Source organism: Harpia harpyja, chromosome 12, assembly GCF_026419915.1.
Source record: "Harpia harpyja isolate bHarHar1 chromosome 12, bHarHar1 primary haplotype, whole genome shotgun sequence".
NCBI classification, from domain to species: Eukaryota; Metazoa; Chordata; class Aves; order Accipitriformes; family Accipitridae; genus Harpia; species Harpia harpyja.
In genome coordinates, this window is record NC_068951.1 from 25,913,465 (window position 1) to 26,050,655 (window position 137,191).

Here is a 137,191-nt window from a genome sequence, read left to right on the forward strand (position 1 = left end):
TGCAGGCAACCCCCTTTTCTCCTCCCATCATCTAAAACATAGGTGGCTGACTTGTTCAGGGAAACGAACTTTTGTGTCCAGCTAAAGAGTCAACAGGCAAGAACACCAGAGGACATGTTTGGGCTACACTATCGTAGATGAAAACCGTCATGCTCCCAGCTTGCTTGTTTTAAAAAGAGGTAGAACAAGACACATCTCCTCCTGAGCCCCTTGAAGCATTCATGTGAACTGGCCAGCGTTCCCAAGAGCCAGAAAAAAAACATGCTGCGACCTGGTTCAATTCCTAGACCACCAGTTGGCCATCCCAGATGTGAAACATCAGACTTTTAGATCCTGTCATCCATCCAGGATTTGCTGACCTCACTTTCCATTAATTCCATCAGCACAAGGCCATCAGGTCCTTTCTGTACATTGAGATTTGTCCTGTCAAAGATACACCAAGGACTACCCTCTAGCAGCAAACCACAGCTAACAAGCGTAAACATGGCTGTGATATTGTCTCAATTTATGTAAGTACATCAAGCCACTCTCCCTAGGTCGGTGGTGTTTTAACACTTTAGCAAGTGCTGGAGAGTAAGAGCCAGGATCCTGCAAGGCCTATCCTGCAAGGTCTCAGGCAGCCTCAGAGCTTCCCTGAGCTGCGAAGGAGCATTCCCAGCACCTGGCTAGCTGCATTACAGTTGGTGTGGTTGTACATGCACAAGGAGGGAGAGACTTGCCAAACTTCCCTTGTGTTCACGTTCATTGCTGCCGTGCCCCAGGTAATGCAAACAGCATGTAATTTGAGCATTTCTGTCCTTATTAGTTTATGTTCCATACGATTTCCTTTGCATAGCTGACATCTTGGGTAGCCTGAGGCCTGCTTCATGCGCAGGCTTTATACCCATATAACTACCAGTGTGAGGTGAGTGGCTTTTTTATTCTAAAGCAGTTCATTCAACACTGCCTCTAAGACAGACCCAGCTACGAGGGTGCCTTGTAGCAGGGCAATGTATTTCTCCTCCCACAGAGGACAACCACACCATCATCTTTCACGGGGCTGCCACTGTGCATGCTGGGGGTGTGTGGCCCCTGCTATCTGGGCACTTGAAAAAGCCACAGCTCTTGCGTCGATAAATCCTTTTAAACTGAACGCCCATAATCCCCACACCAAAATACGGCTGTGACATGTTTGCCTGGAGAAATCCTGTTGTGCCTTGAGGGGAGGGAGAAACAGCTTTCAAAAGGCAGCTCCCTCAGAGCCGGCCAGGCCTGCCAGCCAGGCCCGCCGTGGGGCCAAGCGCTGCCCCAGGCCCCACTGCTGCCCCAGGCCGGGCAGGGGCCCTGCGGCCCGGGCTCCGCTCGCCGGAGGCACGCACGCCGCCGGAACGGGAAGGTCCTCATTGTACTCAATTGTTTTCCTGAATGCCTTTATGAACAACAGCGAAAGGAAATATTACAGCCTGGCCGGCGGCCAGGGGCCTGCTCGGTGCTGCAGCGCGGGCCTCAGAGCAGCCAAGGCAAACACGCTCCCAGCGCCGTCGCGCTTTTCGCCTGTGTTTCAAATTAACCGCTGCCTTTCACAGAGGGCTCTCCGGCCCACGATTCCAGACTGCGGGGGGACGCAGCTCTTTTGTTTCTAACGTGGCCAGTTACTTACAGCACTGCTGCCGGCGCACCTTGGCCGCCCAGGCGCCCACCACCGGGCCTCTGTGCTGGGCTGGCCCTGGGCCCCAGCGCCCTTCCCTGCCACACTCAAGGGTGGGCCCACAGAGCACAGCCCCCGGGTGGCAGGGCCACAGCAACCAGCTGGGGCAGGGGGCAGCTGGGGGGAAACTGTTTGCCCCTCAGAGCTGCCACAGTGCTTTCTGCCCAGATATGCATCGTTTCATTCTGAACAAAAACTTCTCCGCAGCCTGGGAGGCAGAAAAATAAAAGCAGTTTCCTCTCCTGTAAGCGCAGTGGGGCTGTGGGAGGGAGCACCCCAGCGCACACCGAGCCATGCCTGGGGAGCTACCGTGAACCCTATCGCCCAGCTCCAGCAGGATCAGGTCCTGGGAAAGCCTGGCGGCAAGTCTGGCCTCCCACAGCGGCCACTGGCTCTTCATGCCAGGGGGAGAGGAGGAGGGCAAGCCAGAGCTCCCACCGTCGCCTGGGCTGCCTCTGCCTACTCACCCTCTGCCCCACTCCCAAGGAATCGTAAAGAACAAGGCTCCAGGGTGCCCCATCCGACCCCCAAAACAGCCGTGTTCTGGTCACCAGCCAGCTGTCCGTGGGGTGAAGCCAGGCTAGGATTTCACCTTTTGAGATGGACAGGGTGGGAGCACATGTGAAAGCAGTTAACTGTGCAGCTATTTGGTCACAGGAATTTACATGCTCAGCTGCTGAAGCGGGAGGTTGTATGGTTAACTGGAGATGTTTAATAGATTTGTAGCAATGGGTGGTGGGTCTTTTAAGTGCAGCAATCTGTTTAACTCCAGACTGAGAAACACACAGCAAGTTTGTATTTCTGAAGACATTGGCTTCAGAGCAAGGGCAATGGGATGAAATCTGGCGCAGGGCAGAGGCAGGACCAGACGTGCTTTACTCTCTAATCCAGTCATTGGTGGGATCGGAGCAGCACACAGGACCACAGCTGACATGCTGCCAGGTGGGTTCCTCCCACCACCATTTTCCAAGCTCCACAGGCAAAGTTTGGGAATCACCATTTTACAAGCATCAATAACTTGCAAGAAATTTTCCAAGCTCTGCTAGCAACATGTTTTGAGTTTGCAAGAGGCTCCGTCACAGAGAGAGCTCTTTAAAAAGTAAAAATTAGGGGGATCAAGATAAGAAAATAAATAGTGCTGACCTAGCATTCCATTCCTGGGGTGAAACACAGGCAAATCAGGCATTTCCTAGAGCTCGTTGCAAACACTTCTTTGGAGGCAGGATGGATGGAGCAATGGACTGGGGCTCAGGACACCTGGGCTTCATTCCCAGCTGTGTCACTTATCTACTGAGTAACCTTGGGATATCACTGTAAAATGACACTGAAGTCCTCAAAATGTGTGAATGAGAAGAGCTGCACAGTAACTAGGCTCTTTCCCCATCTTCCCAAAGCACTGACATGCAATCCTATGTCACAGCTGGCATTTCTGTCACAGCTTGCTTACAGTCCTAATCCTACAAAGAGTTCTCTGTGGAAGAGACTTCTAATAGAGCAGTTCTGTTTACAAGAAATGAGTCCAAAAGAGATGTGTGAAGCCAGAAGCATACTTCTACCTGGATTTTTTAGAGTTAAGATCCATGTTACAAATTAAAATCCACAGTACCAAGACAGCATTCCAATTTCAGACATATACTCTGTGGCATTGACATTATTGCCTATATTTCTAATGTCACATTCACAACTGCAGCAATAGAAAAAACCAGTTACAGTAGGTGATAACTAGATCTGTTCAGTCAGACAAAAGTACCAGTCAGATTCAATTTCTGTAGACCACTAGGATTTTTATGCCACTGAGAACAGTATCCATATGGCTATAACACCAGTTTTCCCTAGTCTCAGGTAAAAGCTTCACAGAAACAAAAATAAGGGAGAATCTGTTCAGTCCTGCCATGCGTTATGTGCCAGAGGACACCTGTTTTCAAGTAAATCCTTAGCTAAAGCCAGTGAATCGATGTGCCTTATACTGTAGGACTGAGGCCTGCATTTTAAAATCTTTAAGGGATACTTAACTGAGCTTTATCATCAGGAGAGAATCAGTTTAACATCTGAATCTCCCAGAAGCCATATGCATGATTTATCTGTCTGAAGGCTTAGAATCCCATCCAGCCTAGGAAACAGAGCCTTGGACAGGCCACAGGACATATATCTTACCTTCAGGTTTGTAAAGTGCCCATCTCCAAGCTCTCTAAATATTTAGCTTCAAAAAGATCACTCAGAAAAACCCAAGAATCACACTTATCTAACCCAGCAATATCAAATCCTTCGTGATGTCTACCAGAGTGGAATAATCAAACTCTTTTGTGAGAAAACCTTTTTTCTCTTCTGAAACTAATTCAAGTTTTTCATAGGTTTAGAAAGTGCAGTTCTGGCCAAGGTAGGCAAGTGACCAAAACAGCAGTGAGGGGCTATGTATACAAATATATATGCATTGTTTAGATAATTTTATCTATTTGCACAGTTATTTATTATCTGAACACCACTGGCATGTACAGACTAGATCTAACTAAATCATCTGACTGTTTTTTTTTCGTGTCTGCAAGTTGTCCACACATTGCAAAATTCTCAGATGTACCATGAAAGACCATATAGGTCTACATCACAAACAGCAAAAAATCAAAATTAATGTCAGATATGTGCCTTCAGCTGCACCTCCTTCACTGTAAGAGAGGATGGGTGCATCACTTATTGTGTTGGTAAGTTAAATGAGCCTTTCATTCAAAAGCAAACTTAAGACTGATATGGCTCACAGAACACAAATTCTGAAATATACGTATTCACTGGTAAAATTCTGATGTCACAATTACTCTTTATATAAATGTCTGTCCTGGTGGAATCTGAAGAAGCAAATACAAAGAAGGTCATACACTATAGGAATTGAAACGTGTTCAATTCCTTGTTTTGGCACTGTACAGGGCTTTGCCAAAGAATATACTCACACATGTGAGGCTGAGTATCTGGAACCTCTGAGTTCTACAGCTCCGAAGCTGGAAACAGCACCAAACACAAGAAACCCACCTTCCAGAGCACGTCCCCTAGATAGGCTGCTCCTCTGCTGAGTTCCCAAAGTCTCCTGATACAAGGCACGCCACTATCGGTCAGCCTGAGATCTGAGGCTCCAAGAGGCATTGAGATCACGTTCCCAAGATAGCCATATGCCAGATGCAAGATTATATTCTTTAGCAAAGCTGCAGCAATTCAGCAAAAATGCATGTAATTCCAAACATTTCGGCCTCAACAGATCTGTGTTTGTAGACCTTGGCGTCACTGGAACATTTCCAGACAGTTCCACTCCCATGGGCTCTGTTCATCCCAAATCTCTGGTACTACACCTCTGACACACAGGTACATGCAAGATAAAGAGAGCACATTGGAATGAGGTTACGGCCCAAAGCTTCAGCGGCATGAATGACAAAGGTGAATGATTATATCAGACCTGGATCCAGCCATGATGTTCAACAGGTCCTGGCTGACATGTGCTGAGAAGTGCTAATAGGCACAGGCAGATGGAAGGGAGGGAGAAGAGGGAACTAACAGACTCCCTAGTAAATTCATCCCTGGTGAGGTCATGAACAAATCACCAAGGCCATCCCTGTTTGTGGCATATCTAGAGACTTCTGAAATAAGATGATATGAGAAAGGTGAAGATAGGAAGAGTTTATGTTTTATTTGGAGAGTTGTTACTTATAAAAACAAAATAAACAGGCAAAGGGCCTTGTGGATCTGCTGATCAGCTCTGTCTATCAAAATAAAAAGGAGCTGTGGATGTTTCCAGCTCAGATTAAGAAACACCTTTACCTTGAGGCAGCAGTGCTCAGCCCCAACAGGGCATTTCAAGTCTCCCCTTAACTACCAGTATGAACAAGAAGAGATATTGATGAGAACAGATGGGGTTTTGGTTTCACATCCCAATAATGGAGCAAACTATGTAACCTTTACTCAGGTGGGAGCACAGGCTTTAATTCTGCACATCATGGTAGAATGTGGTGCAGTAAAAGAAAATGCTCCTGTTTTATTCTGAAATGACAATCTGGACCTCACCTGAGAAGAGAGTAAAACATGATTAAAGAAATAAATTTTAAAAGACCATAAGATAACCCTGCCTCTTGTCTACTAGAAGAAAAAAAGGCTGCATGTTACATTGCAGATAGTATTTCATCTAATAAAAAGCTTTGGTTTTAGCCCACAAATGCAGAGAATGTCATGGAGAAACAATTTGTTTGGCTTGCCAAAAGTGGTAGCAAGGAATAGAAGGAAGGAGAACGAGTTGTTAAGCAGTTGGTTTGCTTCTGTCATTGCAGGAAGAGAAGAATTGCCCAAGTCAGGGATATTTCCTGGTATGGCAGAGGGACTTTGATAGTCAGCTGGTAATACATTTACCAGCTATCTAGTTTTCCCAGAAGTGTCTTGACCTGAGCTGACTCATCTGCGTCCCAGGAGGATGACTAATCATTCTGATTTATTATGCTGTGGCCTGCTAGCTATTTCAGCTCTGTTTGCATTGGTGCCAGTACAATATTTTATACAGAGCAAATTAGGTTCTATATAGGCATAGTTATTTAAACTAGATTCAAAACCAAGAAGAATTCATCACCAAGCATCCACAAAATTGAAATAAGTACAAAATGACGCTCTGGGCAACATTTGGAAAAAGGCTGAAACTTTAAAGGGCAGGCAGAGTTACAAGACAAGCTAATAAGCTAATTAAGCCTGAAGTTAGTTGATAATTGTAGGCATCTTCCAATGAAATTACAAAATCCTGAGGACTGCACATAACCTACAAAAAACCCACATGATTATTTTTTACAAGGAAGCAGTGGAGCACTGTGTTATGGGAAACAATCTCAATCCTATTAAATTAATAGCTCTTGGTGTTGAATGTACTAGAAACCATGCTGTGGAATCCAGCAAAAAAAGCCTCTTGAAAAAGCCAGCTAATAGTTTGGAGAGTGTGGGCCCATACAACTTCATTTGCACCAAAACCTTGTTCTAAATGAAGCTGTACTCCAAAAACACATACTTGAGATGGGCATCACTGCCCATATGTTGTTTTTGTGTGATACTGTTATCACCTGCAGGCAGCAGTCAAGGAAACTTCCGTTCATGAGACTAAAGTAGACTAAGCAGAGGACTCAGCAAAGCATGAAAAAGTAAAGCATAGCTGACAAAGAGCATTTTCCAGAAGCAATCCAAAATCCACATGCTCAGATATACAGCAGTACCTCACTAACTACAATAGTTTGGCTATTCCCACTAGTATTACACTTGAGATTCCACACTGTTTGTATCTTACTGATTTCCACATAAATTGTGCTCATTTTATTTTATTTTGCTTGCTTTGGAAGCTCAGCTTGGGATCTGAGAATCACTCTGGCAAATTTCTTTCTCCATCTCAACCCATAATAATAGTTTGTGGGACAAATAAAGACACTGATTACATCTCTGCACCAGACTACAATACTGCCAGGTTTTCTGCCCCAGAACTTTGTCTAGAAATGGAAGGGAGAAGATGATTTTGCTTGTCCAGAACTCCCCTACTGCCCAGTCTCAATACATGCACAAATTGTTCTGAACTGGCTGTGAGCCCAAGGCAAAGGAGTAACACAGTGTACTCCACTCCCTCCCCGGCCCACCACGATGAGAAGGGTTGTGGGAAGATGAACAGTAGGAAAGGGGCAGAGAAGAGCTTTGAGTTTCTGGTGCAGATGAAGGAATACTGGGAGGTGAGGATAGGGAGGTCTCTGGAGCAGAAAAAGTTGGAGGTCAACATGGGCAGTTTCTGCTAAGGCACTTCTAACCAACCACCTGGTTAGGTGATGGGCACATATGCACAAGACTGTTCGACCAAGTCCTTTCACACATCACTGCGAAGCCCCTTCACACACCATGTCTGATTCTCTCTTCCCAGCATACCACATCCCGTCAGAAATGTGGCAGTCGAGTGCCTCAACACCTGCATGCTATGGTCTCATAGTAACACCCAAGCAGTCTCAGGCCAACACTTGTGTAACTGGGTGAGACTTTGTGCACAGTTCTGTGGGAGTTGCACAAAATGGCACTGAATACCACACTCCTTCTCAAAGCCAGGCTCTGAACAGTTCCTATAGAATTAATAAGTAGCAGAAATGTCCCTGTCATGAAAACCAGCAAGTTTACAATACAAGGATGAGAGATACTGGTTATCACTTCTCAGAGAAGCACAGCTTAACCCAATATTAAAAATTCCATCAAAGTAGTGGGAGATGTAACAAATACCACACACAGAGGGGCACAGCAGAGGCAAACACTGATTCCTGTGGGTGGCCATATATTTCAAATACAAGGTATTGTGGGGCTAACTCTTCTGCTCCCTTTGAAGGTATCAGTCAGAAGCTCTCTCAAAATCATCTGAGTAGGAGTTCTTAAAGTCTGCTCTCTGAATTTGTCCTAGGGAAGAAAAAGAACTTCTTGGGATAAAAATCTTCCTCAAAAATTGGAACAATAAAGAGTAATAGCACCAAATCCTTACCCTAACCTTAAGCCAAGGGGTTTTATTTTATTTTGTACTTGTTTCTTTGAGGTCTGCAAGGAATTTCTTACCTTTTTTTTCCCCTGTTCATTTTTGTGTGCCTCTGCACTTTCTGGTTCTGGCTGACAGCTACTAACATACTTCTAGAAAGGCTTCCTTCCTCATCGTACCTCTCATTTCTGGCCAAAATAGAAGCAAGAATTGTCAAACCCAACAAATTCAGAACAAGAGGTTTTTTTCTTATACTGATCAACACTGTATGTTGTTCATACAATCTAACTTTTTACACAACATTTATTGATATTTGCATAGTCAAAAAACCTCACAAGAACATAGAGATTTTTCTTAGCAGATCTGTTTTTTATAAATTAACATTTAAAGAGAATAACAGGCTGCTTATGTAAAGAATGTGCCCAAAATTTGTAACCTCATACTCATTTCTGAGAGAACTGGATTGCTTATAGTGGCTTTCATGCGAAAAAAAATATTGATGCAAACAAATGTCTGCCAGCTGTACATGAGAAACACTCCTTTTATTAGACTGAATTTTGTATTATTAGTTATGTTTCTAATAGACATCTTCAGCCACTGATAAAAAATATTTTGTGTTTTCTTAACTCACTCTCATGAAACGGTCTTTTCAAGTGGATCTGTCATTGTGGTTTCCTGGATTTCTTCAGCCTTGTTGGAAAGCTTGTAAATTCCCATGGCTGATAGTAAGCTAAGGAAGGAAATAAAAAATAGTAAATACCACTTCAGTGGTGTAAGCCCTTTTCTGCTCTTTTTTGGCTGAGAGTGCATTTTAGGAGATTATTATCGGCTTTTACACAAACTTCAAAACAGTTCCAGCTGGGAGTCCATCCGTATGTCCATTTTGCACCCTCAATTAAACTCCCTTCCACCAAATCAGTCTTCACTAAAGATATATACTGGTAGACTAACGTTTGGCTGAATTAAGTGAGTCTGGGCTGCTAGTTTATTTTACAGGGGTACTTGACAATATCAATACAATAAATGGATGAAGCAACAGGAAGGAAAATCACTCTTTAATATCATATTACTTCCTATAGCTACAGAGCAGAATGTGTGAAAGAAAGAATAATATAAATCAGACGATCTGTTTCCATGTGCAGTGACCAGATATTTAATATCTGCTATCTTTTTTTTATTATTATTGTAGATGTTTTAAACACTGAAAACAAAATGCATATAGAATATTTTTACTACACAGAGGAATGACTGCAGATTGGGAATACCAGAGTGCTGAATGCTTTCTCAAGTTATACCTCTTTTTGCACTCAGATCTCATAGTAAAATTGCTTGTGCTACTTACTATTTGTATTGCTGCAGATGAGATCAGAATGCAGTCCAGCACAGTTGCGGAGGGCATGAAATACACAAGAAGGACTATTAGTTACTGAGCCCAGTTTTACTTTTCATAAAGCACCTAACTGTCTCATATGCTGTAAACAATCCCATGATTCCTGGATAACATGAATAATAGTGGAAGGATCATGCCCTCTGAACAGAATATCCCAGATTTTGCTGCATTTGTTCCAAGGGAAGATGCAGGAAGAAATTCTTACTAGCATAATGCTGTTAGAGGAATATTGACACTGAATTGACCCGGTAACAGCACTCAGAGCTGATGAAGACATTTAAATGGTGCATTCTGGTGAGGGGTTCAAAAGTCAGAAGTCATAACCTAAAATAATTGTGTATACCGGAAATTCAAACTATTTCTCTCAGGGTCAGAATAATGAACTCATGGAATTAGTTGCCAAGTAAGAACATGGAAACAAGTACTGCAATCTAAGTGGCTTGGAGACATCTTGGCACTTTTATGGAGAGAGAAGGGATTAAAGGATATAGTGACAAAACAGAAAAATGGACGTTAAGAGAAACTTAAGGGGTGACAAGCCTGTGAGGTCAAGCAGCATTTTCCCCTCCAGACGTTTCTTTTATGTCATTCTTCCCAAAGACATCATGTCAGATTGAATAAACAATCACTAAAGCTTAGATGAGGAATGGACTTCTACTGGATTGAAACAGGGATGAAGCAGCACTAACTTTTCCTCTGCTCCATAATGAAAGTAACTGCTAACAAACAAGAATAGACTTCTTTATCTATATACAATTTCATGCATTTGATCCACTCAATCTAACGTGGCACGTAAGGTTTTCTCATACCAGCCTCTTCCTGTAACCTTATCTTCTCCAGTCCCATCAGAATACCACAACTGACCAGATAAAAAAATTAAACTGAAATACTTAATGTCAGAACACAACACAGCTGTCTAATGTACACTTCATTGGTGACACACTTCTTAAAGACCAGTAGTATTTCTATACTACCCAAGACATTTGCAGTATTAGCATGGGCACATCATATACAATTGCAGGAAGCACATGGAGCTACCGTATCATTGTTTTAAATGATGAAGCACTAATAAAGGCACTATTTTAGATATTTTCACCCTGTTCTCGTTTTAGAAGAAAACCTGTTCCCATTAAGAGGTTGCATCAGATATAAAACCATTTCAATTGGAAGCTACATACCTATACAAAAAAAGATGTGGAAAACAAGGTGCATTTTTAACTTAACATGTCAGGTATTAAAGCAAGACTGTAGTAGAAGTTCTTACTATTAGACTCTTCCAGAAATTGTTTCTAAAGTGAATTAATTCTTTCACATTTTAGCTGCTTTCCTTTGCCTCTTGCATCAGTTGACACAAACTGCAACAGTTGAGGTGCATAAAGACTTCTCTAACCAGCTCTGTACTGATCTGTCCCCAGGACATGTGGGATACTCAAATGTTCTGTGACACTAGCTCACTGCATTGTGCTATGTCCCAGTTTGTTGAACTGGGCTCTAATTTCTTGGTCTTCAATGTACCTGCAAAAATAAGATCCAAGAAGGAGAGTGGGTAGATTATGTCAGGGGTGACAGTTATCATAGAATTATTATAAGTACACTGATAAAACTGTCTTGGAACCTGAGTTTTCTCAGCAGCACAAATCAAATCACATTTCCCAGAGACAGGTCCACCTGGATACATATAATCACCCAGCCATTTCTTTCCCAAAAGATGTGGGGTGATCCCTTTGCTGATATTCTGTGGAACACACAGTTGTGTCTCAGCAGACTCAGTAACACTTAACTGAGCTGTCTCCAAATCTTGCTTGCTGACAGGCTTCCTCACAGGCAGAGGCACTGAATAGATTTTGTACCTTTCTAAGGCTGAGGAAAGTCCCTGAGTGCACCTGATACATGGTAGCAACCTGTAAGGCCAGACCTACAGAGATTCTTCAAGCAACACAGGAGCTTGAGTAGGAGCTGATTCAGATCAGGAATAAGTCAAAGCAACAGAGCATGGGGCAAGCTTGCATTCAGGCAAGGGAATTTGTCCAGAGATAAGAATAGTTTTCTGAATTGCAGGGGGTCTAACTGGAGCAAATCTTTGAACTTTTGGAGCATTAAAGAACATTCCTCTGACTTTACCCACAGAGACAGCTCTGTAACAGCAATTTCCCAAAACCCTTCAGCTTTCAGTTACCACTAAAAACTGATGTCAAAATCTTTGCAGACTGTCTTATTAAAACAGGCTAATGTTTGTTTTTCCTCTCTTATCTTCTTAAAAACATTAGAATCACACTTTCTTAAAACATCTCTGAGCTGCCCTAGAATTTCAGCTAACCTACATTTCTATCCAGTGTCAAACTGACACCCCCTACCTATCTCCTCTGAACCCCACAGTACTATATAAAATGCCTTCAAAACTTATCTAGGTTTCATGTAATAGAGAAACTTGATATTTTGGGACTGATAAAAAGATAATTCAAATTATAATTATAACCATTTACCCCATGTAAATCTTATCCCTTACAGCATAAAACCATTTTCTCAAATTTGAATTTTGTTTTGTTAAGCCTGATTTGACTTCTAATTTAATCTACAATTAATTACTTTCAATATTCTGAGATCTTACGGCATTGAGCTCCCCCTTAATTGAAAAGAATGATTAATTATAGCTTAGTATTCAATTAGAAGCTATGCATTAGTAGTATTTTGTATTCTGAGAGACAATGGTTATACAGACAGAAACACATTTGTGGATGGATACTTCATACAAGTAGATGCGAGACAGAGTCCACCTGTCTAGAACTCTACTACTGGTTCTAAAAAAATTAAACACAGATACCCAGGCAGGGATTCAGCAAGTTGAAGAAGGCAAAGTAAGATTTTCATCTCCTTCTCCCTCTCCTTCCGCTAATGTGATTAGGCACAGCACACGGGTCACAGACCCCACACATCCCACACGTTATCTATCTGACAGCTGTAAGGCTGGTGTAAGCGCAACACGCAGGATGCACAGCATATTGCTCCATACTCACTTTCCCTGCACACAGTCTGCCCAGAACCCAGGGTGCACGGGATTTCCTGTGCCTGGATAGCCACACAGGCAGCATCTGCACAGAGCTCATTGCAGTGCAAGCAAACAGAAATAGGTGATTTTTAAGTGTTTGCTCTGATTTCACATGATGTGTTTGGTGACTTATTGCTGCCTAGGCTCGCTTCTACCCACTCTGTTTTGCCATTTTGGTCCAAGATTTTGTCTGCTCTGTAGAGGTATGTCTTTAATGGAACAACTCTCATGAGCATTTGTCTACGTACAAGATCAGTGCTCAAACAAAACAAGTTACTATCCTCTCTGAATCCTCTCATAGCATTGCTATGTTAAAGTGATCTGTAACAAAGGATTTGAAGCTCATTATTCAATAATGGGTGTCATTCAGATTTCAAATTCTATCTGGTTCCATTAATTACATGTCAACGATTTTTTTTTCTCCTTTTCCAACAGAAAAATAAGGTGCCGCCACTAGCAGTCTGCCTGAAAGGTTCAAATGTCAAGGCAGTAATTTTGAATGGAATGGATTTGACTCAACTGATGCAAGAACAAAAATAGCTATTAGAGATTCCCTGACAAGTTGCTGTGACAGGGAAAAGCTTAGAACTGCTTTCACCCGCCTGCCTGCATGACTTTGGCTCTATCCTGAATGGTACAGCACAAAATACAACACCAGAGGAATAAAAAAATCTGGCCTAAAATCTCTGTGGCTTTTCCTAGGCCAGGACTAATGGTTCCTCCTTTACCTTCTCAGGTGAGGGATTGACAAGGAAGTATCACAGCCTCACCTTGGCCAAGCACTGAACACAGTCCACAAAGGGACTGAGTGCAGTGGGCCACAGCCAGCAGGACATGATACTCCTGCATCAGGAAGGAACCCCAGAAAAAGCAGTTCTCCAATTACTAGGGAAGAACTGCAATCTAGATGTAGTCACTGCAGCAAAGCATGGGTGTCAGGACAGGGCTCAGATCAAGTTTCCATTGAGCAAGTTGTCCACTGTAAGGGCATACGACAGTGACTCAAGCTTCTGACAACCCAGCCATATAGTTGACTTCAGTATTGTACTGATGATTTAATGCACCTTCTACATGGCTTTTAACAGCTTTTTCTTGCCCATGTTATATAAAAATAAATTTCAAGCACAGGAATGATTCTGCACTGGATAGTTAACACTCCTTCTGCTTGGCTACCTCCGATTTGCTACTTCTGGCTACCAATAAAGGTCTGAAGATGGCACTGCTTCTCATCCCTCCTGAAGGCTCAGGGACACACCAGGAAAGCAAGCAAAACCACGAAAAATAAAAGAACACCAAAAAAAAAAAAAAAGAAGAAAGAAAGAAACTTTAAATGCTGGAAATACACAGAAACCAAAGAGAATGCTTTAAGTTGCTGGATGTTGTTTAGCCCAGACAATTCAATATCATACAACTTCAAGTCATATAACTTCTCCCATACACAGGAAATAAGCGTCCCATAGCATTTTGCTATATCAGCATTTAAGAAAAGTACAGCAGAGGAAGTATCCCCAGGGGGCCAGTTCCCCTCTTAAACATGTTTACCTTTTTCAACATACCTTTTATCTGAAAATTTATGAGGACAACATGTAACCTGACTTGCCTCCAAAAAGACCACAATTTGCAACATGTCAGGTGGCTACTTCTGATGAGTAGGAGAGAAGGGGTGAGGAGCCTTTCTCCCCAATTCCTCTGGTATGGTGGGCAAACAGCCTCCGAAGACTTCCTAGCAGAAACCTCCATTCAGGTACAGCAGAGGGGCCAGAATTAATAGGATCACAGGGTCAAGGCTATTTTGCCTCTTTGGACCTCACCTTCCTTACTGTAAAATAAGAAGAGCCATCCTGACCTTCACTGTAAAGCACAAAGAGCTACAAATTAGAAATGGTAAATAAGAATTAGCCATCGTTATTCAATGACAATTCAAGGAAAAAGTGAAACCAGGGTTATAGAGATAAATGAGATGACTTGAAAATTCTTGGAGAAGACTGCCCCAAGAGACGGATATTTGAAATAAGGGGCTCTGTATTCTCTCCCTCCTCCCTCGGGGACAATGGCATCAGGAGGTAGAAAAGATGCTGATTTCTCCTCAGACCTGCATGTCTTCTCTATAGCAACTGGTAACTAAATATTCTTGAATTAAAAACAGACTGGGACAGGTATGTCTCAATAAACACAATATAGTCATGCTGTTTGGCTATTTTGTCAGACACTTCATATTTCCTTAATACCACCACTCGCAGGCTGCCTGAGATCTTTAAATAAGAAGCTGTGAAAAGCACCACAAAAATAAAAATAGGACATTTAAATAGTTTAAAGGTTTCCTGGGAAAAGTATCTAGCTGCATGAGACCAGCTCATGTGTCCAGAACTGCCACCTGTATAAAGAAGGTCCTTTACACACTGAAAGACTGTCCTAAACACTGAAAGGCTGCATCCTGTCTTCCTCCGTTATGCATTTTACTGACATTTTATGGCTGCCTTCCTCTATTTATATGTATCTGTTTTTCATCTACCATTATCAAAAATTCTTCCTCATCAATGTTTTCAGTTCTCCGGCCATCTTTCAAGACTTTTGCTCTAGCCAAGCTGTCATGCTAACCTGGCTTCTCTGAAGGCGCTGCCTGCAGCTAATTCTGTGCAGAAAAGCCACCAGCCTGGAAAACCAGCAGGGAAGGTTCAATTAAAGGCAGGACAGAAGACATGCTTCATGTGCGACCTCTCTCCTGTTCTCCAATGACATATCAGCCTCCTTGATCGTTCCTACAGATAACAGCAAAAAAAACAAATGACACAAGAGAAAATGACTTGTCAAAACAGATGATGACCTGTGCCACCAATTTCCCTATTAAAGGGATGTTTTTGTTTCTTACTGACACTTATTTTCCACTAGGGATGTATCAAGGCTCAAAATTCTCAGTCCGTTTCTGTTGTCAGGCAAGAGATTGCTCCTTCAACTTTTATTTCTGTGGTGGGATACAAGATTAAACACAAAATTAATAACCCAAATCCTTTTGTCACCTGAAAGGACAAAATTTGCTGTTGAATATTCCCAAGATCTTTGATTTACACCTCATCCTCCCAAAATGTGTTTTCGCTTGTCTCATTTGGATATCTTCAGGCTTTTCCAGGCTCTTTCTTTCTCTGCTCTTCTTTCTTTCCCAGACATTACCATAATTACACAAGGAGACCAGCATAACACTGTTCCCATGAAGATGAAAGCCCTAGAAAAGTGATATGTTTAACACCTTGCAACCAATCTAAAGAGCTTGATAAGGAGAGAGAGAATTCTCTGTCAATGCATATTGTTGCGGTATAAGGAACATCACCTAATGACTGTCGACCTTTAGGCTTACTTGCTTTGGTTACAGGCTTATACCACTGCTAACCCAACATGATCTGAATTAAATTCCAGGTAAAATGGTCAGAATCCTTCTGCACCCTTCCATGATCTTACTCTCCCAAAGGGGACAGCTTCTATCTACTCGTCCATACACAGATTCCCTGTAGTTGGCTCTGTACACAGAGTCCTAAGAAAGTAATTTCAGGAACGGTGTTCTAGATTTCTTAAACAAACAGTATACATTGGAATAGTTACTGCCAAGGATTAAAATAATGCCTAAGTGATTTTTTCCAGGCACTCAACAATACAGTATTTTTTTTATCCAACAGCCTTTCATGTGACACTTTTATATAAAAATGTTTACAGGAAATAGCAAACTTTCCTTTTGTTCTTCAGGTTACATGTACCCCCATAAAATGCAAATGCTGAGTGAAGTCATTGAACTACCTGACATTTAAAAATGAACACATCTAAGTATCCTGCTCAAGATCAAATGGTGGCTCCCAGCAGCTAAACGGATATTTCAAACATTGGATAACTGATTTTATTCCTGGCCTCCAACTGCCACTTGTAATAGGGAGTTACACAGTGAATCTTTATTAGCAAAGACTGTGGGCATTAGGGGGTCAAACAAAGGTGGTTTCCATTTGCACTTGTGCAGTGTGATGCTCAAGCCTTCATCTTTGTGCAGACTTTTAAAACTTGAAATGAGGACTGGGCACTGTCACAGAGACAAAACACATCAAGGAACACACAGTCCTGCAGCACCCAGAGTCTATCAGCTTTCTACCAGACCTGTAAGAAAGCTGGCAACAGCTGCTGGGGAGTGCCAGCCAAAAAACCCAGAAACCACTTCTGCAAGGGCTTTTCCAAAGAAATGAAAATGTTTCAAATCATCAGAGAACTTTCAGGATTCTCTCTCTCATCCGAACAGTTCAATAATGATGTAAAAATGTCTATTGCATTCAGTTTTCCCTTTCTTCCATCCTCTCTCCAAAGTTTTAGGAGGGGTGTTTTTCCACAAAAGTAAAAACCAAAAAGCCAGAAAGGCTCAAAACCGATTCGCAAGTAATGCCTTTACCAGCAGCACGTACAGAGAAAGGCACACTGAGCCTCTGGCACAACAAATGTGAAGTTCCCAAAGCTGAACTCAATGGACATTGGCTGGTGAGGCCTACAATTTCCATGGTAGGTGGTTTGATTTACTCCTGTGCTGGGCAAAAACAACACGAGGCCCTCCAGCTGAGTGGGAGTGACTCATAAGAAAGCAGCAAAGCTTTTCTAAAAAGCAGCCTTCCTAAAAAGGACGTATCATTTTCCTCTTTCATTCTTGGTTGAGAGGTGCCAGGGCTGTGCTTCTCCTCCCTCTGTTGTTCCTTGCATATGGGGCTTTTTTAATGAAGTGATTCTATCATAGTCATCTTTCCTCTCATTAAAGAAAAACATCCAACCCTTCAGCATACTGACTGAGATTACCTGCAAGAACAATGAACAAGAGCAACACAGGATGTGCAGTGCTACTTGGCCAATGGATGGGAAGGCTACGTGCCCTCAGGCTACATTGGCTGCCCAAGGTGTACTGTGAGTGTGCACTTTTGCTTGTGGCTACACCACCTGCAGCCACAATGCTGCAGCTCACCATGCCAGGGACCACAGGGATACTTAGAGGGGTACAACTGCTTGTGGGGCAGAGTATGTACTGGCTCTGTGACATGATGCCAGCTAAAAACTTTGGGACAGGAACAATCTGTTGGGGCAGGAATTTCTTACGTGTCCTTTGCTAGCAGAAGAAATCAATCATGAAGCTACATGTTGGGTACAAAGAAGCTTCAGGCTGTCTTCACGTCTGCTGCCTCACTGCCAGCTGTGGGAAGAGAGCAGTTGCTACTAAAGAAAAGGCCATTTCCTCTCGTCCTATCTCCAGCCACCTGACAGAAGAGACCAGCACCCACCTCACTACAACCCCCCTTCAGGTAGTTGTAGAGAGCGATAAGGTCTCCCCTCAGCCTCCTTTTCTCCAGACTGAACAGCCCCAGCTCCCTCAGCCGCTCCTCATAAGACTTATGCTCCAGGCCCCTCACCAGCGTTGTTGCCAAATGGGGCTTCATATTTTGCCATGTTCCTTGTCATGGTTTTTTTTTTTCCCCCTAAGGCCTTATCCCAGTTACTATCGAAGTAAATTCATAGTTAAATGCTGGCAGTTAGAAGTCCTATTGCTGTAGGGCTGCTTTGTTTCTCCATGTAAATAGTTGGTATATTTTACATTTACCATCAGAGCTGCAGTCAGCCACAAAAGCTACACTTTCAGCCTTGCAGCTGCAAGGGGAAATACCACAGCCTGTGCAGAGGTGACATTCCGGAGGGGATGTTGAGGTGCCTGCTCCTGTGTCTCCCTGCCCACACCCAGGGAAAATACAAGGTTTCCAGGCAGATGGGACAGAGTCTGGTTCTTTTGCACAACAAATCCAATTGACCAGAAGTATGAAGTATTAGACATCTTAAATTGTCAGAAAAGAAAATGCTGTTTATTTGAAATACCTTGTTCCAAACCTTCCCCAGGTCAGAAGCCAGTTGAGCCAGGACCCAGCCTGGATTTCCACTTCAAAGCTGATGATCCTAAATATTGAGGTCCAAAACCAAATTAAAAACCACCAACAATAAAGTTTTCTACAAACCAGAAACTCTGTTTTCCACCACCATGGAATGTGTTTCATTGAATGCAAAAATTAGCATCTTGGCAAAGATACCAGTATTTTATCACTTACTTTTTCCAGAGGAGTCCTGCAATATTTATTACCTACATAGGATGAGCATAACGACATTTATTCTAACGTTTCATCCAGAAAAGAGTTCATGAGAAAGTAAGAACATGTTTTTTAGTGAGTAGAACCAAGAGAAACGTGATTGAGACTTGGCCAATTCAACTTTTTTAAAAGCTTATCCATTTGCAGTTATTGTAAACTTCATTTCCCCACACTCAGGACGTGCACCTGACAATCTGACCACACAACCTTACTGTACTTTGAAGTAAGGGTGAGCCTGCAGTCAGACAAACAAATTGCTTCAGCTCACATCTCTGTTTCTGGCATTTTTGTCTTTCTTCAAGAAACAAGTTGGATAAAAGCAAATCTCTTGAGGGGAAAAATATGTTTCTGTTTAGCAAGGGACCATCACTTTATCCATCCTCAGACGGAGAAACAAGTAGCATTGAGCTCTAGGACAAGAAAAGGAATGCGCAAATGTTGAACTAGCTGATGAGCAGTGTTTCTGTGGGAAGGCAGGAAGAGTACCAAAGTGCAAAAAAATGACCTCTGCAGCCCACATGAGGTGTAGTGCATGGGGTTTTCAAAGAAAGCACATCTTGGGTGTACAACAGGAAAATCATAATTCCTTTTGAAATAACTCCCAAGAATACTGACAGCACTTCTAGAGCTGAAAGTCCCACTGGGGCAAGAAGAAGCACCATGTCTTACAGGAGAGATTCAGAGCAGCAAGGTAGTAGAGGAAGGGACCCAGCAGAGCTGTCTGGATTCAAGAAGGCATTGTCATGTACAGTCTCATATAGTCACCTGCCCTTTCAAAATCAGCCCCCACTCCCAGCTAGAAATAGACCTCTAGGATTTAAGAAGGGAAGGAGCAGGCAGAAAAGGAGGAATTACCCTCTCCCTAACCTGTGCTAGCTTTGTCTGCAGGCACAAGCAGGCCACAGGATCTGTGAAGCAGTAAGATACATGACTAGCTGATGACATGGCAGAGCTTAAAAATAACATTGCTGATTGGAAAATGTCAGTGTCCACTATGCAGGACACACTCTTGGGGCTAACTGCAAAAAGTTTCAGAAGTTCTCTGCAGGGGGAGTCTAGATCTTGAAAGGCGGATAGCAACAGCAGATCACTTGGGGAAAAAAGACAATTTCCAGGTTTATTCAGTCATCCCAAGGGTACTCTGAAACTGCCTCCTACATCAGAGCTGCAAAGGGAGAAAACACTGAGGTCTCCAACGTGTGCATTTCTACAGATAATTAGACCTTATTGAAGTGTTTAACTATACAACAAAGGAGCTCAGGAAAGCCAGAGTGTTCAGGATTGAAATTGTTCCAGAACTGGGGCATGGATATGGCTGAAGGAAAAGCCACTTCTACACAATGCAAAATAAGTTGTAATAAAATAGTTAGGAAATATCTTGTTACTTTGCATGCACTGAATAATGGGTAATTTCACAACTTCCAATGCCTATACTTAAGAGAAGCTTTTACAAACCAAATTCAATGAGTTCTGCTCAAGGGACTCTCTTGCAACACTGTGGAACATGCAATATCCACAGGTATTGCAACATCTAATTGCAAAATTAAGACTGTTTTCCTCCAAACGTCCTCATGCCCTCCTTTCAGCCAATGGTGACAATGTTACATGGGGATAGTTTTCTTTCGGGTTAGTGAGTTCAATCAGCTCAATAATCATCTGACAGGCGCCCAACACATCCAACTCAAGGGAAATAGCAGAATTGTAAGGCCAGGAGCTAAGAAGAGGAGTAGGACCTCTCCTGCCAGTAATACTGAACTATTAGTACAGCTACTTCTGACACTGCAGTGCTACTCACAAACTGCTCAGCTGTCCCCTTAGTTAAAGGGGAGAGTTCTGCGAGTCACTACTGTGCCTGGGAGCTCCAGCATGGACAAGAAAGCAATGCTGTACTCACCACACGCATTGTGGCCACAGTTATAAAGATCAAGGAGAGGCAAAGTTTTCATGAACATACATTTGCCCAGAAAAAACAATTATCTGTGAGTGACAAGCTAACAGAAGGAGCTTTTAAATACACAAGCTCAGAGATCAAGCACAGCAATTCCTGACCACTAACCAAAGAACAGTGGGTATCTTGAAACAACTTACACAATGCAAGGTTTGCTGGTACCTCTTCCCTTTCCTCCATGTTCTTCGCTGGTCCCTATGCTCTGATCACCTTTTCAATACACATTCCCTATTTTTCCTCTATATACTCTAGCCAACTTCTACCTCTTCCCCCAACTTCCATGTCAGAATCACTGGGAAAGAAGCATCACTATGCCTTGTTATAGAGAGACAAAACACAGCACTGAAACAGCTTAAGCGATGAAGTGAACTTAGCCCCTGGTGATCATAGGAGGAAAACAGTATCTTCCAGAAGAGTTCGGAGTAGGACTCAGCTGAAGGTTAAAGGGCTCTGGAGGACCCTCCCAGTCCATGGGTCAGTGACACAGCCAGGCTGACCTGCTGGGTGGCAGGTGCAGATGGAGGACTCCAGTTCCCCCATGCTGTTATTCCCCCCTCCCCTGTGCCTCCCAGTCTGGGTGCCACCTGTGCAGCCCAGCCCCTCCTGTGGCAGGAGCCCTACTAATTATCCAGTTCAGCTCATTGGCATGGCAAAAAACCTAACTTCAGTTGTTAAGTCTCACAAGCTAAGTAGGCTGAGCAAGCCGTAGTGGTGCATCCGAGCTGCTGCAGGAAAAGCAGTGGGAGAAAGCAGTGGGGGACAGGAAGGTGGAAGGAGCAAGATTGCTCCCTCACCTGATAAACTGAGCAACATCATCAAACTGTACATGACTTCTGCTGGTGGAGCATGTACCAAGTCTCTCTTTATATCTCTGCATGATTCTGTCATTGGGCACTCAAGCACTCTCAAGTAAGACTGAGAGGAAGAGGCTACCTGATCAATCAAGTATTTCCTTTAGCTGCAGTTCTTTTTCCTACAGGAAGCCCTGGCTTGTGTAAGCCACTCCAGAAGCAAACATCAAAGGACTCCTCTATCACTTAGTCAGGGTAATAGACTGTACTTGAACTCTACTCAGTGAAGTGAAACTTCTTAAGCTGAGAGCTGAAGTTAAAGTTGTTATTCCTGGCAAACTGCCCAAGAGGAAATGGATCCAGGGCAGAAGTTTGTTTGTTAGATAGCAGTGAGAGACTGACACTTTTATAATAAGCCACAAAAGCAGGGAGAATAGAAAGAGCTGCAGAAACTACTGATTGTTTTAAGATCTACTCTTAATGCTGCATTAGTTATGAGACCTCCTTTTAGTAATTGGCAAATAATGGAAAGCAGAAAGTGTGAAACATCAGTAAGGAGGAGTTTGAGCAAAGATTCTGCACATGAGGCTGATTCAAAAGAATAGGATGAAAAAGCACATCATCAGCCACATTAGGTCCTTTGCATACAGTAGTTGTTACTTCACAAACAGATTGGGATAAAATGCTCCTTCAGTAAAGACACAACATACTGACTGCCAGTTTTGTCCACACTTAGCATTTCAGACCATTGGTGCGCATACCCTGCCCACCAGTGTAAAAAAGATGGTGCAAGGAGCTCTCAGGTGTTTGATAACATACACTACAACACACAGCTAGGACCCCACCCCAGTGTGCTGTCCTTTAGATCTGCTTGCCTGCGTGCCTAGAGGCACATAAGCTCATGGACCCTCTGCCATACTGTGGCAGACAGACTCAGACAAGCCAAGCTCTAGGAAGCCAACAGAAAACTTGGGCTTTGGTCAACAGGCAGCAAAAATGGTTTCACTGCACTGACATTCTTTGCTATGTTCTAAAGCAACCAACTGCACCTGACAGCCACACCTTATGCAAAAACATCACATGAACTTTACCCAGTCATCTCCCAGGTGGAGCTCAATTAAGATATAATCTTCTAAATAAGAAATCTGAAGTTGCATTTTGACTTTTGGATTAATGAGGGTTACCTCTTTATCATATATTAACAGTAAAAATATTCCATGGTAACATGCCATTTTGCAATCTCCTTTACTGTCAATAACTTATAAGCTGCATTAAGACAGACAATTCAAACTAATGAACCCCCCCCAACAAGACCATAAACAGTGCATTTATCAAAAATGTCAAAAGACTTGATCTCTGCAGCATCTTTTTAATATTTCTTTCCACTTCACTATGCCTGGAGCATAGTTTAAAGAGCCGATTAGGTATACAGATTTAAGAACTCCAAATATGAAGAAGTGCTACTATACACATTTGGTAATGACTCATTCAAAGTTTATTGCACAGATTTTGCAATGTGGAGGAATTCTAAATATTGTTATATCCCATTCCTTGCTATTTTGTTCCTCTGGTAAAACATTTTATTTGGAAAGGCTTTGTCTAAAGGTTATAAGCAGTCCCTATGTAATCTGTGAATGAAACAGAAAAGCATGCTTAGATGCCTGGTCCCAACTGCCAGTATCCCACACCTGCCACAACTCCTAGGCTGCATGGACAGTGGCAGCTCCCAGAGTACATTTGCCATGTAGTCCCTTCCTTCCATGGGGACAAGTCAGACTGGGATCCAACCATCAGACCCTCCACAGATACAGAAAAGAGTTTTCAGCTGTTTGGACCATGAATGCTAACTGTAGACATTCCTCATCTTTCAAAAAAAAATAAAAAAGCAAAGCACATTGAAGCATCCTATGGACCAATCTGAGGCCATGAGCTGCCAAACTGACCCACACTGGCTCTACCATACACCACAAGAAGAGATGCAACTTGAACATTGTCCGAATACATCTCCTGTAGTTTCTGCCTAGGCCTTGGAGAGATTGTCTCTTGGGAAGGAAAGATTCATCAGTAAGCATTTATCCATAATTAAGTAAATAGGCTATTGGACAAATTTAATAACAAATAGCTAATAAATGATTTTTATACCATAAGATGACAAAAAAAAAGAAAAAAAAAAGGAAAAAGCACCTTAAAGAGAAACAGGAAAGCATGAAATCATATTTTGGCTTTCTGCACAAGAACTCTATTTACAGAATAAATCATGTGCTGTTGATACATTGGTTTCAGATTCTCACCTGATAGCTATTATGATCACATCTACAGCAACTCTATATGTAAACACAGAGGAACAGAGCTGGTGGAAACTGTTTGGTTCTTCAAAGCCAAGACAGCTGTAAACAGGTGACATCTTTACCCTTAATTAACAGTTTTAGGTAATTGGGTTGTCACTTTTCCAGCTGCAAATCACTAAAGCATTTGCCTCCTAAGCTCAGGGAAAAAGCCTCCAGAGACCGTGAGTCAGTGAATGAAAACTGGTTTGGGTCCCATGGCAAAGAAAGTACTTTGCACTCAAAAATAGATACGTTTCTTGTGGGAAAAAACAGCCCAGCTCCTTCCTCTCTCATAGATAATAATGCAAAATGTCAAGACACCTCCCAGGCTCTGTTCCCAGGAGATCAATAGCATTGCAATGATTACTTTGGTGGGTTCTTTTCCTTGAAGGTTAACTTGTCTCTAATCACACAAATCGTGACCCAACAGCCACAAAATAGAGCTCACTGCTTATGGGAGGATGAGGTGTGGGACATAAGGTTGCCACTAGTGTTGAACTGCTATGGCTGCAAAAAGCAGCAGGATTCAGGCACTTGGAAGACACAAAGCTGGGGTGGGAAGGCAAGGCCATGAGACCAGGAAAGGCTGTGTGCAGGGGAGCAGGCAGTGCCTGGATTAAGTGCACAACAGCAAGGGGCTCCAAAGCAACAGGGAGGAGCTCACGTGCAGGGAAAACCTACCTGCATGTCTGTGTTTGCATTTACGCAGCAGAAAGCCCATGGGATTCTTTTACTGTGTTGACAGTATGCCCTGTAGGTTGGGGGCTGTACAGAGTGACAGTGGATTAGTGTGCTGCTAATATGGTTGGCTGAATTTGTGCTGAAACAGTAGAGCAACGTGGAGTGAAACCCCTTTACTCAAAGATAATATTCAAGGGTAAAACGTATGCCATGTATACCTTTTTAATTCAAAGGCTTTCAAGCAGTGGGTTCAGTGACTCTAGCGTAAGAGCACTTGCAACCCTTGCACCATAACAGCTCTGACAGTGCCGCCAAGCCACAGGACCTGCGGTGCTGCTGGCCTTCCTATCTGCTGCAGTGCAAAGCAGCACAGGTTAGCTTGAGCCCCGCTGGAAGACTGCAGTCCCAGCACAGCCAAGCAGAGGCTCTGAGATCATTGCACAGCATCGTTGCAACACCACCACGTCCTGCCACAGCATTACAACATCACGTGAGGCCACAGCTAATAAGGAGTCGCTACTCATCCTCAACCCTTCTGGACCTCTCGGCACTGCATGTTACACCCGTGTTAACTTTGTGCTGAGTGTGCAGACAGTGATCTCTGGGCCAGGGACAGAAGCACGGACAGACACGAGGACACTCCCCAGAAGTTATTCTGGTCCATCGTTCTCATTTCACTGCATAATTCCTACATCAAATACCAGAAAAAAAAAAAAAAGAAAAGAAAAGAAAAAAATCCCAGACAGGCAGTTAAACTGAACTCTAGGCTGTGTGCTACCATGGCAGGCTCTGAAAAGCTCTTGCAGTCCCAGGGGAGTTAGGAAAAGGGGGAGGAAATATCACAAGGGAAGGCTTTGCTTACTCACATCGTTGGCGCAGACACACTTGTTTACATTTGATTGGCCTCATCTAAACTTTGCTGGAGGTTGACCATAATATTTACAAGCTAAAAGAACAATTATGTAGCTGAGAGCAGCTAAATGGAACAAAACAAGACCAGAGGCAGAAATCATGTCATTTGCGAAAGTCAAAAAAACGCACTGAGCCATCAGACCACACATCTTCCCCACGCTATATAAATTTACACCGCAGCACTATTTGGGCTGCTTTACTACAGTACTGATGTTCTTTGAGTTTATAAACACTTATGGTGCTTACGTGCTCCACGTACTGATTTGTACCATAAAAATTTATATGAAAGGATATTTCCTATGCCTCATCTGTTTGTTTACAGAGTCCACCTTTAAAAGACCAATATTCTTTCCTCTGGGACCTGTTTACAGTCTGCACCTGTGATGGGTTTCTTCAGTTTGAATCTCAATGGGCTGTATTTATTACATAACCGTTTTCCCTCTTTTAGACACCATTAATCATCCCTCTGCCAAGATCTTCTTCCCACACCAGGCTTTACTGTACATTCCTTGAATTTTTGTATCATGATGTCAGTCCAGAAGTGGAACAAAGATAAGAATGGCTCAAGACTTTCCTTCAAATGATCCCTTTTCTACAAAGCTATATATAAAATAAAAACCTATTACTCACCACAGAATTCGGAAAGGACAAGGTCTGGGGATTTGTGACCCTCTCATATTCCATATCCTTATTTCCTGAAAACTAAGAGAACATATGCAAAATGATTTTGGAAAAATGACTGCAGAAATACAGAGACCAAAGCAAGTACAACATGGCTTTCTAATCGATGGTAAAGCAACCAGGCAAGTATGTAAATTACATCTGCAAATGTTTTGAAAATAGTTTGTCAACTATGCTTGAAAAACACTTTTCAATGTTTGGGAAAGTGAGATTGTTGCATATATTTAACACTTTTTTGCCACTGTAAATGATTTTTATGTTTTAGAATAGCAGGAAGAAAAGAATGCTGAGAGACAATTTCCATTCATTGCCATGTTTCAGAGATAGGATGGACTCCAAGTTTTTAATTATGATCTTCAGTTTATGAAAGAAAGGAAACCCTAATAATCTGGCAAACCACTACTCTTGGGCAAACTCTCATTCTACTGTGGTTTTATTTGACTCAAGTACTCAAAGTAGGTAGCTTCCAACTAAGTAAAGATCTCTGCCTTATTTTGTTATAACACTTACATTGTAAAGAGTAAAGACTCCACATAACATCATAGCAACGTAGCAGAAGAGCAGTGCTGTAACACGTCTGGCTGTCAAATATCAGCCTATAAAAATACCTAGGCAGCTCTGTTCTTCTCTTGGAGTAAAGAAGAGAGCTGTTCAGGCAGAACAATATTTGTTTTATTGACAGATTTTACTGTTATCTGTTACCCACCAGTGGGCTCCATTTGCAGTTTTCATCATAGAGTAATTGCTTATTAGAGACATTAGCAGGTTGTTTATTTGAAAACTATTATGCTAATAAGGAGCAATCATATTAGCAAGGTGTGCTCTTTACAACTTTATTTGTTTATCCTCAGGGACTAAACTTCTGAAACCCCAAACCTCTTGTTACATACTAAAAGATTTGAAAGTAAAATGTCTGAAGTTTTTTTTCATGTCTGAGAAATTCGTCCAATAATAATCAGCAGTTTTATTACCATCATAAATAACACGAGCTGTCTCTGACAGGAAGATATTCATAGGATTGAAGGCCATTCTGTACACAACCATTTACTTGCTAAGCAGCCTGGAAAAATTATGTTGCTGCTGTATTTGCATATTTTCTTATTATAAATGTTACCATAGCTATAATACACCAACTTTAGTATATTATTAAGCCCAAAGGAAAGGAAGAAACTAATTGTAGCATAACTTCTAAGGCTCCGGGAAAGCACCTGTTTCCCTTGTCCTTTGAGCCTTAGGGGGTTTCTGACCTCGGACTCACCAATAAACTCCCTTTATGATAACCTAGATGGGATTAGTTATATTTACACATCCCAAGATGTCTAACAAACCAAGAAGTGCTCACAGCACATTTGCACTTTTGCAAGAAAACGCTTTCACCATTGGCACAGCTGAAAGGTTTTGCTATGCTGTTGCTATTTATTATTTTGCTGTGCTGGGGGTTATTTGTACCATACACAGCATAACTTTCAGGGAAAAATTAAGAAAACAGTCTTGCGATGGGTAGAGCCCACAAGCATAGTAGAGCTGCAGTGATTCCAACCTGACTGCATGCCAAAGCAGCAACATTATTATTTATACTGCAGTAGCACACAGACCCAAATTTAGGATCAGAGCCCAATACTACTAGGTGCAATGTAAACATGTAGGTGAAGAACCTCCTGACCCAAAGCAGCTCGTAATCTGAAACAATGACAACCCCCCCACACTATCAGAAAAAAAGAAAACAAGCAAAAAAGGAAGAAGAACAAGCAAACAGCAAAAAGAAGGAAAGAACAACTTGCATGGGGACTAACGAAACACAATTCAGCTCGCCTCCTGCCTGCTGGCTTGCCTCAGCAGTAACTGAGTGTAGGATGAGGCTTTGGATTAAGCAGACAAGTCTGTGTAAAAATGGAAACAGAATAGGCTGGATTTTGTTATGCAAATATATAGATATTAAGCACTGTAAGTATCATAATGTACTTGCTATCTCCCTGTTTCTATGTACATACAGACCTGTATGTGTGCTCATGTATGACTTATGATACAGTTAAGCTTAATTCAATCTTATTGCAGTATAAGCAAAGCACTGAAAAAGGAGGTAACAATGCAAAGAATCAGACACGTTGTATCAGAATCACATGGGTCTGTGGGCTGAAGTCCAAAGCCAGCAATCCTAGTGTATTTTGGAAACTCTTAGACCTGAAACTAGGTAAGCACACCTGGATAACTACCTGAACTTTCACTTCATTGACTTCAGATGAGGAATGAGGGGCAGAAGTAGATGCATTCTTACAGCAAAACTAAAACTCTTCTTGCAGTTGTCTTTTTAACAGTAACAGCAAAGGAAAGAGAAATAAATAAAAGGCACAATGCTTTGTTCTGAAGCCTCAGCCACTCTTCAGGAAAGAGACCTATCACTTTACATAATACTTTACAAATCAATGCTTGCTTCAAAACATGTCTATTAAACTTGCAGATCTGGCAGTCTCCCAGTCCTAGTGCTGCCTTTGTGCCAGAGAAGTCTCTCTCAGTAAAGGCTGCTTTACTTCATAGCAAGTCCAAAGAGTTCCTAGGGCTGAAAGCTCAGCTAAATATCTGTGCACTGGGTGCCCTTCCAGCCAGCCCCCTGCTCTGCCAGGTACACAGCCCCCCTCGGCTATGCCAAAGGACTACCCTGCATCTGGGTGTCAGGACAAAAGCCAGTTTGAGACAGCTGAGAGCACTTAAGAGCATGTGATGTAGTCCCATATTTTCAGAGATAATTTCAGCAACCTCTTAAAACAGGTCTGTGCCTATTAAGGTTCATCCTATAAGTCTTTACTGTAAATTGGGTGCCTGCGCATACACTGCTTGCGTGTACTTCAGTAGGACATGCAGCTTACAACACGTGATCCAGCACAACTGGGAGCAGGGAAGTCCCCTCTGCTTATCCTCCCCTGCCCCGGATTTTGCAGGCTGCTCCATTTCACCCCCCCACACACAAGGGTGGCAGTCTAGGGACGACAGCTTTCCAAACTCTTCCTTAGCTACTTACATCAGCTGGCAGAAATTCTTCAGAGATGGCAAGAGGGCTAGACACTTACAAGTGGTGTTTATTTTTCTGGAATAGCATATGCAGTCAGCTGCACGTTCTCTTCATCAAAAAGTCTTGTGACCTGAATACCCTTAAGCCAGTGTCCTGTGTCTCTTGTCCCTCTTGATCATCTTTTTAAAAAAAAAAAAAACAAAAACAAAAAAAAAAGAACACTCTGCCACTTTATGGTGTACTCTTACAAGCACAGTCTTGTTTGTTAGCACATAGTGGGAGTATGGGATGGCTTTGTGAAGAGCTATCTGTTCCAGCAGGTTTATGTTTGAAGATGACAGTAATGAATGGGATCAGCCTGTTCCATGCTAGCAAGAGATGAGTCTTCAGGCTGAGACAGGCAGTGTGGTGAGGCAGATTTGTGTCCACTGGTGCTCCAACACCACAGCTCTAAAGCCCTTCTCTTGGACTCACCCTTGCTCCAGGTTGTTGCTAAGGGAACTAGCATGTGGGTGTTTGTCTTGGTTTTCCACCTATAACCTACTGACTGTAGCTCTGGTCATAGCCTAACTTAGGAGGAGAGCTGTACTGGCTTCACACACAAATAACTACAAGTGAAAAAATATCAGCAATGCCACAGTAGACAGGAACAGATGGGCTAAGACTTCATACCATGCTCAGAAACACCTATCTGAGGGAAGCAAAGCCAAACACAGGCAGCTCCAAAGACCCACACTCTGCACACCTGCCACCACCTCTTGCAACTGGGGTGCCCAGGCCCTGCTGCTTTTGCACAGGGCATGACAGAATGGGAACACCTTCCCACCTTAAACAACAGAGCTGGGCACACTCTGCAACCATCCATGAAATTAGCTACTTGCTCCTCTGCTTCATCTCTGTGTGGCTGTTGGATGGAAAGGCAATATCCCACCAGAGGAGTCGTTAGTCTGACTGGGAAGTTCAAGGTGTGGAGAGAAATGGGAGCATGACGTATTGTGGCAGTACATCCCGCCCCCCCCATCGTGCCAGCAGGAAAGGAAACTTCTCCAGGAAGGGAGAAGGGGAAGGAAACCCTGGAGGCTGCAGGTTGAAATTTGAACTGGCCAATCGAGATGCGCCAGGTACACCGAGGTGACCCTCCTAGCCAATAGAATTAAATGACCACAGGTCAGATTCGACAGGGGTATAAACGGGGTCCCGCCTGAGGACACGTTGGCAGTCCTCCTCTGAGCAGCGGGTCTGCAGTCGGGGACTCCCCCTCGGGCCGGGGCACCGCCCGAGGTAACTCCTCGAGGGAGAGAGCCCTCAGCTTTTAGGTGAGATACGCGCGTTTTGAGCCATCACTTTAAATCTTGGGAATTCTTAAGTCAGCCGTGTAGTATTAATTCTCTTTACATCATTGAGCCTGTGATTTTATAGAATGTTATCGGACCTCTAACTAACTTTTGCTGAAGAATAAATCTGAGCTTTAACACCTGTTGAAGTTGGTTAGTCGTGCATCCGTAACACGTATCTGAACAACTGCAACGAGCCGTCACAGCATACCTCAGAAGTTCAAAATCACCATTTTAATTTTTGCCCAGTAAAGTAAATCTTCCACAGAATACATTCCTGAAAACAGCTCTTTCTTTTTTCTCTATGCTTTCCAATTTCTTTTTTCTTCCAGTTTTGCTTGGTGATTTTTTTTTTTTTAGGTCAGTTTTAGTGTTCAGCAAGAACACTAGAGGAGCAGAGAAGGTGAGGATTTTTCTGGACCATGCTCTCTCTGGCAGCTCCCAACCTCTCAACTCTGGCTTTGTGTTACTGCCCTGCCTTCCTCTTGGGGATCGACTCAGCAGCAGTGTTTGGGTTATGCACTGGATATAGAATTAGTTCTCCTCCATTCTTCTGTTCCTGCAACACCATTAAATTTCCACTGAATATTTGAAAATAACATTATATATGTATATACATACATACACACACATATAAAACAGAGGTCTTAAAAGACTTCGCATCCTGGGAGGATGCCAGCATTGATTTCTTTAAACTCAGAGTGACTCCTGACTTATGAAGGGTTTCATGTGTCTGAGAAGCAGCAGTGGAAATTTGTCTTTCAGTGTTTCCTCTTATCACTCATCAAGGTTCTGGAGTACATTCACATCTCTGTAAGGGCTCTGAAGAAGCTTTACTGAAAAGCCTTGTTCCCATTAGCAAATCTGTGAAATTGTCTGAGAGACTGACATATGGGAATACAGATAGATGTATCACATTCATTGATCCTTGCTACCCAGCTTCCTAGCTGCAGTGTTTAGCTTCCATACAGCATCACTAGGTGTTAAAGCCTTGATATTTTATCCACTCTTTCACTTGTCACAATGCAGACTGAGTCTGTGAAGTATTAATATTTTTAAGCAAACACATGAGCTCCCAGGACTGAAGAGGAATCTGGCAAAGGTGAGACATGACAGTTTGGGTGATGGCCCCATCTACCGAAGTGGTGAGGAGCTCAGGTAGCAAACACACTGTGAACCTGTAAACATGCCGCTAATGTACAAGAAAAAAAGGCTCTGCCATAAATCACCTTGTCTGTGAAAATATTCTGAAATGACATCATTATTCTCTATATTTGGGATATAAACTACCCAGTTTTTTCAGCCTCCCTCAAACTTTATCACAGACACAAAGAAAAAGGAAAGACAACAAAAAGAAATCTGAGAGGCCACCACTTATTTTTATCTGCCTGGACTGCCGGCACAGAGTTCATGTAATTTCTCCTCAGCACCATTCCCTTTCTTGGAGACATCATACTTAGGCAGTAAAGTATCTAATTTAAGTGAGTGTCAAAAAATTGGCAACTCCTACATTTCTGGAAGAGTTGAATAGTGTTGGGGCTAAGCCACAAACTGGCACCCAGGTCAAGGTTGTTTTTTTTTTCCCCTGGAGATGGAGCACAGATACTTGACTTGGAACTAACTAGGACTGAAAGAAATATATTCAAAATATACCTGCATGAGGCTTGGTTGATAAACTCGCAGGACAGAAAAGTCCTTCACTCTTCGCATTGAAAACAAAAGGGCAGGAATAGGGAACAAGGACATTTATATTCAGTGGGTGATGGGACACAAAAGCAATTAGAAAGATTGGCTTCCCCTTTACTTGCTTCTACTACTGCCTTTAAATGTCAAAGTTTCAGAGGAGATAGATCTTTGTCCTGTTGTCCCAAACACCTGGGGCTCATGACTAAAAACTCTGCATGCTGTCCTGGGCAGCAGAGTGGTTTTCAACATTGAACACCGAATGCTCCCTTGGGCAACCTCTGGTCACCACTTATGCTGGCACCTGCCAGAAAAGTACTGGCCCCTGCAGAAACTTCTGCAAACAAAAACTCTCAAACAGTGGCAGCCGCAAGTGAGCATATTATAAATGGTAGAGAAACACTGAAACGTTCTTTTCTAACCAGAAAAAGGATGTTGTCAAGTGATTTAATTTCCCTGCTAAGTTGTACAGTAAAAAATAAATTGCATGGAAAGACCACGTGACTGGGAACAAAAAGAAGCCTCTTGTTGAAAGCTTTCATTTGCCCTTTATCACATTGTTTTGCCTCATATTCTATAAATAGCTCATGTGCACTGTTTTTCCTTTTGGCCTCATAACTATGAACTGGGTCCTCACTGGTTTTGCGGAGTCTAAAGAAAACCTCCAGAGAATGCTGTAAGTGTATTTGATAGAAGCTCACAAGTGGATTTATTTCAAAACAAGGCTCAGTTAGCACATTTTAAAATATGTAATAATCAGAGCTGTTTGTAATAGATACATCTCCTTCTGCAGTAGAAATCAGGAATCAGAGTAGCTTGGTTTCTGCAATCTGATTTTAGTTACAGTTAGGCTGCAATTTATTTTTAGTAACAAACTGTTTCCCCAAGACAGATTTGGCTGCTCATTAGCATTGGGAGTCTTCTCCACAAAAAAATATATTGTGAAATTTCCTTTTAGCTCTGACTAGACCTATCCATTAAAACACAATCTCAGTTCTGCAAAGAGAGAGAAGATTTTACTATCCATCTTGTCATTGATGGAGGATAAAGACACCGGAGAGAAATTGTCCCTCTTCCTGAAATTTTTTGCTTAGTGTCAGCACACAGTTTCCTTTTAAAAAGCAGGAAAATCTGTTAATCTGATACCTGTATTAAGAGCTTAAGGAAAAGAAGCATAATTGAAAAATGGTTTGAATGAAAAACAGTAAAATACCAGTTGTGCTGAATTTGTGATTTTATACCACTTAACTACTTCATCAAAACAGAGGCTGGGGGAATCCTCTGCAGTGACTCCTCTAGATAGGTTAATAGGCAGGTTGGGATCCAAATCATCACCTTTACCAAATGATCTTTCCAGAGGGAGTTTAGTCTGCTTTGCTTCCCATTTCACCACTGGTGCCAGCCCCTGCTGCTGCAATAGCAGCCTGTTTTTACATATTAATCAGTATTTTCCATGCCATTTTTTCTGCGACACCCAGGTTCAGGTAACCTCCAGGCACCAGGACTTCCTAACACTCTTGATTTCCAGCATCAGAGGTGCCAGCTCGGGTCAGGCCAAAGGCCCCTCTAGCCTCCCTCCAGCAGGAGGACAGCTTGTAACCAGCCAAGACCATGGTGTTTAATAGCTATGAACGCCTATTCTCCAGATGTGCTTAGTTGTGCTTATTAGCTCTTAAAAGTTACCCACAGCAAGCAGAAGAGATATACTTTAGCTCACCCCTATGGGTGATGAAAAATACCTCCCCTACAGCACACTGACAAACATCAGCAGATGGTGATCCTGACACCGAGCAGCCTCTTGAGTCATGGTCTTGCGAAATGCAGCTCCTTATTGTGCCCCAAATTCTGAGGTAAAAGATAAACTTGCTTCTGCAAAATATTTGCTTTACTGAAGATGAACTCTACCAGCTGCTCAAAGGAGCTAATTCCAAAACTGCCTAGTGTCAGAGTTCAGATGCGCCATTTGGCAGATTTGGTGCTCTGTGGGTTTGGGTTTTTTTTTTAATTCTTTAGCTACTACTAATGAAGTGTTATGTTAGAAATTTTGTTCATTTAAATTATTTTCAAGGTAGTCAACCTATTGGAGTGGATTCCAATCTATGCCTGCCTAAAGCTTCAAGCACTAAAATGTCCTGACAGTTCAAGTGTTACGCAGAACTTGTAAAATTTAAAGAAAGTTACTCTTAACTTCTTTGAATTCCCAAAGGGATGAATACATTTCCATACAATTTTCCAGAAAGATAAGCTTTTTCCCTAAGAACAGTGTTTATTTTGGTTATGTTCAACCACTATTTTCATGCCTAACAACAAGAAATAAACCCCACTTTACTTCAAAGTATAAATGCAATCTTAACTGTTAATTGTCATGGTGTTACAAAAATACCACTGAAACAGGTATGAAAGTTGCTCAGAGCAATTGGTAGAGCCTTTTCACAAGCCAGTGCAACAACTCCTCCAATTCATACATATTTACACACAGAGCTTTCACATACATGGCTATGTTTGAGTTGGAAAATGAGGTCAGGAAAAACATGATTTCCTGACGTAAAGGATGCAGCCTTCATAGTTTTTTCACTGAAATCACACCAGCTGATTCAAAAATTCTTAACCCCCTTCTCATAAGTAACCTCAACCCTTTGACCCTGAAAGGTTTCACAGCTAATTGCCTGAGCCAATGCACTTGCTGGAGGGAGAGGTCCGCAAATGAAGGTTTTCAAAGAAAAACAGAAATAATTTTATATCAAACATTACCATACTTGCAGGCAATGGCATCCCTTCTGCTTTGGATTTGCCTTATTTTGGTTCCCTTCATCTTAACTGCAATGTTATTTCAACAGGAATTTGGGTGCTTAGCTTTCCGGTGATGGTATCTGCAGCAGCACCACAAACGGCCTTGCATTCTTTGCATATTTGGTGGCATGCATCAGCCCAGTTTGGAACAAAAGCTCTTGTTTTGGACACATCACTGCAGACTGTTGCCTGATCCAAACTGTCTGCTTCCTTCTGAACTTCTAAACAGAAATGACAGATCATTTTGTAGTTTTTAACAGATGTAGCCTCAGAAAACTTATCTGACATTGCCTAAATATGAGCTACATTTTGCATCCAGGTTTGTTTGGTTTTTTTTAATTTACATCACATTCTCCAACAGCTTAGTACCCAAAAGACAAAGAAAATTCAGACATAAGCTCTAGCTATGGGAGTATTTTACTTGCAACAGAATCTAAATATGTGCAATTAACACAAGTCTAGTGTTATTTGAAGAACCATTGCAAATGCTAATTAGGGATCCACATACACAACAACTGCATACGATAGTTTCATTTGCAATGTCTGGATATTCAATATGGCCTACCTGTTCACAGCTCTAGTATCTCATGCAAAGAAACATCATCTCTTTCTTCCCATAAACAAGCTGCAATGCTGACTGCAATGGGGTAGAGAACAGGTTATCTTCCACATATTCCTCGTCACAGACAAACAGGGAACAGAAAGATGAAAACTTTAGATGCAGTCCTGGCTACTTTCCCTACTTGCTAGGCAGACAATTTTAATAGGAACAGAGAGTAACAATTCTATTTTGAAAACTAAATGAACAAATTTAATCCCCAAGTACCTCAAGTATCAAGGCAAAACATTGCCCCTCAGGAGAAAAAAGATCTTTGAAAGAAATCAGATAGGGACATTGAAAAGACATCCAGTCTATCCCAGGTCCCAAAGTAGGAACAACTATCTCCATGTCCTTTCTGAGAGGTATTTCTCTAACCTGCTCTTTAAGATCATCACAGATTTCATAATCACCTGAGCAATCTTTTCCAGTGCATTGCTATCCCTGTTTTGGATAGTTGGGGGTTTTCCCCCCCCTTTATTTATTTTTTTTTTTAATGTGTTCATTGAATCTTTTCTGCTGCAATTTAGTTCTATTAATTCTTGTTCCATCTACCGCAGAGCTTTTACTCTCTGCAAACAACATACTGCTCTTCTTTATAGCAGCCTTTTCTGTATTTGAAGACTCTTGTAATATTTCCTCTGGTCTTTTATTCTCTACACAATCCAAATTGTTTCAGTCCACCTTCTAGGTTTGTTTCCTAGTTGTCTGATCATTCACACTTTGGAGCCTCTCCAATCAGTCCGCACCATTCTTGAATCTACCATTCATCTTGGGATGTCCTCTTGGGACATTATTACCACGTCTGAAAACACGTTTTTCCAGACAGGTTTTAAAATGACATCTATTAAGCTGAGGGTTGTGTCTTCAGTGCACAGTTAACTTGAGTTATTTGCACTTGCGTTAATATCTCCCTAGTTAGCCTCATGTCACAGAGTCACGGGAACAGAGGAGTGGAAGGAATCACCGGAAATCATCTAGTGCACATCCCACCTCTGAGGCACAATCAAGTGCCATATATCTACACTGTTTTTAAAAGACTCCAGCAGCAAAGTCATCATGACCTCCCTGGGCAGTCTTCAGATTAGAAATTCTAAATCCCCATTTGCCTGTTCATCCCAGGATGTCTCAGTCAGTTGTGTGCCCACTTTACCACGTTTTCATGATAGATAGAACCAGCCTAATTTGCTTATAGGAATGTCATGTGGGACTGTGTCCTAGCTTGTCTTTGAAAAAAGGTTCCACCAAATCTTCTAGACCAGTAGCACCAGCACATAGTGACACCGTGATACTTATTTATCATAATTGTAAGGACCAGAAAGATTTTTAAAGTATCATCTAATGATTTATGCCATTATTCATTTTCAATACTGAATAAGCATTAGCTTTCTCTGAATTCTCAGTGGCTGCCTTTCCCTCAGCTGCCCTTGCATTTTCAAACATAGGTAATGCATTTGCCTTCTTGACATCATCAGGAGACTCCACATTTCTTAAAAAGAATGGCAGATAGCTTAGCATTTGCAAATTTTTCACATTACAGGATATCATATCAAGTCCTGCTGACTTGCATAATGTCTCTTATCTATCAAGTACACCTGACCTGCTCCTTTTCAGTCCTATTTTTATTAAAATTAATTCTTTTCAGCATCTGGTCATAATTTGCCTTTTCTGTGGTGGTTGAAAGGAGAAAGACATCAAATAGATCACCTATTATTTGCTCATTTCCACATTAAGTAATAAACTTCTACTTTCCTCCACCTTGATTACTCCAGTATTTCCTTGCTATTCTTCCTTCAGTTGCAATTCAGTTTTAGCCTGAGCTTTCTGACTTCTCCCTACGTGCCCACGAAATCTGTCATATCAGTCCTCAGCAAGTAGAAATGCACCTCTTCCATCCCCCCCACCCCCCGCCCCGCAAACGCAGAAAGCCATGCTCATCTCTCACTGCCTGCCCTCTCTTTGGGATTGTTAGCTGAGAGCAGCCGCACTGCAAAATAACCCTTGCATTGCACAGAGGGATTGGATTACTGCACAGAATAACTGTGGCAGCAGCTGACAAACTGCGTTAACTCAAGCTATAGCCTATGTGATGAGACAAGCCAGTCAGTTCAAGTAAAAACACCACCATCCTCATCTTAAAGGTTGCTGCATTTGGACAAGACTTGAGCTGGGGCGAAACTAAAGTTATGACTCAAACGTACCACATAGTCAAGAGAAGCCCAGAGAGCACTACGAAGAGACATAAGTGGATACTTTCCTTCAACTCTGTTGAAATAAAACAAAAGCAACAGGCTGCACTGCAGAAACAGAGGCCTCGCTGCCTGCTCACATTTGAGCTCTAACAAGAATGGAAAGGATAAGAAAGTTTGACTCTTTGAAGATTTGCTTGCTCCCAGGGTTGCTCCTTCTCTGCTTTTACACAAGATCCTCTGTCACAGAGGATGCACAGGAATGCTCTGAGCCCACAGAAAATCTTCAATTCACCTGTTAATGACACAAAAGATTTCAGGCAAGCCCAGATGAAACACAACAAAGCATGGTAATATGGACAGAGAGATCCTATTTATCTGTTTTACAAATGGAAAATATTGAGAAACTAATGTAAATAGGAACAACCTGCAAGAAATGTTCTGCGACCTTAAATTAACTAAAAGCATGGCAGGCAGCTTGCTGGTAGTTCTGCACTTCACTTAGCTCCTACAGTCATACAATCCTAAGAGCTTCGGTGGAAAAGAAAATAAAATCCTCCAATCCTTAGGGAAAAGTCACAGTTTATCTCTAGAAAGCATGAAGCCGCAAATCTGAAAAGATGCCAAAGTTGACAGTTAACTGCCACATACTACTGAAGTCTTTTTTTCCCCCTTTTTCTTAAACTCTTTCTTCCCGTTCCCAGGCCAGACTCAAGTTTGGAAGTCAGTGAATGAATTCCACAAGTACTACAGTTTGTACTTTCACAAACAGCTTAAAATCAGAGGTATCAGATTTCACAGCTCTGTGAGGAGGCTGGCACAACTTCAAAGCACTTCTGAAATATCTATTACTTTATTCTGAAGAGACAATAGGCTCTCCGTAGTGAAGGCTGAAACAGTCCTTCCCTTCAAAAGCTGATTTTGACACATACAGTCTCAGCTTCAGCAAAGTAACACCAACATGTCTGAAATTTCAATACCTTATGCCAAGGCAGAACGTACCTGTAAAGTCTGAAGCAAATCAGGAAGCATTTGAGATTTCAAAATTTTTAAAGAGATCTTGGGCCTGTCACAACCCAAAAATGGGTAGGATTCAAATCCCATATTGGCTTCAATGTGCTAGCCCTGGTGGAAAGCGGGTGCTTTTGACAAGCTTTTATAGTTACTAAAAATAGCTCTGTTTTACATTATCAAAACTACATAATCTTTAATTTTTCTCTTGACTGTAGTTAGATTTTAAAGAGACAAATACATTAATCCCAGAATTTACAAAGACAGGTCTCATAAAACCTTCTTAGACTGAATTGTTTCAGATACAGCCATTTTTAAATGACATAATTTTCTCCTTTCTCCTTTGATATTAAGAAAAGTCAACTTTCATAGCTTCTTGCATAGATAAAACACGCAGGATTTTGTATACTTTTTGCCAATCAGTTTACAATCAAAACCTTTCACCCAATCTCAAGAATGGTTGCAAACATCACCTCCCATAAAGGGAAGGGCATGCCAGAGAAAAGCATTTTTACTCGGAACAGCAAAATGAAATAAGAAATAGGAATATAAAAAAACCCAGATATAAATACATCAAGAGCAGCAAAACTGACTAAGCAAATACTGTACTGAGAATACCCTTCTAAGCTCCAGGTCAATGGAAAATTTTAATTTACAACTGTATCATGTGCAACAGAGCTGCTACGATTCCAAACATGACAACTGGGTGATATATGTCATTTCCCATGTTCTTATATGTCCTAGTATTTCAGTTATTAAATGACAAGCTGAGAAACTGTAATACAGAGACAAGTGACAATAAAGCTGGTGAAAGGATAGTCAAAATTTGTCAGTGTGATGGAAACTATGGGAAGAACAAAACATGAGCTACATTGATGCTTCGAAAAAAAACAAACCAAAACACACACCCCCCCCTCCCAAACCACCTCAGAATTTGAACCAAGGACAAAATGAAACACTAGACACATTCATGAGGCAAGATGGCATATATTTGGATGATCCTTGATAGAAAAGCTTAAGGGAAAGGGAAAGGAAAGGCCAGCTGAAAGCACAGCAGTCTAATGCTTCATCATCCCCTCTCCCTCTTCAGAACCTACTGGAACAAACTCCATACAGGGGAGAAACAGTCTCAGCATTGCAGTTTAACCATAGTTCTCCTTGCTAAAGAACAAGGGGAAACAGCAGCAAAGTTTCCAGAGTTTATCAGGAAAAGGAATTTACCCTGATTACTTAATCCCCTTTTATCCTGTTGATCTGGTGCTTTGCCTCTGTACTACTGCACTCCAGTCCCTGGGTGACAAACTGTTCACATGGCTTTCCTGCTGCCACCATCCTCCTCACAGCACTTGTTTCACCTGAGCATTTCATTCACAAAAATGAAGGGAAAAGACTTTTCAACTAAAGTAGCAGCTGGCTTTATCAACTTGTACTGGTTTTCCTCTGTGGGGCTGGGCAAGGTTTGGATGCTGAGGAATCTACCCTGCTCTGTTGTTCCCACCCATAACCAACATAACTCTATTAACAAACTTCAGGTAGATTATGAAAAGTGTGGAAACTGCATCTCAGAGCCTCAGCCTTTAAGCCACTTAAAAGGTATGAGCTGTTCTTAGATGATACTACTAAATTTGGGAATATGACTCCAGTACTGAATGCAAAGCTGATAAGCCCAACATCCAGTCCATCTCTTCCCCCTTCCTTCCAATAATCTCATCATGTAACCTTTATTTTTTCCTAACTTCAAACGCTGCAATGATGCTTCAAGCTAAACTACCCAAACACTGTAAGGTCAAGAATCAGCCATATGTTCTGGAAGGCATCCTACAGTCACAAAATTCAAAGGCAAAATGGAAGAAGAATCTTTGGTGGAAATATAGTTTGCTATCTCTAATGAGTCCCCCAAAACAGCAATGGGGGAAACAAGTTAAAAGAAAAAAAGAAAAAAAAAAAAAGAAAAATCTGAAAAGGTAGCAGGTAATAAAGATCAGCCACAAGCCACAGTACTGGCTGCAGTTTAAACTTATTTAAATTAGGTATGCTGTCTCTTCTCCAAATGTAGGGTCTATGAGCCCATATATTGTTGAGCAAACTTTTTCCCATGAAACCATTCCCACTCCAGTTCAGAGATAGGCATTATGGTCAAGCCATGTTTCTAACAATAATGTTTGGTTTGGCAAGTTTCAGTGTAGTTATCTTGGCAAATAGATACTTTAGCCTATGCCATTTATTTGGTCCCAGTACATTCCAAATTATTTTGATGAAACTTCAGCTGTGATATGAAGGAAAAGTAATAGCTAGTAAATCACCTGGAAAGTCCCATAAAGGATAGGTCTTGACGGCCTCACCCTGCCAAAGAAAAAACACTGTGTTGCTGATCTGTTACAAATTGGAAATGCCTACAATAAAAACAGGGGTTCTTTTTATTGCAAGAAGGCAAGGAAATACATACAGCACAAAGAATAGTAATATGACCCTACAGCAATGCTCACCATAGAACAGAAGGATCATAACTCTTAAGAGCAGTCAGGACTTAAGTTCATAAAGTTATTGAGGTGGTTCTCACAGCATTCCCCTCTCTGTTTTTAAAAATTGTTTTTTTGTGTGCATGCACATGTATGTGGACAGATGCACGCTTTTAAATATGTGGATTATTAACTTAAAGGCAAGAGTTCACACCAAGCAGGAGGAGATGAGAGCATTTCTTTATCAGCACTATGTCCTTTCAACAGAACAAAACAGAAAAAGCACTGCAAATCATAATAAAATAAAAAGACAGATTTAAATCCCCAAATGATGCATGATAGCTCACGCAAACATGATTTTTTTTTTCTTTTTTTAGGTCTGTTGCTCTTTAATGGTGCTGTAAGATGCAAAATTTTTCCTGAAAACACGAGTTTTTTGCAAATAATTCACAATATCCGGGAATGATATAAATCACTTTTTATAGTCCTGAATACCATAAGAAGTTAGTTTCAGAAATGCAGAAGTAGCAGCAAATGGCTTCTTTCTCAGAAATGCGCCATAACCTCAGAGCCCAACGTGAAAGACAGCATCTGCCATTGCCTTGCACTTGTAGAAATCAGGCCAATTCTAAAAGCTGAAAATAAAAAATAAAGATACTTTCTATGTCTGTCGCATTAAAGTAATTCCTAATTACTTTATAAAAATCTCACCTTTTTAAAAAACAATAAATACAAAATTCATAACGCTTAGTTCTGATTTGTATTCACATAGTTTTTCCTACAAATGTTCAGATGCACCTCTCCAGCTTTTAAGCTGTCCTCAATAAGAAACACAGACATGAAATACCTACTTTTCATCTTCCTCCAACCCAAATGCTGACTGCTCAGGAGTTAAGAATAGCAGCAGCAAGCTGACAAGAAAACTAGGAAAAGGAGACCATTTGGAAATTAATGCTGAGATTCACAGTGTTATCAGAATAGGCTGACTGACAACTATGATAATCTTACATACATCTACAGGAAATTTCATTATTTCATTTGTTTCATTGCACATAGTATTATAAATAGGAACAGGAATTAATATGCAATGACTACAGTTAAATGTAAATATTTGGCCTCTTAGTTTCATAGACACTCTTCAGATATCATCTAAATGGATAGGCAGATTTATCCGTATTCATCTTTTCCAGAATAGATATCCCTCAAATCAAACAGCAATAGAAGAGGATTATCTAATTTACCAAGCAGCCTGCTATAGAAGCAAGAATCATATACTGAGCTCTTTTATACTGATAGAGATCTAGGATGGCTATCACCTGCAGGAAAATAATTCCAAACTTACCTTGGTTCAACAGAAACTGCTGAACTGTACCCCACCTCACAGAAACAGGTCTATTACTCAAATTGAGTCCTGGGTGAATATTTAACATACTCTGAAACACAAATAATTCAACATTTCCTCCAACAGGTATTCATCTTCAAATACATCCCATAGAACATGTGCATCACAACTACAGCATAAAGCAAGCCATAACTTGAGCCCCATACAAAAAGCATCACTTCATGTAATTCACTAATGAATAAATGCCTACTAAATACAGATGTTAAGGCTGTTACGGGATAAAAATAGAACTGAGTTTTCAAGGGTGACTTGTGACTTTTGGTTAGCTTACAGTCAGTGCTGTTGGAGCATTTGTTGGTTTTACACACATACATTCATATCCATACACACATACCTTGTTAGACACAGCCAATCCCTGATGCTTTTCCCATTTCCTCTTTCCTTATCTTCTACAGTTCCACCTAATTCCCTTCTTCCTTCTTTCTATTTTCTTTTGAATAACCTTAGTGTATTTTAGGTCCTTAGAGAAAGAAGAAAATAAATGCAAGTAATTTACACTAACATCTGCACATAGAAGCAACACTGCTATGGATGCTGTCTTTTCCTTCCAGCAAGTCAGTTTCTTTAAACAAGCTGCACTCCACCAAAGGTCTGAAAAAACACATCTTAAAACCAAATTAATCAGCTTCCTACAAATTAAATTTTTCCCTTCTGTACTCTTAAAGCTTTTATCTATGTTTTCCTCTTTTACTCTAACAATAAAATTGATTAAAGTAAAATTACATTTCTGTAGGCATTGATTCGCTAAAGCTTTTGGTACAGCCCATTCAGGATACATTTGTCGATATGATAGATCCTGCCCGAGAAGCTGCCATGGACTCCAGACAGCGTTTGAAGTACAGTTATGCAATGGATGCCACAATGCCTGGGTAGTCAAATTATCCAGTCTTTACAACCAAGGTTTTTGGTAGATGGGTAATTCACACAGATCTGTGCTGGTGTCTGTATATAGAAACTGCATAACTCTTTGGACAAGGCACAGTTGAGTATGTGCTCAGAAGTTACTATATACCGACCACAGAAGTGGTCATTGGGAGTAGTTCAAAATGTTTTACAAGAATGCTTTGATGCTATCCAGAGCAGTACTACTGGCCAGTAGCTAAACTATAATTATGCTAGCTGGATCTGAAAGTCAGGCTTGAGTTGCAAGAATTCCCTTCTCGGCTCACCCGTTCCAGACCTTGATTAAGGCCAATGTACTTTTGGGAAAGTTCAGTTCCAGTGAAAATGTAAGCCTACAGCTGAAAACCTCTTGGGTTCAGTTTTTATTTTAAAATCTAGGTCACATCACTCTAGGAGCAGTGGCAGACTTTCCACGCAGGTGCAGAGGACATGAGGATACTCTATACACAAGAAGGTACAAACAAAGAAATGTTTACAAAAATCTAACTGTATGTGTTAAAAAAAATATTAACGTCAATTCATTATAGACTTTGTCTCTAGCTTAGCTACCATCTGTGACAGGGATTTTGTTATGCAGTGAAACAAGAGCAAGACAGAGCTTTAAACACTGCCTGGAGCACACAAGCCCTATGTTTATTCCCAGCAACATATTAATAAATTATAAAACTGAAAGAGGACCACTTTGACTGTGTGGGCTGCAGGAATTTACTTAGTCATGACATGTTCTGCCTGCTACTGTGACCAAGGCAGGCATTCAGAAGCTTGCAGCCAAATTCCCATTTGTTTTAATCAGGTACATTACCACTGTACACCTGAAAGGTGGCCCCGAAGTCCACGCATCAGGGATGAGTGATTAATACCACTCAGATGGTTTCCCACTAGAGCAGGGTTGGGTGCAGCCACTGCCTAGGCCTCGGCAGCAGACCCGTCACATCACCTTTGCAAGCACGCATGCTCCACGGGGAGGGCCAACAGCATGGTCACAGATGGCAGAGACCGCCGGCTGAGCCCTCCGATGACGTGGTGCACCTTGCTCCTGAGGTCACTTCTGCTGAAGGGAAATCAGATAAGGCCAGTCAGGAGAGGATCATCCCTCTGGTGTGAGCGGGGTTAAGTTCAGCATTCAGGCTCCGCTTCGATCATGCTGTTTCCATGGGCAAAGATCACAATTGTGGATTTTGTTAGGCTTTTTCCAATCTTTGTTGGCTATGTTTTTTAACCCACTGCTTCCCTGAATAACCATGTGTCGAAGCTTGAGCCTATCACCTAGCTTTCAGCTCCTTCAGATTTTGCTGGTGTGAGGAAGGGTTACCTCTATTCTCTAAACTGGCTCTAAAACAGGGGATTGACTAAACAATAATTATAATCTGGAATGTCTTTATTTGCTGTGTGCCTCACGACGTTGGTTTATGGAAGCCTGTGCACAGCATACTCCCACACCAATGTGTGTACAGTTCCCATTATCATATAAAAAAACTAGCAGGGAACCACAATTTTTTCCACTCGCCCCCAAACAAAGAATCCTTATGACACTGAACTCCCTCCTCCTTTAAGCAGCCTCACTTTAAGCCTCACTATTTAAACAAAACACAACACAAAACAACACACTAATATCTTATGGACTACTTCGTATGGTAGAGAATTATCTTCTGTTAATTCAGCTCCCTCTCAGAAATGAACTTTTTTTTTTTCCTGTCTTAGGAAGTCAGGATACCTTATTGTTATTGTGTATTTCAGTTCACTCTGCTATACATTACCCTGATTAATTTTGACAGTGAAAGTTGGAGAAGTAATTTAAAATTATGATCACACGGAAGCATTGTATTTTACTGCAGCAAAATCAGCACTCCTGTTTTAATTCTCCTGACCTTTCATTTCCTGTGAAGTAGCACAGGAGGTTAAATCTGTTTCTGAAGGCATGGCCTTAAGAGTTCTCACAATCATTTTTGATTTATTTTCCTTCATAATAAATGAAAATGCATAGTGTTACACTTAAGAGAGACTACAGTACTGCAATAGCACCAAATAGGTATACTAAAGGTGGAATTAGACTAGAACACTAAGGCTGTTGAATCAAAGAAAGTCAGTCTAAATTTATCTTTGTCAATTTTAGAAAACAACAGAGAAGAAACCAAGGAATGCAAATGATAGGCATGAGGAATCTGACTCTTGTTCGCTGGGTAAAGTTTGCTTCGATAAAGAATATGCAGAAAGACTGAAAACAACAAAATATGCAAAGACAACAAAGGGAGAATTTGAGCACTTTGGATTTGTGATTTATTTCCTTTGAGTTTCATTTCTTGTTTCCTTCTCATTATAGCTATTGAAATATTTTTTTAGGAAAGTATTATAATATAATGACAGTTATCTATGTGAATTGTAAGTCATTCATGGCTTAACTCCTCTTTTTAAGAATTAGCCTTAACTATTTTCAGACTAAGCATGTACTTCCTGTAATTTCCCCAAATAACTTCTGGGGATCACTGGCACTAGAAGAGCTGCTGACTGCTGGAAAGTGACACTTGAAGTGTCTACAAAAAGATCAAATATGAATTCATTAGACAGCACCTATCTGAATGTCTATTGCGATGCGATCAAACGTTGATTCTTCACTGACAAGCCTCTGAAAGTGGTTTCTATTCTGCATACACACGAGTGTAATAAGCAGCAAAAAAAACCCCAAGCAAACAAACAAAAAAACACCCCCAAAAGCCATTAAATTCTTAGAGATGTTGATCACAGCTCTCCTTAAAAGATCTAACCTATTTGGCATCAATTTATATTACTGTTACATACGACAAACATCCTGCTTAAATAACAACACTGTTAAGAAAACGGACTGACAAACCTACATCACAGTTATGACAATGTTATTTGCTTAGCAAGCATATGCAATTATTTTACAATAATGGAAATCTTTTAGGAAACAATTTCAGGCACTGCCAGCTATCAAGGTGTGTAACATACACTGTGCGAAAGAGACTCTGATCCAAACACTAAGTTCATTTTGGATCCCACCAAAAAGAATAGCGTGTTCTCTGAGACATTAAGTCTTCTACTTTCTTGCTTCTCTTCTTCTAAAGCCAGAATAAGTTTAATAGGTTGTTATGTCTCACACTGGAAGGTTCCACCTTTTGAGTAGTGTTGTTACCTGTGTAATCATGTTCTAAATTGTATTTACTAAATTATGTTTAAAAAAAAAAAAGTGAGTTCACTTTTATTTTGGAGGTCTTATTTCAAGTGAAATCATTCCACATACCTAGTCAGGAACAAAATTACTCATCCAGGTAAAACAACCCAGTATTCCATGAGGCCATCATTTCCAGCTGAAGATACCAGAGAGGACAGGGCCTTTTAAAACCAAAATAATTCTGTAATGTGGAAAACCAGTCTTATTTCCCCCCAAAATGTAATGCTACAAGTCCATCTACTCACAATAAAATTGGAGAGGCTGTAGTTTCAGGATCCACTGCCTTCAGTGGCAATTTCAAGTTAAGGATTTCACACCTTCCCGTATTCTTGGGTCATTTAAGTCCAAGTCAATTCAGTGATACTGCTTACAGTACATCTCCAGAAAGTTTTGCTGGCATGTTGTGGTAGTGCAGTAGCAGCAGCTGTGTGGAGGGCATGGTTTCACTAAGCCAGCACAGTCCCCAAAGTCAGCATATAGTGGCCAAAGAACATTCGGGTGCTAAAAGGGCTTCACAGAAAAGAGGAAAGCAAAGAAAAATAGTTTCAGGAAGGCATGAGGAGCTCAACAGTAAGAAGCGCCCTCTTTGAAGCGTCCATGGGAAGAGGTATTAAGAGGAGGAAGACAACTAGCTCACTGTGACTAAAAGAGGCTTCTGTTTTGACAGGGCACAAAGTCAAGACATTAGTGGAGAAGAGCATCGTATCTTCAAGGAAGCTTTGAAGATCTTAATTTCATAGAGCTCCTAGCTCTCACAATGAAACTGCTGGAAAAAACAAACACAGACACCCCAAGGCACTTACATACATGTATAGAGTCATTCGTAATTTAAGAATATACTTGCTTTAAGCTTCTGTGTTTCATTTATAGGCTTTGTTTAGTAAAGATCACTTTAATGAATCTTCAGCAGGCATTGCACTGGTCTTCCTGAACAGCAGTGGTCTCCAGAGTCAGGATCAAGTGCAACTCGCATTAATTGATAATAGAGAAGGTTTTTTGAGAACTGCAGACCTGGCTTAAAACACTTACCTTCTGGTGAGAACACCTTGACTGTGCAACAGTTATAACGAAACTCAAGAGTGGCAGGGACTGCTGGACTAAACACAGAACAAAACCTTCCAGCAACCAAGTTTCCTGACTGAGCAAGATGACATTAAAAAGAACAGAGGAAGCATTGAAGGAGACACTGAAGTCTAGATATAAGAAGGGCGGGATAGCACTACTGTTCTGCAACAACAAAGTTTAGGTAGTTTCTTTACAAGCGTTTCAATGTTGCCCAACAATGGAGGAGTCGAGTACTTATTCTTTACTTAATCCTCCTAACAACTCGGTGAAGGTAAAAATCATTTTCCTTTTGCATACACAACACTAAGGCAATAATATTAAATGATTTATCCACATTCCTACAATGTTTTAGAAGAGGTAAGAACAAACAGCTCACTCATGTCTCATTATTAGCTCTAATTTTAAAAGTAACACAGCAGGCAAGTCTCTTGATCTTTCACATACATGTAAGGAGACCCTTCTCCTTATCTCTCACCTCAGATGACAACCCTCAGGATTAGCCACATGACTGGGAGACGGGTGATGAGCCAACAGATTACCAGGCCGCTTCACACAAAGAAAGCCTGACAAGGAAGAAGCCCAGGCAAATTGTTTCCTGGCAGATTTAGGAAAGAGAATTTCAGCTTACCTTTTTCCTGTGGGATCCCACTGAGGTGGCACCGACGGTGTGGATGAAGAAGATGGCCTACATGACTAAGGAAAGCTGGCAAGAACTCCACCATGAGGCTGCATTACAGCAGTCACAGACACACTATGAAGAAGCTGAAATTAATGCAAAACATGCTACTGATAAAGGCACACTGCACACTAACAGTATGAGCTAGATTACTCTACCATGTAGCTGAAGAAAGCCAGATGTTGTGGTAAAATGGCAGGCTGGGCAGGACAGCAATGACTTCCTCCTCTGAGGAGGTACAAGCATGCAGATTCAGTGCACAGGGCCTTCAGGCTGCTCTGGAGAAAAGATAATCAAATTCTAGTTATTGAAACCACAGAGGTATCTAAAGGTTGTTAGAGGACACCCTTTTTTCTCTGAAGTTGTTCATATCTGTATTTAAAGGACAAATAACCACTTTTTGGCCCTTCAGGGACTCAATCCACGTTTTGGATTGAGACTGCAACCACAGGAACTGGACACTCACCTTATTTCCATCAGCCTTTTAAAAACAAAAGCCAACAACCTGTTGTTGATTTCAGAATATACAGCCTGAGGAAAAAAAAACAATGACAAGTTTGCCTTGCACCCACCTCAGCTGATTGCAGAATCAGGATAGGTGAGAAATTTTTTTGCAAACTCCTGCCTTAATCAAATTGCCGAACAACAGTTTAAAGAAAAATGAAATGCTGTTCTAAATTCACCAGCTGAAGGTGAAACAGTAAATTCATAGATTGTTATAATTGTGATTTCTTCTTTCAGTTAATGTTCAAAAAAGTGGAAAAACAGAGCACTACCACTGCAGTGAGGAAACTTAACAGGTCAGTACCACTGTCCACAACAAACTGAGGAGAAACCCCCTGACATTTCAACTTTATTGTATTTATTGACAAGAAACAACTCACGGCATAACTGACATTTTATTCAGTCTAATAAATAAGTAGTTATTAAAACAAAAAACCCCAAATAAGAGAACAAGAGACAGGAGCTATCCCTTTCTAGTTCAACAGCAAGGCCCCTCAGAAAGGTTCCCCCCACCAGGCCCTGTACACCACAGCCATCCACAGCAGGAGGGACTTTCAGCTCTGCTTCCACACCAGGAAGGTTCAATCACGACATCAAACACCAGACTGATTTTGAAATTAAAAAGTAAAAGTATAAAAGAAAGGCAGAGGTTGTGACTGCCACATACAATATACTGTAATGCCACAAGCCTTTGGATAGTCAGACAGGGACAGAGGTGCAAGGCAGAACCTTTCCTTTTCAAAAATGACTGGCACAAATATTAAAGACATTATCTGGTATTTTTCATTTTTTAATCAATTCTGTAGCAGCATTGCTGCTTTAATGGTTTTTCTTTGCAACACTACCCTCTACAAACATAGTAGGCGAATTCTCTAGTCAGGTCTCTTTCCCCTAAATCCATGCTTCGATTTCTATAGACAGAAGCAGGGCCTAAGAGTAATTGAAAAAGAGAACCATTTTTTTCAAGCCATGACACAGAATAACTCTTCTTCCTGTTGCTCTGATTCAATATAGTTTATCTGCCTACAGACAACTTGATTTCTCCAAGATGTATTTAATTGGTTTAATCTACAGAAGGCATTTAGTTTTTATTTTATTCTCTTACTGTCCATCTCCAAATATAATTGTCAAGTATCCTAATACAGCAGAAATGGGAGTTTTAGGGATCCTTCCAGCCAGAGGCATACCCACCAAACAGAGCTCTTCTATAGGTTGCGTGGTGTTAGGGGAATTTCTCAGCAATTACTTTTCCATGGCCCTTGGGTAATGCAACATACCAATTTTCAAACCATCTACCAACTCAGATCAGGTTTTCAGAATGGCACAGAACCTTTTACAGAAAACATGTTCCCAGCGAGCTTCACAAGGCACAAGGTGTTTGAGCCCCGTCCCCCCCCGCCCCGAGAGGCTGTGCAGCCAGCTTTACTCTGTCTTACAGTACAGATGCAGAGTTCTTGAGTTGTCTTCTGTAACATCTGAGCCCACCCACTGCAGGCATACGCTAACGTTTGATTATCCCATTACTGCTAGTCCAAATGTAGAATACAAAACTTCCACCCTGAAAGTATTTAAATACAGAAGTTAGAGTAATGCCTGCTTTCTCAGGTAGTCATTGATTAGCCTCCACCTTTTCCTCTTCTACATAAACATTCAGAACACCCATTTGGAAAGAAGCAAGTATGAAAGATCATGGTCCTCCCCATCTCAGATTCCTCATTTCATCTTTTTTGAGAATACTATCACCTTAGAGGTACAAAGACAAAAAAGAAAGAGCTTTTCTACAAACTGAAAATCCCAAATTTTTTTCCACTTCCACTCTTCCATTCTCCACCCTACAGCCTGAAGAATTTCATATGGGCATCTGTAAGTTCACAAACAACTTATTTACAGTATCTTCAAAGCCACAGCTTCATGAAATTATTAATAAGCAGGCAAATACAAGGTGAACTGGACAAGGGTGAATACCATCACTTTATACCAGTGAACTAGCCTCAAGGCTTGCAGGCTGAAAAAAACAGGAAACCATCAGCTGCACCCAAAGATGGGTTGGAGGTCACACAAGAGACAGGCAAAAGATTCACCCTAACTTCATTATTTTCAGTATTGCTTCTTTAAACTAAGCTAGCTTAGGTGAATTCAGTTGCAGAACAAAGCACTCAAACATCTATCCAGATTGATTCAATTAACAGTTGACATGTTGTACTTAAGCTGCTATCAAGTACTAGCTTCAGCTAATCATTTCAAAAGCAAATGTGAAGGCTGTTCATATTGCTGCATTAATCTGTTGCTGCAGAGTAGAGTTATGTAACTGAAATACTGCACACGCTAAGTTGATAGGACCCATTTAAGCACATACTACTCATTACACACCCCTTGAGTGTAGTAGAGAGCATGAATAATAGCATCAGCTAAAAGTCAGCTGGTAGCAAGATGGACACGGATGCTTAGTTCTTAAATATGCTGAAAGTAAGGCTACAGCACTAGAATATGCTTATAAACGTGGCCTGAGTTTCTTTTTTGCTGTCTGAATTTGTACTTTTGCTGGAAAAAAATTAATGAACACTATCACTATAGGCGACATATGACATTTTAAATACTAATTAAAGAGGTTAATATCAAAGACTAGAAGGGCAAAAATTTATTCAGAGTTCCACAACATACATGTCAACTCAGCATCAAATTCAGCTTGAACGCAGCAATCCTTGCAAAAACCCAAGTGTGTAAGTGTTGCTTGTGCTCCTGGAGACTGCTTCAAATGGTTTTTCCAACGCTGTTCGTTTTCAACCAATAGCACCAATAAATGCATTCAGTACAGAGTTTTTGAAAACTGAAGCTGTCCCAGTAATGGAGCCAGAAAGGAACTCAAATAATAACCAGAAACTTCCACTTGAAAAAAATTCAAAGCAAAATAAACTCCTGAGCATCTGAGTTTTCCTAGCTGATATAGGACTGATCCCATTTGCTCCTTTTCAAACTTAAAGAAATGATAATCTGTTCTGGGGCAGACAGAACAAAAGAATTCATGAAAGGATGAGATAGTATAGTACCATATTTTTGAGGCATTTATGCTTTAATTTTAAAGGGTTTGGTTCATAATGGCCTATATATTAAAGTCTGCAATTTATAAGAATAAAAATCTATGCAAGAAAAGAATCAAGAGTTTCAGGTTTGGTTATGAATGCATTCTGCTTCAAAAGCCTTTTCAAAACATTTGCTAAACAGGCATGTTTAATTTTACTAGGAAAAAATAACAACAACAACAAAAAAAAGCATGCTAACATCATTAACAAGCTGTTTCTCTGGCCATACGTTACTATTAACAAGAATAGAATCCCATCAGATCAGCACTATCCTCCCCCCACCATTCCTTTCCGTACAGACCACTGCCAATTCCTATGATTTTTTAAAATTCGTATTTTATGAACAAAATTTGCCCATAGATGTATCACTGTGAAATACTTCTACCAGGATTAAATGTACTCACTAGTGCCTTTTAGAACTTAACAGTAGCTTCCAGTACCTACAAACCCATTATTTCAGTAACTGGTAGAGCATGCAAATTATCTGAAACAATGCAAAGCACAACGGCCATAAAATACTGTTCTATCCAAGGCACTTTAACATCAACATGGGCTAATATTTAGCAACCAAATCAACACAGTGAACATTTATGTTAATTCATTACGCTGGAGAAGGCTGCAAGCAAAGGGGTTGGGGGTGAGTTGTTCTTATGTTTTACTTCAGAATATATGCAAGTTTTCATTGCAACTAAAGCCCATTTAAAAAAAAAAAAAAAGAAAACGGATCTTAAGATAAAATGAAAATGGGTAACTTGCAAATTGAAATACTGGTCTGATGCATGTGGCTTTCTTTTTAAAGCAAGCGCTGCCTTCTTAGCTATTAATGGTTCTTTGGAAAAATATACACCAATGCTCACCAAGAGTAATAGGCAAGCTACTGCAGATTGACCTACCCCTTCCTACATGAAAAAAGCAGCAAAGCCTCATGTCTTTTTACTGATTGGTATTGGCCTCTTTCAGAGGAGTCTGTTCTGTCAGCAAAGGCCAAGATTTCCAAAGGCAGCACCCTGGGCATTCGCAGGCCATTCCCAGGCTCCCACCTCACCATGCAACAACATCCTCAAATCTGCCAGCATCATAGAATCATAGAATCATTTCGGTTGGAAAAGACCTTCAAGATCATCGAGTCCAACCATTAACCATGCCCCCTAAACCATGCCCTGGAGTACCCTGTCCACTCGCTTTTTGAATACCTCCAGGGATGGTGAACCAACCACTTCCCTGGGCAGCCCATTCCAATGTGGGCATCACCACCCATGCAATTGTTCCCAGTGATCTGGAATGATTTAAGTATTCGTAAGCTGCAAGTCCTTTCTTAAGTGAGTATTTTGACTTGACAGGGTCAAAGTGGTTATATATGTGCAGTAATAACAGCAGATCTAAGGGAATGGTAAGCCTCCAGCAAAAGAAGAGGTGAAAAATAGCTGTGCAATGGCCCCTTCATCTATACTGCAGTCAGAGGAGAACATTGCATTAACCACAGCCTAACCCCAGACATCATAAACATCTCAGGGGAAAGAAACCCCTTCTTTGAGAGTTTGACAGCCTTCCTGCAGGGAGAGCTGGTGCTGAGTGCTTGCCTTTTGCTGATAACAAGAATCCTGTTGAATGTGCACAGGTCCATGGAGCTGCTTCGCAGAAGCAGGAGAAGGGACCAACACAGACCTGACATGGCTTCAAGTTCAATTATCACTTCAACAATGTTTTATATGGAAATCCATGATCTCAGTCCCCGAAAGAATTAAGGCTCTGCAAATGCTATGCACGAAAGAATTTCCATCTGCACAGAACCAGAGTGGAGCACAGGAGAGTCGCAGAAGAATTCTTCCTCATCCTTCCTCTTGCACTGACTTCCAGACAATCACCCAGGCCGTTCTTTTTAAATTTTATACTGAAGTCTTGCTATGGTTTCCAGTGATTTCACTTGCTGTGAACTCTTCCACCGACTTCAGTGGAAAGAGGGCTGTATCCTGAAGATTCTCCAGAAAACTGGAACAAGACCTTTAGTGAAATAATTCAAGGAAGCATACTCCCTACTACACCTAATTACACTTGACTTTATTCTTAAGCTATGGTGATCCACAGCCATTCTCAATTACACACAATGGAAACATCAAAGAAACCTGGTGGGACAATTTGAGATATTTGAGACAGCTTACCAAGAAAACAAAAAACCCCCAAAAACACTACAGCAGATAAAACAGTATCTAGTTTATTACATATAGAAAGAGATTTCCAGAATTTACAAACACCCACATTTTCATTCCAGGGAAAGAGTCAATTTGAAAAGTTCACCCTTTTTTGTTTTCAATTTGTTTTGTGGTTTTCTGTTGGTTGTTTTTTTTTTTCTTTACAATATATACAATGGAAGACTTTGATTTCTTTTTTCTGATTTTTTTGTCAGTTCCTGTGCAATTGATGAATTCAAGTTGACACTTGTAAATACCATGTACAGTAACGTTTGTCTTCATTGTAGTTAATACAGACTATTATTTTACAAGGAGTACAAAATTATTTTTCTTTTGGAAAGAACTCAACTCAACATCAGGGTTATCTTACAACTGATAGTATCAGTAAATATGACTGTACAATCAAGGCCCAGGGACCAATGACTCGTATTATATTATTTTCTGAATTACAATCTTAAAACAAGAATAGTACCCTACTCTATTCTTAGAAGCCTTGTTTTAAGCAGGTTTCCCACTCTGTTTACAACAGAATATAGTATACCTCAGTTCCACATCAAAAAAGATGTGCTGTAGGAAAAGTTACATTTTAATTAAAAAAGTACATGTATAAATCAAAACCTATGTTAAATATTTAATACTCTTCAACCAACATTAAGTTTTGTATGTAATAATTTACAATGATGATTTGTCATACAGGTTTTCAGCAGCAAATGAAGTTGTGTAAATGTGCTAGTAAAATACCCATTCTCACCATGACATAGTGGTGGGCACATCAGTTCATCGTGGCCAGCTAAGTCCTTATGGTAGAGGATGAAGTAAGAGAGACTAATTGTCCAGGTGTCACAGTGCTTCTGCTTGGCACAACACAGGATGTGCAGCTCAGTCAACTAACTCCTGAGGTTTGTGTAAAGTAAACAAACTGAACTGGATGCATCGTACCCATTTACAGAGGAAGAGGAGGAGGAAGAGGAGGTGAGGTCCTAGTTGTGATAGCATGAAACATTTATAGTCTTGATACCCATGAGTAAAAAGAAGGATTTGCTGAGGTTGTATAGGTCATCATTCTGAAATTGAAAGAGAAAGAAAATTAGCATCATGGGCACTTTAAAAGCTTTTCTGTAATTATTTCCCCCCCCCCCTTTTTTCCTTCTTTAAAAGAGTTATCATGCAAACAGAAAATGTTAGCACCTTGAAAAATTATGGCATACACAGTTGAACTGTACTCAAGCATCTGAATCCCAAAAGCATTTAAAACAGATGTTGGCAATAAAAGTCAAAGCAGTCAGAAATACGTTTAAAACTTGCGAGAGATCCACCTAAGCAGAAACAATTTAAATGTCCATACAGATTAACTCTGACAAGCTCCTGTGATGAGAGAGAAGCTCAAACCATTACCCTGCTGGTGGTGTTTTTACCCACTACAAGAAAGATTCATTAGATATCAGGCCTCCTTGTAGGGCTTCCTGGCCACCTGCAAATGCTACGGCTTGCATGAGAAGGATGACCAAGGAACAGAGCACTAGGGGTGCAGCATTACCATTCTCCATTGACGTACAAGTTACCAAAAAAAATTGTATCCAGCAAATCCTGCTAAAGTCCATAAATTTAATCTACATTCTGTTTCTCTCTCTGAGAGAGTACTGGGTGCACAACAAGGTCCTGCAACCCTAATAATGCACAGCACAGGTTTACTGGGGAATGAATGTCAGAAGCTGCTTTTGACCCTGTGCCACCACCAGTCCTCCTCATCTCTTGGCTCCAGGCTCCCTGATCTGGCACATAGTGCAACTGCCTCTGTCAACAAGTCCTCTCAACTCTGCTTTCCAGTTGATTTCACACAGGCAGGTCACCAGTACAAGGGCTCCGATCACAGGCAACGTAGCGCGCAGTAGGGCGCTCTGGGTGCCGATCTGCCTTGTGCCCTGCTGGCAACCCTGCGGCAGACGCTTCGGCCCCCAGCGGGGAGTGGCGTCCCCACTGGAGGACGCAGGGTTGAGGCCGCGCGCCAGGACACCATGGGGTGCCTCCGCGCTGCACCCAAGGCCCTGCCGCAACGGCCGGCTGCACGCACGCACAGCGCGTGCCTCCCGCCAGCCGCCGGTGTCAGCCTCGCTGCCCGCGCAAGCATGCGATCCCCGAGCCACCGCTGACCGCAGCCCCGTCCTCCTCTCTTCACACTACAGTCGCATGCAGCCATGCCCACTGGGGACTGAACAACGCAGCAGTGAAATGAATACTATTTTTGTTTTAACTGGGGTTAGAGGGCTGCCATCATTTACATTTCAGGAGTTTCACCCAAAATCTGATGAAGCAAGACTCAGATTTTACATAAAAGTGTGTCTATTTCTATATTTGATATTAACTACGCTCCTGAAAAGATAGGTAAACAGTGCATTTTCCTCAGTACAAATAAAGGCTTCCCATAGACACGCTGAAGTAAAAAAACTGAAAAGACCTCCTGTCCTATATTCTTTAATTGCCCAAGAAACAGAATTTACTTTGTGTGGTCCTTCAAGTGAAAGGAAAGCCTATCCCTGCAAATGATGTGTGGTATGCTGTGAAAACTCCCTGGAGAATTATCTCACAGATCTCTTATTTACTTTCAACTTTCTTCTGCACTCACATTACGATCTACTGGAATGTTCCTACCCAAATATCTATATACAGCTTCACATAGCTTTGCAGCCTTCAACTATGTTGGACCTAAAATTAGCCAGTAATGCCACACTTTATTAATAAAGACGAGCAACAAAGGAGAAATGGCTTCATTTAAACAGAGGAGCAAAGTGTGCGTGATCTGCGTGCTGCATATCTGAGGCAGGTGTTTCACACCCAGCTCCCATGCAGCAGGGCCAGAGGAACAGTTGGGTGCCCATCAGCAGGGCCCCACAGCCCAACCTGCCCTGCACAGACAGGGCAAGCAGAAGGAAAGCAAGCAACAGCTTTTGTATGTCACTAGACCTTATTCTGCTAAGAGATTTTAAGTACATAAACAATAATTTGCAGTATCAGGGCCAAGTATTATACCTCTTCACTAGTATTCAGGCCATCTAAACTCAAATACATCATATATTGAACAAAATGGCCTGCCCAATCCAATTCAATCAATATGGCCAAGAACCGATTGCAACCGATACTAGCAGGCATTCATTCCTGGATTCAGAAGTCAGAAGACCAAAGGAAGAAAGAGAGTAACAAGTCTATTTGAAAAACAAAACACTTCCTAGAGGAATTCACTAAGAAAACAATACTGAGGAAACCCACAGTTACAGAAACCCAGATGCTCACATATTAAAGTCCTGCACATGTGTAAAAAGCAGGCTGAAATATCCAAGAGTTTGAGATTTAGGATTAAGAGCCAGAATCGTGTAGGACTCGAACTGGTACAGGCTGCATTTCATACAAAATTCAGCTGCAGGTATGACAGGACACCGGAGCACAGAGCAGTTTCAAGCTTGTAATTACACCTCCAGGATCTTCAGCAGTACAACATGGAAATCTGTCTGTCAACCTTTGATAAAATATCAGTAACTTTTGTTTTCTTCTGATCTTGTGAAGGAAAAAATATTTAGACTCTTTAATACAGACTGAAATTATTGATTGCAATAATTTGTTTTCATATCCCCAACTCCTCTGACAAATCTCTTTCCACAAAACAAAAATTGTGTAACTGAGAATGACAACCCATGCTACTATTACAGGACAGTGGTGCCTGTTCTGTCTGAATGCACAAAGACGCCTAGAAAACAGCCATTCTGAGGGCAAAACTGCTCCTCCAAGGTCACTGGAAATAGTCAACCCATAAGGCCTTGGATCCAGGGAATTCTAGTTTGTGCATAACTTACAGCCAAAAGCCCCATCCTCAATTTTAGCATACAAATGCTCTTTGCGGGACTTAAAAGAATATTTCTCAAATTTTTGACAAAACTATCTGAATCTCCTCTTTCCTCAGTGAATTATTACAGTATGTTTCAAGACGGAAGTACCTTATTCAGAATTGAAGTCATCGGCTGGATACCTCATTGTTTCTTATCAACAGCCATCAGCATTTCCTTAACAACATATAAAAACAGTGCAGAAGACAAGCATTTTAATAGAGAGTGCTACGACAGCAGCGAGCTGAGGTAAGGATCATTAAAACTACTGACATCACTGTTGGCAACCAGAGAAAAGGGAAAACCTGTGTTTAATCTATTTCCTACTCACCACAAGTTTCAGCTGGAGTCCCCAATAATGCAGCTTGTGGTTGAATTTATGGAAAAAATTAGTGATGCAAGAAAAATGTACTGAAACAAACAAGCATCTTTAAAAGTTACTACAAGGTACCTTTGACAAGTAGTCTCTGCTCAACATCTGTTACAACACACACGCAGATAACACTCACGCACGTTCCAGCTGGCAATGCCTTCTTCTCAAATCTTTTAGTCCAGGCTGGATACAACACAGTTAGCTGTAGTTCCTATTACAGCTGAAGTCCCATTCTTAAATCCAGTAACTAAAAATAAGTTGATACTTCATTTTATTTCCATTATCGGGGAGCTGGAGAAGGCAAAGAGTACTTAAAATTTCAACTCCCTAAGAGCAGAACGTCTAGACAATTTAATAATATATCTTTCCTGAAGTTAACAGAATTTTCATACATAAAATAGATGTGTTGTTAAAATACACTTAAAGTGTAATCCTTACTCCTTCCTTACAATCCATTCTCTTTGAAACATAACCAAGGAAGAACAAATATATCAAAAGAAATGAGAAGTGAAAACTCAAGTGATCTTCAAGCAAAAGACTTTCCAGTAGCCATTTTAAGCTTTTATTTGCTATTAAGGGCCAATAATGTGTCTTGCCCCTAAAATACCAACAGAAATGCCCTTCCAAAAGGTCATTTCATTTCAAAACAAATAAAATAATGCGGAGTTGCTTTTGAAGCTCCACGATCATTTCAGCAAATAAATGCAACTACTTTGTCACTGATTAATACGCCGGGGCAAAATGCAGCCCCCAAACATCAGACCTGCTTAGTATACTGTGACACCTTTCCAGTGTTAGCTGGACATTTGTTTAGGAAACAACTCTACAGCTAATAGAGCCACGTCAATGAAAAGATGACTCCTGACTGAAGAAAATGCAGATTTTTCCAGACCTACGGAAGGGGTATCATTTCCCAACTCTGCCATCAGCCTTGCTAAACCAAATGTATTCTCTAAAACTGTACCTATCCCACCAGCATCTCAACTGAAACAATAAGCAACGAGGACTGGTTGAAGACTCCCTGCCAAAGTTACTAGTTATAAATAAAAGGTTTTAAAAGTAAATGCATTTGTTATTTACTTTAGGATCAATCACATAGAGTATCCTATTCTGGGTAGATTAGACAGTGATTTACAGCATAATGAATACACCTACGTAGTTAAAAAAAAAAAAAAAAAGCTCAGGATCAAAAGCTCAAAATAAAAAGATAGCCATTATGAAAACACGCAGCAGACTCACGCAGAATTTCACAAGTCAAGGTCTGCACGCAGCCTGGGCACCCTTTGTCTGGGCAGGTATAACCAAAGGTCTCTAGAAATGTGACACAACGTAAACACATTAAGTAGTCCTGAAAAAACTTTTACAGCTCTTGTCTTGGTGACATTTGCATGAGTCATCACCTAATTATAATGAAATGGTGCACACCTACTTAAAAGCTGAATTTATCCACATGTTTGTGTGTTCACTGTACTGATGATCGTAAGTAGTGTCTGTTTACATCTTGGCATTACTAACGTGTGCACAGATATGGGAAGTACCCCATTCAGATAAATTAAAAACATCCACCAAAATTTAAACTAGCTCAAATAACTTCTTTTCAAAGAGATACAGATACGGTGTAGCTTCCCCAACCTCACATGGACCGTTGAAAGAGTAAAGGAATGCAAGAAGAAACAATGGTTGCTCTAGTATGTTAATTGCAGCCTAAGTACTAACAAAAGCAGTTCAATATAGAACTAAACAAAGTAATTACAACGTTGCTATTTAACTTGACAGGCTATAATCTACATTTAATAAGCCTAGATAAGCTTTTCTTCACTGTACCCCAAAATGCCTATTTCAGTCATAACTGGGGAATTACTGAGGATTCGGTTTCACCAAGTCCTTTCCTATCAGGCCAAGTAACTGGATTTGATGTTTTCATCCCCTTTTTCTTCTTCGTACAGGTAATCGTCTTCTGATGGGGGAACGTAAGGACCAGTAATAGATGGTACAGTCTTTCCGCTATGAGTTCAGACAGAATTCACTCGCTTCGTGTATAGCACTGAAAAATGTCATCCTCACCACAGAGGAAGATCTTCCTCTTTCCCCAGAAAGAGGTGGTAAGAAAAAACCAAAAAACTAAGAGACTTTTAAAATAAGATGATGAGCAGAATCAGGTTCTTACATTTAAGAACTCATTTCCTGGGGTGTAAGTACAGTGGGAAAACACAAACTAAACCACATGCATTCTTCGGATGAGCTGTTACCCAGCAAAGAATTCATATGTTTGTTTTCAACTTCACAGTGTGTCAACCTGATTTAAACTCTCTCAAGACAAAACTAAACCCATCACTGAGGTCAGCAAGAAAAGCTGCTGCCACAGACAGGAAGCCAAGGACTGTCTGCCCCAAGCATCTAGCATAGGAGAGTGACACTGCTGGAGGTCAGATTTGCCCATTTCCAGTTTCCACCTGTAAAGAGGAAGAAACAAGGCGGCTCTCTGCGCTGGTATAAAAAAAGATACTCGAAAAAGGAATTCACCAAGTTTGTATGTAGAAATATATTTAAGGGATCTCCTGCTCTATTACACAAAATCAGCAGCAGTTAGGAGGTTGAACAAAACTGACTTGACCCAAGTACTGAATTTCTGATTAAATATTTCATCTTTCAATTTTGGAAAAAAAAGTTACTGAGTTCTTGTTTTTCTTGAAGACTACAAGAAACAAGATATGACTAAGCCTAGAAAGAGCGAGCTTAAATTCAATAGTCTGTTTTGTAAAGAAATTCTACAACTTTTCTTGCAGTGGTACAGCTAAGCGATAAAGCAAAACAACTGTCCAACAGCTGCAAGTTACAAAAACCCAAGATGCAGCCCAAAGATTTTTGTTTGTTTGTTTTTTATTAAATGGAAAATATGGGAAGAGTATCTCTCATTAAAAAGTGCTACATTATAACTGAGATTCTCATGTTTGTTTCTTCCAATTTTGTAAGGACTGACAGTCTGCATCTCTTCCCTTCCTTTACTAGTAGTCCAGCTGAGTAATCACCTACAGGTTAGGTCCAGCTTACAGGAAAAGAAATTCCTTTGTTTTCAGGACTGAAAATAATGATGTTATTATGAAGCCAGGGAATGCAGGATCTCATGAGATCAATACTCCAAGTTCATCCCAAATCTTCTCATAATGCTTCTCTAATACTCTTGGCAGCATTGTTTGTGTTTGATATCCCTCAGATAAACCCACTGCTGGCCCAGGGTCTTCTCCCCTCCCCCAGACTGCAATAATGAGAAGGGATATCAAACCTAAATGTGTATCATCTAGTTAATAGCTTCAGCCTTCACAGGACAACATTGCTTCTGGTTTTAAGATCCAAAGAAACTTGCAAATTCAACAACCCGGGTCATTAATTATTTTGGAATTTGTACTGTTCAGTTCACTGAGTTTTCAGAGTCTAAGCCTGAAGAATTTGGGGCATTCACGCTTCCCCTGATGACCCAATAACCCACACTCAGTTCAATAAAGCAATGGTGAAGTGTACTTTGTATGGCTGTATCCTTGAAAGAGGAAAACACTGCTCAGTATTTATCTTTATCAAACACATGGGGAATCCAGAAACACAACTTCATTACGCAATTTGTTTCTTAAAGGAGTTTTCTTAGCACAACCTTTTTTTTTTTTTCCACATTACATTTATGGTAGTTTGGGATTCAATAAAACTCACCAATGCTGGGAATCATTACAACTGCTCTCCCTATGGGGAAGCAGATGACCTGTGTGCCTTTAGATGCACTCACACACCCTCAGCTTGTTAGCAATTTAAACATACACAATTAAATTTGACCAAACTTGAGTGCACTGAAGCTGTGCTCATATTATATCAACTAAATTACATCAGCAGTGGAGCTCAGCAACACAGAACACCCAGTGTAGCTACCACATAATCAGAATAGATCTAAGCTGCTGAATTTTCATTTTCATTATCCTTCTGTGAGTTTGTATTTCACATGCCTTTCTGGCATTGTGGTCTGGTTCCCCATTCCTGCAGCCAAACTTTGCCACTTTCTCCTGTGCTTTCCTGACCCAACTTTATAATGCTTATTTTCTGCCAGATTTACTTTTCTCTGACATGGTTTTTTAACATACGTAAATAGTCTCAACTACCTTGAAAGTATTCTCGTGATACATGCTAAATTGTGAGAGTTCCACCTTAAAGCAAGGATTCACACCATTCGGCTTAGCTGGAGCCATTTTCCTCCTGATGGACAAGTAAGGGGAAAAAGAACAGACATAAGAAAAATGGCATTTAAAAGGAAGACATACAGAAGCCCTGCAGGGGCATAACCTGGCTAGCTGACCTTCCCTTTGAAATTTTGCCAGTGCAAATTAAGTAGCTAGTCTGCAGCACTTCTGGTGGCAGCATGGGAAGGAGGTTCTGCAGTGCTTTTGGATGAAACACTTCCTTAATTCCCAACAACAGTGCATTAAGTATCAAAAAAGGATAATAAGGAGGTGCTGGAAAACACATTCTGAAAAACACGCCAAGAAAACAGAGGAAGGGATAAGAACAAATGAAATGTCATAAAGTTGACAAAATTGTAAGAAGTAGCTTGGAAAGCCAAGGTAGAAGCAAAGCATTCATTATTTTGACACTGTTTGCTATGCCTTAATACAAAACCTGTACCATACAGCAGAAATAACAGTTGAAAACAAATTAGAATCATAGAATCATTTAGGCCGGAAAAGACCTTCAAGATCGAGTCCAACCATCATCCATGCCCACTAAACTATGTTCTGGAGTACCTTGTCTACACCCTTTTTGAATACCTCCAGGGATGGTGACTCAACCACTTCCCTGGGCAGCCTGTTCCAATGCCTGACAACCCCTTCAGTAAAGAAATTTTTCCTAATATCCAACCTAAACCTCCCCTGGCACAACTTGAGGCCATTTCCTCTCGTCCTATCACTAGTTTCTTCATAGAAGAGACCAGCACACACCTCACTATAACCCCCCTTCAGGTAGTTGTAGAGAGCGATAAGGTCTCCCCTCAGCCTCCTTTTCTCCAGACTGAACAACCCCAGTTCCCTCAGCTGCTCCTCAGAAGACTTGTGCTCCAGGCCCCTCACCAGCTTTGTTGCCCTTCTCTGGACACGCTCCAGCACCTCCATGTCTTTCCTGTAGTGAGGGGCCCAAAACTGAACACAGTACTCGAGGTGCGGCCTCACCAGTGCCAAGGTAGTGCTTTATTAAAAGTAAAAGGAGAAGGCCTTTGGTAAAAGGCAAAAAGCAACAGTAAAGTTTGTTACAATTTAAATAATCGTTTTCTAGTCCAGCTTCAACCACAGACTTAGCTTTTCACCAAGACACCATCATCAGTGTGACATCAAATGAGTTACATTAACTGCTTCGACCCATTGTGTTCTCCTTTGTAGACCAAGACGATAACAAATCTTACAAGTCTACAACATCTGACATAAATTTGTTTCAGTAAGAATGTATTTTCATGTACATCCACATACATTCACAATTTATTTCTAGTTTCTAGTAATTTGCACTCATTTGACCTGAACTCTCTTCCATAAATTGCAAAACTTTAGCTGGAGTCATATGGCATTTTCCTCTTCCCAGCACTTCAAATCTGATGTTCAAAATCGTTTGACACTTAAGCTGACAACTGAAATCCAAAGCATCAGCCATGCTCAAAAGCTCTTCAACAATGAAGTGCTGTGGTTGGGGTATACAACCTAGAGGCACGTGGACAAGCACACAACTGGATGCAGAAAGACCTGAAATCTAATTCTGCTTCTTGGTTTGATTTGCTATTACTCAAGTTACTTTGTCTTGGTCTCACGCAGAACAGGTAAAAACATCTGCCCCATCTATTTTCTACATGAAATTTTCTTGTGAGGAGGAGGAAGTCATGATGTCTCAAACACACACAATCACTATAACATCTAGGGAATTAGGTTTGAGCCTTAATCTTCCCACATCTCAGTGTCTTGACTGTGAGATGAGAACTGCTACCTGACAGAAGAGTTCAGACTGTGCCTGGGGCCAGACAGCAGGGTGATAAGTGTCTGGACAGTGCCCACATGATGACAGATGCAGGGCAGCATCTGGACAAGGTGCTATCAGTAAAATATCAGGCCAGCCATAGGTTGATGAGAACAAAAAGAACTGTAAAAATGCTTCATTCCCTGAACACTGCCTACAAACTGAAGAAGAATATGTTATATGTGGGAAATATTAATTTCTTACTACATGGTCTTAAACTGTGAGAATGCATATGCATGAGGGTGGGGGCAAAAGTATCAATGCTTAAGAAAATAAATAACATGTGAGAATTTTGTGACTGTATATATTGCCAAGCGTTATTCCACATCAAAACAGATTTATAAAGTCAAGTGAACTCTACATGCAAATAGAATTTTTAGCTGGAAAAAGACACAAAATTCCAACATAAGAAAATAACCCTTTACTGGTAGAGCAAGAGCTCTACCCTTCTACTCCCACTGATTTAGCAATCAAGATACTCTGGACTGTGATGGGATTAACTTCAAAAACAATGCTGAGCACTTTAATGAGCTCTGAGGTGGTTCATGGCTAAACTATTCATTGTACCATTTAAACACCAAAATACTTGTTTGTATATAGATTAGGTTTTCAAAATAATTGTAATCCAATTTATTTCCAGAAACCATAGTGACAAGAAAATAGTAAATATAGGGTGATGAAAGAGCACAAAGGAAATGTAATACTGATTCAAAACAATGGAGCTATCTCAAGTTTTAAGTATATGGACAGAGGAAGCAGCACCTGGCAGGCTCTCCGGGAGGGGGGAGCACTACTTGGATACAGCTGTGAATTAAATCCAAATTATAAAGACCAATCAGACAAACCAAGTCTTTTACTGCTGTTTCTTTAGAGTTTCATTCAGTGAAATCCTAAAAGCCTGAATGATAGCCAATATTATATTTTAAAGTTACTAACAGCTTAAATGGACTAATCTTCACTTGTTCAGTTGCCATGATTTCAAATGGGAAAAAAATCAACAGTCACGTTAATTATCTGATATAATTGTAACACCAATCTAGCATTATGAAACTGTATAATTACACAAGCAAAAGTCAAAGTAGGTAAAAGTTTTTCTCATCTCAGAATTTGCAGTCAGACATTTTAATTCAGTAATACTTAAATTCTTTTAAAAAAACATGCCAAGTGGAAATTTTTCCCATTTAATAAAAGTTGTTCACAACAGCATCAGTAAGAATCTCACTAGATGATAGATACTGTATTATTGTGACACATACATCTTCCATCAGTTGTCGAACCTAGTATTAAGGATAACTCTTTAAAAGCTATTAGTATAAGTCAATTGAAAATTAAAAGCATATAGCAGTACAGATTAAAGGCTTAGCATGCACACCAAAGGATCTGTACATGATGTCACATCTCATTAAGATGTCTGGGTTAATCAATGATTGAAAACATCCACAAAACATTAACCTTGGCAAAATATATAAAAATTCACTGTATGACCGCACTATATAATCTCATAAAATGAAAAGTTCTCCATGTTCTCATAACCTATGACATGAACTTGTACCATTGGCCACCCAGTCTTCTTATCCAGGAGAGGAATTTTTTAACTATCTTGGACTGCTGATAGTCTCAGTGATTACAAAAGTAATTGATGCTACATTTAAACCTCTCCCCAGAATAAATTAACCATCCTTTAATATCAACTTCATTCAAAAAGTTACTCAAAACACACACAGAACAAGGTCTCTTCCTGAAACACAAAGAAGTTTAATATTATACTAGTTAAGCATCAATAACAGTTTTAGAAATGGTTTGACAAAATAGTATCTGACAAGTAGTTATTGAAACTGCTAGTCTTACTGACTATAGTACTGTTTAAATTAGTGTTGATGATGGACCATAGTTTCCTTGATGTCCAAAACTAGGCATACTTTTGGCATTTAGCAGTTCAAAAACTAAAATGTGCTAGAAGGAGAAGGAAGCAGGATTAGGAAAAAGGACAAACTTTGGCATACAGAAGTAAAGGTCCTCAAGGCAAATTACCGTCAGACATTACCTTGTGCTTCCTTTCACCACCAAGTCTTCTAACAACTGTGTATCCTGCTACTGAAGTCTATGTTACAGTTCAGCCATACCACAGAAAAGCCATTGACTAAAATACCCTGAAAATTACTATTCCAGGCACATAAATATTTTCTTTTCCGTCAGAGCAACTGCTCAGTGGATTGCCCAAGTTGCAGCTAAACATAAGCCGGTTAAGGGGCAAAGACATTCATCTGCTGCAAAGCAGAAATACAGTCAGCACAAAACCCAAAGACAATGAAGTGACGGGAGAGGAAAGGAGAGTATGGACAGCACAAGTAACACAGTCACCAAGACGACAAAATACGTTGTGCCATAATCAAGAAACCTTAGCTTGCACTGGTTTCTTTGGTCTGGTTTCCTGAAGAAACGGAGCTGATGTAATTGGTAGAATAGAAAGCAGACCTTCTAAACAGGTTGTAAAATTCAGTTTAACTTTGCAAAGACATAAAGTTTCAGATACACTAAGCTACTTGTATTGGCTTTGTGTGGCAAGGTTTTGGTAGCGGGGCAGGTTACAGCGGTGGCTTCTGTGAGAAGCTGCTGGAAGCTTCCCCTGTGTCTGACAGAGCCAATGCCAGCCGGCTCCAAAACAGACCCGCCACTGGCCAAGACCGAGCCCCTCAGCGACGGTGGTAGCGCGCACGCCTCTGGGATAACAGATTTAAGAAGGGATAAAAAAAAAGTTGCAGCAGGCACAGAAACTGCAGCTGGAGAGAGGAGTGAGAACCTGTGAGAGAAACAGCCCTGCGGACACCAAGGTCAGTGAAGAAGGAGGGGGAGGAGGTGCTCCAGGCACCGGAGTAGAGATTCCCCTGCAGCCCACGGAGGTTCACGGTGGAGCAGATATCCACCTGCAGCCCGGGGAGGACCCCACGCCGGAGCAGGGGGATGCCCGAAGGAGGCTGTGACCCCGTGGGAAGCCCACGCTGGAGCAGGTTCCTGGCAGGCCCCGTGGCCCTGTGGAAAGAGGAGCCCACACTGGAGCAGGTTTTCTGGCAGGACTTGTGACCCCTTCGGAGACCCGCGCTGGAGCAGTGTGCTCCTGAAGGACTGCACACCATGGAAGGGACCCACGCTGGAGAAGTTCGTGAAGGACTGCAGCCCATGGGAGGGACCCGACGCTGGAGCAGGGGAAGAGTGTGATGAGTCCTGCCCCTGAGCAGGATGAAGTGGCAGAGACAACGTGTGATGAACTGATCGTAACCCCTATTCCCCATCCCCCTGCACTGCTGGGGGGGGGGGAGGTAGAGAATCCAGGAGTGAAGTTGTGCCAGGAAGAAGGGAGGGGTGGAGGGAAGGTGTTCTGAGATTTGGTTTTATTTCTCATTACCCTACTCTGGTTGATTTGTAATAAAGTGAGTTAATTTTCCCCAAGCTGAGTCTGTTTTGCCCATGATGGTAACTGGTGAGTGATCTCTCCTGTCCTTATCTCGACCCCCGAGGCCTTTGTTATATTTTCTCTCCCCTGTCCAGCTGTGGAGGGGGGGAGTGATAGAACAGCTTTGGTGGGCACTGGCCTCCAGCCAGGGTCAACCTACCACACTGCTGTACGTTTTGTAAAAATCTATGGCTGAGTAAAGGATTCCTTTTCTGGGGCACAGTTTTAACCCGTGTGTGCCGCAGAGAGCAGGCTGGTCAGCACCCACCATCAGACCCTGCTCCCTTCTCCTCAACAGACCCAGTACTGTCTGGCAGATACTGCAGAGGAAAAGCAGGAGAGGGTGTACTGCGGGTACAAAAGGGCCAGTTAATATATCTAAGACAAATCTATAGGAAACAGGGCTTCATTAGTTCCACTGCTCACAGATCATCTGTGTAAGCAGTTTTGCTTGCAGCAGTGTTTTGTTAGTACTATTACTGTTATGTTATGCAAAGAATGCATTAAATTCTTAAATATTACATGAGATTTAATGGATTGTTTGACCTTCTACATGTGATACACAAGGAGGGTGATGTTCCATTCAGCCTTATAACCTAAAAACCAGAAGTCTGCATTATACTTCAAGGAGCAAGTGCAGATCAACGTATACCTGAGATGGGAGAAGGCAGCTTGAAAAGCAGAGGGAAATAATAAAATAAGTAAATAAAGAAATAAAATCACCAGTTGTGACAAGCCACAGTGCAATTTTCAAGAAAGTTCTTGTCACTCTGATCTTTGTTATAAAGGTAACCCAAACCACAATAAGACTGCAACCAAGCAGCTATGCCATTGATGACACCTAATACTAAGTTACTTCCAAAGCCAATGCTCCACAGTAAGGAAGTTTTACAGCACAGTCCCTTTTAAAACCTTTTCTGCTTTCGGAAGCTATCTATATGAAATTCTCCCTGCATCCTTATCCAACAGGATATCACATTTGTTTTTTAAGTTCTTCTATATGTTTGGAAACTCCCTGCAGCTCCAGTGGTAGCGACTCTTGAGTGTCCTTGCTACAGTAAGAACAACATATGAAGAATGGCAGAAAGTATCTTGACTTCTGCTTTCCATCCATATCTTCATGCCAGATCCAAAAAATACTCTAAGTATGATTTTAGGTCCAGTTCTCTTAAATGAAGGCTTTAATTAAGATAAAGCTAGTATTTTTGTTACAAAACTTCCATTTTCATGGCCTTTTGGGAAAAAAAAAACCACCACACACAGCATGGCAACCAAAGAGATCTCAGTCTACGTTATTTTGTCCATCTGTTTTCCAATAACAGCAGATTTTTTCATATTATTAAGAAGGTTTTTTGAAGGTACATTTCATCATTTTACATCACGTAAGGAACAAAAGAAAACAACTTTGCAACTATGTTGTCATATTGAAAATATATGTATATTGCAGTTTAGAATTTTATCAGAAGGTATATTGCTTATCACACTTTTCTGCAACATGAGTTTTCTACTTATCACATGCATTGTACAAAATGTAAGAGTACAACACCACTGCCTATGAGTTTGCATATATGCAAAAAGGAGCTAAAGTAGGCTATAGTAGCATGAAAAAAAAAGTTCAACTGCATTACTGGAAAACCCCCAAACCTCCAAAACCAGGACAGCTCCCTGCCTCAGTAAAAAACCAAAACCAAACAAACACCCAACCCGAAACCTTCATATTGTCAGATACAACTTATGATTCCCAATTCAAATTCCAAGGACTCTTAGAAATAACAATCATCTTGGAAGGAGGAGAAGGGAAAAACAAAGAACACTTATTTTCTACAGATAAATACATCCTATATTGGTAATGATTGTTTTTGCTTACATTTTCTCCAGTCTCAATAATTGCATACTCATCTCTCTTTAAAAACATTACTTTAAACTTTTCAAAAACTTAACTTCATTGCTCGTTACCAACTATGCATAATGCTCAATGCAATGTTTAATTTTAATTACGAATCATGACAATGAAAAGCCAGAGTTTCTGCAGTGTCTGTAGGCATCTTGTTCTACAGAGACAATATGATGAAATACAAACAAACACTTTCTATAACTCAGAGTCCTGGTATTTCAGCAAGGTAAAACAACGTTTCAAACTTTCCTTTTTGTTTGTGATTCTCTTCTAGCTGAAAGTCCTAGTTGCTAGGAAAAGATGCATCAGGGTCTGTGGAAGCACACACAGTGGGAGACACAGCTTTTAGAAATAATAACTGAAAGGTGTAACAAGTTCTATTGTAAATGCAACTTGGCATTTTTCAGTTACATATTGACATAACAAAGCATGGCTTTCAAACAATTACAACACCTGAAATGTAGTGATTACTTCCTTCCAAACTTCAAGGTCACTTCAAAATCTGCAAAACATCAGAGCTGTCTAAAGTATTGGTTGGAAGGGATGAAAAAGGAATAGTGTTCTCACCTTATTGAGGATGGTTAAATTCTTTTAGATAAAGCTTTCCAATGAATTTCAGCTGGAGGGGACTGGTAACAACCATGAGAAATTTCAGCCTTAAGCACTGAAAGTTGTCAAAAAATGAGCAAATTAGATGTTCTTCTATTTTACCATCCAAAATATAGACAATACAGACATTCACATGACTTAAGTGAAAATCTTCTTGTAATATCCATTTTCAGAAGAATAAGCAACTTGGCTAAAATACCCTAAACTTCCTTACAGGGCACAACATAATATTTTAAAGCTAGCTCATCTTAGACAATCGGATTTTTGCTAGCACAATCATTGCATAACTGTAAACACAGCTTTTTATTAAAAAAAAAAAACACAAAACTGCCTCTTTTGCTACTATTTTTACTTGTCAAGTGTCTTCCATATGGGCTTAAGAATACGTCCACACATGCTTCCAGACTCTTACTTCCTTTTCTGTGCTCAGATGCCTCCTTGCTGCTGCTATATTATTTCTCAGCTTAAACATTCAAGAGAAGAGTAAACAACCAATTTTTTCTGCACTGTTGTTTCAGTCAGAGCAATCTTATGACAACAAAAAGTAATAATATATTTAGACATGTGTAAGATTTCAAAGCTGTATATTTTAAATGTTGAACTGGCCACTTCAGTAATACGATGTATATGAAACACAGAAAATATTAAGCCACTTCACTAACAAAGCCATGCTTCACTGAAAGTGAGATCACAAAATTAACAGAAGTATAAGGAGAACAGGGTTTTGGAAACATCCCACAGTTGCAATTTAGATGCAGTCATTAAACCAGGGAACAACATAGATATCTACTGACATTTTGCTTTAAAAGGTTTAAAGAACCCCCGTTACTTAAGGGTTTACAAATCAGATTCAGCTACAGGAAACCATGCTGCAATCTTCATTTACAACAAACCCTAAATTTAGTAAGCAAAAGCCATTAGCAGTAACAAATTTGAGCATAGACACAGTACCTGAGCTATGGGAAGGGCAGTCCATAAAGCACAGACTCCTCCTGCTCTCATCTTTGTATACCAGCTGCTTCTTTTGACTTCAATGACTGTCTTAGTGCAAGTATTTCTATAAGCCAATATTGCTTTTCTTTCTTTTATTTAGGAAACTAATATGCAACTACAAACAATGTTTATAAAATTATTATCCATATTCTGTAATATGTAAACAAGTACCTGTTACTTATAGGCCACAGATGAGCATAATATTAAGTAGTAATAGAAAACAGCTGCATTTTACTTTTCCAATTGTTTATATTTCTAAAGCATCCACTCTTTAAAATATTCTCCATACAAATAAAACACATTGTGCCTGAATAAAGGACAAAACAACCACAGTAGTTTTAAAACACTGCATTTCCTGCAATATTATGCAAATTAAACTTCAGTCTGCAGTCTGGGTAGATAGGGTACTTTTCAAAGGGTGTAGCAACTGGAAAGGTTAGTGCTGTCAGGTGACAGGCAGAAAAAGGCATGCTTCACTCTACTGCACAGATTACCCATACCACCCCCCAAGCAACCTTGATATTGCAATCATTTATACATGTGTGGTTTTACTTGAGCTAGCCCACTTTTTGCCTTCATTTGCCACAGAACAGTTTTTATCTCTCTTCCCCTCTTTCTGTACACACACACTCAGACTGATACATGTAAGTATATACATATACACACACAACATATCCAAGCACTCTTTCTTTGTTCATATAGGTTAGCATAAAGCATGATTTATTTCAGCATTTCCTTCAAATGTCTGCAGTACGTGTCATCTTCCATGTCAGTACCAACTACAGGGTAAAGATTATGTGCACAGATTTATCAATCATTAGAAAATAATGCACCCGAAACAGATGATCCGGAAGCTTTCCAAGCTCTCATGACTCTTGTCCTGAAGCAGCTTACAGTCTAACCTTTTGAGAGATAAAACAAATACTAAAGTCACTTAACAGTTGAGGGACCGTCTTTGTGTGATCAACAGTGCTTCCAAAAATATTAAGTACTTCGAGCTAGCCTACCTTTTGCCTTCATCTGTCACAAATACAGTTCTGTAACCTGCACTACAGCAGTATCCAAAACAAGATAGGTTAGGCAAAAGCTAGGTTTCCCCAAAAGGGGAAAACAGACGTGGTTACAAACCCACAGATACAATCTTCTGTACATCTGCAGACTCTCATAAATAAATCCACAAAGAACTTGCAGCTGGGATTTCAGACATTTCATAAATAATACCAATTCACTGTTTGCAAACCTACCTGAAGTCAACAAGAATTGATGATTTTCTTTCCCATGTATTCCAAAATTACCTGTAGTTGCAAAATGGTATCTCAGCTACCACCCTACAAAACAAGCCGCTGCTAGCAACTGAGTTGCAAATAATGTTTCCAGTTAGTTTTGTTGATTTTAATTACTCTCTATAGTTTTTACTTTAACTTAATAAAAAGATAGCTTCTAAAGAGGCTCAGGTCTCTTGTGAGAAAATAACTTGACTTTCACTTTCCATGATTTTAACCTTTATCACAGAAAAAGCTTAAAAGAGGCCCTGGCATACACAATACTAAAATCAAACTATGTTAACAAGCAGTATTTGACCTTCCTATAGTTTTAAACCATTCTCTGCAGTTGGTGGTGATTGTTTCTGTGAAGATGAAATAAAGTGTTAGTACCCATATATGCCAACATAAAATAAAATAGAAAAAATTAATCTAGTGACTACACACATTAAAAAAAAAATTCAAGCCCCTCCATCTCACAGGCTGTAAAGACAACATGAAAACAGCAGCCATTTTTAAATTGGTATAACACTGGTATACCAGGAGGGAACTCATTACTTGCTTTGACTTTGAAAAGAATTTATCTGTTCTTCGGATTAAGTTACAGCAGAGAGGCCCCACCAGCCTCTCTTCACCTTCTGTGGATTTGGCCCCTTTCCAGCTCGGGAAACTAACTGTACTCCGTGCTCCACAATGTGCAGCTCCTTGTGCAGCAGCTACTTTATTTTTAAACTTATCAGTTGGGTGGTGGGAAGTCAAAAATACTGGAATGGATTACTTAGTTTTTAATTATATTACCATTTGTGAAAAATACTGATTATAATTTTGAAAGGCCATTACTAAACACGTTCTATTCACAGTGCAGAACAACAACTGTAACGAGTCCTCTGCTTCACATTTTTCTTCCTTCATTTCATGTATAACTTTCTTTTGGGAAAAGCAGATCCTCGGGTTCAAACCACAAGACAGGCACTAAGCCCTAGGCTACAATACCAAGTTAAACTGGGGTGTGTGTGCGCATGTTCTTATGCACACACTTCGGCAGCTGGTAAACATCCGGACATATTAACCACTGCACAGCAGCTGTAGCAAATCAAATTCAGAAACCCTGCTGCACCTCCTATATGTTTTGGTATGCACTAACAATTATTTCTATGCTACAGCTGAACAAAGATCATGTGAACAGAGTGTAACTAAGCCAGATCGCTCTTCCAAAGGAAGAATTACATTAATATTAGAAACCCATAGCATCGTGTTTTCTAATACAGTGCGTAATCATCAAATGAGGGAGATTTAACTTTTTAAAAAAAAAGATGGTGTTAGTTCTGTTTCATGTACAGCAAGATATTTATAGTAACCACCATAATAAAGAACAAGCAAGAGTATCATACATGCCACTAATATGATCGTTATGCTGCAACTTTTCTAGTTACCGCAAACATGCAAACATTTGCATGAAGATAAGAGCTCGAAGTTATACTTAGAGGAAATAACATGAGTTCGTGTCACTACGAAACAAAGCATCAAGTAAGATTCATACCAGATAAGTACCTGACACCCATGTATCTTAACTCTCCTGAGCAGTGCTTCTTCCCAGCATTCTCCTCCATCCATTAACTGTTCCATGATATACCTACAAGCATTTGCCAATATACTTCCATGAGTGTGCTTATAAACTGAATGCAACACTTCAGAGAGACAGCTATAATTACTTCATATTTCAAAGCGTATCTAACAGCCTGCTGGCTCTTCTGCATGTCCCTGCACATCAGTTGGGAGCCATCATTCTAGATGTATCTATTTTTGTAATTTTGGAAAGACTACAACTAACCTTGAGATAGTGCAACTGTACTGCAAGGTAGTAAAAAACATTTGGGGGGGGGGGAGAGAAACTTCTGACTTTCACTGTATTTGGTTTTCACACCATTCACAGAGTATTTTGAAGCAATTCAACTTAATTTTTCTTTCCATACCACTCAAAGGCCCTAATAAAGCATTGAGAACAACTACCAATATAAAATATCATGACCATACAGATATTTTCATTTTTCTTAAAAAGTCAAAGTCAAGCAACTATGTAATTACATTGCTTTCTTCTACAATTAGAAAATACGGTATGTTGGGGAAAAGACTACATCAAGTCAACATGCCACTACAGCACAGCGTAAGGGTGTACTCTGCAGCACAGCTGTGTGTGTCTCTTTCAGCAGAGCTTCAATGAAAACCAATACCTCCAGGTTTCACTGCTGGCCGTTTATGTGAAACTAAAGTAAGAAGCCAAGCTGAGCACCATCGGTGGGGTGTGGTGTGGTGTGGGGGGTGTCAAGACAAGCATGTAGCCAAGTAAGAAGATGCAGGGAGAGCCTGATCTCATTTTTACTCAAGTAAGGAAATAAAGGAAGTAAATTGAAGACTTATGCCAATAAATCTTACCCTGCAAAGCAGATTTTGAGATGATAAGAAGACAGATGTATGTTTTTAAGTTACATGAAATACAAGCGCATTTCATGGGGAGCCAGCTATCCTTCTATAACTAGTCTGAATGCCAATTATAGCAGGCAATTTGAGCTAAATATAAAAAGCCACAAATCTCACAGTTTGAGATAACTTCCAAGGAGGTGTTAAAGTTAACTTTGAAATGATACAAGATGACTTCAGCCTTCTCATAATGAATATGTTATTGCAGAATACCCAGGAAAGGACAACCATGCCTGTCAAAACACCCCGTGACTTGTGGGAAAAGAGAGGCTGAGGAGATTACGTGGATACTTCACATATTTCTCCAAGAGTAACAGAAGGAATTTTCTGCTCACAGAACTTCAGGGATGAGAACCTGACTGTGCAAATTATCAATGACAAGACTTTAGCTAGTAACTTCAGTAACCCCTGCATGTGACCGAGCTACGGTCTCTCTTAACTGCGGCAGCTGGATTAGTGAGGCTGCCATGGGAATACCATGATGTTTGACATTCTGCAGCACCAGTAACCTGCAACAGGGAGAGGACAGGTGTCCAGCCTACAGACAGAGGCTTGTAGCCTTCAGCACTTCATCTTTTTATTAAAAGAATTCCTCTATTCTAACCTCAAACGTAACTGCCATCACTGCACTAGCCAGAACTCAGAATACAGCTTATCAAATGGTTTTCTCCCTTTTTGACAGGGTCATTTGACATTCAATACAATCAAGCTGCATCTTTTCTGTTCATGGTAATGTACTGCAGCCTGCAGCAGCAGCTGGGGATGGTAGATCCGTCTGTCCCCTCTTTCTGGCTGGTTTGGATCTGCATGTTTTCCACTGCCTCTCCTATGCCTCTAGCCGCATGTAGGATGCAGCTGCCCAAGAAGCCTTCCTGACATGCTACGTTATGGTCAGTTACCTCATTATTATAGAAGAGTATTTCGGACAGCTTTTGCCAGCCTCTCAAAGCTAAATAACCAAGCAAAGCTTCAAATCCAGCTGCCAATAGGAATACATATATATTAGAAAGCTGGACCGGATTTCAGTTCCTGCTCTACAAATATAGTTGGAAATAAAACCCAACTTCCACAGAAACAGAGAAACTGAATAAAAGTTGCTACTGTTTCCTAGGCTGTGAGCTCTAGCTCTCTTCCTTCAGTAGTGATCAGGCTGTAATATTATCTGTAAGCATCCATCTGCAGAAGAGTAATACCTATGCTTTAAGTAGCAAGGCCACTTTAATGGATATTGAGAGCACTGAATTCACCACTGCTGGCATGCAGTTTACAGCTTTACTTAGCCACAAACTCAGCATCCTGCACCTCCTCTTATGCTGCATTTGTTAAATGCGCTCTCAGCATACTCAGACACGTACTTTCAGCTCCCCTTGATCAAAAGATGTTGACACTTATCCCCGAGTACTTGTATGCAATACACAGGATCAGGTGGGCCTCCGCACACTTCCCTGTGCTACAGAGGTGGGCTCCATGTTACCCTCAGAGGTTGGCTGGCCACCACCAGGACCCTGTCCCTGCCTGGACCAAACTGTAGCAATATAATATTTCAAGGAGTGGTAGGGCTCCTAATGGACCAGCAAAGCAATCTAATAAGGAGCCTTATGCTGTGGCCTTCCATAAAAAAAGAGGTTTGAGGAAGACTTCATTCCCCCCACCTCCTTCACTCTTTACAGCTGACAATTTCTAGGGACCAAAAAGAAGTCACATTTGTTTTTCCCTGTTGCATGCTGCGACTGGAACCAAACCAGCCAAAACCCTAGTAATTCTAAGCTCAAGTTTCCAGTGTCAGTGCTCATCATGTTACCAACCACTCTGTTTGTATTCTTCTAGTGCTTTTTTTCCACCCACCAAGAACGGCCTTTACATCACCTCAACAAACTTGTTTAATGCAAATTAAAAGATTATTTTGATCACTAAATACATTATCAACATTTAAGAGTATTTTCATTGCATTGGGTGAAAACACTAGACATTCTCAAAAATGAACGAAAAAAAGTACAGAGCTGGCTCAAACAGTAAATATTAAAGATTGTTCACAGAATAGTAAATATTGACATTTTTTATATAAGTATTTAATTATTTAATAAGAAAGTATTCTCTTGGCCAAAGAAGAAAAGCTGGGGCTTTTTCCTGTTTGGTTGGTTCTAAAGTTATTGAGCAAACTTTACTTTATACACTTCTATTCAGTACTAAAAAAAAAAAAAAAACAAACCAAAAAAAAACCAACTCCCCCGCCCCCCAAACAGAGGCTCTTTTTCTGTATTCTAAGAAGTGTATTGCTAAGATTTATGGTCTCTTTCAAGGAAAGACTATCATATAATTTAGGATTAATTTACACTTTGAGCTATCAAATTTCACTGCAGTGTTACGGAAAGAGGGGACAGGGAAGGCAGGAAGAAAGCAGGACAAGCTCTTACAGGGCTCATACTCAGTGTTATTCCAAGACAACTGTGCCCCAGCAAGAAAAATTCAGATGGATATATCCACATGAACAATAACTATTGCTAGCATAGCCTTCTAAGTGACAGATTCTAGAGCAGCTTGACACTAAACTAAGATGAAGCTCGACTGTGTCCAGATTTAGATACAACCTAGCTCTTTTCATTAATGAAGTTTTCCTGTAGGATAAAATACATTGCAGAATGTTACATTAAAAATGGGACATTTATTTCTCTGTTGTAAGAAACTGAAGTTAAAAATAAAGCAAAAACCCACCACTTTTGAAAGGAATGCCCTCACCATTTTTTCTATTTTTCTTATTATGCCATTTTTAGCATTTGTTCAAATTGCTATTTTTCAGCCTTGCAGCCTCTCCAGTCTTAAAATTATGCAAAAACCTCCAAGTTCTTTTTATTAATCTGTCTTTTAGATGATTTCCACCCAAATTAATTCTAAAAATACAACAAAGAAAACCACTAACAGCACTAGGTTCACTGTCTTCCAGTTACCAGTGGTTACCACCCTACAAGCCACTGCTATACTGAAGTTAACTTTGTGAGGATTTAAAAAAAACCACATTTACTTGAAAATTGTGTAATATACTACCCTAGACTCTAACAAAAGAACTGCTCACATTTTCAGATTGTAATTCAATGCCTTCTAGCTGTGGGTTTTACTCTTGCTCGTGAGCAAGGTCCACCCACTTATTTGCATCAATATGCAGCGTTTGTAACTTTGAGATGAGGCAGGGGATGAAGAACTTTCATTTCTCAAAGCACACTGGGACATACCAAATACTAAGGAATATGTCACACTGATGAATTGATAAAAAGTGTGTTTGGAGTCTTGTTGCATAAACAGCAGTGTACCTGCTTACCCCACAAACTGAAGGCAGCTAAGTCTGAATAAAATCTTATCACTAGTAGCTGAGCACTATCCCAAACCTCTCCTTGTAATCTGAAAGGAAAATTATGAGTGTGACCCAGATGAATCACATTCCCAGATGGACTTCCCAGTATTTTTTTCCTGGCTAGAAAGAAGGAAATTTTTTCCAGCTTACCATGAAGCAATAGCCATCTCAGCTTGCAGTACCGATGAATTTAAGCAAGTAGATCAAGGGTGTCCCTTGGAGATGCAGCTTACTGAACATGAAAAAAAGAGAGAAGCTTCATGCCTCCCATCTAACCCTGCCATGAATGAGAACATAATTTTGAGTGAATGACAAAAAGATCCCACTAAGCTTGAGAGCTCAGGAATATAAGAAATGCCTGGGTAGGTCAGACCGATGGTTCATCTAGTCCAGAATGTGTCTCCAACAGGGCAGAAAAGGTACTATTTAGAGCGAACCTATAAACCATGTTCTGCGGTCCACTCCCCTCACACTCTACCTGCTGACCATGAACTCTCCTAACCCTGTTTTGAACCTGCCTACACAGCCTGTTTTCAAAACATCCTCTGGCTGCAAGTTGCATAAGTTCACTGCCTGCTATGTAAACAAATACTTTCTTTAATCTGTCTTAAACCGATTCCCAACCAGTTTCATCAAGTGTCCTGTAATTCTGGTACTGCAGGGTTTCTGTCAACAAGAGTTCGGCATTCACCTTACTCACCAACTTCATGATTTTGTAAACATTGATCATGTTGCCCCTCTCAGCCTCTCATCTCCTAAATCAAGCCTTTTAAATGACACAACTCCACACAAGGCAGTGATACCATCCCCTTGGATTGAGGGTTGCCCTTCTCTGTACCTTCCCCAAACTAAGGGTACTAACTATACTTTCTTAAGATGTGGACACAAAAACTGCACCCAGTGCTCAAAATGTGGTGGGCACACGAGTGTTTTAAATATCAACAAAATGACACCTTTTTCTTGTCCTCAGTACCTTTTTCTGATGACGCCAAAAGGCACTGCCCATGGTTTTCTGGCTTTTTTTTGGCTGCTGCTGCTCCACATTGCAGACAATGATTCTGGAGAACTGTCAATGACAACCACAAGACCTCTCTTCCAAGTTGCAACCCTCAGTTCCGAGTTCAGCATCACACAAGCATGGTTTAGTATAATTTTTTCCTTACTGGAAAAAACTTATGTTTAAAAACCTATGTTTACCTATGCTGACATTCGCCTACCACACTTTTGCCCACTTAGTTATGTGATGGCCTTCTGGAATTCCTCAGCACTGACACAGCATATAAATACCCAAAAGTAACAGTAATACCGTTTTTCATCTGAACTGGAATTATTTTGAGGCTGGTGCAAGTTAACAAATCGAGCTGTTGGTTTGAGTGATGTCTAGAAGCCACAGGGAAGGCAACTGAGATCAATCAAGACCACTAGAGCTGGTTTTATCATTGTGGGAAAACTACCAGAGACAGAAGATTTATTAAGCAGGACAGAAATCGGGTGCAAAATTTAACCAGAACATACCAACCCCCCCCCATCACACCTCCATGACTGATGATAGAGAACAGTGCAAAACCTGCAATGGATTGTTCATAGAATTGTAGGCTGTTCATGGATGTAGCTACTTGACCACTATTATGCAAGAAATTAGATCTCTTGTAACACCAACTCTGGTGATACTCTAGCACGTCAGCCAGACAGCAGGGCTCCTAATGTCGCTTTGTCTATGTCAGCTGTCAGTCCTCACTTTTACCTTACAATGAAAAATGACTGTCAAGGAGATCTTCAAAACTACCTTTTAAAAGGTTAATGTAAAAATCCAAGTAACACTGGAGAAAAAAAAAATTCTAATTAGAAATCATACTGAAGATTGAAGCAGGATTCTTCTGCTAAAGAATTCTGTATTTGGGCAAAGCTGAATCACCACAATACCAACAGAAATTAAACAAAACCTTACTCAAATTAGAGGGCTACAACAGCTTATCACAATAAAATTAACCAGCAACTGTAAACAAAAGCCTTAAGAACTTCTGTGATTAATGTAAGATACCTTAAAAAAATTATTATTTTGGCTCAACTGCATTCTGAGCACTGTTATAGCACCATAGGAATCATCATCTATCATGTGCAGCATTCCCAAGGGCTGTCCCCTAAAATGTATCACAGAAACTTCATGTGGTAAAAGTAGCAGATCTAAAGTTAAAAACAATACTGGTAATTTCTACTTCTGGATACGACTGCAGTTTACTCTGTGAAAGGAAACAAAAAAAAACCCCCAAATGCACACCACCACCTTTATTCAGACTCAAAAGTTAATTTCAATTAACTATCAAAACTGCATTCCCTCTTTTCTCAGTCAAAGGAATCAAAGACAGTTTTATGGCTGTTCTCTCGAGCATCAAATAATTTCAGACAAAAAAAATCCCCAATTTTAAAAATTAGCTTCATCAGATTCTGTTGACTAGACAGTGATTTTAGAAGAGAAGGCTATTTTTTTAGCCATACCTGGTAGAGCCAGGAGCCTCTTTCAGGTGTGTTGGCACAGACTGCTTCCTAACAAATATAAATACCACATTCATTTTGTATTTTTCATCTTCAAACATGCTTATACATTGCACATAAAAATTAGCATATACCGTACTTACTGAAAAAATGCCCTAACCCCCTCTCCAAAATAAAAGAACCCCACGAACTTCCAGATTCCAGAATGCAAATGAATTTCTGGTTCCAACAGATTTACGTTTGAAATCTACTTTCTCTGTCTTCCCCCTAATGTGTGTGTTGGGATTTTCTGAATGTTTTGCTCAGCAGACATGTTTTTAGAAACCCTTTTCTCTAAGAATCTTCCATTTGGGATCAGGTGATTGACAGGTACTGACTTTCTTTTCTTGAAATTTTGAATGCTGAAGAACCTTGCAGCAGCCCACAACAAGAGCTTCTGGAGTACCTGGTACCAATGGGGTGTTATCTTCTGCGACAAAAAGCACTGCACTTTCGTTGAGGGTGCTGAAGTCTCGTCTGCCATTTGCCCTCTAGAGTAGTCTCCATCACCTTAACTCTGTTTTCCCAGAACAAATGTAAAGTAGAGCATAATGAATAATAAAAGGAGAAAACCTATAAAAGAAGAAAACCTACTTTTGATTCTCAAATGAAAAACCTTGTAAACTTTTGTGCACTGTCTCTTAACTAGAAGTTTTTTGTTTTGTTTTCCTGCAAGTCAGCCACTCAGAAGTAACAAAATGTGCCCAGTAACGGGCATGAAGATCTTCAGTTCTTCAAGTTTTATTTTCCTTACAACTGTTGTATGGAGAATGTATTTTCAAAACATTTTGAAACCTGTATATGCAACAATAACTTGTTAGCGAGTAAGTTGCCACTATATACACATTTGCGATACTAGCACATGCTAACTCCGGTTTTTGGTTCTTTACCCTGCACATCCTGAGTTTAACTTAGTAAAGCAGAAAGAGACTACTATTATCCCATTTACCTTGGCACGTATATCTAGTCCTCCCCTAAAAAGCAATCTGTCCCACATAAGTCAGAGGCAATAAATAACATAATTTATAATCTGTTTAAGACAGGCAAAGGGTATGTGTCAAACATTACAAGTCACCTCTTTCCTCTTTCCAATTCTCTGCTCTATTCATTAGATCAAATCTTTTGGTTCCTCTAATCTGCATTTGCCGTTAAAAAATGCTAGTTTTAAGCTCCCTTTAAAACATACACTACTTAATAAGAGAAAACTGAGGACCTGACAGATGAAATTAATATAGTGCCTTAAAGCTGTGATTATAACTTTGATACTTCTTGGTTTATACCTCCATCCACAGTGGCAGAGAAACATTCACAGTCATTTTAAAGGCCCTGAAAGGCTGCCCCAGGAATGTTTTAGCTGAACACAGTCTATCCTGCCCATCTTCAGAGGTCACTTTGCAGTGGTCAGTCTAGTCTCAAATCACAGACTGAACATCAGAACAGAAGATGTATTTACCCTCAGTTGACTAGTAGTGTTTACGTGCTTTCACTTGTATCTTTTCTATTCCATTTGAGCCAATTATTAATTTGAGGTTCCCTGGACTGGGACTTTCATCTGTTAAGGCATTAAGTTATTAAGGGAGATGAGACTCATGATGATGACAGGTTAGCGCATCTAAGATGATTATCTGTTATCCTACATCTTTTATGAATTGGTCATGCTTGACTACAATGTAATGGACACAGTACAGAGGAGTAAATTGAAAACAGTTTCATCCAAGAATTGTCAGCAAGATCAAACTACACCATTCTGCCAATCCTCTAAGAGTATCTCTAAGGTAAATAATAATGGGTTTTGCTGGTAGATCAGTAGATGCTAGTTACCAAGCCTCGGGAAACCTATAAAACATTTAGGGAGACTGCATAATAAGAGATGTTCCAATACGTGTTGCAGAAAAGATGCTTCTGCAACTGAAACAATATAAACCCTTAGCATTACAGGCCTAGCTTGGACTACACACGCAAGTGGCACAGATCCTGTCATGAATTATGCTCACAGAGGTGGAGCACTTAAGTTGCCTACTCCAGATAACCCTGTCATTTGCTCTAGTGAAATATAAGCCATGTAATTTGCAGAAAACAAATAAAAGATCTGATGGTCTAAGGAAGTGGCATTTTGTAGCATGGGATAGGAATTCAAGTACCAATTAAAAAGTCTGAAGAAAAAAAGAATTAAAATGTAAAACAAATTGTCAAGTTGCAAAAGAAACAGTATATATATTGCCAGTGATAATTAAAAAAAATATTGCATATGCACTTTTAAAAAGAAAAGTTAATTTAGTGCTTATGAACACTGCTCACTCAAGTCTGTGCTGACTCAGGAGAATGCAATCCCCCATTTATCCATGGAACAGGTTTTCCTCCAACAGCTGATTCCTCGTACTTGCTCGAAACTCTTTCTGGCCTCTCCAGCAGCAGCAAAAACAAAGCTGTCAGTTGTCCTGGCAGCCAGCTTTAGCATGTAATAATGTTTCTAAAATAATAACAACTTAGAATATTAACAGCACACACCTTAATAAACAGGCTCAGGAGGAGAAATGGTGATCCAGCTCTGCCGAGGCGGCAGCTGGATCGCATTTGGTGGGAGGGAGCAGGCGCAGCGAGCGCCAGCGAGCTCGGGGCAAGGGACTGAACTTTGCCCCATTTGCTGCGCTCAAGTACCGCAGCTTCGGGTGAGGGACTGGAACAAATCGGCCCCAGCACTCACAGGCAACAAGGTATTTTCTTCACTTTTAACGCTTGTAAGTGACACGTCTCCAGCTTCAGATCCAAACCAGCAGAGTAGGTAGCACCAAAAAGAGGATTTTTGTTCTGCCTCTCAGCAAGGCACCTTAGCCCTTTCCTTAAACACATCCGTGAAGGAGAAGCAAAGCTGGGCTAAAAATAAACCTCATTTAACAGCTTTCCTGTGCTTCCTACGGTGTCTGTGACCCTACAGCTCTTGACTTGAGGCATTTAAAAATCTCTAACACCACAACAACAAAATATACCTAAAAGTAAATATTTTATTATTTCTAAACCACAAAAAAAAAGTTAAAACCTTGACCTAGAAATATTTTTAAATTAACTTAGAATGGCAAGAAATGGGACCACAGCTGAAGTGAAAGAAAAAGGAAAGCTGCGTAGAAAACTGAGTCTCCGTTAATTCCCAGCCTTAAATTGCACCACACAAGTGCAACACTTAAGATTGCCTGGTAGTTCCTCTGAAATGGTTTATCAGACTGGTATAGGCAAGGAAAGTTGGCGTGTACCCTCCAGCCGCTCAGGTTACCTACTCACAAGACATGAAATAGCCTTCTACTGCTTCTCAGAACACTCTGAAATATTTTTCCATCATTTACGTGACCTCATCCTTAAGGACACTTTTGAAAACAACGTTCGATGCCTTCTGACTCACAGCCAGTGGTTTCACTGGCAGCCAAACACGTGCACTCCAAAACACTCTCTACAATCTAAATTGCAAATACAGTACAAGTATATCAAGTTCCCTTTATGGTTTATGGCTTCATATGTGAGGGGAAAAACCACTTGAAAATAAACAGAATCAAAGCTATACCCTACCTTATGGAAAAGGCTTCAGTTATAAAGGGACTGTGAATGTTTTGTCCAAAAAGATAGCCCAACTGTCTATTTGTGCTTCAACAAAGCTAAGCAAACAGCTTTCAGCAGGAAACAGAGCGGATCTTTTACTGGCAGTGTGTAAAAAAAGCTAGTAAAAATTCAAATTAAAAGGAAACACAGAGGGGAGGAAAAAACCCCAAAACCTTTTTATCCCCTGAAGTACAAGATGGAATAAAAAAATCTTCTGTTTCAGAATGACGGGTTTGGCATCAAAATTCGTAATTACCCTCATGTCTTCTCTCTCCCTTTTGCCTTTCTGAAATTCTAAGCTAATTTCAGAGCTCTCTGAACTTCTTCCCCAAGGCAAACACATGAAGCAAACTTCCATTGGAAAACTACCCTGTCTCTTCTGCATGGCAAAGCACAGCTGTGGAAGAAAAGGGTGTGCTCTCTTTGAAGTCTCATTATTAGCACTTGTATCTGTTAAATATAGCTCTCCCTCCTGCACGGCTTGAGTGATCGCGCTGTGCGTTTCGATACCTCTTGCTTGTCTGTACCAGTTGTCTGGCTGGTGCTCTCTTTTGGGTGCCCCCAAAAGAGGAACCTCCCAAGCTATCTGGTTTCATCATCCCTGAAATGACTGAAGATTTAAATTTAGATGACAGTGGTCATAAAATTAAAGAGTTAGAAGCTCTTTCCCCCTCTCCAAAATGCTACAGTTCCAGGTGGTTTTACGGAGAGTGACCACGTCTGTCTCAGCTCTGCTGCACTGAGAAGCAGCCACATGTGTAGTTCAGAAAAGGTATACAGAGCACACTACACAAGCTGTGTAACAATTGTCGGGAGAGAAAAAGACAGATCATCTGTCGTTTCCTTTGTAACAAAATATCACTTGACGTTAAAAAGGATCCAATTCTTGTTAAATAATGAAAGATGTGCCTTCTTACTAAGAAGATTGCTGTTATTCTTAAATACCAACCAGCAAGTAGGGACAGCAAAACGGATTACAGGGCAATGAAAGCAATCACACATGGGATTCAAAGTTAAGCACAGAGGAAAGGAAGCTGGTATACACATCATATTCCTGGTTACAACCTTTATGATGCAGGCTTGAAAAAAAATCCCACTGCCAGCACTTCTGGACAAGTTTTGGCAAAAACAGTTACGAGGATGGAAGAGGGGGAGAAAGCTTGACAACAAGTTGTTTTGTGAACAAGGTGAGGCTTATCGATTTAGGGTTTATGAAGACTTTGAATCTCAGCAGCGGCAGAACGTTACGTATTTGGACAACACCAGCCAGCGCTGTACAGGAACTGAAATGATAACCAGTGATAATGATTACTCGCATCGTTTGCACTGCAACAGCACACAGGAGCCTCAGTCACAGCTGAAGGCCTCACTTTACTGGCCGCTGAGCAAAGAAAGTAAAATGACAGTCCCTGCCCCAGCAGACCCATAGGGGAAGAAAAAGGAGACAAGTCGATACATCAGAGCACAGGGAAATAACAGCATAGTATTTCTCAACATGTTGTGAGCCACATGTACAACTTACCAAAGGCCACAGCTGGCCTATTTATCATTAATTAACGAACACACAGCTGCAATTGCGTAACTGTTCAACATCCTTCCTACATGCACATCAGAGAACTTCCATCTGAACAGCGAGGCTTCTTACCTTTAACTATGCTTCACAGACTAGTGCAGGACACACAACATTAAAAGAGGGTGCTTGGAGTTGGGCTTGGGTGTTCTTATTCCCCCTCCTCTCTTTAAAGTGACCATCATCTAAAGCTTTAGAAATACATCCTCACTATGATGATGCATCAGATTAGCATTTGGATGGTCAGAAGATGAGCAATGGGTTACAGTGGCATGGCTTCTATTAAGTACTTCATGGCCAGAGGGCTTAGATGATGTGGTTATTGCTTCCAAACTCAGCCCACTGAGTGCACTGCAGAGGTCACCCATCAGGTACCCCTTACGTGAATTTCTAGGTTTCTCCTTTTTAAGTAAAAATTTCATGAACTAATTTTGGTCTTTGGGACCTGCTCTTTATTTGGCATTTCCTGAAAAGATGCAGAAGGTTTTTCTTTGAAGTTCATTATTTTTCCCCTCCTCTATCTTTCTAGCCCTGAAACATGAGGAAAAATCTTTATTTCTCCTTGTTTGAAAGAATGCCTTGAGTTTTAATCATTTAATCTTTGTCGCAAAAACAATTAAGCACACATCTGTTCCTAACTCTCAAATGAGTAGTTAGATGGTAAAAAGTCCAGTCAAAATACTTGCTTGTAGACCTGAGAAACAAAACCTAGAATCTGCCTTGTGGCACAAAAAAGTGCATCCCCTTCTAGTGCTTAACAGCAAAGTAAATTACTGATCTATTCCCTGCATGTTAAAGTCATATGTTGGGCAAGGTAAACTACCAGTTCATCTGTTGTTGATAATGATAGGCTTACAGAATAAGCCGCAAACATTGTATTTGTTCTACTAGCTAACTGTTATACAGAGTTTAGTGTGACACATTTCCCAAGGAGCAAGAGGTTGTATGCTTCTGCAAGCACAGAGAGAGAAGACAGATATCCTTTCAGGAAACAAACCAAAACAACAACAACACCCCCCTCATCTCACTACATAATTCAGCACAATCACTCCCATTTCTATTAATAACTTGAATTCTTCTTAAAAAAAAACCAACCAAAAAAACCAAACCCACAAAACTCTCCATAGCTGAAAGACAGAAAAATCACTAGAGTAAATAACACTCCTAAGCAGAAATTCAGAGGTGCCCAGTGCCATTTTGGTATCCCTGACCTGGCAGGTATGAGACAGGACCATGTAAGGAGATAGATACCCTTCTGGAGTAGGGGCTGAAAGCTAAACAGGAAGGCCAGGAGCATCTAAAAAATGCTCTAGGCTAACCATAAAGGATGAGATTTGGCTGCTTAACATCAAATGGGTTTATACAAAAACAAAACAAAAGAACCTTTGTGCATAAGGCTCACTTCCAGCCATTTGACTTAGAAAGCTTCTATGATCCTAACACCGGAAAACACAGGAAAAGACCAAGCCCCTTCTGCTTCACACCGTCAGTATAATGCCTCAAGGCACAGTTATCATCCTGCTCCAATGAAATAAGCACTCTGGAAAATGAATGAAAATGTTGCAAGGAGATGATGATCACAGTTTCGCGTCTACTTGAAGCCAGTACAAGCCTGTCCTGCTGTTGCCTTAAGTGTTCCCACTTACTTTACATAGCCCCATCACACACAGCAACCCCTCCTTCACCCAGGCACAAGGGATGGTGTAGCAGCATGATGAATTGGCTTTGAACTAAAAATTGATTTCTCCCCTCCCCAAACCAGGTTACTTTTAGCCTGGATTAGGTCCCTGATGTAGCTCCCTGCTCAGCTACAGGATTGCTTGTACTTGGACAAAGGAGGCAGCAGCATGGGAGCAAGAATAAGAATACTTCTTCAAAATGACAGTCTAAAAAGTAGCAGTGAAAGGATGGTGTACAAGCATGCCCAAAGCCTTGCGCAGGTACTTATGTACAAGTGCCATCCATGCTCTGAACTGACAGGGCACCAACCTTCCCCTGTCCAGAGACTGTTCAGAGACACAGCTGTAATCACAGCAGCTCCAGTAACCCTTTCTTCTTCCTGGGAAAGGGGAGCTCCAAATCAGACAGCATGTTCAGCTCAGCAACCTGATTCAACACAGGAATACAGTGTCATACACTGTGATCAAAACCGTAAAGGGCTTACCGGGAGGGAGGGAAATCTGGTTTAGTCAAATGGAACTTGAGCTGATGACTGAACCTTGAATAGCCGTTCATACCTGCAGTCCACGTAAGTAAACAAAAGTCACTGAACTTACCCTGGTTAAAATTACATGCAGCTGTAAAACAAAAAAACCCCAACAAACCCCGATCTGCTCTGAAATGTCTCTGAGTCTTCCCCAAAGGTCTACATGAATCTTTCACTTTACACCATCATTTTCTTTTGCCCAGACCAGTCGCTATTATGCATGGTATTAGAACACTTGTATTAAAATGCTAACTTTCTTAATTCACACTTTTTGTTTCTCTGTGCAAGTTTGTACATAGGCCAGCCTTTAATACTGCAGCATTTTTTTCTTGCTTAATCAAAGCCTTGTGCATGAGGACACTGACGCACAATAACTTGGTATTATTCAGCCAAATCAGAACACTCTACATTCAACAAACAGAAGTATAAAACAGATTTTACAAATCTATGACATACACGTCAGAAATATTTCACAAGTGATTTTCATTTCAAATCTTTGATTACCCTTTTTCTCTGGAAAACAATGCTCTTGGGCAGATTGGCTTAAACAGCAGAAAGCACACAACTCTCACTCTAATGCACACACACACTTCCCCACAAAAGAAAGAACTAGAGAAAATAAGAGTTCAATGGCATTCACTATCAGCTTTTAAATACTGATAAAGAACCCTTAGAAAAGAGCATTTCTGAACATACAGCAGCACTACAGCACTCCAAACTCTACCCACATCCCTCTACTGTGTCTATACTACTGAGGGAACTCCGCTCCAATGAAGTCAATGGACATTTTGTTACCAATTCTTATATGATAAAGTACCTCCAACAGTGTGCAAACACATTAGCAAAGCCATATCTTCCTGCTGCCTTCAGGATAATGGTACAAAGGACTACCCAGCTTAAAAATTGAACTGTGGTACAGAGAAATGAAAACTAAGCCTATTTTTCTACGGCACTGCAACTCAAACTGCAAACAGATCCAAAGGCAACTGCAGACAGAAGGAAGAAACCCTGGGGAGATGTGTCTCAAGCAGAAGGTAAAGCTGCTTCAAATGCCAAATGGCTGGGCTGGATGGCCCTTGGAAAGGAGTTGCCACCACACAGTGTAGGTGAACTGAGCTTGCACTAAACATCTGAAACAATACGTTGAAAGTTTTGGTCCAGCTTTTCTTATTTCTGGTTTCTATAACATTGCTAACAATAAACTGCCAGGTGCCAGCTGAAAAGAGTGTGTTGTGTGACATTCAGTTGCTGAAGCAGAATGAACTTGGGGGAATCCTGTCATTGACAGACAAACACATCCACTAGAAGATGCCAAATACTTGCACTGCCAGAGCTACTTAAGGTCAAGAAAACTACTCATCCATCTGGATCAGTGGATTTCCATGAGTCTATGGAGAGGAGGAACATAACCTAAACACAGTAAGTCAAGCTCATGCAGAACAAAATTTAAGGTTATTTTTCCAAAGATGTAAGAAACCTGTGTTTGTGTCCTCTTCCATGTTTCTTTGGAAACACCCAAGACACACCTTTATATTAAGAAATGGCAGGGGAAAGAACTAAAGTTCCCTCACTTCCTTGCTCAGAAAATACTCATTGTTTGGATAAGCTGTTAAATTAATTTCAGCTGTAGAGAAAATGACTCATTAAACAGAACAATCAAAAATTTCACTGGAGAGAGGGGGAGGAGGTAAGGAGGAACTTAAACCTTCCCCCTCTCTTGCCAAATAAACGACATGGTAGTTTGAAAAAACAAACTGAACGCAGTAACATTTCTTAATAAATAAGGCTTAAAACAGAAAGCTACAGGAAACTGAGGCAAAGAAAAAAAATTGCCAAGCTACAGATGACTATAGTAGCTCTTCGAGCATTTTAATTGTCCAACTGTACTCAAATACATCCGGAAACGTTGCCAGGAGCAGCAGAAAGGCAGAGCTATCTTTAAGAGGTTACTTCCTAATGTAGACCATAATGTTGGAAGTTCAACAAATAGTTAAAAGCAAGTTTTCTTTTTACAGTCACACATCTGCCGGACAACACACATTCAGTTTTGTATCATAGCACAGGGGACAACATGCAGAAGATTTTTTAATAAAAGAACAAAAATTTTCTTCCACAGACTCAACTGAGTAGCTATGAGATCAGCAGGAAATGTTTCAGGGAAACTGTGTTTCCTTCGATCCAAGTCAGGTACTTATTGAATCCTTCTATAATCACTAAATTTGAATGAGAACTGGGGGCAGAAAGGTGGGAAAGCTGCCTGTTTCTCATATGACATCTTGAGTAAGTATATCAGAAGGTCTGAAAGACAGCTGTCTGAAGCCATTACATGTATTTTTCATTTTCACCTGAAAATGTTTTCCACATACTTATGACCTTATCTAAACTAGAAAGGCTAATTTGTCAGTGTGGATTTTGGTTTTGGTGGTAAAGGTTTGTTTGAGAAGATGACTAACACAGACAGCTAAACTAATATGAATACTAAAGCAGCAGGTGCAGGTTTGCCAGTAAAAGATGTCTTTTCTCAGATACAGCTCACTATTTTTTACCTGAACCAAAACAAGACATAATGGAGAATTGTTTCTTTCAACAGCATAAATACAACTATACCGCATTCACACTTAAAAGTAGTACCTCCAGGGCCAGTGAAGAAGCAAACCCATTTCGATAAAACCTCTCTGATTCTAACCCAGCACACCTGTGAAGGCATCTGGGGCTAAGGGACTGGTGGTACAGCTGGTTCTGGCCAACTCGCAGCTAGTCAGGATCATACTTCACTAAAGGCACAATTTCACAGCAACTGTGCAGGCAGGCAATTTCAAACACAGTTTTTGCAGTTGGCAAAAGGAGAACCCAGACCAGAAGCAGCAGTAGTGTAGGCCAAGACAACTGTGGTTTCAAGGAGAGTGTAAGGCACTAATCACATAAGGTGTTCTCCTTCAAGTTTAAAAAACTGAAGTCCAGACTGGGGGGAAAAAGAAGTTTAAATGCTGCCTGAAAGAATACTGCAGATGAGGTTTCACAGGTGGTTTTAACCAAACTAGAAGCTGCTGCCTAGAGAAATGGTCCAGCATTCCCTCCTAAATATATTTCCAAGTGCTCCCCTGCACCATCACCTGTGAGCAACCACAGGTGATGTCAAAACCAACTCTCCAGAGTAATACATGGTCAAGGAGACAGCAACAACAGGGTGGCCTTCAATTACTTTAAGCTGATGGCAAAGCTGTGCCCTGCATTCTGCTTCTTAAGTGGAACAATTACCTATACTTATCACAGCTCTTTCTGGCCTTAAATGTCATTCATACCTGCATGAACTGAGCCTAGAGACTCAGAACAGAGAAAGTCGCAACAGTGGTAGAAGTTGCAAGTATGATTATAGGATATGCAGATAAAGCCAGAGACATGAAAACAGATTCCAGATAGTGATTTGTATAACTCTTGACTTCACAAAAACAAAAGCCTTCAAAAAGTTACAGTGAAATTCTTATTGAAGCTACTATAAGAGCGTATCAGTTAAAAACAAAAACAGGTTGCGAAGCTCTAGAAACAATAGGAGTCCTATAACACAAAGGCTATCATTAAGTGTTCTGTAGTCCTGTTTATTCTAAGCATATAGCAGTCCTGCTAATAGTCTTTTGCTTTTACCTGTTCCTTCAACCTAAATGCAAATGCTGAAATGTGACCCAAATCCATAAAGCACAATTAACATCACAGGAGTTATTTGATAAAGGAATAAAAGCTGATGAGCTACCCTAACAAACATAGAAGTAAACAAGCTTGAATCAAGACAGATCAAACATCTCACCAATCTTCAGGAGAAGAATTTTTGGAAAAGATTAAATACCCAAGGTGGGAGATAAATTAGACGTTGAATTACAGATCATTTTGTAGCACTTTAGAACTAACTCATTACTATAGCTAACTAAAATTAATGGGGACTTGCTATTAATTCAAACAGAACAGTGTAGTAACAGCTTACAGAATAAGAAAGAAAAAAAGTTAAAGGGACACATTCTAAAATGAGGCATGTTGTCCTAGTCCTGTTGACTTCAAGAAGGTACAGCAATTTACATCAGTTGAAGATTCCTCCCTTTCCCCGCCAAGATGAGACATACTTCACAGCACACTCATGCAGAAGGATCATCATTCAAACCTTCCTCCAAAATACATTTACACAAATGTTACCATCATCTTATACGATTTTTTTCCTCTAACAATTCTTGGCACATCAATGCTTTCCACTACTGCAATCCCACAATGTTATCAGCGTAAGTAACTTCATTCATACCTATGTTTAAAATTGTACAACAGCCTATCAAGCTAAGAGATTATGACTCATTCAAGCCATTAAAGCCCAATTACATCAACTGAAACTGAACTTCCCAGCATTATTCCAATTTCTCCTTCTGCTCACTCAACCCCTGTACCCCTTCCTACACAACTCTGCCTTCTCTAACCTTGTGAAACTTCTCCTACAGAAGACCCACTAACTGGCCAGCCAATTTACACAGCCTGCCTGTCACTCTTATCCTTCAATACATTTAGCCACCATTTCTCTGTAATTGTGGTTTTGTCCTCTCCTCTCACCCTCCCAACCTCCTACCATTTCATGTATCGTCTGCTCCTCCTCCTCTGGACCAGACGAGGTCCCGTAACCAGGTCTTTTCTGTGCCTACACTTTATTTCTGCATGGTCATATCAGTTCAAATATATTTAATTATCATGTATATCCTGACACTTGGCTTCACGGTGGATTAATTAAAATTAAAGGGATTAAAATAATCAAATTTAGATTAGCAAATGAGGAAACTTATCTTTTTACATTCTTAATGGTCATTCGCAAAGAGTGATAACCATTAAATCATGCTGATCTGCAATATAACCTTTTAATTTAGCATTTGGTATAGTCCCTAGTTAGACAATACCATTAGTGTATATTTATGCAGAATCTTGACATAAAATTTATGACCAATACAGGTCACTATTTACAAGCTGGTTAAATTTTATATTTTTGACTTTTCAAGCTGTGTTTGAATGAAAATCAGGATGCAGCTGTAAAATAGCATGGTCTGTATTTAGTTATCAGTTAACTAAAAACTAACAAAATATCCTGAACACATAAGGAAGTTGCTTAACAAAATAAACCTTGCATTTAAAGACAACTGCTTTCTTTTTTAAAGCCTCCTCTTTATTTAGTAGGTGAAATTGAGCAGGCTTGGCTACTACAGACTATAAAATTTCAGATTTAGTAGAGTTCATGGTGTTTTTTTAACTAAAAAATCTTTAGAAAGGAAATCCATCTTCCTATTTTTTCAGTTTCAGTTGATCTCACTCAACTGTGAATAAACTACTCATGTAATTAGGCGAGTCATACTAAAATGAAAACAGATTTCTCTGGATATCTACTGAAGCAGCTGTTGTTCTCAAAAATGAGTTTTTAGCACTTCAAACCCCGATTCTGGATACTTCACCAATCATGCTCACCAGAGGAATGGTTTTATTTCCTCTAAACACTTGATAGTTACATTGATTGAAAGGTCTGTCTTAATTTAGGTAATATTAGTATATTACAGCATACTTAGTTCTGAATACAGGTTTATCTTTGAGAAAGCATTACAAAAATTACTTCAACCTGGACCACCCCACTTTCTCAACCTCAGTTTGCCTTCTCCAGGGAAGTGCTACCACCACCTCAGGGTCAAAACAGAATTTAAAAGAAATGTAAATATTTGCTCTCTTCCTAGGAAAGCACTACATAGAGAGGAGGGGAAAAGAGGGGATGTGCATATGGGGAATTGCATCAGTGTAATTAGAGAGTTTTATCAAGCCGGTAAATGTGGAGGCAATTCCATCACTCTAAAGGGTATTCCTAATCAGAAATATGCACCCCATTTTCCAGAGCCTTCCTACTGAAGAAACATCTCACCACCGCCGCCCAATTAGATCAAATTGTGTGGCTTGCTGTTTTTGTTTTGTGCATGATAATACAAAGACTCTCCAAGTTCCTGCTCAACAAAGGCTTGTGTGAAACAGGCTTTGAAGACACAATAACATTCCTCTTGCGAGTTTCAAGCCCGGAGGCTAAAAGCACCAAGTAACTATTCATTCTTCCATCTTGAGACACATTCCTAACCTAGTTCAAAGGCCTGAAAAAACATGCCCTAGCTACATGCCTGCACACCTTCAGAAGGGCTTTTCCCTTGTATCAGAGCTTGCTAGGGAAAGAGTTTCATACAGAAAAGAATTAAATGTATTTGAGAGTTTTGTTTCATTTCTAAGAACCCTTAAATTGTTTGAAGTACTCAAGACTGTCTTGTATATAAGTTGATCAGCTGTATGAATTCATTTAAGAATAAAGTTTCACTATTTACATGTTTAAAATACAATGTTCGTACACAGTGCACTGATGCTAGCAGATACCAGTTCTTTAACTTCTGCTCCCAAGAAGCAGCCATGGGAAGGAGTGCACACAGCAGTTATAAAAGGAAGAGGGATGATTTGGAGCTGTTTGGTTTCCATCGCTGCTCTTCTATTAAGTTTCATCTGCCTCTGTTTTCATCTCAAACTGGTGAGATAGATGTAAATCACACATGGCTATCCACCCATATCAAGATATCCAAGGAATTCAAGAACATTCTGCATCATGTTCACCAGATGATGATAGAGTCAACAAAATAACAGATTATTGCCAAAATACTGACACTAGAACAAATATTAACTTTCAATGGAAAAATATTTATAGTTTTCAACCTACAGCTTCCTAAACAAACTAAATTCCTCTTTCTAAATTTTATTTTACTGTTTCTCAGAAATCTGAATGCCATTATGTGCAAAATGAGGACATATAGACAGTTACTAAATAATACGTCCGCCTAACTATAGTTGCCATTTACTTGTATGGAACCAGCACAGAAAAACAGTGGGAGCATGCAGATGAGAGTAAAGGCAGCTGAGGTGAGACCACCCTTTTCAGTAAAGCAAGCTGCTTAAATCTGCCCAAACATCTTGCAGGACCACACCCTAGATGGGCCAGCCAGCCTGCTTTTTGAGATTCCTGAACGACATACAGTAGATAGCAAGTTTCCTTTGTTTGTAGTGGTTTTCAGTACACCTAAGCTTTAGAAATGCTACGGTTTCCTTACCTGTATTTCATTTTATGTATGTGATCAAGCAATTAACTATTTAGTACTTGTGCACTTCCCTTTGTTTTTCAAAGGACAATGAATATTTATTATTCTGCAGTTTAGTTGCCACTAGTTTAAAAAAAAAATTAAAAAATCAACTGTCTTCTACAGTACAGAAAATAAAAAGTGGACCAAATACTAAAAATATCATAACACAGCAAAGCATGAAGGGATGGTATATTGTGCCTGTGCTTTGCAAGCAAAGAAGTCAAAAAGAGAGACAGGGCATATGTAGCAGGTTAGAGAGAGACTTTTTTTTCCACTTTTAACAAAGCAGTTCCTACCTGTCCAACATATATTTTTGTCCTAAGGATTTCAATTAGTTGCTTTCATTTTCACCAGATGAAAATGGTTCAGTTTGAATTTACCATCATTGCAAAAAGGTGAATATTGCTCATTTTTTCCTTCATGCAGCCATTGTACGGATCTTCATTCCCACCAAAACAAGCATTACCTTACTGACATCTACGAGTCATTTCAAATCCTCTGGGCAAGCCAAGCTGTCCTGCCTCTTTCAAGGACTGTGCAGCTGGGCTATCTGCTGTTGGTCACTTCCATGACATACAACTGTACTATGACAGGAAAATCTCATGGATATATTCCAAAGCAGAAAAAAAAGTAAAGAGAACATTGTCTTAGCTTCAACTCACTAAACAACTTGTCAGTTTATTTCCTCATTATTTGATAACATTCTGCTCCATAAATGCTACATTTTGCTATTTTGAAGTAACAAGTAATTCAGTATTTGTGTTCAGAAATTACGGGAGAGGAATCAGTAATTATGACAGCACTTTTCTGAGGAAATGAAAATTATTCCCACCTTTCAGAGACGATTCAGCCAACGTCTCCACCATTTACCTACAGTGCCTGCAAGAGTCAGAAATGGAACAGCCATCATTACAGCAGAAGTGCCCAAACCATTTCTCTGGGTATCACCATTAGAGAAAAAGTACCATGATAAAGCACACTGTACCACCCCAGGGAAGGAAGCAGACTTTATCAGCCCTTACTTCCCACTCCCCACCCCCCTCTTTTCTAACAGCAGTATGAAGGCTCTTGCATATCACATGCATCACTGCTGACACTGACTCCCAAACACCTCGTTGATCACTTGCATAGGAATCATCAAACTTAAACTGGGAAGTTACTGGCAGACCATAGTCTCCTTGCTCTAGTAATTTTCAAGGTATTTTAGCAAAGTGACTAAACATTACTTATGCTTGGGCACCAGCACTCCCCTGGTGTGCAGCACATACAGAGGGCTTCCGAGCTCCAACTCTGTCTCTGAAGCTGAGGTCTCCCCTGTCTCTTGTTCCCCGTTCTCTAGGGGTTAAAATTTCCTTTTCTAACACAGCAATCTTCTCTTCAAAATGAAGGCCAGCTATGCTGAAGATGAGTTACCATCCAGTGTTTTAATCTAAAAGATTTCCTCACTGATACACATCAGCTGTTGCTCTAGATGTCTTTTTGCATCTCTCATACACAGTACAGGGCACGGGAAGCTCAAGACAGAACTGAAGCAAGCAAGTCACAGCTTCAGCCATGGTGTTTCAATCTCCCCACCTCCCTTCCACTCCTCTGCTGTTACTTACAAACTGATAAACAGTGAGACCCCAGCTGAAATATCCTGTAAGGGGAGCAACGAACTCAATCTTCTATCTCCCATCTATACTCCCTGAGGTTCTTTGACTCTCTTGACCAAGACACATGTCTTCTCCACAACTCTGGGCACACCATTTAAACATGGATGTTACTAGTGACATACAGACATCCAGTATCTTGCAAGGAGAATGAAGGGAGGCTTGGGGTTGAGGTTGGGTTTTGGGGTTTTTTTGAAGTCTACAACTCGGTGAAGTAAGGGCAGAAGGAACCCATACAATCACTGGCTTAGTCTCCTCCACTCCACATGTTTGAGCTTTTTACTCCTTCAGGGAACTGTGCCATTGAAGGAAAGCTACCGTGCACAGACTAGTTGTGTATTTTACTGACTGGCAAAGCCAGCTTATGGAGTTCCTGCCCCATAGTTATGTATTAACAAATATTTGTGCACCACACTGAAAGCCAGACCGCTGAAATTGGGCAAGAACCAAGGCTGATAGATAATTCACATTTTTTCTGTTCACATAGATTCTGTATTTCAAAGAAAGCCTGCCCAATGCTTAGGTGCCCTAGTGGGTTACAAATACCCAACCTACACAGACTGGGAGGCCGGGGGGAAGAAACACAGCCAATTAAAGCTGTGGATGTTCCCCGACTACTACCTTCCTGCATTTTATAACATGTATCATCAGACAGTTCAAATGTACAAGCACACTTCAACAGCTCTACTAGCTGTAAAGTGTACAAAGTAATTCCATTCTTCCTGAAGCGTATCTTATTTGAAAATTTAACAGGTCATTTCTTCCACTTCCCCAGCTTCCAAAAAAAATGGAATTTTACAACAGTTGACAAAATGTACACAGGCAAATCTTCTGTGATACACCACGGGAATGGTACATTTCACTTTACAGCTCAGGTGGCTGACACCAGATCTTCTAACTAGACTCCCAAATTATTACAAGCAGTTGAACACACACGAACTTTCAGTGTCTCACCTACCTGACCAAAAACTACTCTGAAGAAAATACACTTTACAATTACCCAAGGTTAAATCTCTAATAATAGTCTTCAGAGAACACGACCTAGATATGTCGAACATGATCAGAGAGATATATATCAAGACATCTTTTAGTTAGTTAAGAGTGCCAGGCTTATTTAAATCTCCTTTATCTGTTCACACCTTGGCTTTTGTTATATTTCCCATCATTTCTGTAAGCAGAGAGTGAAGCTGTTAAACTTGAGCATCTTTTTTTTTTTTTTCAAGTTACCGACATCTCTCCTTTACTACCTTTTATCTCATGTATTCAAAATAATAAACATCACGATCATCATTTATCAAAACCCCAGAATGATGTAAAAATACATAACGCTATCCACTTTTATGAAGAGGTACTCTAACACATCAGACTATGTGCAGATGACAAAAAGCCAGGTTTTAGCATTCTGACAAATTGGGAATTCAGATGTATTTGTTAATATTAATATATTTGTGTTGCAGCTCTTACCACAAAATGAAAAACACAAGATCTGCTGTAACAAGCCACAATAATTTTGCCATTTGAAATTTTCTTTTACAAGATATTCTTTAAATTAAACAATTTTAAGGGAATCTATACTTACTAAACCATAAGACAAATTATGAAACTAATGGACCTCATTTTTAATCAAATTTATAACTGTCCAAGTAGTAGAGTGTAAAAACCAAAATACTGCTGTTAAAAAAACCTTTCTGAATATAGTTCTCCTTTCTTTACATGTATTTTATAAAACAAGGGGTTTTAATGTTAAAATTCACTCATTCTTATTTATCTTCTACTTAATTCAGATTCCTACCTGTGGTTTACTGCTGTGGTCATGACAGAGACGCTACAAGACAAAGAATTCAGGAAAAAAGAGCCGGAGGCAAATTCTGCTTACCTTACTATGCACATCAACCTGTTAAGGTCAGCAGAACATCCAAATAACATTAAAATAATAAATCTAATCACAAGTAAGGAACACATGTGCTTTCTAAACAGAGTGTCTATCCCAGTAATAAAGATCAAAATAAAAATATAGAAGTAAAAACTCCTTCAGAAAACTGCAGTGCCATGCAAAATGAGCGCCTCTGGAATAAACTCTCTGCATATATCCAGGCTCTCCACATTTCTCTATACTCATCCTCAAACTTTCACATACCACCATCCCAATTCCCTTCAGATCACGGACACCTTGCAATTCTCTCCACCCATGTCATCACAGCAACCTTCTCTGTGTCCCCCAAGTAATCTCTCATTTCCATCTTCCTCCCATACCAGTTTCTACAACTATTCCCCAGCCTGTACCTCTAATTCCCCATTGTCTTATGTTAGCATCCCATAGTCTCTCTTCTAGCCACAGCACGGGTCCCATGAACAGCATTCCACCCCTTTTTCTTCCCATCTCTTAAGAGTACTTACTGTGTTTCATAACTCTGTCAATCAAATGCAATAATTAGTTTTCAATGAAACTTGGCACAGAGGTTAAATCTAGTACCAAATTAGTTTTGGAAAAGAATATCTATTTCTCTTCCATATCACTGGACACCAAATTTTTTTTTTTTTAAAGCTTATGTTCACTAGTGACTTTATTTTCACAATAATCAGAACTGAACAGATCCACTTTCAGAGCTTCAATAAACTGAAAAATAACACCCACTTTCTTCGCAAACAAGCTATTATACAGTTACTGCAACTTGTTCAAAAGAATATTCAAGTACATTTTACTCTCAATACTTGCACTCATGTACTTATTAAGTCATGAAAACTGTATAGTCCTAATGAATATCAAAATTTCAGCTACTATAAAGCATTTCTGAAACAACACAACATACTGAAGATATTGGTCAAATAACATTCCCACTCTACGGCTGCTTGCTGCATTTTATTTAAGAGTTGTAATTCTCTATTTACAAGTATTATCTAAGGACACATATGATCTCTCCACAGCTGCTAGTTAAAAATGAGCGTCACCCTTGCCCTGCAATGTCCTCTTTCATTTTCAAATGTAAACGACATTCAGAAACCAGTTTAAACATTGACTAAATATGAAACCTATGCGCTAAAGTCCAGATAGTACTTCATAATCTACTGAATTGGTTTATAAATCATACAGTTCCAATTTTTAAGCCAGGAAAACAAAAGAGAAAAGTCCCAAGAAACTTGTCATTAAAATCAAGGTGGGGGTGGGGAAATAATCAATACTACAATTTAATGTAGCTAGATTAAAAGAACTGGTCTACTGTCTAAATGACCAAAAAATCCTACAAACGCTCAAAAAACCTAAAAACATCAATTATAAGCTTGTGGTCTTGTTAAACAGGAGAACTGCGAATACACAAGTATGTGGAGACACAGGCTCAATTTTGGCAAATAATTAGGTATGGGGAAAAACTGGTGTGTGCATACAGTAAGAAATGCACTGTTTTGTCTACAGTAATACCCATAAAGCATGGAAAACTTTCCTAACTTACTGGTATTTACCTTGGTGCTGACCCAAAACTACAGAAACTTCTGTTCTTTCAGTTTCGGAAACAACCTCCCCCTAAAAACTTAATTTAAATGTACACATCTTATTTTGGCACTTGCTGTGTTTCTGTTGTTCCACCTTAAGTTTTTAACTTAAGGAAACAAAACCAACTATTGAAAACTATTAAAGAAATAAAATAAAAAAGCAAGCAATGTCCCAACAAAAAAAAAAAATCCAGGTATACTATACAAGAATTACGGGCGTAATTTTCTGTTTACCATCATGTGTATTTTCCTGAGACCCAAACAAGTGTTTAGCTCTTCTCCTTAGTAGTGCTTTGCTTTAACTGGAACCAGACAAAAGGCGTAACAACCGTATAGATGCCATTGTACTGTATTGCCCCTGTACTGTATTCCGTTTTCTTACATCACCAAAAAACCCCTAACCACCCATGCACTGGGTAAAATAGGCATCATTAAAGCTGCGAGTGAGCCAAGTTACCACTTGCTCAGACTACACATATTCTATTCGGTGTTATTAGCACTCACTTTCACGAGTTCTCAGACTCATCAACAAAATGTAAATGAGGCAGGGGAATAATGGCTTTGCTTTGAAGCTTTGGAGATCAAAGCCACATACCTGGATTCATGCTACCATCCCACTACAGCCTTTCCTGTTCCTCTGGAGCCAATGTCTAATGGTTTCCTTTTCAGAATATTTTTTGACTATATACTCAGAACACAAGCTGCCAGCGGTTCATCTTCAAAATCCCTGCTCATTCTAGGAGCCTTCTCTTCTCACAGCAATCCCAAAAGCAGGATCCACAGCATATCCACAACATCTGCTCATCTGTTGTACTGGGTTTGTGTGGCAAGGTTTTGGTAGCGGGGGGGGGTGCTACAGGGGTGGCTTCTGTGAGAAGCTGCTGGAAGCTTCCCCTGTGTCCCATGGAGCCAATGCCAGCCGGCTCCAAGATGGACCCACCGCTGGCCAAGGCTGAGCCCATCACCGATGGTGGCAGCGCCTCTGTGATAACAGATTTAAGAAGGGAAAAAAAGTTGCTGCGGCACAGAAACTGCAGCTGGAGAGAGGAGTGAGAACATGTGAGAGAAACAACCCTGCAGACCCCCAGGTCAGTGAAGAAGGAGGGGGAGGAGATGCTCCAGGCGCCGGAGCAGAGATTCCCCTGCAGCCCGTGGGGAAGACCATGGTGAGGCAGGCTGTCCCCCTGCAGCCCAGGGAGGTCCACGGTGGAGCAGGTATCCACCTGCAGCCTGGGGAGGACCCCACGCCGGAGCAGGGGGATGCCCGAAGGAGGCTGTGACCCCATGGGAAGCCCGCACTGGAGCAGGCTCCTGGCAGGACCTGCGGCCCTGTGGAGAGAGGAGCCCATGTTGGAGCAGGTTTTCTGGCAGGACTTGTGACCCCACGGGGGACCCACACTGGAGCAGTGTGCTCCTGAAGGACTGCACGCCATGGGAGGGACCCACGCTGGAGAAGTTCGTGAAGGACTGCAGCCCGTGGGAAGAACCCATGTTGGAGAAGTTCGTGAAGGACTGTCTCCCGTGGGAGGGACCTCACGCTGGAGCAGGGGAAGAGTGTGAGGAGTCCTGCCCCTGAGGAGGAAGGAGCAGCAGAGACAACATTGATGAACTGATCCCATCCCCCTGAGCCACTGGGGGCGAGGAGGTAGAGAACTCATGAATAAAGTTAAGCCCAGGAAGAAGGGAGAGGTGAAGGAAGGTGTTTTATGTTTTAGTTTTTATTTCTCATTATCCTACTCTGATTTGATTCCCCAAGTTGAGACCGTTTTGCCCGTGAGGTGAGTGATCTCTCCCTGTTCTTATCTTGACCCACTAGCCTTTTGTTATATTTTCTCTCCCCTGCCCAGCTGAGGAAGAGGAGTGATAGAAGGTTTTGGTGGGCACCCAGCATCCAGCCAGGGTCAACCCACCACATCTGTGCATGCAAAACTCTAAACAGGAGGAAATCGCCTTACAGCAACACTGCTCTCCCCCTTCCCTAGCTCTTGCCTCACTTTCTCCATGTCACAGGCTGGTGTTTCCCAGCATGATTTGGCCACTGCAGCAATGTGGCCTTCCAGCTAGAGCATAAAAGTCCACTCATCAGAGGATCCAAGCACCAAAGAGTCACCAGCTAGGCTAGGCACACACAATAGTACCCAATCCTCTGAAGTAGAGGTAAGCGTTTGGGCAGGGGAGCACGTAACTGCTACACTTTTAACAGGATGAGAGAAGACAGCTAGAAAGGCTAGGGCAGGGCCAGCTGTTAGGAAACAGCCAAGAATATATGACAGGGAAGGCAATGGGATTGGAGAGTGCAGAGGAATGTTGTGGGTGCAAGAGAAATGTTTTTTAATTAAATTTGGAAAACAACGTGATTATTTCAGCCAGGATCATTAACGTTAGGAGAAACAAGTACACTTGAAAGAGGCTAAAAATACTTCAGAATGTAATGCCTGAGCAACTTGGAGGTGGCTGGGAGGGAGGACATGGGAGCACAGAAGAGGAGAGGAGTTAGCTAGCTTGCAGCAAAGCAGCAACAATCATTTTACCCGTTAGGGGATGAATGGCCAACATTTGGAGTCCTTGTCTTGTAGTCTGGAACAACCAAAAATTCCAGAACGGATAAAACAAGAGTTATCCAGATAGTTTTGGCCTTTGGGGTGGAGTGGAAGGCTGCTCTATGGAGAGGAGGAGGGAATAAAAAAAGAGCACGTGTAGTCCCTTTGCCATTTCTGAGATTCAAAGTGTAAATAATAACCCACTAAAGAGATGGAGAGCAAAGAAAGGGTACTTAATGCAGCCTTCCCCATCTCTTGTTCTGATACCTGCAGCTTCACCTCTCCCTTCCCAGGTCTGGATGTTCTCTCCTCTCCACCATACCTGCAAACATTCTAAGTAGCTTTTCCTTCCTCTTTTGCATTGCTCAGACACCAACAGGAGAAACATCAACCACAGTCTCCTCACTCTCAGCCAGAGCCTGAACAGCCTCACCTGCCAGGAGGAGCACAGGGGGAAGCTGGCCAAGGTGGAGGCAGCACAGCCTGCTTGACTGCTCATTGGAAAGGGCACACAAAGCTTCGGGGAACTGGAGCACCCTCACTGCACATGGAGTTTTCAGGAGAACGGTTTAGCTGAAGGTGCTCAACAGCTTTTTCAGGCATGTGCAAACAGACTGTTTGCAGGCCTGTAAATCACTCACCTCTGGGCAGACTTTCTCAAGAATGGCACAAGGTATAACCTACATGGGCCGATTACCCTGCCAAACCTAAGTTCCACCTCCAAAGCACAAAAGGTACACGGACGTGTCAAAAAACAGCTGTAAAATGTTGTTGGGTTTTTTTTTTTTTCCTTAACACACTCAACAACAGATGAGCTTGTCAGGCTGAATTTTGCAAGGAAAGTTTCAACTGATGGCAAGAAATCTAGCCTGGGAAGTAAGAGTCCAAAGGGTTAATGTCTGAGAAAGCTACAAGCAACTAACACAGCTTTACAGCGGGAAGGGAAAGAGAACAGCCATGGCTGCAATCTCCCCATATAATTATAGCCTGACTCTTCCCTCACCTCCCAGAAGAAGCTGTGCTTGCTCAGTCCAATCCTAATTTGGGGAAATAACAACCGACTTCAAACAGCAATTACTCTATTAGACACTACCTTTCACAACACTGCTCTGAAAAACATCTATGTAATATTTTTCAGCATGTTCTTATATCAGGTCTTCCACATCCTGATCCTCCACTGAATAGCATAATCACAGCAGGTATCTACCTAACACCATGATGGAGAGAACATTGCCACAGCTTTTATGTTGAAGATGACACACAGGATCAATTAAATAAGTTGTCTACAGCAAAAGTAAACGATGCATTTGGAAAAAAACTGTGTAAGTAAACAGTTATGACACCGCTCCCCCTCCAGACCTGCATTCTCGCACTCGTGCAAACATTTATTATTTATCCACATGAGGACAGAGGATTTTCTCTCACGCTTGCTCCCCCAACCTTAGCACACAATAGGGAGGAAAAGAAGTGATGCTCCTAGCAATGTGACTTACAGCACAACATGCTGCATCCTCTGGCAAAAACCCCCTCCAGTTCATAACACCAACACTGCCCTAGACAGATATGGATTCTGAGGGAAACGAGAGGCATCTTGAAGACAGTCTAGACAGGCTCTTGCAAGCACAACCCAGAACAGATGAAGGGTGTGGCAGTGTAAGTCTTGTCACAGGCAACGTATTGTGACAGCCAGCACCCTTCTGTCAGATATCTACAAAAATAATCATTTCCTATCAGTTACCATTTGAACCAGACCAGCAATATCTGCACTGATTTTAAACCTCAGCTCAAACTTTGAAATTAACCTGGTATTCACAGGTCACATAAGACTAACACCTAATATTGTATTGCTCTAACGGGTAATGGCAGCAAGTGCTAAGCAGCAAATGCAAAGAGATTGTTTTGCTTTTGTTAAGGTTATAAGGATGGAAAACATATAAAACGGTGAACATAGGATCCCAGGCATTGTATCAAGACCAACCCTCAGCGTTCCCTTGAGCTGAACAAACAAGGAATACAAATAGTAAGTTTGTTACACTTACAATCTAAACAGTGGTATGAGATTCATCCCCTGATGTCATTGCACACATTCATAATAACAACTTAAACTACTGTGATTGCTGCTGCTCGAGTATGTAGAAAAATGCAAAAATCAAGTATCGCAACAAGGTTAACTGGGTAACTATCTACTAGTATTTGTCTGCACCAAAACGGCCTTCACCTTTCCTGTAAGGACTCACACGGGTGCACTGCACTTAGTGAGCTCTAAACAAGATGTATTTGTTACGTGCTGCATGAAGTTCCCACGTAGCAGAAACATCACATTGCTTGCAACAACGCTCCTACTCGTCTTACATACCTGTAATCAACACGCAACAGCCTGGCAAAAGTTTTCCCAAATTAAAAATGAAAAGCTTCAAGGAAAAATAAAACACATCAGTCAATGCCAAAGACACAGTTCATACGGCCCGTTTCTTACGCAGTTTGTAACACTGTTACGAGCATGGGACAGGCACGCTTAGTATCAGCTGAAACACAAGTGAGATATAATGCTCTGAAGGCTTTGAAGTCTGTTTTCAAATTCAAAGCACCTTCCAAACAAAACTGTAACACTCATCACAACCCTGCGAGGTAGATGCCGTTAGACGTGTTCTGCACATGGGAAAGCAAGAGCTGGCATGATTGACTGCTTTACCCCGGCCACAAGAGCGATTCCTGACCAAACTAGGATTACAATGGGAGTTTCCCATTTCCAGCCCTACGCTATAGCTAACTCGCTTCCCCCCCACACACACTTTTGAAGCACACCTGATTCTGAAAAGTAACGAAACGTGGCAACACGGTACGCCCAGTACCGTATCCCCCTCCGAACAGGAGTACCCAAGCCTGCTTTGGAAGCAACTCCCCGCCCGGCCCGTGCAGGCGAGGGCCAGCAGCTGGGACACCCGCAGGGATGCTGTGCTCCCGGATGCTCTGGCCGCCAAAACACGCTGCAGATATTAAGGCCAAAACGCACAACGAAACCAACCTAAGGTGTCACAGTCACCGCTGCCCGGGCTGCGGCACCTCCCGAAGCCTGCCCGCGGGAGGATGCCGCACGCCGCCAGCCCGCCCTGCCGCGCCACGCTCCGCGACCTGACAGTCCCCACGGGAAGAAATCACAAGGCGCAGCCTCGGGCCGCGGCACCCACGCGGGCCCTCTCCCCTCACAGAGACGCCCGGGGTCGTTCAACTCCCTGAGCAGCGCCGCGGCTCCCCCCGCCCCGCCCCGGGCTCACCTTCCCCGGCGGGCGGCCGGCTCCTACATCTCCTCCCGCTTCTGGAAGCTGATGCTGGCGTACGCGCTTAAGTCGTCGCCGGAGTGGCCGCTCCCGCGAGGCTGGCCCGGGGGCTTCGGCGGCGGCGGCTGCCTCCCCCCCGGCAGAGCGGCGCCCTCGGCGGGGGGGTGGAGGCGGTGGTGGCGGCGGTGACTGAAGTCCTTCACCAAGTCCAGGTCGATGTAGTTGAGCCCGTTCTCCAGGGCGGGCGCGGCCCCCGGCTCCCGGCGGGCAGCGGGGGCGCCGGCCGCCTCCCCGGCGGCGGGCCGCAGCCAGACGTTCTCGAAGGAGGCCGAGCTGTGGCGCTTCACCTCCTCGGCGCCCCCCGCGCCGCCGCAGGGGAAGGGCGCCCCGAGCCCGCCGCCGCCCGCCGCTCCGCGGGCGGCGCTCGGCGTGGACGAGAAGGTCTCGGAGCTGTGCCGCCGCCGGCCACCCTGCGGGTCGGCGCGGATCACCTTGGCGCTCTGGTTGCGGCCGGGGCTGAGGCTGACGCGGGTGAAGGCGCTGCCCGCGCCGGGGCCCCCCAGCAGGGAGGAGGAGCGCGGCGGCGCCGCCGACAGCTCGGCCGGCGGCCGCGGCAGCTCCGGGGAAGCCGCCGCCGCCGCCGGCGGGGGCTTCTCGGCGGCCGAGCGGCCCGCCCGCACGTCGGCGTAGCTGAGTAGGAGGGCGGGCGAGCAGGGGGAAGGGCTGTCGGCGCAGTCCGAGCAGGAGCCCCCGGCGGCGGCGCCCCCCCGCTGCATCGTCACGTAGTCCCGGCCGCCGGGGGCCGCGCCTCGGCCGGGCCGGGCCGCGGAGGCCGCCCGCGCGGCGGCGAAGCCGGCGGGGCAGGGGGCCCGCGGCGGCCCCAGCTCCATGTTCATGTACTCCTCGGCGCCCTCGTTGCCCGGCGGCGGCAAGCCCAGCCCCAGGGCGGCCGAGGGGAAGGTCGGCTTCTCGCCGGCGATGAACTCGATGTTGACGTACTCGCCGGGACTCTTGGGCTCCGGGGGCAGGAGGAGCGGGGGCTGCTCCCGGGCCCGCGGCAGGGTGCTGGCCTTGGGGCCACCCAGCGACAGGCGCGTCGGTCGTGCCAGGCGGCCCTTGGTCTGCACGGCCGTGTCCACCTTGCGCGGGGGCTGCGCTTGCGGCGGCGGGCCGCCCTCGGTGCCTCCGCCGCCGCCGCCCAGGCTGTCGCTGCTGGTGGAGGAGGACGAGTCCTCGGCGGCGTAGAGGAGGCGGCCAGAGCCGAGAGCGATGCGGGGCTGGGGGCTGCCCTCCTCGCCCGCCACCGCCCCGCCGCCGCCCCGCCGGTGCACGTGCTTGAAGGAGCGTGGCAGCGAGAAGTAGGAGTATATGGGTTTGTGGTGGGCCGCGGTGGCGGCCTCCTCGACACCTGGCTGCCCGGCGCCCCCAAAGTAGCAGTCAGGCGGAGTGCTGGTGGTGGAGCCGCTGGCTGGGGACATGTTTATGTAGTCGCTACCACCGCAGGGGAGCTTCCCTTCGTTGCTCTCCACCGAAAGCTTCGGGTGGTGGCCGGCACCATTTGTCCAGATCTTGCCGTAGCCCGCAGAGCCGCTGTCGGGGGAGTAGCTGCCGCTGGGGGACATCATCATGTAGCCGTTGGAGTCCACCGTGGCTGGAGGGTGGCGGCCCCCCCTGCCAGGGTTGATGATCTGCTGTGGAGCCGACACACTCTTAGGACTCATGGGCATGTAGTCACCACCCTTGGGGGGCCCCCCGCCGCCGGGCACAGGGGCTACACCGGGTGACATGGGCATGTAGCCGTCATCTGTGTGTGGGGCGGAGTTGGTCCGATGATGGCCGCTGTCCAGGTGGTGCATCTCCAGACACTCCTCTGGGTAGGAGTGAGTGGGCACAAAGGCTGAGTGCCGGTAGGAGGGCAGCCGGCTGCCGCCGCAGGGGTAAGAAGGCAGCATCTCCGTATACTCCTCGATGGAGGCCACCGAAGACTGCGAGGGCGTCTTCTGGTGGGAGATGGTGGGCGAAGTGCCCGCAGAGTGAGTCCGCTTCCTGAATGCCTTCTCCAAGTCGGCAACCTCCTCGCTACCACCTCGAGGACAGCACGGCGTACTAGGGTAGCGGGGCTGCTGCTGCGGGTGGCAGGTGCGTGGGATGAAGTGGCCGTTGGGGGCTGCCAGGCTGCAGCAAGAGGAGGTGGCCTTCCCCCCCATGCAGATGTAGTTGAGCTCTTCATCGCCCCGAGCTGGTGGGGTGTGTCCCAATGAATCTGGGGTCACACTGCGAAAAGAGCTGCGGAAGTCACACGGGCTGGAACCATACTCATCAGAAGAAATAAATCCGCCATCGCTAGGGGAGCCAGAAACCGAAGCACTAGACCTTCGTGGAAACAGGCAGTCCGAGGTGGAGCCGTGGCCACTAGTGCTGCTGGATGACAGGCTGACTGGACTGGTGGCTGAAGGAGAGCAGCGCGAAGAAGGCATTGGGATGGACCGGCTGTGGTTGAGCGGAGGATGGAGCCTGGAGTTGCCACGGTGTCTATGCGAATGGGTCCGGTTGGCACTGGGACTGACTGGGCTACCATCCACAGAGGCAGGCCTCGACATCGTGCCTTCCCCGTCACTCGATGCTCGAACCCGGAAAGAGCTGGGTTTGCCACCCGTACCTCCACCCCCACCACCAGCAGGAGAGGTGGCTGTGACACTCTCAGTCCTGGACCGGCGACTGAGCCCCACTTGGCTAGGTGGGGGGTTGTTGACATGGTGCCTGCTGCGAAGGGGCACAGAGATGGGGTTGGAACAGTTTGAGGAAGACTGGCTCTTGCTGCGGGGCCGGAATTCCTCACTCATGGCTCGCATGGCCTCCAGGATGGTTTCATGCATGTTCTGCGCCACCACCGAGTCATCCACCTGCATCCAGAACTCACCAGGCCCAGTGACAGCCGAGCGCCCCACCTCAATAAAGAAGAAGTTCTCAGAGTGACCACAGCGGCGGATATTGAGCAGCTGCAACACCACAGCAGCCGCATCTGAATTCAGCTTCACAAAGCTGATGGTCTTGTTAGTCAGGCACAGGCGGTAGATGCCAATCAGGTTCTTTGTCTGGCCTAGGCCCTTAGGCTTCAGAATTACTTGCCAAACTTCCTTAAAAGCTGGGCCAGGGGCTACCTCACCATAGCTGTCCTCACCTGCTTCCCCCAGTCCCGCGTTGCTGCCTCCAAAGGTGACGTCGCTGTGGTGGTGGTGGTGATGGTGATGGAGGTGGTGGTGGCCCTTGGCCCTGTTGTGCAACTGCAGCAGCGCTTGGTACCAGCTCTCCTGTTCAGGCTCGCTGTCAGCTGCAATGGCAAAGTGCTCGTCCTTGGTGTAGAGGGCCACCAGGTGCTTGTTCTTGGAGTCAGCCCGTTTGTTGATGTTGAAGCAGCTTTCTAGTGGGATGGAGCGCTTGGGGGCCCCTGACTTGTGTCTCCATTTCTTCTCATTCTCGTAATACTCCAGCCGGGCGGGTCCAGACTCGCTGGCTGCCCTCAGCACAAAAAAGCGTTTATGCATGCTCTTGGGTTTGCGCAAGTAACCCACCTTTCTGACATCGGAGAAGAAGCCCTCGTTATTATCTGTGGGGCTAGCCATGATGCGAGACGGTGGAGCTGTTACTGCAGCTAGCAGTCCGCAAGACCCCAAAACGGCCAAGCCAGCCGGAAAAGATAACCACCTAAAATAAAATTCATGCAACAAGAATTAAAAAAAAAAAAAAAAAAGGCAGCAAAATAGCTCAGGATCCTCTTCTGAGAACGGGACGGGGGAGGGACAGAAGCAGGGTGAGAGCAGCTGTTCAGTGGCAGAGGCAGCTTCCAGCACCAAATCAGAGTTTGTGTTGCTGTTTATGCCCAAATCGCCCTTAGATGGGTAAGCGCGTCCTTAAAAAGTCCAGTCCCGATCAGCCCACGCGAAAGTCTCGTCCCGAGAGCAGCCGCCGGGAAAGAGAAACGCATCTTCCCTTGCAGGGGTCGGGCTCTGCTGGGGCCGGCAGCGGGGCGGGGGTCCCCTTCCTCCGCTCCCTGCACCCCTTCCCCGTCTCAAGTTTGCCTCCGCGAGCAGCGATTTCTGTGGCAAATTAAATACCCCCTCGGGGGCGGAGATTGTTTTGCAAAGTCCGGGGTTTGCACCCAAAAACAGACGCTGCTTTCCCCCCTCTCCCCCCTCCCCCAAAAAAGAGAAAGCCCCCCCCAAAAAGCCGCCCGCAACTCAGCCCCCCCTTCCCCAAATATCAGCGCCGAGGCTGCTGCGGCTGCTCCCGCTCGTGCGTGCGGAGGAGGCTGGCGACCCCATTCAGTCCCATCTCGTTAGGCAGAGAAAGTGCCATTTCCACACACGGCGCAGCCCGGCAGCGGCGGGAGGGGAGGCAAGCAGCCCGAGTGCCGAAGGAACATCCTCTCTTCCTCCTCCTCTTCATTCCAGGCGGCAGCGCCTCAGCGGCCGGCGGCGCGGCCCCCTCCCGTGCCCCAGGCCGGCGGGGGAGAGGGCACCGCCGCGGCGACTCCCTCTCCGCCGGCTTCTTCACGGAGTTTCCCGGCGCCCCGCACCAAAACAGGCGACGGGGGCCGCGCTCGCCAGTCCAGCCCCCTCCGCCCGCCGCCGCCGCCGCGGCTCAGGCTCACTCCGAGGAGAACAACACGTGACGGCGCCAGTGCGTGGACCATCCCCGGAGCCGCCGCCGCCGCCGGGCTCCCGGCCAGCCCAGCGCCGCGGCCCCGCGGCCCGCCCCGGCGCTCCCCGCCCTCCCCGCCTGCCCTCATTCAGCGCGGCCGCGGGGGCCGCCACCGCCGGGCCCGGCCCCGCTCCGCACCGCACCGCCCGCCGGGGGCCGCGCCCCCATTGGTGCCGCCGCCTGTCCGTCACGGCGGCGGCGGCGGCGGCGGGGGGCGGCGCCCGGCCAGGCTGAGGCGAGGCGCGGCGCGTAGTAAGGAGGCGTAGACGCCATTCAGCCGCGTGTTATTTATACCCGCCGCCGGCAGCCTCTGCAGTGTGGCGGCTTTCGCCGCGGCGGGCCCGGCGAGGCGGAAAGCCTCCTCCCGCCTTCCTTCCCGCAGCCCTCATCGCCGGCCCCGCACGGCGGGGGCGGGCCCGAGCGCTGAGCCGCCGCCGATAACCGCCGCCCCTCAGCGCCAGGCAGCCGCGCGCAGCGCCATGCGGGGAGCGGGGCGGCTGCCGGCGACGGGCCGGTTCCCGGGGCCAGCGGGGAGTGGCAGGGCCGGCGGGGGGGGGGGGGGGGGGCAACCTCGGCGGGCGGCGGCAGGCCCGCTGGGCGTGCGCGCCCTCCCCGCCCGGCTGGGGCGCGTTCCGCTCCTCGGGAACCGCTTCCGGCTACTACGTGGCCCAAGGCGGCGCGTCCCCGCGCTGCCAGTGCGGCCGTTCCCCGAATAAAGAGCTGCGGGCGGGGGGGGCACTGCCTCCATGGCGAGCGGCAGGGCGGCCGGGGTAAGGTCCCCGGAAGAGTTCTTTCCCGCGCAGTGTCAAGCAGTTAGCTGTATTTCCCAAATCATTATATGCTAAATTAAACTGAATAGTCAACGTGATCTGCTGTTTACGGGGCTGAAACGTACCGTACGCGTAACTTTCACCTCCTCAGTAGGAAACGAGACAAGTGTTGCAAGCCAAGTCTGAAAAATAAATTGCTCAATGCTGCCATCTCCAGGACAGTTCAAAATGGTCCCACTTCATCTCCGGCATTCAGCAGGAGAGAGGACCTGCTTGTAGTTTTTATCTTACGTTTTATTGTTTGGTTGGGTTTTGTTTGTTTGTTTGGTTTGTTTTGGTTTTTTTCCTAGCGCCTTTCTCTTGACAGGTGACTCTGGATATCCCGTGCAGTGCAGTCGATCTTTCATCTGCCCTTTGCTGGCGCTGCCCTGCCCGAGCAGGCTGCTCCCCAGCTGGTTAGAGGTGAAAGCGTGATTGCAATGCTCATACCCACTCTTAAGGTTGAAATGCAATACAAAATGATGCTTTTGTTTGGACGGATGTAGGTCCAAACATGGAACAAATAAGTTAGAGGCTTTTCTAATGCATCTGCATTACAAACTTTGTTGTCAGGGAGATTGTACAATTGTTTGAGACAAGAAGTTAGCTGGTCAAAAGATTGCAGAGGAACATGGAGAACCCAGAGAGAACGACAGGCAGCACCGCAAGCCACCCTCTCTCATGTTATCCTATAGATAACACCATAAAACACAGCATTCTTTAAAGGTGTTTACCAAACACAGGATGATCATTTGTAATGTAGGAGCAGAGTCTAGCTGGCAAGACGCAAGGAATGAGGAGGAAAGATAATAATAATCCACACTATAGCAATAACCTATATCATCATCTCATTCTTTCCTCCACTTCACACTGCAGTTCATTATGACAAAACCAAATATTTGTATTGAAAATAAACCTGTTATACATACCTTGAGATAAAGCTTACTACAAACCAAACGTTTTTCCATCTTCAGCAAGTAGAATGACAGGAAATTGCTCCCCCAGCCCATGCCATGGAGCTGCCGGACAGAATTGCAGCCTCAAGGCATATTAAGGTCAGCTACCACGGCTGTCATTAATGACAAGGTATGTTTTGTGGGCAGAGGGCACCATCACCCTATACACATGTTGCACTGTATGTGCTAAAAAGGCAGTGGGTCCTGTGGCAAGAGGATAGCTCCTAAACCTCCTCTCCCTGTCACTCCAGAGGCATAGGAATGCATGTTTGTGCACGGAATATATGTAGCACTGTTTTTTAATTATACATTTGAAACATAGTAAGTAAGGTTATTAACATTAAAAATAATAACTTGTATTTGCTCTGCCCCATTCTTTCCCTTAGCAAGTGGTACACTGATACGCACATGTAAGTGGAATGATCTCTTGATGGAGAATAATAACCACCAGATTTGCATTGCATTGCACAAGGGAATGTGGATTTGAGGGTAAAAGCAGGAGATAGTCTTAGAATCATAGAATATCTTGAGTTGGAAGAGATTCATAAGGATCACCAAGTCCAAATCCCTGCTCCTCACAGGACTACCTAAAACTAAACCATATGACTAAGAGCATTGTCCAGACACTCCTTGAACTCTGACAGGCTTGGTGCTGTGACCACTTCCCTGGGGAGGCTGTTCCAGTGACTGACCACCCTCTCAGTGAAGAACCTTTTCCTAATGTCCAATCTGAACTTCTCCTGACACTGTATTTAAATGTGCTCCATTCATCTTGGGAACATTCTCTTCAATAATAACTGATTTTGCAGATACAGTGAAATTTGGTTGTTCTTACCTGGTTTTCAAGCGGATTCAGTAAACATCCCCAAAGTGTTTTCAAACTTTATATAGATTCATGTCCTTTGTCCAGCAGAAATATCAGGCAATAACTAATACTCCCAACATATTTTGAAAACTATTTTTTTAGAGATAGTTTGCATCATATCAGACCACATCTTGGAATTGTTTTCTGGCTTTTTGAGTTCCAAAGCTCTGAAGTACTGCACTTCTCTGTAAGGTACATAAGCGTGCACAGCAGCACACCAAAGAGAACGTACCCTTACTTTTTCTATTTAAATACTCCCCCTCCTTGGACAGCGAGCTATTGAGAATTCAAGCTGTGCAATTAATTGCAAAGGGGTTCACATACTAGAATATCCGGGCAGAAAATCAAGACATTTCATTCCCTGTATAAATACCCATGCCTATCACACTACATCGCTATCTCTCTATATGAGAAATTCAGCTTCAGTAAACATGAACGAAATAGAGGTTGCTATTTTAGTATCCATGTCCAAACCCTAAATTCCATACAGCCAAGTTTCTGCAGTACCCTGCATCCCCATATTCAGATCGCACACCTCAATGTATTGGAACTAACCGTTTTTTGGAGACAATATAATTATTTGATGTAGAGAATGGAAAGAGTATAATAGAACAGATAAAGATCGAAGTTCCCATTTTTTATCTGCCTTAGTAATTGGTTAAAGATGAGTTTAGCATAGGGTAATCTTATAAGGCATAAAGTGCTTGAAACAATTAGTTCCTATTGTGTCACTACTGAATCTGGCAGAGCAGATAGGTAAGGTCCATGAGATAATCAAAACTTGAGCTTGGTAATGCTGCATTGGTGGAATGGCATCTCAGGAAGGCCACTGAGGATCCAAAAGTAATTAAAGATCTAGTGCTGCTCTAAATTACAATGAAGACTAGTTTCTCTTGAAGCCACCTTTATCTGTTCACATGTAGACTCTCAGCTAGCTGCAAAAAAGAAGGTTTGGGTAAATTATATTTCTAGCACCTTGTGGTTTGGTTTTTTGGTGGGGTTTTTGTTGTTGTTGTTGGGTTTTTTTACCTTTGAATAAAAAATGAAGTGAAAGTAGGAGTTATGACTAAACATGCACCCTTAATGCAGTAAGAAAAAAAACACCACTTTTGATTTATCTTTTCAGGTGACTGTCATAGGCTGTTGGTCTTTTTTGCCTCTGCTGTCACCTGCTTTTACTGCTTTTTTTTTCCCCAACCTTTCTCTCCTCTGATGTGTCTCTCTGCACTTTGCCCACTTTTCTGTGTACCTGACTGTTCTGTTAAAAGGGTGTTAGTCTTGTTATTACTTTCTTCTAGATTTTTAGGGTCCACTGAAAATGTCACTCACAAGGATACAAACCAAAAGAAATATTTCCCAAAGGTGAAATCACATCACTGTAAGCCTGTAAGAAAAGCAGCATGACTCTTGTTCATCAGCTTCATCAATTTACCTCCAGACCCAACTGACTGACAAGTTGCTTGCTCTAACCCCCACTCACAGCTGTTCCTTAACACTAGATCTCATCTTCCACATCCGACTCTTCAGTTAAAATAGTTGTAAAAAAACTCTAGTTCCGGGCGAATCTCATGAAAAAATAACAGGTCAGGAAATCAAAGCTTTCTGAATGTTATTTTCTTCCTTTTTTTTTTTTTTTTTTTTTCTGAGTTTGAATCAAGTTGTCCAGGAGCAAGAAGAAGGAGTTGCTCTGCAAAAGGAGGGGAGCCAGGTGCCAAGGGGCAGTGAGGCAGGTGGGCAGTGACCTCCCCAATAGCAGCCCACTCCTGTTGCATCCAAACAAGGTGATCAGGGCAAGCTGGTGACAGAAACCAGAGTCACAGAATAGGTGAGGTTGGGAGGGACCTCTGGAGATTGTCTAGTCCACCCCTTGCCCCCATTTTAAGCAGGGTAAAGCACAGCAAGTTGCTCAGGTCCTTGTCCAGTTGAGTTTTTAGTATCTCCACAGATGGAGATCCCACAGCCTCTCTGGGCAACCTGCTCCAGTGTTTGGCTACCCTCACAGCAAGAAAGATTTTTCTTACATTTAAACAGAACTCCCTGTATTTCAGTTTGTGCCCATTGCCTTTTGTCCTGACACTGGGCACCATGGAGAACAACCCGTCTCTCCGTCCCTCGCATCACATCGACACAGTTATGTTCTTGCCGTTGTTCCAAGGTTGATTTGATTGGATATTTTATTTGTTTAAGCTCATTTGTAGTATTTACTTTTCTACATTCAACAGTAAGGATGAAACTTGCGTAACTCCTTCAAAAATATTGTGGCTGACTCTAAACTAGTTAAATCATTACTTAAGTAAATGAGTTGTTTAATTTCTCTGTTAAAGGAATGGTAGTAATATCATGATTACAGTGGAAATGCAAAACAACAGATCGTACATCCCTGACTTGTACTGTCATCTCTTTGAGGCAAAACAAGAACACATATGGAATGACTAATTAGAATCTTCAAATGTATTACATTATGAACAGTAAGCGTATCTGATTGTTAGCAGCTGTATTCCACTATACCACAGTAATGAGAACTAGAAAAGCCTAAGTCATCGTTTCCATATCTCACTTATTAGGATTGTTTCTATAGTCTATTCTCCAGTTCACGTGTAAAACAGTTTTACTCATATCAGCATTTAGGCAGAGAGCACAACAAATATTTCATGTAATTAATGCATGTTCTAGTGATCAGTTAACCAGCTTTCATCTTAAAAAACACACTTAATTCATACAGATAATATATTTTTGTATTTTTCTACCTCCCTACGTACCTTCATATGTCTCTGTTTAAAGAAGCCAGAAAAGATAAAACATCATTCCTATGTTTTCCTTTGGGGAATATGGATATCCCACTGAAGTATCACTAAACTAACAGGAAGCAAAGCAATACTTTCAGATAATTCCCAGACTACACTGATCAACCTTCAGCTCTGCATCTATTATCTTTAGATTTCCATCTTGTAATTTGTTCAGAAAAGGTTTCGATGCTTCACAGACTTTTTTTTTTTTTTGCTTTAATTCTGTCTCCTTCACCACAGACAAAATTGCCTGGAGCATGAATTTCAAAAGGGAAGTTACAGAATCTTTTATCCAATTTATAATAGTTTTTGTCTGTGCATGGCTTAAAGCAATGGTCTCAAGCAGTTTTTGGCTGAGGGAGGGAGTTTCGTAACTCCATGGGGTTTTGGTTTGGTTTTTGCGACTGTGGCAAAGTCCACAGAGGTATGAAAGTGAAAGCCAAATAGAAGGTTTTGCCTACAGTTACTTGGTGATAGCAGCAAGTCTTGGTCTTACTCAGTCAGCTTTATTTCATCTTTTAGGTGTCACAGTGTTTAACCATGAATGATAGATAAAGCAGAAGTTAATGTGCATGTTATTGCCCGCAGTGGTATTTAGCAGTTACAGAAGAAAGGGAGAAAAGGTGTTGATCCCTACAGGATCCCATGGGTGAGAGCCTTCTGAGGCAAGAAGCAGCTACCTCTCTGCTCGCTCTGCTGGAGAGGAGTGAATGGAGCCAGGCTGTGCTGACCCATCTGCTCCTACTACATGCCACTGAGACGGGTTAACTGTACTTTGGGGTCCACTGTGTCAGAAACTGCATGGGAAGTGTGCAGCATGAAGTCAGAGATCCTTCCTTTGGCCATAAGGAAGCTGCCTGTGATCGTCAGTCTTTGCTGCTAGTCCTTGCGCTGCAGTCTGGTCTCAGGGCTGATTACTTCCAAGCAGGATGAGCTGCTGGTATTTGATCATTACCGATTCCTCAGTTGTGTTAATCAGGAATGGGGGACTGAAAATGGGATAACAGAGCAAAAGAGTAAGCGATGGTTTCTAGAGAAAAAGGAGTATTACTGCATTTTTCAAAGAGTTTATCAGTTGAGCTTATCTAAAGACCTGACTTATGTCCAGTGATAGTGGACAAAATTTAGTGATTTTTATTGACCTGGGAAGGCACAGACTCATTTCACAGGCTCCAGCTGTGATTCAGGGTTCCTTGAGCTTTCACTTGTGTGATGGGATCAAGCTTAATCATGGCCTGCTGATCATAAATGGAACATACTTTCTTGGTCTCTGCTCTTTCAAAGAATTACTAAAGGTTCAAAGAGTTGCAGAAAAGCCTCATGACACTATGTGATACTGGGTAATAAAATGGTAAATGTAAACACATGCGGGAAAAAGCAATTCTGACTTCACATATTCGGTGACAGGCTCTGAGTTAATTACAGCTACTTTTGAAGAATCTCTTGGAATTGTAAGAGCTCATGGAAATGTAAGCTCTATGCAAACATCAGCTCGATACTCTGAGGCAGTCAAAAAGGAAATAGAACATTAGGAATTATCATGTAAAGGAGAGAAAACAAAATATAGAACAATTTTTTTAGATGTATAATCTAATTGTGCACCTTGTCCTTGCCTACTGCGGAAAAATTCTACTTTCTGGTCTTCAAAACAATATTAAAGAATTTGAAAAGATAAGAGTAGATGATCAAAGATAGCTCAAACTGAGCTAGCAGACTAAGACTTCTCAGGCTGGAAAAAGAGTGCCTGAGAAGGGATGTGACAGATATCCAGAAATATTATTACTGGCATAGAGAAGGTGAAAAGGGGATTGATTGTTCCAATATGAAAGATAAAGGACATGGACTAAAACTAAAATGGTCAAAACAAATACAAAGTTACTTCTTCAGACAGTGTCAAGGAACCTATGAAATCATTGCCACAGGGATGCTGTGACTTGAAAAATCAGTGGACAAATACTTGGGGAAAGTCTGTCCATGCAATACAAAGACACCACAGCCAGCTCCAGAACTGCATGAGGTACAGATCTGCAGCAGCTGGGAGCGTGTTCTGGGTAAGTGCCATTATTTATGGGTCTTACTCTTGTATGTGCCTCTGTCATCAAATAGCAGCCTAGATGGACCTTGGTATGATGCAGAACACACATGCTTACGCTTTTAAGATTATTGTCACTTGATCCTGTAAGAGTTCTTTGATAACTCTTCACACCTTCCATGTTTGAATCCATAGCCTAGGCTGTGCATAGCCTCCTATAGTATGACAAAGTTCTGTAAGAACTACTGTTATTTGTGAGCCATTCTTTATCTCAAAATTTGCATTAACAAAATTGCACCATCAATTGAAGGAGACTGCAGAACTAGATTTTGGACTCAGTTTAATAAAAATTCATATTCATGGCACACAATGGGGATTACTATTCTAAGTGTATTCCAATATTAAAATTCTTATTATTCCAATGCTTCAGCTTCTTCTTGGTCAGGAAGCACAATCTACTAACCTTCGCTTCCCAGCCAGTAAGAACCAAAATAAGTCCATCCCCAAAACTTCATCATTTGCAAATAGTTAATTACGGTATTAGATTGCACGTAATGTCTTTTGAGATCACACTGGCAATACTGCACCATTCCTTCTCATTGGACAACTTTTGGAACTTACATTCTGTTAAATTCCTATTATATTCTTTATATCCTTATATTATATTCCTATTATATCCTTTTGTATATACTGCTTATTGATTTTTTTTGTTGTTGTTGTTATTAGAGATGGTCAGTGGAGTCCAACTTTCAGAAGGTTTTGTCAGACTAAAGAAATGTTGAGATTTCAAAGCAGAAGCTCAACAGGATGTATCTCAGTAATCCTCTGGACACAACATGGCATAGCATAAGAGAGATGGCATCAAGTCCAGACTCTGAGCAGTCTCCAGAGTTAGAACATAACAAATGATGAAGCAGTGCAGATGAGGACATCCCCTTCCATCTTTCAACAGTTACTGTATTGTACCGTTTTAATATACCAAAGAAAAAAAGGCAAAATAGTTTCCTTCATCCAGAGAAATTCATATGCACATTTGTAACATGAAGTTTTCTACATTTAAGAAACACATGCAGTTGTAAACAGTGATATTAATTCTACATTATTTAAACAGGAACATTTAGGAACCTGCCAAATATCCTTTTAAGTTACTGCAGTAAGGAATTCACTGACTTTTAAAAAGATCTTGTGGACAGGGAATGATTCAAAGTGCAAATTAAATTACTTGCTTAGAATCCCATACCTCTCCTAAACCATACTATCTCAGCAGTTTCTGGGATGAGACCCAGAAAATATCCATGTGCTAGTGTGTGATGCAAGCAGCACTGATGTAGTAATTTCACTATTTATACACTGTTTTTCATTACACCTTTCACACAAAAAGCTTTTGTGTATTGGAATCAATACCCCAGAAAACGTCATTGCGACACCTTGCATATCAAATGGCCTTTCTAGGATGGTCTGAACTGGACTCATCTTGGAATCACCTTAACTGGCTGCAGTTGTTACCAGTCTTCATCTGTTACCTCTTCCTATTTGCTGATTTCTGCTAAACATTTTTAATCATTAGCCCCATAAGGAGGCCTTTCATCAGGGATCACAAAGTTGTATGGCAAAATGCTCAGGCAAAAGTTGTTATCCAAAGTCTGTTTTCCCCTTGATTTCTAGATGCACCTGTAGCTGATTCAAGTGCAGGTCGTTAGCTGCAGTTTTTCAGAGCCCTCTTTAAACTTTAAATATAAAAATATGGCATAAGCACACTTATGCATGTTAATTACTATACTTTATGTTTTACTTTGCCCCCATTGCCAAAAGGTTTTATCTGTACTTGGGGATGATTTGCAAGGTGGATGCGGGGGGTGTATCAAGCACTAAAAAATATTTACCTTCATATATGCCCACTGATGAGTAAGTATGCCTGCAAGTTCATACATTTTATCATGCAAAGGCAGGCACTGGAAGAATTTTAATCCCATTTTCACATTATTCAATTTTCTTTGTCCTTTCAGAACTCAAAATTTTCATGACTGATCTCAGACAAAAAGCAAATTTAGGAAATCTTGGACAAAATCTGATCAATTGTTTTGACTTCTGTCAGCATGAAAAAATAACCCAAGTTACATTTTTCTTTTCTACCATTATTCAAATGTTTCCTTTTCTAGCCTGCTCTGAATAGTCTAGTCAAAATCCATTAATTTCTCTCCTACTTCTCCTTAGTGCAGGTGTGCTGTATAAAATAAAAGGCACCACATGCATTTAAAATGTTACCACAGTAATTACCACTTAAATGATACATGCCAAATTAGAACAGTCATTTTTGTGGGCATCGCTGAAGAAACTGGTTTCAGCCTAATGCCAGTTAATAACTGCTACTTACTTGGAACATTGTTACCATTATTGCTTAAACAAGCTCAAATTTAATTAATAGGTCACGAGCAAGAATATTCTCAAAAATGCCTGCTGATCCTGGTTCCTGCAAATACTTTAGACTCAGCTGCAGGTGCAGAGAGGAACCACTGCAGTTACCCCTCCAGAAAGACCAAGGTCCTGCACAGACCATGGATGACGTCCACCGGTCCTGTGCAAACACTTCAGATATGCCGAGCACCTGAAATGGCACTAGTCACTCAGGACTGGGCACCTAGCCCTAAGCATTTAAATGCCTTGGTCACCCCAAAGAGGTTATTAGAAATACTGATTTCGCAGATTAGAAATACTGATCTGATTCAAGAGCATAGAATAGCTAATCGGGTGTGAAGTAATGGGGTTTGGGGTTTTGAAGTTCAGCAATGCCAAACAATACGGGTTATGTTTCCAGAAACACATGCATCAGTGGGACTCCAGTCAATGGAAACAGCTCTATTTGGTGGAGGATTTAGTAATGGTAATAGCAACTTTTTTTTTTTTAAATACAAATGAGCAAGAAAATAAAATATGAAGAAATGTTAATATCTGCCTTCTTAACACATTATTTCTCTACTTACATTTTAGTATGTCAAAAGTTTTAGAATTGAGCAAGAAAATCAGACACTGGTCCTAGAAAGCCAGCAGTTTTGCCCTGTAGGCTAAAATTTCTAAGATTTTTTTTTTCAATTATTATAGAATTGTACATAGATTAAATTACTGAAATACTCAGAGTTGGTTTATTACGTGTCTAAGATCTACCAGGTTCAAAAAAGACTGTGACAAAATAACGGGGTTTGTTTTTCATCTTCAATCCTCCATCTGAGGTGGTTTGAATTAGAGATGACTTTAGGATTATCATAAAAAAGGTCAAATTTTTCTCTTTTATGAGCAAAGCAGGCAACTTGACTATGTGCAATTAAAAGCTGTTTACCAAATCAGTATGTACGTTTATCCCTAAATAAATCTGTCAAAGAGTGCTGTTACATAATTTTTTTCTAGCAAGTACTTTGAAGAATTGCTATTTAACAGATACTGGAACTTCCTTCCAAAAATTGTGTTTTGAGATTTTGGGGAGCTTAATTATAGAGAAATATATCCTTCTTTCTGCACATCAGAAACAAGAAGATAGGAAACAGCCTGTCATGCAAGTACAGTGTTGACCTAGCCATGAAACAATTATTGAGCTCATTTTTTTAATATAAAAAAATATTTTTGTGTGTGTATCAGTTCAACCTCTGTTTCATTAGTAAACTGAGGAGATCCAAGTTACTGTTAATTCCAGGGCCAAGGTAAACTGTTTCTGTTTACAGTGAAAATATTCCAGCAGAAAGTGCAGTATATGTAAGAAAGAAAAGGAAATACTAATTTATGCACATATGTTTATCTGGAAAAGCTGTATTAGCTGAATTAAGGAAAATCTCATTGAGTAGAATGAGACAGAGACCATTAACTGTGAGGCAAACATTACAAATCAAGCATTCAGCTAAAAGTTTAATTTTTTAAATTCCGATAGCTCTTTTAGAAGATGTATACCATGTCACATCCAATTTACAGAGCCTCTGAAGTTATACAATTAGGATAAAGGGGCTCTGCTGTTTCTGGATGGGAGTTCTCAGGCTCTTCCATTCTCTCCTGCTTCTCAGCCAGGATCTGTACTCACCCCAAGACCTGCATCCTAACAAGCCCTACAGCTATAATTCTAAATAAAAAAAATTCCAACTAGCCACTGATATTGTCAACAGCAATTGCTTTTCTCAACAATTAAGCCAAGTTATCTAAACTAAATGGCATCTGGTCTCCTTAGTGTGTATGCTAAAATCAGAAAAAACTACTTGTTGCCCTAATACTGTACTCAGCATGACATAGGTAATACAAACTGAGCAGGATTTCCACCTCTTTCACAGACTGCTCCTATAAATTTAAATAAAAAATTGAGCTGACAAATGCATTTTCTTAAAACAAAATAATATTTTTTGTTAACTTTGGACACCGAAAGCCAGATTTTTAAAGAAATCCAGGTGCCTAATTCTGATTAATATCGAAGAAAACAGAGAAAGTTTGTTGCAAGAAAGATTGCCCATGAAAATGCTAATAAGTAATTTGGAATGCTAATGCTAATAAGTAAAACAAGTAAATTTCTTATTTCTTTTGCTATGCATTCACATACAACCACACATGCAAGTATTAAATAATAGTATTTGTACATACACATTAAATACATTAATACAACATATTACTCTAGAGTTCTTGCTATCAGGTGATCTCCTAGTGCTGAAAATTATTTTGCATCTATTTGGCATGCGCAGTGCTACAGCAGCTTCATCCGTTTAACAGACTCTGCTGACAAACGGGAGAAGGTCTCCATGCTTATTATTCTCTGCTAGCTTTTCTAACCGTTTTAATGCATTAATTCTTAAGGCTATTTTAGTTAATTTACATAAATACATCCTCCCCTTCTATTATGTTATTACATGCATTAGATTATTTTTTACAAAGCATTACTGGGGATTATTAGTAGCCAACAAATTCAGAGAACACTGTCATACAGTCTAGAAAAACAGGGTGTCTATGAGCACTGTTTCCATGGTCTCCTTATACAGATTTACATGCTAGTGTTTACATTGAAAGTACAGCAAGTAGCCATTTTTCACCCAAGACATGAGACCAAGACATGAGCTATGGAGAGGAGGGTCTCAAAGTGGGTAACATCTGCATTTTTTTCTCTGATATACACAGGAAGAAAACATTTATCAATTGATGGATTTAGGTAGACTAAAAGGAGCCAGCAGAGCCCAATTGTAAAACCTGGGAAAATCAGGATGATTATAAAATGGGGGGGTGGTGGTGGTGGAAAGCGAGTAGTAAAATAGGTCGCTTATATCTGTTTGATTTTCAGGGCTTCCCTTCATGTAAGTACAGTGTGATTAGGAGATGTGCTGCTCAGCCCTGTGCACAGACTGGCAGGACCATGCTCTTGACTTTGCATCCCATATTTAAAGAAAGCCAGAGCTAGAGGTCTAAAACTCAAGGGCTGAGCTGCAGAACACAAAGCTGAGGTTTCCTCATTCTATGTAGTTTTTACATACGAGGCTATGCCCTGCAGGAACCCTATCTTTGTTCTCCTTTTCTTTGAGGGCTTTTAGTTCAAGGACCAGATTTCAAGTAAATATAGAGTTATTTCACTTATCTTCTCACCCAAGATCTCCCCAGGTTTGCACCATTTAGATTTATCTAGCTGTTTGGATCACTTCAGTATTCATTGTTTCATGTTACAAGCACAACGCTAGTGTAAATACTGTGAAGTAAAATATTTGACTTTATTCAGTATATTTTGCAGCCTATGATTTCCTTGTTACCGTCAGCATTCAGAGAGGCTGCCTCCACACACCCCTTCTGTGTCCATTTGCAGTTCCTCTGTTTGCTTTCTCAGAGAGAAATCTTTAAGGATCGCACAATTTTCCAATTTGAATAGTTTTACCAAAAAGAAAACCTGAACATGCTACTGAGGATATTCTGACTTCTGCAGATGACTACAGTTGTCTTACTTCTTCCCCCTTTCATAGGATTAAACTATAAACACGAATATAGTTACTAGACTGATTTGTGTGCTGCTTCTGCTATTTCTAAAAATAGCACTCAGGAGATAGGAACAAAAGAATTTTGAATTTCATACAGGGACAGGATACCTCTTGGGCTTTTTAAGCCTTTAAAAATTATTTAGCAGTGATGACAGATGCAAGACTGACATCTCAGTACAATGAAACCCTCAATTTAACCGTGCTATCAGCAAAGCCCCAGTTATTGCATGATTCTATAGCTATGCAGTTTGTTACTGAATTAAGTCCTTCCTATAGAATAGTGATTAATCTCAGCTTCTGTTGTTTAAAACAGATGTTTCTGACCACACAATGACAAAGATCAACTTAAATACATGAACGGAGTATAAATAATGTCTTCCTGAGTCTGCAGAACAACCTGAAAAAATTTAATGGAGAAGTCTGCTTCCCCCTAATCATCTGAAAGGGTTGTCAAGTCTGGAACCGAAAGATAAGTTAAAATGTTGCCCTCGGTAATTATTCCTATATGGAGAATTTCAGCAGAAGCATCTAGCTTTTGTTCTTAACCCCCAATCCAAAGCTGTCCATGTGGTGGGAAAAGTAATAAAAAAATTAACATCCCAGAGGAATGAATTCTCATTATGAAACACTTTCATATTTAACTAACTTCAAATGTCTTAGTTTAATTAAGCTACTGTAGAATATTCAGTTTCTTCTGTTACATTAGACTGCTGTAGCAAACTTGGTATAAAACATAGGTCCAGCTTGCTAAACAGCATTAGTGTCCTAAACACATGAGCACCAAGATCCTGTGTGTATGTGCTACAGCAGAGTACAGCATCACCAATCAGCCACAGTCTTGTTCTGGTTTTGGTAGGAATTACCCTCACTACCTTTCTTTTTACTGCCAGAGAGAACTCTAAAAACTAAGGTATGAAAAGATATTAGTCATGCCCTCCCTCTCAGCTGAACGTGGTGACTCTGACACTGGCATCAGTCACTTCAGAATGAGAATAAACCCATCAGTTACTTTATAGGTGTCCTCTTTACGAGGATTACAGCTGATGAATTGCATTGCAATGTCTACCTCTGCCATCCAGTTGGAGATTCACACAGTGCTGCTTGCCCCAACAGAGTAGCAATACAACATGGATGCCTACCCCATGGTTTGCGAGTCCTGTATTTTATATCTATGACTTTTGCACATCAGACCTCAAAGAGAAAGCATGCCTATATGAAATAGGTATATACTTTGAAGTCTTAAGACTTGCAAGTGAAATATATCTGTTTAAAAGTGCAAAGCCTTCACCAAAAAGTAAAGGTTTGTCAGGGGAACTGGAGAACTGCAGTTGACTCTGTGGAAGCAGGTTTATAGAGCCAAGATTTTTTTTTTAAATCTGTGATAACAGTCTTCCTCAATAGCTGCATTCCTCAGAAATGAAGTGACCAACCTCCTGGATGAAACTCCTGTGAGCAGAAGACAAAACCACCAAAACCTGTTGGCTCGAAACTCCTCATCCAGATGAAATCAGAAGGACCACAAATTCAGGTTTAAGTGTCAAAATAATTTAACTGTGCTTTTCCACAGCAACAGTTAATAGGAACAAAGGATAGAATACAAAAGTAAGAGTGAAATAGGAGTTAAGAAATACAGGAAATAGACTCATTTCTGTAAAATCAGACATGGGAAAAGCCTGGCCCTTACATATGCCTCCCCTTGCCTTGCAAACAAGAAAGATCAGACCATTGAGTTCTGAGGTTTACAGTATCTGAGAACTGGGATACTATGCAAATAGCTGTGATTATAATATATTATGTGGGTTTCCAGGTCATTATGGACACCACCAAGGTCTTTCATTGTAGGAGCACACAACTGCCACTGAAGTCACCTCACTGGGAGGAGGGTCAGATATTATTCAATCTAAGAAACAAGCTATCTCTTTTGCATACCTGCCTTATTCAGTATGTGAGTTGGACTATGCACAATGAAGACTGCAAAACACATAAGCCCGCTGGCCAGCTCCTGGCTAAATCCTTTCCCACAGCTGCATGAAAGGTAAGTAATTTCAGTGGAATCGGTAATGAGTTTGATTCTACACCGGTGCAGTATTCAGTAAATGTCTTCTTTAGTGCACAGTGCGAGACATAGATCTGTGGCCATTGACCTTAATACTACCAATTACTATGCAGTTTGCTGAGTAAGCACTGTGTAAGTGAGCAAGTCAGAAGCATATCCTCTGAATAAAGATAACACTACATCAATATATCATTATTTTAAGCTTACATTAATAACGCAAAAATATTTGTTAAACCAGTAGAAATTGCACCATGTGAGGCCCTCTTTCACTACAGTTCTAATGCAAAAATTCTCCGCAGAATGATCTCGCAAGCAAAGACTGCAGAATCATATATAAGCAACCAGGCACAGTTAGGTTTTGCATATATAATCTTAACTTTGTCATATCCAGACATTTATGAAAATGTAATTTTTTTCTAAGAGATTTTAATCCTTCAAAAATTTCTGGCCATGCTTAATTTCAGTCCACCGAGTAATACCTGTGCCTTTGCTGGGACTACTGACTCCAAGAATATTTTCTCTGCGAAGCCAAACACTTTGCACCAGTACATGAGCAGATGACTTTCTTCATAACATAGTGCTGAATTAAATAGCTCTAAGTAATCTTGCAAGAAAAAAGAAAAACACGTCACAGATTACTATTCCCAGGCTTAATTTGTATATGCAAAACTAATGATCCAACATGACCTAAATGCGGAGTGCCACTTTCTGTTCATTGAAAATGCAAATGGTTAAGGACCTTGAAAAGTAGTGCTTGCAGAGGTCACCTCACTGATCTGTTATCAAAGCTTGCATAATGAAGTGAATGACACAGCCATTAACTCACATATGGGTTTGTATATGTCAAAGCAGACCAGCTTAATCTAAAGGTGAATTCAATAATGTTATGCTGAATTGCAGTCCAAAAAAAGCCTTCAAAAGCCTATGATTAAGGGTCAGCACATCTGGCTTCTGATTTGATGTCAGCTGCTAACCCTTCTTTGACCTTATCCCCTGCAGACTTTCTAACTGGCTGTTACTAAGGATATTTTACAACGTCATCTTGCTGACTCTCACTGTGCAGTGAGAAATACCATGTAGCTTCACCTTTAGCTAAGTTAATTTCAAAATGTCTTCAGTGCACCTGGAAAATTAACATTTTATTTTAATTTCCTAAACCTGCAGTAAATTGTCATCTCACATTGGGAGGACATGAATGGAAATTATAGGAAAGCTTATTTTTCCTTTCAAAATAACCATTCCATCCATTAGCCAGTGTGATCTCTGGAATTTGCATGCGTTTCATAACCGCATTGGTGACAACAATTTATTCACCTTTAGTGTAGCTCTGTGAAACAAACAGCAGAAAATTTTGCTTATGCTATATAGGAAATCATTCACACTGCATGAGATTTCCTACTTTGCTCACTTTTGTTGTTCTTCCATTTATTCATTTCCCTGTATTTGGCAGGTTAGCATCCCATTTCTGTTGTTGATAGGCTGAGGCTTGTTTGTGCTTTTGAGTAGGGCAGTCCAAATCTGCCAAAAAATAAGGACGAAGTCTGTTGAGAAGCTGCATCCTTCTGAATAAAAAAAGAAAAATCTCTCTCAGCTTGGCTTTCCATTTGCATCAGAAAACAATCTGTTCATTAGAAACAGTTCATAATCTTCAATGTTTCTCTAAGCTCCATAACAACTGATTCTTGTTACAAAACAAACAAAAATTACAATTTACAAAAGTGAAAGGTAGATAATTACACTAGTACGCCCAGTTATCATATCATTTCCAAGTATACAAAAGCAAGGAAATGAATGGTTTGTGAACACCCATATGCAACAGCACACTTCTCTTAGTGAGAATAAACGAACAAGTTCTTCAGCACAATGAACGCCCCAAGGCACCACAAGGATTTACTTCATAGTAGAAAAAGATACATGGAGAATTTGATACCTAAATATTTTAGGGCTACTGATCAGTTAGAACACACCTTGGAATTGTTTGCAACATACTCAATTGGTTTTTTTGAGAATGATGTGCTATAGGCTGATGTACCGGGGAAAAAAAAAAAAATCACACTATTTCAAATAATACACTAGCATTCATACATTTTTAAAAATCTATTTGGATTTTTAAAAGCCTCAAAAAAGTAACTATCCAATACTTGAGTTATTATATGCATTAAGATACATAACAAAAGATATTTCTTTTAGAATTTTACCGGTTATCAGCAGTTCCCACTTATCTCACCCCGCCTGCCACATATAGGGAAAATGGGGCTTAATTATGGAAGCTACCAGCTGTTGTAGCTCCATAATACATATAAATAATACACCAAAAGACTGTGGGGCCTTTGGGGGTTACTATTTTAATGAAGCAGTATCACAGTTCTAGCTTATTCCACCATTTCCACTGTATGTATAAGCAGTAAATCTAATCAACTACATGCTGCATCACCGAATAACAGACAAAACCTACTGGGATGTAGCCGAAACCAATGTGAATTTAGAGCTATACCATACATAGCAGGAGCTGCAAGACCTGAGCAGGGACTGGGTTTGTTGTCTGCATCATGGCCATTTCAAAGCATCAGGTAAATAAGTATCAAGCAAATAATAAACATAAAAAAAGTTCAGTAACTTAGTTATCAATATGACCAAACACAGCTTTCATAAACATATTGGGTCCATGCCTGCAAAGCCTTACAGTCACTTTTCTCTTTATTACTCTCAGCCAAAAAGCAAACCTTCATTATCACTTAAAGTCTACCTGGTTCTTGAAACAGGGCTTACAACACCTGTGCTGCCATTCCACAATAGAGCAAATTTAGTCCCACCTCACAGTCATTTCTGCTAGATTGTAACTGCCACCCAGTCTATCTGCCTCTCATCAGCAAAGCCTACCCTGTTATTAAGCAAAAGGACTTTTCATATATGGCAGAGAGAAGGTGAAGACATTTGCTGGATGTCATGCTGTCACTGACTCCTATGTCCATCTCAGTAATGCAAGCCTTCTATAAGCATCAGTAACTGTGTTATGCACAGAATGCATGTTTCCCTTGCTTCCCGTGCAGGCTCTGGTTGGCACATACAGCAGTCTCATTCTGTTTGTGTGAAAGTTTCATATTTTTCCCCATTATGAGTCCCCACAGCCCAGATTGATAGTAGACCCAGCTGTCCTTTATAATTACATTTTAATGACTTAGGATGGTTGTTTGCATTTTGGCAACTTGTTTAATAGTGATGACATTTAAATTGTCACAACTAGGCTTCAAAGTTATCAATTTATTAGATGATCAGGAAACTTCACACCTATGGTGGTGAGGTTTTTTGGCTGCAAACTCAGTAATCCATCAGCACACTGATTTATATAATGAAGGTTATTTCATAGGGATATGCTTTAGTTAATTCAGCCCTGAAAGGGATTAACTTGCACAAATTAAAAAAGGTTCTGTTTACTTATTTATTATTACTTTAGATTGACAGACACTCTAAACACACACATATTGTGTTTTGTCTTCTGTTGCTTTCTTCATTTCAGTATATTGACTTTTTTGTGCACACATCCATTTATTTCTTCTCCTTCTGCAAATGAACCTGGGATTTGCAGAATCACATATGATTCCTTCAGAGAAACACTTCTCATACACCAACAGAAGTACTCAAATACTGCATAGACTATATACTTGGTAGGTTTTTTTTGCTAAGTATTTCAACACCCCTCTCCCAATGGTACAGCAAAACAGGTGTCTAACTTCTTATATAAACGTAGAAGTCATGAATAGCAGAAAAATTAACCCTGATTGCCTGTTCTGAATATCAGGTTCAATCATAATACTGTCAGCTCCCTGACATTTTTCCTGCATACTGCTTGTTTACCCCTCTCCCTCCCCATTTCCAACCCAATGGTTTCAAGTCTCTCTGAAGTCTCCTACCCATCTCCGTTTGACCTGCTGCCTGGAAAACAACCACAACATGGTACGGGCAGGTAAAGCTGTGTAAGCTTACTTGCAAATCTACCAATGCACAGCCCCCCAACTGCCAAGAGGGCACAGCTAAAAATGATCAGTGCTGGACAGGCCTGTTAGACAAACTTGGTATCTTTTGCCATGCCTCCAGTACCTGAGCTCAGCTCTGGGATTTGCATGCACACCCTTGGCTGTTCCCATCACATGGCACAGAGCAGCTCCCCTCACCAAAAAGAATGACCATGAGGGGCAGCTGCAGGAGGTGGTAGAGCTGCACACTTCTGTGAGATGGGTGGGTGAGCAACCCACACTTCTGTCAGATGAGACTGACGCTGGTCAATTGATTCAGAAGTTACTGGGGGAGACCAGCAAGCAGGTAAAATTGCCACACACTAATTTTTCAGGAAATCAACTAAAAGATGCTCATATATGTGGCTGGTGATCAATATCAACATGGATATGTCAGTCATCACTGAGAAAAGCTGCTCTGGCAGGGGCAAAAGGGGGACTACTGCTCACTAAGTCCCCAATGTCACAAATACCACTGTTGAAAGGCACCATGCAGATGCAAGGTAACATCTTGTGAGTTCCCACTGACCTCGGGGACTTGGCCCAGTACAGGGTCTGCCATATAATTTTTCCTCTGAGAGCTGATTTTAATACACAAACAGGAGAAAAAAAATCTAATGAAAGTACTTCTTTTTACGTTTTTGACTGGCTTTTCCTCCTTATCAGTGGTATTACCTTCAAGCAAGCAATCATTAAGTAAACAGATCTCAAAGAAAAGTCATTTCAAGTACAGATTTCTTCCACTAAATTCCCTGGAGTGCCCACTCCGTAGCCCTTGGGCAAAATCCAGCATGAATTTGTCTTGAGAATAGGCCAATGCTCATTAATCAAGCAAAGGCCTGGCTGAAATCTTCACAAGCGGCTGTGCAGAACGCTGAGTCACCTCATTGTAACTGATCTAGGTACTCTGCAATGCCAAAAGCCAAAAAGCTGCCAGAGACCATTATTTTACAGATGGAAAGCCAGTAAAGAGAACAAGGAAAGTAATTAAAAAATATATTTCTCAAGCTCATTGGACACAGATCAAAGTTAAAACACAGAATGAATAATCAAAATAAATGTGACAGGTAGCAGAAATACATATTATTCAGTTGCTGAAAGAAAAAGCTGCAAATAGACTCTCCCAAGTTTTTAGGAGAGGAGGAAGAGGTCCCCAGGGCAATCTCTATGGGAATTCTTTGACTCTGGGAAGTGGGAGGGTTCATCTCACTAAGGGCTGAAAAACTTGCCCTTCTACCTAGAAAGCTGGAAGATCCCCAGAAACCTGAACAAGTCCTCGAAAGTTTGCATAAACACCCATGCAGATGGCCAAGCACTATCTTTATGCCCTTGTCGGTGCTCATTCCATGCCAATCGCAAGTCCTCTGCCCTGACCTCTGCTTTGTTCCAGAGGTGGCCTTTGAAGTGTGAGATTCCCACTGTGGAGATGGCTTATGGGACAGGACAGCCCGGGGCTAGATTACTTGTTCTAGCTGGGAGCTGTCCTGCCTCCTCTCAGCACACGCAGAGGATGATGTGAATCTTGCCTGCTCCAGCCCCGCCCAGCGCCTGCAGGCTGATCTGCTCCCAAGCACCTAGCCTTGTGATTTTGTTTAAAGAAGATTAGAAAGCTCTATCAGCAAAGGACTGACAGGCAATCATCTTCAGCAGAGTGGAAAATAAACAAGAGCAGTAGGACAGCAACCTGTTGCAGCTGCTTGCACAGTGACTGCACCACGGCACACCATTTCTGAGCCTCGGCTGCATGTCACAGGAGGCAGTCGCAGAAGTACAACATGGAGGCATCTCCACTGCTATCGCAGGTCTGAAGGGGGGCTTCCATCTGTATTTGTTGGTGCCACCAACAAGCAGTACTGTGTCTGTCTACACGCTGCTTTGTCCTGAGGAGACCATTATGGCTACAACAGCACTACCATAAAAACAGGGGTGAAACTTGCTACTCAAAACCAAGCTAAAGACCGATGCTCATTTCCTATCCAAACACAAGAAAAAGCATCATCCCCAGCAGTCTCACCAGTTATTTCCACTCAGTTGCTATGTGTAATTTCTAGTATGCTCTAAAGGTAATCAAGAAAAACGACCCTCAATTTTTATTTAACTTTGAAGTCCACTGCTTCTATTTCAGATCTGAATAAAGTATTGTGCACCTGAAAGCTTGTCCGCTTTTCCCATCTATACTCGCTGATCAAAAAATATACTATATTTGCCAGAAAATTCTGTTTTGCCAGGTTAGAGTGAAATTTCTCCTGAGCTGAACCTGAGTAACACCTAGCTACAAAATACAAGCTCCCCGGTTTGGTGATATTGAGTAGTTTTACTTAGTTTGATTATAATTCATACATTATTTTCTATGCTAAAAACACTTAAATGCTTCAAAAAGCCAGTTTGATCTTCACTTAATTTACTTCTTTCTACAGCAGCTTTGTAATTTCTACTGACTCTTTTAAAAACAGAGCCAATAATGAAAAAAATTAAAATAATGCTTTGATAGAGCTTACCAGCTTTGAATTGCCACTTTCAGATTTGCTGCCTGGAATATCATATCTGCCTCTTTCTTACTCTGGAACGACCTATGTGAAGGGGCCCCAGCCCCAAGGTACCTGAGCAAGGGGCAGGGAAGGTCCAGGGCTGGCAGCTGGGTTCAACCAAGAGCCCAAATCACAGCGCAACCCACAGCGATGAGGCAGGTCAGAGGCAAGTCCGAGAAGTCAGGACTGGACACAGCACCAGGATGGCTGGATTGAGCCATCAGCCCAGGCCTGGCTCAGCAGGGCCCATAGCCAGGGCAGGGCTGTGGTGGAGATGGAGACCACCACTGCTACAGTCCCCCTAAAGAAGAGCCTGACGCCTTGGGGCTGACCTTAAATAAAGCTCCTGAGCCCCCAGGCAGGGGGTGTGGGTAGGGGGACCCAAATGAGGCTGGTCAGGGCAATTAAGGCCTATCAGTGCACTCTGACACTATGACAGATGCCTTTGTTAGGCTTAGTTTTGTTAAAGAAAACTTAATATGTTAAAGACAACTTTAGAAAGCCCATTAAGTTAAAACCAACATAAAACAAAACCAAATAATCAACTCCCATTTCAACATTATGAATATTATGAGTGTTATGACATACTATGCCTCCTCACTACTTCTGGGGCTCAAACTTCCAAGGGAAATACAGCTTCTTTCATTGCACGAACACAGAAATAAAAAGATTGACTCGTGAAGTAAAATTTGAGGAGCAGTCTTCCACTGGTATCAGCCCACCTTCCAAATGCTTCCCCACCCCTACCTCTGCCTCTCAACCTCTCTGCAGGGGACATGAGTCGGGTTGGTGAGCATATATGTTGTAGAACCAAGGTTAGCGTAAAAAGACAAAAACATGCAGAACCTGAATTCAACTCGTATATCCATGAGAAAATACAGAGCAAGAAAAGACTTCCAAAAGGGGGCTTAATGTAATTTCTGGAGAAATTCCTTTACTTTGACAAATCCTTCTTTACAAGGAGTGCCAGATAAAGCCCTCCAGTATTGCCTCTGGATTAGCCCAACTTTGAGAGCTGGGAACCTGGGAGTACTACAAATCAACGTTTCATCTCCCTGGAGGAGCACATTGCTTCCACTGTCCTGGCATCCTGCAGGCCAATGGAGCACACAAAGATGTCACCGGATTACTGATACATCCATGTTATAAAGCAGTTAAAATTTCATTAAAAATTGGATCAAACCCCATGTTTCCATAAAGGAGAACATTATGTGAATGCTTTATAGAAATGGGAAATAATCACAAAATTTTCACAGCTACAGTATTAAAAAAATTCCCTGCCAGCAGCAGAATATACTTTAACTTCATGATTTGTATAAACTGTGAATGATGAGATGTAAATTATGTTGCCACTGAAAAAAGAACTGTATTCAACAGAATATTTTCTGCTTATAGTATTATTATGGTTAACAACTTTCAGACTGTTTTAGTAATGATTATTTAACATTCCTATGGTCAAGCAAAATTAAGATAAATGCTTGCACATACGTATTTTAAAATCAATTTTAGACGACAGCAGGTTACTCTCGTTACTCCATAACCAATAACTTTTTACATTATAGGGTTTTTTTCACCAGTGATCTCAAATTATATTCTCTTTGATACCTTTTTTTAGAAAGCCCTTCAGTTGCGTAGAGGGATTGCCTGGTACCATCTTCTTGGCGTATTTCACACATTAATTTCCTTAATACTGCCTTTTGGTCTACTCTCTTCTCTTCTGGTCACATACAACAGCTTAGGCTTTTGAGGATGAAAATGCTTTGGTTTAACTGAAGTCTCTCAATGCAACGTGGAAGTATCTGGATAAGCAGGAGGTGACTAGATGATCAAAGGCCCCTTTGGCTGTAAGTGTTGTGAAACCTTTTTGATGTTAGTCCGTTTCTTCCGGCCCACGTTCAGACCAATACACTCTTTTATTTTCCACCAGATGTTTCTTCTATTCCTTCCGGCAGACTATATGAACAGATCAAGAACCTCCAGGATATATTCCTTTTTATCTCTATAAGCTGGAGAGAAAGCATCTACATTTTTCACTCCATTTGTCCATATTGTATTATAAAGCTATAAGTGTTGGTGGTAATGGCAGCTGAACTGGAGAAAGTACATCACCAGCTAAGGAAAAGTTAGTATGGGTGGGCTACATAGCAATGACAAAGTTAATGTCAGATCAAAGACTCTGAAAGAGCAAGCCCTGAATTCATACAAAACATTTGCTATCAGATCGTATTTCTGTATGTATCTCTCAGAAGGGCTTGCCTCCACAGTTTCCAAAGCATTGTTTTCAGAACCAGAATGGTAGCAGTGGTACAATAGCTGTATATAAACTAGTAACATGTTTAAACCGATCCTTTAAGCATCTGTATTTTGTTAATTTTCTGACAGACTCATAATATTCCATGTATCAAATTCTGAGTTACTGCTTCTCTCTTCTTCTACTATTTGTAAACACTGTCACGTACTGACAGCCTAGAAAAGTCACAGTTCCTTTACCATAACTATGCTTTGACATTCTTACATTTGTGGACTAGTCCTAACTAGTTCCTTCAAGATTAACATACACAGTGTTTCAAATATGCTGCTATCAGATTCCCAGCATTAATTAAAAACATATCCTTCAGATATGGATTTAATTTGCATCCATGCATTCCATAGCAGGCTGTTTCTTCCGAATTATTTCATGTTGAAAAGCCTCGGTATAAATCTCAGAAAAAATGAGTATTCTGAGACCTGCTCTACTGCTTCAAAAACCTGTTTAAACCTTGTGCTATTAAGCAAAGGAAAGATCTCAATGTCACTTTTTCATTATGGGTCAACATATGACTAAGCTGTATGTTTACACTGATAATAGCTGTATTATAAATATTTACATGGATTATATAGTTAGCAGTAGAGGCGTAAGCAGCGCTAACCGTATGCGTCACTCCTGTGCTAAGTGTACATGGGTTATGAAAATGATGTTTTTGTTTATTTCTTCCTTATTTTCTTTCCAAGTATTGAATTCTCTTTCTAATCAGGCCAGCCATGACTAGGAAACAGAACCTATACTGTTAATAGTCGCTGAAATGGAAAGGGATATTGTCTTACATGAACTCAACTAACCTTTTATGTGCCAGCCCTTCAGCCAAACTGAATTGCTATTCTTATTCAAGAACGTGTTTCATGTTGAGGAAAGCTGGGTAATCACACGGATGTATGAGCAAGGCTAAAGAAATAAATTTCATCAACTTTTGAATTTTTCCATAAAAAAAAAGTTGTAGTTTGCAAACAGTATTTCTCATTTTATTCAAGTTTACTGATAAGAAAAATGAACATTCAGACAAAAAGGTAAAAGAAATCCATGAGGTAAATCGTGGCCTGAGATTAAAGAAAGAGAGCAGCAGGCGTTTTGGTTTTTTTTCTAACCAGTGCGGTGAGTTGAGCCGCAAACCCAATAGAACTAGCTATTTATGCAAGTATAAAATATTCCAGATCTGCATTTTTTTTAGCAAAATTTGTATAGAACAAGAAGAAAACAAATTTTAAGAACTTAATGGGTATCAAATCCTACACTTGGCTAAAAAGTACAAGAAAAATGTTTTTTTTTTAATCTATCTACATATGTGGCCCATTAATTACAGCACCTGAACACATCATTCATTTACGTAGCCTCCCATTGTTCCTGTGACTTTGATTATCCATGCCGTAACAATAAGGACCTGAAAAGACAGAATATTAATAAATGATAGCTCAGGTTGACCCAGGAAGTGAACTAAGAATAAAATCCAGATCTTCTAGGTCCCGGAAAAGAACCACAACCTCAGGACTTGTACATCCAGTAGTAAGATCTGGACCTGTACTCAGGCAATAAATACTGCATCTTTAAGAATTACAGACTGGAATTGTGATTGCATGAAAATGGAGTACGCTATTACAGAAAATGGTGCCAATTATAGAAAACCTGG

The 137,191-nt window shown here is 41.6% G+C and overlaps 1 protein-coding gene across 2 annotated transcripts; it reads right to left on the reverse strand.

Moving 5' to 3' along the window:
- Positions 1 to 54,192: 54,192 nt before the first annotated feature.
- Positions 54,193 to 110,720, reverse strand: IRS1 (insulin receptor substrate 1). Of its 2 annotated transcripts, XR_008237468.1 has the most exons (3): positions 106,521 to 110,720; positions 78,650 to 78,731; positions 54,193 to 55,249 (listed from the first exon to the last, which is right to left on the reverse strand). XR_008237468.1 is itself a non-coding variant. In XM_052803387.1 (2 exons), exon 1 carries the CDS (start codon positions 110,144 to 110,146, stop codon positions 106,544 to 106,546), a length of 3,603 nt encoding a protein of 1,200 aa, XP_052659347.1. In that variant the 5' UTR covers positions 110,147 to 110,720; the 3' UTR covers positions 54,193 to 55,249; positions 106,521 to 106,543. The 2 variants fall into 2 exon arrangements, 1 of the variants encoding a protein (XP_052659347.1); XM_052803387.1 differs by lacking the exon at positions 78,650 to 78,731.
- Positions 110,721 to 137,191: the final 26,471 nt, after the last annotated feature.

Coding starts and splice junctions, on each gene's coding strand:
- IRS1 (XM_052803387.1), bottom strand. CDS start 110,146: ATGGCTAGCCCCACAGATAATAACGAGGGCTTCTTCTCCGATGTCAGA.